Source organism: Aquila chrysaetos, chromosome 18 (genome assembly GCF_900496995.4).
Source record: "Aquila chrysaetos chrysaetos chromosome 18, bAquChr1.4, whole genome shotgun sequence".
Lineage (NCBI taxonomy): Eukaryota > Metazoa > Chordata > Aves > Accipitriformes > Accipitridae > Aquila > Aquila chrysaetos.
In genome coordinates, this window is record NC_044021.1 from 28136386 (window position 1) to 28280564 (window position 144179).

A 144179-nucleotide genomic window follows, 5' to 3' on the forward strand; every position below is an offset into this window, starting at 1 on the left:
CAGGTGATCAGGCCCAGTCAACATGGGTTTATGAAAGGCAGGTCCTGCTTGACTAACCTGGTCTTCTATAACAAGGTGACCTGCTTAGTGGATGAGGGAAAGGCTGTGGATGTTATCTACCTGGACTTCAGTAAACCCTTTGACACCATTTCCCACAGCACTAATCTGGAGAAACTGGCTGCTCATGGCTTGGATAGGTGTGCTCTTCGCTGGGTAAAAAACTGGCTGGATGGCTGTCATGGTTTAACCTCAGCCAGCAGCTAGGCATCACGCAGCTGCTCACTCACTCCTCCCCTCTCCAAGTGGGATGGGAAGGAAAAATCAGAAAAAAAAATTAAGACTCGTGGGTTGAGATAAGAACGGTTTAATAACTAAAAATAAAATAACAATAATAATAACAACAGCAACAACAATAATAGTAGTAGTAGTAGTAATGAAAGGGAATATAACAAAAAGGGAGAGAAATAAAACACAAGAAAAGACAAGTGATGCACAAGGCAATTGCTCAACACCTGCTGACTGATGCCTGAGCAACAATCTGCCCCTCCTGGCCAACTCCACCCAGTTTATTTACTGAGCATGACATTCTATGGTATAGAATATCCCTTTGGCTAGTTCAGGTCCGCTGTCCTGGCCATGCTTGCTCCCAGCTTCTTGTTTGTACACCTGCTTGCTGGCAGAGCATGGGAAACTGAAAAATCCTTAACTTAGGATAAGCACTACTTAGCAACAACTAAAACATCAGTGTGTTATCAACATCATTCTCACACTAAATCCAAAACACACTGTACCAGCTAGTAAGATGAAAATTAACTCTATCCCTGCGGAAACCAGGACAATGGCTGGGGCCAAAATGTTGTGGTGAATGGAGTTAAATCCAGCTGGCGGTCAGTCAAAAGTGGTGTTCCCCAGGGCTTAGTATTGGGGCCAGTTGTGTTTAATATCTTTATCAATGATCTGGACAAGGGGATCAAGTGCACCCTCAGTAAGTTTGCAGGTGACACCAAGTTGGGCGGGAGTGTTAATCTGCTTGAGGGATTCCTCTTCAGAGGGATCTGCACAGTCTGGATCAATAGGCCAAGGCCGATCGTATGAGGTTCACCAAGGCCAAGTGCCGGGTCCTGCACTTGGGTCACAACAACCCCATGCAGCGCTACAGGCTTGGGGAAGAGTGGCTGGAAAGCTGCCTGGTGGAAAAGGACCTGGGGGTGCTGGCTGACAGCTGGCTGAATATGAGCCAGCAGTGTGCCCAGGTGGCCAAGAAGGCCAACGGCATCCTGGGCTGTATCAGAAATAGTGCGGCCAGCAGGAGCAGGGAAGTGATCATCCCCCAGCACTGGTAAAACTGCACCTTGAGTACAGTGTTCAGTTTTGGGCCCCTCACTACAAGAAAGACATTGAGGTGCTGGAGCATGTCCAAAGAAGAGCAACCAAGCTGGTGAGGGGTCTAGAGTACAAGTCTTATGAGGAGCAGCTGAGGGAACTGGGGTTGTTTAGTCTGGAGTAAAGGAGTCTGAGGGGAGACCTTATTGCTCTCTACAACTACCTGAAAGGAGGTTGTAGTGAGGTGGGTACTGGTCTCTTCTCCCAAGTAACTAGTGATAGGACAAGAGGAAATAGCCTCAGGTTGCGCCAGGGGAGGTTTAGCTGGGCCATTAGGAAAAATTTCTTCACCAAAGGGGTTGTCAAGCATTGGAACAGGCTGCCCAGGGAAGTGGTTGAGTCACCATCCCTGGAGGTATTTACAAGGCATGTAGATGTGGTACTTGGGGACATGGTTTAGTGGTGGACTTAGCAGTGTTAGGTTAATGGTTGGACTCAATGAACTTAAGGGTCTTTTCCAACCTAAATGATTCTATGATTCTACATATAACATACATGGCAGATCTATTACATGTGCGCTGCAGAGACATTTTGAGTCTTATGCATTCAGGACCCATATTCTGGCCATCCAGATCATTCAGAGACAAAGAACAGGTACTAACTTTTTGAGAAATAAATAATACATAATCACTGTAATTAAGCCAAGATTTAAATAACACATATAATACCAAACTCCTGAATTCATTCATCTGGTTCCTGAACTAACATAATTAATGATAAACAGACATACAATATGCTATAGATTGCTTCAGTCTTTGAACTAAGATAATACAAAATTTAATAAAATAATTTGTTTATACAAGCATGATATACGTATTCTTACAACTTTGAGTGCATTCAGTACAACCTAACAAGAATGTTGCTGCATTTAATCCATAATCAGTTATCCCATTAACTGTGGGGGACTGGATCAATGCTATGAGCCTAATGATGGAAAGTTATCAAAGACTCAATGTATTGGCTTGCTTCACCCTGTAAGTTCCTATATCAATCACAAGATACTGAGGCAAGGAGTGATATTGAAGTTACTTGTTTTGAAATATACAGTATCCATGCAGGAAGGATTCACTCATCTTGCTAACTTTTTTGACACTACTACATCAGCACAAGCGTTTCCTTTCTGGTAGATTACAGTTGTTTGGCAACACTTCCCTTCTATCGGACAACATTGTTCCGAGAAGCCAAAAGTTTTATACAAATTTAATTAGCACAATATTTTTTAAGGCATCCATTTCTGAATCCCTTGCTACATTCTGCTGTCATAGAAGAGAGAATCAAAGTGGGCATAAATTTTCAGCAACAATGGCATGTTTTAAATGTGGTGCTCCAGGGATGAGCAGAAGGGATGGAGAACTAGAGTACTGCTGTTCCTGCTGCTGTCCAAGATGGGAGACACAATTAGTCCTGCTGGCTGCCTCCCCAGCATTACCCAGTGCTTACTGTGACTGTCCAACACCTCCCTCAGCAACAAATCTGGCTTTATGAGGCTCTACTGGACAAAACATTCAATGGGGCCAAGGCCATTTTGCCACTTCTAGGAGACTTATCAGCCTTAACTGCTGCCTACTTTAACTTGCCCAGAACAAGTTATGGAGACATCCAAATGGAAAACATAACTTTTCAATTAGAAAAGTCTAACAGGTGGTCTACAAACAGTATATAGAGAAAAGAATTCTAAAGTTTTCATTTTAATCTCAGTGCTGGGCAAAACCCTGAAGTTGTCCCAAAACGGATATCTCCTGTTCTGGTAAATCAAAATTTGCTTCAGTTTTCTTTGGAGAATATGACTGGAGTAGGCCAGTACAAACTTATGATCTGCACTTATAACTGAAAATAAACATAGCAGGAAAAAAAAATAATCACAAATTCATAAAATAAGCAGGAGAATCTATTTAGCTTTCATAAGAGGACATTCCCAGTTACTCTTTATATATATGTGTGTGTGTATATATGCACTCTTTATATACTGGGAACATCCAGTAACTCTTTATAACCTTCTGGACAAAGTGTCCAGCATACAGCTAGACAAGTCCTAATACATTGCGTGAGCAATTGGCTGATGGTTCATGCTTAAATAGTTATAGTAATTGGGGTTGCATCAGGCTGGCAGCCAGTCACTAGTGGGATTCCCCAGGGCTCAATTTTAGAGCCAGTGTTCTTTAATGTTTTTATAAATGATCTGGATGCAGGAGTCGAATGTACTTTAAGTAAGTTTGCCAATGATACTAAATTAGGAGGAGCTGTAGAATCCCTGGAGGGTAGAGAGGCCTTACAGGGAGGTATGGATAGACTAGAGAGCTGGGCAATCACCAACCATGTGAAAATTAACAATAGCAAGTGCCAGATTTGCCACCTGGGACAGGATAATCTTGGTTATACAAACAAACTGGGAGACAAGAGGCTGGAAAGCAGCCCTGCACAAAGAGGCTTTGGGTTGGTGGCAAATTGAATATGAGTCAACAGTGTGCCCTGGCAGCCAAAAGGGCCAACCATGTCCTGGCGTGCATCAAACACAGCATGGCTAGTGGGTTGAGGGAGGTGATTGTCCTACTCTACACTGCAGTGGTGTGGCCCCCACCTCGAGTACTGTGTGCAGGTTTGAGTGCTTCAGTATAAGAAGAACATCAAACTGTTAGAGTGTGTCCAGAGGAGAGCAACAAAAATAGTGAAATGTCTTGAGGGCAAGACTTACGAGGAGCGGCTAAGGTCACTTGGCTTGTTCAACTTAGAGGAGAGAAGGCTGAGGGGTGACTTCATCGCACTCTACAACTTCCTCAAGGGGGGGCAGTGGAATGGGAGGTCCTGATCTCCTCTCTCAGGTGACCACTGATAGGACACATGGAAATGGAATGAAGCTGCTTTAGTGGAAGTTCAGATTGGACATTAGGAAAAGGTTCTCCACTGAGAGGGTGGTCCGTCACTGGAACAGGCTCCCCAGGGAAGTGGTCATGGCACCAAGCCTGTCAGAGTTCAAGAAGCATCTGAATGACGCTTTTAGTCATACGGTTTAGTTTTAGGTAGTCCTGTGAGGAGCAGGGACTGGACTTGATGATTCTTATGGTCCCTTCCAACTCGAGATATTCTATGATTCTATTATTTTTTTATATATATTAAGTATATATATAATATATATAGTTATATATATAATTTGTGATTTTTATCCATTTATATATATATATATATATGAAGAGTTGCCTGTTTTCTTTTTTCTGTCTATTGGAATATAGTCATCAAAGAAGCAGCAAGAGTAGAACTCAGGCATGCCTGAGTCATGTGGCTCATTTCCTAGCACTTTCAGAATAGCCCCTCAGCTTTCTCTTGAATAATTCTGGTTAATTTCCTCATTTGTTTTCTCCTTGCTACTTATTTAATACTTTTTTTTACCCCATTAACCATCACCTTCTTGAGCCCAAGAGGAATTACAACTATTAGTATGCTGAAGTTTTTTTTTCTAAGTGTGGTAATAAAACACCTATAATCTATTAAAAGTCTGGATTCCTCCTTCCTGCTTACATTGAGTCTAAATATATTTCCCAACACTCATAAAGGCAAAAATATCTTCCTCCTCCCTTTCTTTATCTTGTTATAAAATTTGAGCTACCACTGAGCTCAAACTGAAAGGCATATAGTCCTTCACATCCCTTTCTGACTTCTGTCAAAGTACACATACTATATTCAGTTGGTACATACCCAGCCCTTGTTTGCCATAACTGAAATTAGAGGTACTAAAATTATTTGGTACTGGATGTCTATCCTAGCTACTGTTTCCTTCAAATTTGTTATATGGAAATTATCTTTCCACCCAGTTTGAATACATTAAAGACCCAGTTCTGCTTCGCCTTTTGGTAAGGCAGTTTTAATTTCAGAATCTTCTTTCCAAGTAACCATTCTACCTTTGCTCTTTTGAATGCTCATCAAAATTCATCCAAAGCCATGCAGATATTTAGGGACTACATGCAAAGAACCAGTGCACCTTTTAAGGTCAAATCAAAGAATCAATTAGAACTGCAGAGAAGTTGATCATAGAGGCAAAAGTATACATAGCAAGGCGGTCAGAATTCAGAATTTATTTTCTAGAGGGATGATGAAAAAATTTAAAAAATAATCACTCATCTATTATTGAGAAAGATAATTGAGAAATATATTATTAAAATGTTTTCCACAAAAGAGAAACCCTAAATATCTTGTTTAAAAAAACCCCAAGCTATTTCTTCTGGCAAATTTCAAAATAATACTGATCCTAGGAGTCCAAAATGCAAATCATCCTGATAAGTCTAGTAAGTCCTGGCAAAGCAAAAAATCCCGGACTTTTGAGAATTAGGAGTTGAACAAGTCACAGGTTTCTTCTTCAAAAAAACAGAAATAGGAAACCCCAGGACTTATGCATAAATCTGTGATTCATAAAAGGTTTCAGGTGGGGAAACTGCTCTTGAGGAGAGCAGATCTAAGTCCCACTTATGACAGTAACTGTTCAGATTCCTTTGAGTCTTTGGGCCTGGAAAGCTCACAGCTGAGCTGCCAGCCACCACTCCAGCTGGTAAAAGGGAATGGGCCTTTCCTTCAACTTTTGACATCAATAGAAATAAATCATAACCAGAAAAATGTATTTGCAACTGATATTTGTTCCCTTATTACTAGAATCATCAATTCTAATCACATTTGTAATGTTTTGCCATAAGAATTATTTGGGTTGAAAAGGAATATATATATTGTATCTAAAAATATAAGTGTATATATTCTATATAATTTTATATATATTATTCATATATATGTGAAATACAGGGAAAATGAAAAGCAAATGCAGACGGTGTCTAATTTTTGCTGTGTTTAGTCTGAATTATGGATGTTCTGATCATTTTAAAAAACTGATGTATGTCAGGAAATTAAAAGTTGCAGCAAAAAGAGATGGCTTTATAACAGGCTCTTAAAAATAATAAAACAAAAAAAGAAAATAAAATTAAGGAAGGAAAAGAATAGGAAAAGAAGGTGGAAAGAAACAGACACTAGGAAATATGGGCGGTAGGATTCACAGATAAAGCCAAGGTGGAATAAATGGACAAAGGTGAATAGAACAGGAAGATACATAATTTACATATTAAAGTTCTAATTTGTGTAGAAATTATTCATTCTTATCTGATTTTTTTCAGTGTTTGTTATAACTCAACTGGTGAAAGAAAAAAATCCATCCAAATTGTTAAACTTGTTTTCCTCACAAACATTGCATTTCATGTTTTAGACTGAAAAATGGAAAATCCTGTGTCACTTTATTGCCATATTTTCATTTTATATTTTGTTTTCTAGCTGCAGTGGAAATATGCATCATTTAATTTTTCCCTCTTTGCATAATTCTTCTGGTATGTAGGATGGAAAGTATCTTTTTCTTCCTAAGTAGCTAATTTCAAGTATTTATGCTGTATACCTCATAAAAATGTATGCTTAGATTTTAGTCTGAGGTGGGAAAAGAGGCAGCAGATGTCTTGATTAGAGTAAGAACTGAGCTAAGTTCAGCAAAAGCTAGTTGTGAAAAGGTGGCCCTCTGGTACCAGTCCTGTATTTGCAGTGATGGTGCAGTAATAAGCTTACCTAGTCCTCAGTCTAAATCCTTGGACCCACTAGTCTTAAGAGAACATGGCACCACTGGTGCATGTTAATTGGGCATCAGATTGTCAGGGCAGTATTTGTGCCTAAGATTTTCTGGTCATCTATTTGTTGCTGGAAAAATGAGAATAGAGGACCTTCTACTGCTTTTCTTCCTGGAGGAGACTTTGCCATTGGCTTGTCTAGCAAGTTTCAGTCATTAATGAGAAACCCCACAGCATGCATTAATGGTCTGGGCATGTATTGGGCTTGCATGGCAAGGTTTTGGTAGTGGGGGGGGCTACAGGGGTGGCTTCTGTGAGAAGCTGCTGGAAGCTTCCCCTATGTTGACAGAGCCAATGCCAGCCAGCTCCAAGATGGACCCACCGCTGGCCAAGGCTGAGCCCATCAGTGATGGAGGTATCCCTCTGGGATAACGTATTTAAAAAGGGAAAAAAAGTTGCTGGGGCACAGAAACTGCAGCCAGAGAGAGGAATGAGAACACATAAGAGAAACAGCCCTGCAGACCCCCAGGTCAGTGCAGAAGGAGGGGCAGGAGATGCTCCAGGCGCCAGAGCAGAGATTCCCCTGCAGCCCGTGGGGGAGACCACAGTGAGGCAGGCTGTCCCCCTGCAGCCCATGGAGGTCCACGGTGGAGCAGATCTCCACCTGCAGCCCGGGGAGGACCCCACGCCGGAGCAGGGGGATGCCCAAAGGAGGCTGTGACCCCGTGGGAAGCCTGTGCTGGAGCAGGCTCCTGGCAGACCTGTGGCCCCATAGAGAGAGGAGCCCACGCTGGAACAGGTTTGCTCGCAGGACTTGTGACCCCGCGGGGGACCCACACTGGAGCAGTCTGTGCCTGAAGGACTGCAGCCCGTGGAAAGGACCCACGCTGGAGCAGTTCATGAAGAACTGCAGCCCATGGGAAGGACCCATGCTGGAGAATTTTGTGGAGGACTGTCTCCCGTGGGAGGGACCCCACGCTGGAGCAGGGGAAGATTGAGGAGTCCTGCCCCTGAGGAGGAAGGAGCAGCAGATATAACATGTGGTGAGGTGACCCCAACCCCCATTCCCTGTCTTCCTGCACTGCTCGGGGGGGATAGGTAGAGAATTTGGGAGTGAAGCTGTGCCCGGAAAGAAGGGAGGGGTGGAGGGAAGGTGTTTTGAGATTTGGTTTTATTTCTCATTACCCTGCTCTGGTTTGATTGGCAATAAATTAAGTTAATTTTCCTCAAGTTGAGTCTGTTTTGCCTGTGATGGTAATTGGTTGAGTGATCTCTCCCTGTCCTTATCTCGACCCATGAGCCTTTTGTCATATTTTCTCTCCCCTGTCTAGCTGAGGGGGGACGTGATAGAGCTTAGTGGTACTTAGTTGCTAGCTGGGGTTAAACCAAAACAGGGCCTTATCTTCTTCAGGAGACACAGGTGGCTTGGGGCAGCTCATGGGTATGTTTCTGTTGTATCTGAAGGAGCAGTCAGAAAAATCTCAGCCTCATACATGCAATTCTGAATAAAAACCACAGAATCTAATGAAGGCCAGTTGAGAATCCTTATAGTATTTGGCCTGGAAAGATGCAAGAGAATTACTGTCCTGCAGAACTGAAAAAGCAAAGTGTATGCTGGACTTTTAGTGAAGCCCTATGAACTGCTAAGTATACTGAGGGTGGGGATTAGCTGAAGTGCCCACTTACTAGGAGTATTTGACATTCCAACCAAGAGAAGGTGTGAAGTAGACCAGAAGACAAAGAGCTCCTGAGAGCTGAAAAACAGCAAATAGCCTTTCCCATGGAGAGCTTTCATCAATAAATGAAGACTTTTCAAACCTTTTATAAAGAATGGCAATCAATTTAAAAGAAAAACAAGAAAACTCAGTGATGTACTTACTTGGACCAGACCAATTCATCTGACTGTAGGGTTGTTCTAATGGCCCATTAATTTTAATGGCTCATTCATTACAGCAAGTACAGTGGAGGAGGGAGCAGCTGAAGAGACAATTTTAAAGGTTTAGAAAGAACTCATTTGTCCTACTGTATTTGAAGGAACAAGGTACATACTTTCATCTTTCAAATCAGGCAACTTACAGTTTTAGGATTAATACCTAGAGTATATGTCTCCAACATGGCAAAAAAGAAGTGCATATAGGAAATATCCTTGTTGGTATAGAATGCAAGTACCTGGATAAAAAAACAGCTGTATAATGGTGGGCATTGGAACAGTTGTTATGAAATTGTGTTACATATTACCCATTTGATCAGTAATAAATATGTCAAAAATCTTTAGTGATTCAAGGATTTACAAATGTCATAATTAGTTTCTGTATGCCCACAAAGCAACTTACCTGTATTTAACACATGGCTTCAAAATTTAGGAGTTGCAGGCATTTAATATCAAAGTAAGTATATAGCCCATGAAATAAAGTGCTAAAAATGCACTGTGAGACAGATATACTCATGTTTGCTTTGGTAAAGGCAGATATTTTGTTCCTCATGATCATAGAATCACAGAACAGTTTGGGTTGGAAGGGACCTCTAAAGATGGATTGTGCCAGAGGGTTACTAGGATAGAAGTGGTACTGATGTGAGACTGGCTTGGGCTCTCGTCTCTGCAGGATCCCTCTGATTATCCTATCAACCTCTCTTTCATCTTCCCTGACACTGTGTAGTCTGCTGACCTCCTCCCAGAGTTTCTTAACTTGGCCACACAGCTCCTCAACCAGCTCATACCTCCTGCAGGCAAGATTCAAAATTCAAGATTCAACTTTCAGAGTTTATGCCATGTTATCATTTTTCCTCCTTTTCTACTTGTCTCTGCACCATGCAGCATGAAAGAACTCAGAGCCTTTAAAGATTACTTAATAAAATATGGTGCATATTCTCTCCTTGAGGTGTTTGTATCAAGGGAGAAATAAGTCCTATGGTAGCTAGACAAGAAAGTTACACAAGTAGTAGAAAATTGGACATCTGGGACTTCAGGTAGAGCATGTTCTGATTTTACAGAGGTGAAAATCACATCATCTTCTATGATGTAACTCCTGATTTATGCTGCAATAACTGCCAGGCGAATTCGACCTATATTGTAATTTACAAGCAATCTAGTGAAATTTGTCAGAGCACAGCAATGGCTGGCTGCTCATTAAGGGACAGGGACCTGAGGGCCAAGCATGAAGATGTGAACAGCAGGACACGGGCCTCATCTGCCAGGGCCCCATCTGCCAGGGCCCCATCCCACAGCCCCCAGGGTGAAACAAGCAAGGAAGGCCCAAGGGGGGCAGCCATTGCTGGCCAAGAGTCCGGGTCACCAGACAAGTCTGTGGTGACAGGGCACAGCTGAGATCAAGCTGGGTCATCAGTCTGCTGGTCATGGCTTGGAACGATGAAGGCATGGCTGTGGGTCAGCTGGAAACCAGCACTGCTACAGCATTAGTGGGGCAGGGACTAACAGCCCCAGGCTGAGCGGAGCCAAAACGGCCTCCCTGGCCCATGGGTACACATGGTGAGAGGCCCCGGGTAAGGCTGGTCAGGCCAGAAGGCCTACTGGTGCACTCAGGGCCCTGACAAAAGCAATAAATGCTATGTATGGTATTTTAGGTTGCGAGGCTGCAGGAGGTAAGATTACATGGTCATAACGCAACTTCTGAATCTAAAATCTGTGGCAAGAACACCGCTCTTAAATGCCTGCCAAAATGCTCTCAACTACAGCAGAGGAAATACTGAAGCAATTTCAGTCTCTCTCTGGCAAGTGGACATAACACATGGGTCTAGTTCAAACTATGCAATTTTCCAAACTAATTATAGCATCTAATTAAGATTTCATCAATAATCCAAAATACTAATTTAAAAGAATGCAGAAGGGTCTAATTGTTCTTTATTAAATTTCCTTGCCCAACTCGATTTTTAATAAGAAATTTCAGGGGCATATGTGTTGGATCAGGCAGAGATTTTTGAATATATGAGCTACAAGAGAACCCACTCTTCCATCTTCAATAATTAGCATTGCTCTTCCTGGGCCCAGTCATTTCCCAGTAGCCGAGAGCATGATTAGGCCTTCACTACTCAACTAGGTCACCTTATATCTTCCTCTTCCACGTGGCAAATGGCAGAGCATGATATTCATTCACATGGTTAAACTTTCTTTTCACCCACAAAAGGGAAACCTCATCTGTTTTGCCTATTAGGAGCAGTCTTTGGACCAACAGTATCCTCTGAATGTTGCTTGAGAGTGTGCTAGGTGGTATAGATCAAATCATGCCAGGGAGAGCAAAAGCAATTAAGCAACAGGGCTGTTCATATGACAATGCTTCAGGTCATGCCCTGGCCTTTTTCAGTTCATTAGTGCGGATATAAACTTTGAGTCCATAGAAAGCATTCGATTTTCGCTGGAGCTTGGTGTTTCACTTTGTTCCCTGCTTCCACCACACTGAAGGATGCCCAAGTCTGTAGATACATGGCAGGTTTCTTCCCTGTCTCTTGAAGCCCCTTTCAGCCACACATATTCAGATGCCTTTAGTTGGCACAATCCCTTCTTTTTTTTCACAGAGTCCTCCTACCTTGATGAGAGCATAAAGTAGTCAGGCTTCTTCTCAGGTGCCCAGAAACACACCTATTACCACTAGACAAAGAAATATGAAACAGCATACATATTTTTACTACTCATCCTGACACTTACTTACATTTAATTCAATTTGGGTGGGCAGGAAAGTGTTAAAGAAGAAGCTGCTCATTTTAAACTTCTTGGCTGTGCTGCTTCACACACAGGCTCAGACATTTGTATTAACCTAAGAGATTTAATTTCCAAGGCCCTCACCACCCAGTGCAATATTTTCACAGACTGCATCAGCTTGTGAATCAAGCAGCAGCTGTGTTATTCCCACAGAGGGTAACTAGTGAATTCATATAAAAAAACACCCAACCAAGTGTTGGAATTGAGGGCAGCACCCACCAGCTACTAATACTGCTGTTACAGAGAGCTAAAGATAGCATGGAAGGTTGTGTTTTTCTCCTAAGAAACATCTGTCACACTGGAGCATGGGGACTCCTGCTCCCTGTACAAAAGGATATTTTTGTGTACAGTTTGTCAAAACCTAAACATTTGCATGTTTTCTTTGTTTGTTTGTTTTTAATATATTCTGAATTGTTTACTTTGTTTTCTTCAGTTACTCTCTTCATCTAGACTCAACAAAAAATGAAGGGCCTTCATCAAAGACATTTTTATCATTCTTATCACTAATAAGGGGAGTTGCTGTAAGCCTTACATGCTCTCCATCCTATTTCTTGGAGTTCTCCTGTGCTAGTAGACAGAGTACATGCAGAGTAGCCAGTGGCTGGGTACACAGGCACGTATGCTCTAGTTGAGCCTGGGCAGGTCTGAAATACCTGTCTCATTTTTCAGAGCAGTCACGTTGCTACTGTGTAGCTGTAGTCATGGAGTTAGAGTGTCTCTAATAGCAATGGGAGGAAAAATCTAGATAGCTGTGAGAGTCTTAATAGTATTTCTGTAAAGAAAAACAATATCACTTTTTTAATCTGCAAGGTTTTGCTTCCTCCCCACTTCTTTAAAAGTTACTTATCCGTCTAAGTTATGAAGCAAAATAATTACTGAAAGTATTCAAGTAAATATTCCTTGTAATTGGTTATATATTTTTGTATTTACAGAAAAAAAAAACAACCAAACAAACGGATGGAGGTTTCAATGTAGCCAACTGGAACATGATATAAATATTGTCACCAAATGAAAATGCCTTTAAAACCAACAGCAGCCTGTTGGCCTTTTATATGGCCTTACGCTAACATAAAACATTAGCCTTATGCTAACATAAAACAGAAGATTAATGCTGGAAAAGGACATAGTAGCATGGATGCCCAACACATATAGAAAATGTTCGTATCAAACCATTAATACCCAGAAAGCTGAGGCTGCAAGAAAGGATCTGAGATGAGGCCACGGAAAGCTATTACAGAGTCAGTGCATGCAGGCTCAGGAGAGTACTGCAGCTCAATTGCTGTGGCTGTGGTGAAGTCTGAGATCCTTGGGAGAGCTATGAAGGTGAAGATACTCCCCAAAACCTGAGTTTAAACAAGAATGGCCATGCATATCAATGCATGGTCATACTGACCACAAATCTCAAAGGGAAGTATCATCACCTGTTATTAGCTTTCTATGAAATCTTACTGAATGCAAAAGGATAGGAGGCCCTAGAGCCTGACGTCTTCTTACGTGCAAGTTACCGAACAGCCAGCTGCAAAGCAAGCTGCTCCTCAGTCACCCTTCCACCACATTTCAGCTCATGGCTACAGGCTGTCAAAGCCCAGTGTAACTGAAGTGTGAGCTCCTGTTCTGGTACACTGTCATTGAGAAATTGAACTGCATTGTTTGCTAATTGGTTCACATAAACTGTCATTTTTCAAGGAGCTCTTTAATTCTATTTCCTCAGTGTCACCAGCAGTAAAACTGAGAGAGGGAGAATCTGTTCTCTAGATCTTTAATTTTTTTGTTTGTTTTAAAGCTATTTAGTTGAGTGTAAGGGTACACTGTGAAGGACAGCCATATCCTTTGATTATTCATTTCATTACAGCTGCCTCCATGCCACAAAAGAATCACTATTTCATTACTGTTTCATAGCTGCTCCATAGTTTCCTAAACTGCACAGCAGATTAGCAACCCCCTCAAGAACAAAAGCTTGGTGCCATGCCCTAAGCTGTCACTGCCAACTCGAAGCATACAAAGACTGGTCCCTGGAAAAAAGTCTTCTAAATTAGCATAATGTTTTTTATGAAGAACAACTTTGGAATCAGATTTTTGCTCTGTTATTGGAGCTTAAGGTTTCCTGCTTTGCAGATTTAGTCTGTGACTCTGGAAGAACAAAAAAAAACCTCACCAAAAAAAAAACCAAGAAGAAATGGGGTGAGGAGTTGGCTAATGGAGGTAAGGGTATTTTTAATGAGAGCTGAGATAGCCGTAATTTGATGTGACTGAGCAGTTCACAACATAACACCAAGTCACTTCCTCCTGCTGAAGTTTTTGAGTCCAGTTACAGAATCACAGCATCACAAAAGGGTTGACGTTGGAAGAGGATGTCTGTTATTCATCTCATCCAACTCCCCACTCAGGCTGGGCCACCTAGAGCCATTTGCCCAGGAACATGTCCAGATGTCTTTTGAATATCTCCAAGGATGGAGACAACCAGTGCCAGTGCTCAGTCACCCTCACGCTAAAAAAGTGTATCTCTTGTACTGGGGAGCCCAGAACTGGACACAGCACTCCAGGTGTGGAGTGCAATTCTGTTTGCAGTTTCTGTAATGTAGATGAGTAACTCCAAACTCATTCAGCTTGCAACTATACATGGCATTAGAAAACTGTATTTGACTTAAATCCATACCTTTCGGAGAGCTTAATGCCAGGTGATACTTATCTCATGCTTGGGTGTGCATTTTGTTTTAGCTCTTCATGGGCAGCACACACAACATAATGAGACGTGACAGATTGTTAAAGTGTTTTCCTAAATTACCGCATCCTTCTACCTGCTTTCCAACACCACTTCAGTTTTGGTGATCTCACAGTCACAGCTACTTTTCTGTCAGTCTACATTTCTATCTATTTCAATAATGTTTTCTTGCTTTATTCTTAAAACTAACATGGGATTTTTGACAGCAACTTCCATCTTTTAGCAATCACACTGAAAGGAAGGATGAATATAAATTATAGCTTATGGTGTATAGACTGATATACACCATAAAGATACACATACAGATGTTTGTTCTTAACCACATCTGTAAGCAATGGTCTAAGCATATTTTGTGTGACTAAAAAAAATGTAAAATCCTAGAGAGAAGTATGTTTTCTGAAGGCTTGGGTCAGAATATGTGCCTCATAATTAAGATAGCATGTTATGGAGGGATAAATTGCACTATTTCTGTTACCTTCTTGGACCAAGAATACCCATTGTTCATGGTACTCTGAACTGAACCACTTGTCTCTTCCATATGCCAGTTTGTGTCTATTCCTCGGCGTAAAATTAGTGAAAAAAGTTTGGCTACCTAATATTCCTCTCATCAGTGAGGATCGAACCTTGAGATTTCCATTTCAAAAGTACATTTTATTGCTACAGTGAATAGTTTAACTCAACTAGGGAGCAAGTAAGTTTTATTTCCCCACAGTAGCCACTAGAAAAGGTGATGTCTGAGGAGAAACATGACTGTGATCCACCAGGAACTGCTGGGAAAAGGCCCATTTCTCTGCTGCAGGGAGGTTATAGCAGCAGTAAATCCTCAGGATGAAGAGAGATCTGCAGGTGTTAATATGCCAGTTTGCTGCCGACCACCTAAGGTCAGATAAGCCTGCTCAGGATGTGAACATAGTTTCTTATCCCATACATAGCTTTGCAGTATGTGGCAAAATCTCTTCTCAACCACTGGTTTACAACTACAAATGCTGGAGCAGTTTTTGCTGCTTAAGATAAACAATCTCCCGAAGAGGAATATCTTTTTTCCAAAAGACCTTAACTTTCCGCATTACCAGTGAAAGTGCTTTCTGCAACTGGCTTGGAAGGCTGTAGCAAGTGCTGCCACAGGAAAGCCCTAAGGATTGTGTTATTCAGCATATAGCTTCACTGCAACCTGCTTAGGACAAGGGTGACAGAGGAGGTAGGGAAGAGAGTCAACAGCCATCTGGTCATTTCCCCCCTCTGCCGGCAGCCAGGCTGAATGCCTGCTTCAGCTTCCTAGACCTATGAGAGGAGACAGCTTATAACTCTTCTAAAACCTCACCTCTCAGACTGCAGAAAAGTTCAGTATGTCAAGCCTGAGAAAAGTGAAAACATCTCCCTTCCCAGAAAGGGAAAACATCAGAGAAGCAAAAAGCAACCAGAGACTGCAGCAAGAGTCCTCATGTCCAAGAGCAGATTTTTGTCTCTGCCACATGAACCCATGCGGATCCTGCAGGTGTCCAATTCTTGTATCGTCTCCCTCCTTCCCTCCCTTCCTGGTATGGAGTTTACCAAAAAGGGGCAGAGTTGAACCAGCAATAACACAATAAATTATAATACATTCTGACAGTGTTTATATTCCACTTCTTGCTCCTAGTTTAAAATTTAAGCTCTTGTGAAAACATAGATAATGCCAATTCTGAAGGACTCCTATTGCTTGAATCATTTTTTCATTAGTGTATGTATGGGGTAAAGAAGCCTGAGTCACAGGACTAGATCTTTAGCTGGTGGCTATCTTTACAGCTCCACTTACATCAGATGAATACTGTCTATTTACAGCAGCCTTGGATAACACAAAGGCACTCTTGAACTCTGTCCTTGTATTTGCAACTTAGACAAATTTATCATGTACCACGATACCCTCAGTTTTGCATATACAAAATGGTTTAATTTTCATAGATACCATCAACCCCATTGTCTTGGATTCTTGAAATAGTGTTGCTAATTGTAGCGATCCTGACAGCAGCGATCCTCCGTGGAGGAGCTGGCGAGCCACACTGCAGTTCACATGGGCAGGCGCTGGCCTGCACCGTGCTGCACTCTGCGTGTCCCTGTGGGGCTGTGGGGTCACCTCGTCCAGCGTGTCACAGCAGGGGAGCCGGCACCAGCCGCTGGTCCACCTGCACATCCTTGCCTTTAGCTAAAACTGCAGCCAGAAGTTCTCATGTGAACATCCCTTTCATTTAAAATGATTACTAGAGCTCTTTTCTATAAGAAAATCCTGTAAGATCTTGAATGACCAAAATGGGCAACCTTTCCATGGACGAGATCTGCACAGTGTGCTGCAGCCTCATCGGAGGCTTGGGCATCGCTGCTCAGCTCAGGGTTCCCAATCCTCTCCTCCTTCATAGTTTTATCTCTAATAAATGGCATTTTAAGCAATACTTTACAGTGTCTGAGCGCTTTTCTTAATAGGATCATAATGAAACAGCAGCTCCTGGTGCAAAAGACTAAAACAGTGTTTTAGTTTCCTGAATAACAATACCATTCAATGATACTCACTTATTAAAAGAATGTTTTTCCAGACAGAAATGTTAGCAAGAGTACTAATTTTATTATTTAGAAGCCACCTACTTTGGCTGAGTATCTTATCCGTAGAAATAATTTGTGTTAAAATACTGTAATTAAACTCATCTTTAATCTAGAGCAGTAGTTCACCTGAAAAGATTTCACAATTCATCACTTAATTTTTTTCCATTCCAGAATTAAAACTGAACCTGTTTCTATACCACATTGAGAAATTGGTGGGGGTATGGTGTTTTGAAGCAATTTGTGTCAAATGCCTAAAGCATTATTATGGCAAGAAAAAAATACTTTCTGGAAGTGACATCTTGATATTAATTTTTATTAAAGCATCCCAAGCCCTGTAGCAGCTCAGTTCAACATGCACCGAAAATTTTCTGCATCTTAAACATGGAGAACACAAAATACTACTTAAGCAGTGCTTCTGAACTTCATGGTTAGGTGCTTAAATACAAGATCAGGTTTTCTAATTGTTTCCAGGTTCCACAGCTTTGTGAAACCAGCTGTCAGCAGATCTTTTGCCCTCAGTATGACTGCATTTACTAATGATACACTAGTACAGATGGGGTGGAGGCTGGGCTGTGAATGCACACCACATAAAAAAACTCCAGTTGCCATTAATCATTCTCTAGAGCACCTATACTCACATGTAATATGGCTCTAAGTAATGACCATTATTCTGAGAAAGCACTAAATCAACTGGGTAGGGTCTTAAAAAATGTCATTACAGCTTGTCATAAACCCTAAGAAATCTCAACCAATATTCATTAATTCTGGATGAGCTCTCTGGTGGGGTAGTAGTAATCTGAAGAACAACAGTCTTCCCCAGAGAAGGGCCCAGAGGATTCAGAGTTTGCCAGATGGTGGGGTGAAGGAGAAGCTGTTTTCTGGGTGACTGGGTCAGTGACCCACCCCTGGAATTAGATTTATACCCTGAAGTTGCCATCTTCTCCAATACATCTGCCACCAGAAAAGCTGAACTAGAGCCACTGGGGCCAGGTATAAGAGCATGGGATCTGCAAGAGGGCATGGCAAATTCTGCTGCTTCACCTTCATCCCTCTTTTATAACAGTGCAGTTGAAATATTTATTAAATGCATGGTGGTCACACAAGCAGAATAAAAAATGGTTGTAGCCATTAGGAGGAATTGGAGTTTCACAGGTTTGATCGTCTGTGGTTTGGACAGAGAGAGAGTGAAGAAGCAGCCCATCAAAGCAACTTAGAGGAATCACAAGATTAACAAGAAAAAGGCGAATACGGAGGAAAATAAAATCTCTTTAAGGTTTAAGGGGGGAGGGCTAAAAAAGCAATATTGATAGTATACATATTATACACACAAAATTCTCTATTTTGAAATGAAGTCAAAATAAGAACTAAAGAGCTCACCTGGGTGGTTCAGAAGAAAGAGTCAGGGATTCTTCTACCCTTCCTGCAGAGACAGGGAGTTTTGGGCTAGGGGCAGACATGAAGAAACTCCTGCCAGCACGGCTAGAATCCAAACTGGAGTGGTTCAGAGTATTTCCATCCATCATTGTCATCAGAAAATTATAAATTTCAAAGATAAATAGCTCTTCTGATAGTTTAACTGCCAATAGTCCAGTACAATAATTCTGCCTGTGGCCCAGTTCAGCACATAGCAACACTTCAATATCTGAGTTTTACTATTTATCATGCAGCATTCAAATAATAAATAAAGTGTAAATATTTTATTATTAAGTCTAAAAGAATTCAAATTGTACCTATTTTTCATATTTTCTGTGTAAAAAAAAAAATTTATAAATAGCTATATGTACCTAGTGACAGCAACTTTTATTAGAAGCTTCCTGAATTTTTTATTAAAATTTTCCCCTAGCCAGAACTATAATTACTGATCATGAAAGAAATATCAATTTTTATTTGATGATTTGCCAGATAAATAGCTAATAGCAATTATCACTTCTTTCTCATGAGCATGAATGGAGCATATTTTTGAAAAAATTTCTTCAAATTTGACTTTTTCTGTACCCAGCTGAATCAAGCACATACCAAACTGGATGGAAATCTGGAGACCCAGGTTATTATTTTTATTTTAGTATTCAGGGGAGATAACTGTTATCAATATATGAACACATTCCTGCCTAAAATTCTATACAGCATCAGAGAACTGTCCATGTATAGGGAATAATACGATGTCCAGGACATCTACCTAAGGATTCCTTTAATGTTAATCGGTATTTATAATTTAGCTGAAAAAGCCTCAAATAATCTGAACAATTATTTTAAAGCGAACTGGAAATCTTAATTTGGGCAAGATGGTATCAAGAGCGTATAGACAAAAATACAGCCTCCTGAATCATAGTTAGAACAAAGCTCTTTTCTGTGGCCAACTTTTCTATTTTTCAATTTTCAATTCTACAGAATACTATCAGATAACATATTATCAACTCTCCATAGGAAATACATTTTAGATAGATGTTTGGGAATCTACCAGCATTCCCAAGAGACTGGAAATATTTTTTAAATGCTATATTCTCTCCCTAAGTCTACTAAAAATACAACAAGTAACTAAAGAAAACAAAACTAAATACCTAACAAGTGACACCAACTCTTCAGAATAATTTCCTTATATGCTCTATATAACATCTATTAAGTTGTTTATTAATATAACATATGTCTGAATCAGCAATATATTTTAAATTTTGCATTGATGAAATATCTCTTCTGTGCAGCTCTGGAGAATACAGTATGGTGTGGAGAAGGTATTTTTACTATAAAACTTTTTTTTCTTTTTTTTTTAAACCGGTGGTAGTAACCAATGTAGATTTCTAAAAAAAAATCACTAAAAAATAGATAAAATGGGAAGTAGATAAATATTTCACAGAAATTATTTTATTTGACAATTTTTACCCATCTGCAGTTACCATGTGTGATTAATTTTAAAGTTAACGAAAGCACTTTTACCATTATTTTTGACAGTGATGACCTCTATATATCCAAGAAATATGCCCCAACTTAACATGGCACAAATTTAATTCTAATAGATTTTCACGCTTGCGTTTTTTCAGTTGACCCATTTAATAAGAGCAGTAAATCTGTCTATTCTTCACTTCTTTTATACTTCTTAATTTACTATTCTATAGCAAATAGGCTTTTTTTTTCTTCTTTTTTTCCTTGCATTCATCTCAGACTACATTCTTGAAGAAAATCCTTGCACTGACTTTCCTTTAATGCACCAGCCAATTTTTGAAAAATTTAGAAAAACCATTTTACTTGAGAACAGTCAAAAACATGTTCTGTTTGTTTCATTAACCAAAATAGTAAAAGTTTCTTTTGTTCAGCTGTTTGTCTTTACTTTTATCTAAAACCTCAAATGTTGCTCCTACAGAAAGATTCTTTAAAAAAAAATTGAAATATTTTGTTTAGAAAACACTGATTTTAGTTTTTCTGTCTTTATATTTTCAAAACTGTTTCTCTACATGCACTCAAATTCATCTATACTGATCCAAAAACATGCTGGCTGGCAAATCTACTCATATAAAATCTTTACTCATCCCTAGTTTCATCCTGACATAAACACATTTCTGTTAAAAGTATTTTTTGTTACAAATAACTCAGATAGATAGGATAGATGTAACGTATAAACACTTAGTGGGAATTCAAGTTCTTTATTATCCTAGTTTATGCCTCTTTACTCAGACCTCTCTTCTGTAAATGCCTGGTAAACCACATTCCAACAAGTTCAATTGGAACTAAAGTGAACTCTAAAAGTTTGCTGAGTGGGAGATGCTTCAAAGTCACAGGTTTGGTAAAGCTCTCTTCACCTAATTCTCATCACCCTACTGTGTTTGGGCAACAAGGAGTAAGATGTATATGTCAGAAGCATCTCTCACTCTGAATAGTCCACAGTACTATTTCTAGTAGCATCAGATTTCTGCTACACTTCACCACTTGGAAACACTACAGTGAAAATTAACAAACTAATTTTTTTTGTACAGGGACTCCAAGGTAACTGCTCTTTAGAAAAAGGACAAGAAGAAGAGAGAAGCATCTAAATTAATTTACTTGCAGTGAGAGGGCTTAGAACAGGAAATTCAAAGAAGTACCTTTTCCCCTACACTTCCCTGCAGAACATCTTTTCTGGACTATGGCATCTCTCTCCACCCACAGCACAGAGGTAGACTCTTGCTACATGGGCAAGGAAACTAGTAGCTAGTGAGATACTATTATTTCTTTTATATACTACAATTTCCATTCTAAGATGATCTTCCTTGTTGGTTTCTGCAAAAAAATGGCATGATTTTGACAATACCTAGCTACTTGTCTGAAGCAAATATTCTACAAGAATTAAAAAAAAAATCACCAAATTTAGGGAATTTCTACTCTTAGCTGTGTGGCATCATCTTAAGGATTTTTTGGGGGCAGCAAAGAAAATGGTAGAGAAGGAAAATGAGCCTCATATTTAAAATAGATACTGCATTCTGACACAGTTTCACGCAAACGTAGCTCAGAATCAAAGAGACTGAACAGCTACTTAGAAACATGGTCTTCAGCTCATCTCAGGTTGCTTCACAGCACCATGAGTTTTTCTTCCTTGAATCTGTCCATGAATCCTTGGAAAGTTTTAGCACTCACAGTTCCATGTGTCAAAAGTTTCCACAGTTTAGTTATACACTGTGTGAACTGACAGTTTCTTTAGTTTTAAACCTGCTAACTACTAAGATAATTTGACCCATTTATTAGCATTCCTCTGATAACTTTAGTTATTCTAAAAACTCCTAAAGATGTTGAGAAATTCTGTTACATAAAGTGTGCTGTCAACTAACTCTAATTCTGAAGGACTTCAGAAACTGCTGCAGACCCATGGATAACTTCACTCATCTCTGAAATGCACGTTACCTTTGGAATTGCATTTGACCCCTGTGTCATAAACCATGTTATTTTTAAGGAACTGAAGGATAACATGATCCACAATTTAAGTTTTAAGGGAAGACAGATATGCAGACAGCATTTGTCTTATGATTGTGGTTTATTTCCTGCCAAAACGGCCCAGGGAATTCTGAAAAATAATTACTTTCCTATGACAATAATATCCAGCACATCTAAAACACTGTCATAAGTGTATATCAATATGTTTTCCAAATGTATCCATTGATTCATATCCACTGATTCTAAGCTGCAGAGTGATTAACTCATTTCTAATGGTCGCACAGAGAAACTAGAATAGAAATCCAGTCTCCTGAAATACAGCCAGATACCCCTTCTATGAGAGAATTACAGTCAAGATTTTAACCCTAATGACAGCACAGTGATCACTGATAGATAGTACTGCAAGCAGGTTCAGAAAAGCATGAAAATATTCTTCAACAGCATGACAATATCTTCACTCTCCCTCGATGTTTTTCTGAAAATCTCCTGTTCAGTTCCTGATCCAGCCACAGCAGACTGAGCTTGTATACCGAGAGGAACAAGAAAGCGTCAAGATTGCAGACCTAAGTTCACTCAAACCTTCTGTTTAAAATTTAAATACTGATTTTCCTGCTGCTGGGGCATGCTGTTTTAAAAAATGCATAAACCTCTGAAAAACAATAACATGCCCAGTAATGGATGAAGTAATGTGCAAATCCCTGCTGCACAGTATTCTGTCATTCCTTTCTCTCTAAGTAAGAATGTGGGCCATGTACCAAGGAAATAAAATATAATAAATGCATATGAATAAATAAACTAATGCTGATTAACCTGGAAGTATGCACTTGCCTTTTGTTCCTTTCTCCACCTCTTTATTTGCTTGAATCTGCTTCCTCTCTCCCTTCATTCTTTTGTTCATTCTATCTTTCTCTAGCTTAATTTTCCTTTCATATATGGTCCCTCTTTCCATGCATAGTTTTTACATTGTCATGTCCTTCCTGCCATTGTAGACCAAAATCGGCCTTCTTGCTTCACCAAAGAGTTATACTGTCATTCTTGATTTATCCTCCTGAGTGGCTTTTGCTACATCTGAGTAACAGAAATGGGTCTAGCAATACTCTTTAGCCTGAGGCCACATGGCATGACATGGCCCATGTTTATACACTTGAACTCTCCTTCCTTCAAAACACAGTGGCTGTATAGCAACTGCAAGGTGGTGGCAAAGCCCTGACTCAGATTGCATCCTACAGGCCTTTGCATCTTTCTACTCGTTGTTTTTCTAACCCAATATACATGCCACACTCTCCTCACCTCTACTCCATGCACTATACTTCACATACCTACAACAAAACAGGTTATTGCATCCTATCCCTCCCACCCAAGTCATTCAGCCTCCACGGAGAGTGCTAGGTGCTCCTGCATGTCACCTGCAGCTCCTGCTATGGTCCCAAATTCGGTGGCTCCTGGCACCTCTCCTGCTTCTACTTCCACTGCTTGTGTTGGTGCCAGACAGCCTTTGACATCCTCTGAACCCATCTTTAGTCTAGGGATAGTAGAATATAGCACAAGCATGCTAGCACAGCGTACAACTACTTATGACATGCATCGTTTACAAACCTTTTATTGCGAACCTTCCTCGCCAACCCTCAAAAAAGCCAAGATAAGGTTTCAACCACATGGATGGGGAAGAGGATGCTGCAGCATGGCTTGCTGGTGTATATGCGGGCCAACAGTTTAACAGGATAACGCTAGATGACTGGACCCAAGGAAGCCCACCAAATGGGCAGAGCCTCTACTAACAAGGCCCACACCATTCCCCAGATTGTGCCTGGGGATTGCTTTGGAGACTCTGGCTAGCCTGGACTAGAACCATGCTGGAGACTATGCCAGCAATTTAACAGTATTGGACAACTGCGTATCGGTGTTCAAAAATCTGTTGTGGCTTGCTTTAGTTTATAAGCGTAGACATAGCCTTTTAGATTTGACTCATATGAATTGCGTAGAGTGAATGAAGTGTCCTCAAATTAGGTCATGTTCTGAACTAGTAGAATTCATGGTTTTTTAGAAGATAAAATCAAATAGGTGGAGGGGGTTTTTTTTTAGAGACACACATTGAGTTGGACGTCTTATTCCTATTCATTTTAATTAGGCATCTGAATCTCTTAAGTGGTTTTGAAAATCAAAGCCAATTTGTTCAGTGTGGCACTAGAGATAGCTTCCCGTTCCTCATTAGAAATGTGATGTATTGTGTTTATATGTAAATGAGAGATTTTCAAAGAAAAGTTTGCATGATGCTTCAATTATGGGAAGTAACAGGCAACTTAATATGAAATCTGTCATCATTTCCCCCTGCAGTCAAAGTCTATTTGCTGTTTTTCACTCAATTTTCTCCTCATCTTTTAATTATTTGTAGGTATTTACTTGACAAACGTTGTGGAAAAATAAAAAATGGATTTTTTATTTTGACAGAGCATCAGCGTGTTAATGCAGGTACCTACCAAGTCTCATGCATTATCATGCCAATTGTATGTTAGACATCATCACCTGTGAACCGATATTAAGTGGTAACCAGATCCTGTGAATTTCCTTTTTCCCCTTTACACCTTTGTTCAATGTGCCAGTCAGTGTCTGGTGCTCTTCAACTTTGCCTGGATCAGATCAAACTGCTGTCTTTAGTCAGCTGCTGAGCCAGCCTTCAAGGAACCGGAGAGTACTCCTTACAAGACCAGTCTGGTGGAACCTGTCTGACCAGAAGTTTGTTCTAGCAAGAGACAGACCAAAGACGTGTAACAGACCAAAGACGTGTAATGCAGATCCATTTTGATGCTTCAAGAGCAAGACTACAAGAAACGGTATTTTTTATGTAAAGCACTGCTATCATGCCAGTGTGCCAGGATCTAAGAGATCTACATTGAAATCCAAACTGAATCCCAGGCTGAGGCATTCTTTCATTTCATTTATATCTGGTATCAGTTCATTGCCTTCCTAAATCTGATTCCAGCTCATTCCTTTGCTGTTCCAGAAGCTCAACATGACCCAGCAATGTGTGTTTGCAGCCCAGAAAGCCAACTGTATCCTGGGCTGCATCAAAAGAAGCATGACCAGCTGGTCAAGGGAGGTGATTCTCCCCCTCTACTCCACTCTCGTGAGACCCCACCTGGAGTACTGCGTCCAGCTCTGGGGCCCCCAGCGCAAGAAAGACATGGACCTGCTAGAGCAGATCCAGAGGAGGGCCACAAAAATGGTCAGAGGGCTGGAGCACCTCTCCTATGAAGACAGGCTGAGAGAGTTGGGGTTGTTCAGCCTGGAGAAGGCTCTGGGGAGACCCTATAGCAGCTTTCTGGTCCTGAAAGGGGGCCTACAGGAAAGATGGGGAGGGACTCTAACAGGGAATGTAGTAATAGGATGAGGGGTAACAGTTTTAAACTGAAATAGGGTAGATTTAGATTAGATATTAGGAAGAAAGTTTACTGTGAGGATGGTGAGGCACTGGAACAGGTTGCCCAGAGAGGTTGTGGCTGCCCCATCCCTGGAAGTGTTCAAGGCCAAGTTGGATGGGGCTTTGAGCAACCTGGTATAGTGGCAGGTGTCCCTGCCCATGACAGGGGGGTTGGAACTCAATGATCTTTAAGGTCCCTTCCAACCCAAACCATTCTATGATTCTATGATAATTGCCAGCTTTTTTTCAGGTTGCTTACTTCCAAGTGCCAGTGTCTCTGGTTTCGTGGAGAACTGAAATCCTGTAAGTGCAATGATTGCCTACATAGATATGTGCTACTGAGACACACCAACATCTACTGGAGATACTGTTTCTAGACCTTACCTAGCTTCTCAGATAGTTAACAGCTGCCTTTTTGATATCAGACAAGAAGATAGCTCTTCCACAATTTCCTTCAACAGCTCAGTCACTATAAAATCCTGCCCCAGAAGGTCTAATCCTGATGAGGGGAACCATTTTCTGGTCTGTCAATATTTATTGTTATAACATTTGCTTGCATGTCTTACTCGAGACTGCTGAAATGGCAAGGTGAGTAAGACAGCTACTAAATGCAAGAACTGATCTGTGAAAATGTGGTTACAGAACATAGCAGGCATTGTAGATCTTCTGCAGCACTTAAGACATTTTAAAGATGGCTACTGTGCATTAGTAGCACAACGAGGTTTTATCCTAAGTCTTTCTGTATCCCCACTGCAAAATGCTAGTTTTCATGCATATGCATGTAATATGTGCATCTGTTTGCTTTCTGCCTACTGAGCAGGCCTGAAAATATCAGTCACAGTCAGTACTATAAAATTATATTGAGTCATACCATGTGCTATATATGTACTATATGCTACATGTAGTGTATGCCATGTTATACATAAAAAAACCCCAAACCCCACATTGCAAGAAGGGGGAATCACTGTCATAAGAGAAGAAAGGAGGGATTCTGAAATATAGATTAAGGTGGTCAATTTTTTACCATACACAGGATTCTTCCTGTCTGGTTTTTTTATTCTCTTCACACTCCCATTATTTGCAGTCGCTGTTGAAATCTGGCAGAAGGAATGTCTTCTTTTTTGTCTTATGAAACTCTGTTAGTATTTTATCAAAAGGCAAAATGACAGGAACAACTATTTTCCAGAAAGCACTTTCAGATTCTGAGCAATGTGTATTTATTTTTTATAAGCTATATTTGAATTTTACATTAGTTCATTAAAAAGGATTCATTAATAGCTTAAATTCAGGATTTAACTGTAAGACTGCATAATGCAATACACTGACTTAAAGCTAAATGTAAGAACAGAATTTATAATGCACACAATTCTAGAGGTTATGTGAAGTGGAGCCTACTCCCCCAAGAGTATTATAGGGGAAATTATAGCATAAATGAGAAAGGGAGTGCAAATATACATATGTTTCCTCAAATACAGATGCAAAACCTTCCACAAACCACCGGAGGAGTGATTCTCATTGGTTCTGAAAAAGAAGCCAAGATTACCTTATGCTGTAGGAGGCAGGTGGAACATGGTTGAGATTTTTGATCAGAGGGAAGGGAGATGCAGATGGTGTGCATATGAAAGTCCTACTTACCTTGCTTTAAATGGTATGTTAAGCAAAGGAGCTGCTAAATGCCAGAATCTGGCTTTAGAAAACAGGAGTTCCAGAGTCACCCTTTTGAGTTGTGAAGGTCCAAAAGTGAAGATCTGATAAATAAATAAAATACATGTATATGTGTATATATATGTATAGCAAAGATTTGAAATCTGAAACTCATTTTAAAAAGGAAAGTGAAAAGAATATGTTATTTACTCACACTTATTTACTCCAACTCCAAGAGGGTAGCACATAAAAAAGTCAAGAAAATAAGAAATAGTTTATTAAGGTGATGTGGAGCCTTAGACAGATAGAGAAGCAGGAGAGAAGGGCTAGGATGAACTCTGGGGCACAAGGCAGGCTGGAGGGTGCCAACTTGGGGTATGAGGTTCCTGAAAAATCATGAGGAGGACTAATTAGGAGCTATTGGACTGTGGCATACCTGAAAAAGCAGGGTGAAGCCATCCACATGAACCTGAGATGTGGAGGGAAAGCAGACGAAGAAATGAAAGCTGTGGTGGTGGTAAAGGCTCTGAAGCAGAGAGAGAAAATAGAGTTAAGGAAGAAAAATGGAAAAGCAGAAAATGCAGATCTTGTCCTCATCCTTCTTTCTTTCAACTCTCTCATTATTCTTTTTCTCAATAAATGCATTCATTGATACTAAATTTATGGATTATGAATTAATGCATGTTAAATTTAACACACACTTATGGGTGTTTCTCCCCAAGCAGGAGGAGCAATATGTGTTCAAGGAGCTCAGAAAAAAAATATTCTTTTTCGCATGGTAGGGTCCTGAATTTCAGGTAACTGCCAGCAAAAAGTTACCACCTCCTAATTTATGAGGCTAAGGCCCATATGTGGCAGTGCTATTTTGGCGTTACAGTCATTTCAGTTCTAACCCTCTTAAGCTCTTTGTCTATGTTTCTTTATCAGATAATGTCAACTGCTTGAATTATGCAAATGCATTTTCCACAGCATCTCTCTTAGCTTTGTCTGGCTCTGGAAGTCTGTCTCCAAGACACAGTTGAAAGATGCCCAGATTGCTTTTACTCATAATGCCTGAACTAGTTCACTGACAGACAGCCTAAGCATCTCTGCAGGGCCGTGTCACAAGCCTACCCTAAGTTCCTTTGCTATTAGGACTTACTGCCCTACTCCTGCACCTAAAGTAAAATGGTAACAGGGAAGAGGACATTCACAAGATTTAAACATATTGCTCATCACAAACTAATAAAATCAATAAAGTGAAAACAAATACTATAAAAATAATTTCTAGATACCGTTATAAGGCTGCTTACTGTGTTTTTGTTGAACAGTGGTGGCTCTCAGCCTGAAGTGTTGAAGAACTGTGTGGCCCGAACCCACCTTCCTACTCACTTCTCATGGCACCAGGAATAAATCAACTGGTATCCAGTTTCATAACTACATCCTCTGTCTGTATTACTTTACACAACTAAAGGCTTTCTCTTTTTATCTCGCCTTATGCCATTTTCCCATGTAAATTTAAAAACTGTTCCCTTTCCAAAAGTGTGATATACAGCTTTGCTGAATGCTGCATCAGTTTAAAATAAAATAGTCTCAACTGAGCGATACAAATAATGACTAATGCTACTCTCAAGGTTGATGATCATGACAAAGAGAAGTACCTAAAAAGATAATTGACTTGCAGGCTCTTTTTCCTCTCCACATCCCCCCATCAGATTGTTGCTTACACAGTGGTTGTTTGGCAGACACGTCTCAACCTACAACCTGTGCACTCAGGTAGGACTCCTGGCTTATCTTGCCACCTCCTCTATTGATTTGATCTCTTGCTTCTGCTTACAATCTAGTTGAAATCAGTAGGTATGGAAGATCCATTAGTGTTGCTACTAGTACAGATCCGCACATGCCTGCACAAGCTGCTTGTGGAGTGCTGTTTGCTTCCACTGGCTGATTAGCAAAATGGACTTTCCAGGCATATTACATATGTTTCACTCCCCAAAGAAAGCCTTCAACTGTCAACAGGTTAAAGGCAACTTCTCTTCATGGCAATTATCACAGGTAGAAACTTTCTCTCCCCTGCCTCCCTACTCTGCCACCCTGCAGTGACTGCAGTCCATCTATCCAAGACTCCAGCAGTTCTGTGGAGGCAGTTCTTCTTATGAGTTAACAACAAACACATGAAGAAAAATGCTGCCAATTGTTTGAATTTGTCAAAATGAGCTTCTTCACTTGTAAGGCTGTTAAATTGTTACCAAATAATTTTTCTCTTCACATGTCTGTGAAAACCTGCTACATATCTACTATGCTCATCTCTAAGTTAGTATAAGGTAACATACACAGAAATACACACATGCACTGTTATACAGACATGCACAAGTAAAAAGCAGGGAAAGACCTTCCAGGCTCAATTGCAATAACTGGCACCTATTTATTTCTATTTAATTTACAAAAACATGATTCTTACATCTTCTAAACTTACACCCAAGATGGGCAGGAAGCTGGAAACAGAGGAGGAAAACAGAAAAGAAGACCCAACAAAACCAAACCACAAAAAAGTAAAAACATGCAACTTGTGAGAACTTGACTTCTCACTACCATTAGTTCATCAGCTGTCCTTTTCCCTTCCGACTGTCTATTGTTCAAATAGAAAGCCCAGAGATTTAAATGGATGGATCTTACAGTGCAAAATGAAGGTCACCAAATCAGTTTTTGACATGTCAAGAAGGGAAGAGATTTCCTCAGGTAATGGTTCCTCAGCTTTTATACGCTAATGGACACATTTCTATTTAAAAATTGACCACTAATTTAAATACTACAGAAGACCCAGATTTGCTAGAGACGCTCACAGATGGTTGCAGAACAGCTTTAGAAAACTTACAACTCTATAGACAGATCTCTGCTGCCTAGTTTTTGGTTTTGTTGCCTAATCACATTAGCAATAAACACTGAGAAATCGTCCTTGAAGTGCTGTAAGCAAATAGCCTTTCAAACAGAGTAACACTGGAGATCCATTGAAATGCTCTATGGAAACATATTTCGTTTTGAACTACTAGACACTGTGACAATCCCTGTCGCTTGGAGACAGAGAAAGACATCTTTGCGTTCTCAGCCTGAAGTTCGATATCTCTCTCATCTCTAAATGATGACTGCTGACCATGTTATTCAGTCCTGATGGATATAAAATAGGCTTTACAACTCCAGAGAGCCTTCAAGCTGCTGGACGAGTTGTCAGTAGATACTAGACCTCAGCAGTAAGCAATAAGAGCTATTGGGAGTGTGTGGTAAGTGTGGAGATTTCAATGGTAACAGAATGCACTAAATTTAGGGAGCTAATGTTAACAGGCAGCACAATCCACTTTTCCTAAGGAAGTTATTCGTAAATATTTCACAAAGACTCCAAAAATGGAAAAGCTAACTTTCTCAATATTGATAGTGTCTGATTTATAATAGATGCTGCAAACACTTCAAAAATGGAAAGCTGCCATGGTTTTGTTTCTCAGCAGAGTGCTTATTACAGATTACCCCTGGGTAGGAATTTGGCCATTTAACTGAACAACTTTATTCAAAAAAGATTTGATATTTAAAATCAGGGCAACTGCCAATTTTATGCTCCTTCAAAAAGACAGAAGACATTGAATAATAGTGACTAACCATGTAACTTGAATGATGCCTTACACTTGGGTCTAAGCTTAAGAGACACTAGCTATTCGGTCAGTCATTGTTGGAGAGGAAAAGACAACTCTAGCAGGCAGTTCACAATAATCGTGAGTGGCTCCTGCACTGAACAGACTCTTGGAAGGACCTCTCCCTGACTGCATCCTCCTAAATGGGAACACTGAGAAACCAGCTTGCAAATGGTGGTCAACAGATGGGTAGGATGATTATCTGTTTGTCTTTGTTTATAAAAAGTACTACCAGGAGAGTTTATGGAGGCCAAGGAACAAGGGAGTGTTGTGTGTTCTTCGGACCACATATCTACTGTGCTCCCTTCAACCAATGCTAGTAATGTTTGCTGTGGGGCTCAGTTAGATTGCATCTTGTGGTGATATTACATTTGTTATAGATTTGTACATTTGGCTTCTTCCATTGCTTTATCATGTATTTAAAAACAAAGAAACCCAAGAGTTGTAAATATTACAATCATTCCCATAATGCACAGTAAAGGCACACTGTCATATGCATTATTGTACACTACATATAATAAATACACAATGTACACCGGCCTGTTGATGCATACATAGAATGACATTTTCATGTTATGCATGGTAACTGAGAGCCCTTATGAAGAATTTTCATTACTGAGGAAACCCTTTCCATTGACAATGTATGTGAAACTACAAGTGTGATGTGATCTCCTAGTTCCTCTGCAGATCCCAGCCTTCTTTATCACACATTGCTGGAAACATTCAAATACAAAAAACTAATCCCCAATCCAAATAATGAGCACATTTTGGGAATATCACCTTTAAAGCAGGATTAGAGTTGCCTAATTCAGGGCAAAATAATTTTCTTTTCTGTCATTTTTTCCCCTTCTCTCTGTTAATCTATAAGCACATGCCCTGTACATTACAGTAGAAGAGTTCAGTAAAATGAGATTTAGCCCTTATGGTAGTGTAAGACATGCTAGCACCAGGATGCAACCAAGCCTCTACATGAATGCACATGTATCCATGTGAGATGCATTAAATATAGTATATCCTGATTGCACACACAATCCTTCAGCAGTGAAGAGGTAGAACAGGCTACCAAATGAAAATCAAATTTCAAACAAATAGGATGAGGCATCTTAAGTCTCTGAAGGCTTTTTTTCTCCTTGTGGGCTTTCATACAGTACATCAGACCACTTTAAGCACCCGATTAGGAGTATTTTAACAGAACTGTTAATAAAATATTTAGAAAACACCAGAAGTCAAATGCTAAAGTATTTTTTTTTGTTGTTTAACTTTACTTGGGACTTCTTCGGGAAAAAAAATCCAACCACAAGAAAACTCTGCACTCAGTGAAAGATTTTTCTGAGGCAGAAACATAGAAAAGTGAGTCTGGACATCAAGCCTCAGCTCCAGAAAACAAATAAATGGAACATGAGGATGGGCAAGGAGAAACAGGATCATACGAAAGAAGTCTTTTTCCCTCCATGCAAACTAGGGAGCACAAGGTTTATTCCAGTCTGTCATCGTTACAAACCTCAGATTCCCTAAGGCTATATTTAACCAGTATTTGGTAGGACCTCAGTGTACCCACATTTCCAGGCCAAGTCGCATCCACACTGCAGAGGCTTCAGGGTCTATTCAAAATCAGCATTTGCACATAGTTAAAGGAATGAAGTACTTCTGCATGCCTAAATCACCTCAGGAATAGAAAATTCCATAATCGGTCCATTCATCCTTCCTCCCTTTCCTCACACTCTCTAGGAATACCTTGGTTGCTTTTACCCTTTCCCCTCCTACCCCATTTTCAATGCATACACTCAAATGCAGGTCCCTGTTTTGTCTTCCAGCTCAATTTAAAACAACTCCCATTACCCTCACAAAAATGTATGTTCAACTCACATTCATGACAGATCTTAGCCTAAAAGTGACATTTAATTTTGTCAGCACTGTAGGATCCAGTTTCTAAAATATGAATTTTTCCACTCATTCAAGAAGCTCCAACTCTCAATGCTTCCTTTAGCCTTGTTCTTTTTGGCAGGCCTATCAGATACATGCTGGCCTTGTCGAAACACCACAGCTATGCTAGACAAGGCAACTTTCAAGCCATTAAGAAGCTGTTAGGTACAGCTTATCTGTGGGACAAGCAGTTTGTTGCAATACTAATAAGTGAAGAGAGCTCTCCCAGATTACGCAAGGATTGTTTAACCTCCTGAAGCATTTCAATTATAAAATAGAAGAACAGTAAATGGTTTCCTTTGTTAATTCTTGCAAATGCATATTCACACACATCAAAGTATTTGTCTTTATGGGACAGATTACAAAAACAGTGTATATACTGTTCTGCAGTTAATCAAAGCATTAAAAAATCAGCAGCTGCAAACACTGAAATTCTTATACCAATATGATTTGGAAATTGGCATTATTACTTTAGCAGTGTGTTACAGATTTTAACATACAAAGGTACACAGATCTGCCTGGGCAGAATGGCTATTGTCACCTTTTTAGGGATTCCCTGGAGTTCCAGTTTCCTGCAAGGAACATTGGCCATATCAAAACTATTGATCCGTTCAGTCTCCACATCCATTAGAACAGGCCTGTATGTGCCCTGAAAGCTGACCAAATTCATCATTACAGCAGAACCAACTGACCTTGAAATCAAAATGTGATTTTTTTCCAACTTAAAAGAGAATTTGACCTGATTTTCAAGAACTGAAATGGATCCAGAAAGAAAAATTGGACAAAAATTATGTACGGAATATATAGACCTTCTATACAAGACAACAAACTCGTTGATTTCTACATGATTATGAACTGTCTTACAGTATAATCATGTGTACATTATTGGAACAACATACAGTTGCGTATTTGAATCATTCATACTTTAATTCTGGTCCTGTACAATAAAGCAGCTAGACCCAAGTTCACAAACACAATGAGAGATTAAAAAGGAGGGCAGTATTATTAAAGGATCATTTTGTCTATATCTGTAAGAATCAGGTCATGGCTGATTTTTTTCCAACTCTTGCAAATATTTTCAGTTCAAGAGCTTTGATCATAGATCTCCTGCTTTAGATGAAGTATTGAATGATGATGACAGAAGGGTGAGACAGTGTCTGTCTTAGGACGGCATATCCAAATGCTCATGGAAGCACCTATTCCTCTCCATTCTAGCTCAGTGAAATGCATTGTGGGATAGATAGTTCTTGTAATAAGAGAATTCCTAATGAAGATTTATAGCATACAATATTTAAGTAATCAAAGCACATTTTGTTACTATAGTAACTGTAGTCCTCTGCACACAACATGTAAAGTAATTTGTCTAAAATAATGCATGCTATGTTCATTCTAGATGCTGACAGGTAATATTCTCAATCTTCCTGTTCTTGTGTTTAGAAGAATTTTCTGTCAATTCTTTAAAGCAGCATCTCCTTTAGAGGAGATAACAGCGACTGCTTGTTTTGCTATAACATCACTGTATGATGCTGTGTGCTTACTCAACTGGTTAATGAAATTCAGTAACAACTTGGACTGAGAGCATATCAGAACTTGAAAGAAACTTTGTGTGACTTGTTACGTCAGCTATACAATGTCCAGAGCCTAAGTTGTTGTTTCTAATGTTCTTTTCAGTGTTATAGATTATAATGGTGCATTGAGGAAAAAAATAGAAAGCATCAAGAGCAAATGACTGTATTTCATCAAGCACAGTTGGCATTTTCTCAGAAGCATAAGAGAATTAGGAGCTCCCACTGGAAGAAAATGGTGCTTTACATAAGGGGAGACTACTGGGAAATTGGTGAGATTCTGAATTTAAAATGCTATAGCAATTCCACAATAATTCCCTGTGTGAATATTCTTATTTTACATTAAGGGTGCTAAAGACATTTAACAAAAGTGCAATGCCACACTGAGACACTTTAAAACTCTGTCTATACTGCTCCCCTTATGCAATATTAGCAAGAAGAAGCCATCACAGAGAGTCCTTAGTGGGGTTGGAAAACCTGGGAACATGAAAGGTCACAAACTTTTAACTTCAAGACCTCAGTCTAAATTGTGCCTTGGCTCTCACTCATGTCCTAGATCAGTGCTCTCCAAAGTGGGGTGCACACAACCCAGGGAGTGTGCAAGACAATCCATTGGTGTATGGGAAGAAAACATTTGTTGTACCATTAAAAAAAATATTTTAAAAATAAAGTAAAAATTTTAAATACTGTTTAGTTAATATTTTTCTCATCCTTATAAATTTCTATTTTTGTGTATGTTCTAAAATGTATATGACATATTAGTACAGTAGTACATGTGTATAATTTATAAATACATATACATATATTGGAGGTGCTCATAGGGATGTACAATCAAAAAAGTGTGGAGACCACTGCCCTAGACTACACAAATTTTCAAATGTAACATAGCAAAACAATGTTTTAAAGTGACCCAATATGATTCAGAGGCAGACTGAAGAAGAGATCCTTGTTTCTTCACACCACTTCCAACTGCTCTGACAGGACTATTCTCTGTTCAAGCACATTCCTGGGAAGTCCTTGGGGCTATTTAAAAACAACAGACAAAACCAGGTGGACTTACTTAATCTGAAAGATGTGTTTATCCTTATGAAATGCTTTTTCTGCAGGAGGCCAACATAAAATCTGTGTGTCACAAAAACTGCAGGGATGCAAAGCTGCAAGGGTTTAAGAGGATCTCACAAGCTATGTACTTACTATGCTTAAGAACTACCTGCCTAATAGTGAAATTTCTCAAGTAAACATAAACTTATAACTATACAAAACAGATACTTGAGAAAGTAAATAGTGGCAATAGTTTGCATATTTCTGCTTAGCCAATTTAGTTATATAATTCTATGTTTCAGAAACATTGTTTGAACACAATTTTGCCATTGTTAAGTAAGTAACTACTTTGGGAAACCTGATTCTGAACTTTTATCTTATTTGAGGATCAGGCCTTCTTGTTTGAAAGGAAAGCTGTATGAGGAAGCTGTACTAGAACAGGATGACTTTTTCACAAATACTAAAACTGCTGAAAAATGGAGTTTTAGAGGAACAGAGATTTTGTAAGAAATCAGATCAAACATTGCAAATACTCTTGGACAAAAAATTCAAAGATGTTAAAACGTTTGATTTCATTATGTCTTCAGTAACACTTTGCTCTGTTCTGTAGGTCATTTTGAACCAAACGAAGCCCCCCCCTTTTTAGCTTACCATTTCAGAATAATGGCTTTTATTTCAAAATAGTCTTACAATTTAAAAGAAATGTTTTCCAAAACTAAATAATTAAAAAAAAGACATATTTAATACCAAGTTGGAATTATTTTTTAATAGACACAAGTGCATAAATATTCACATTATTAAAATTCTGCTTAGTTCAGCTTAAACCTTATCACAAATTCCCTGCAAATTCTCAACATGGCCACAATCACTCACCTCTAATATGTACAAAAAAAAGCCCCATTTAATTAGTATTCACAGAAGTTAAATGGGCTATAAATAAAATTCAGCAAGCCGTTAGTTTTGCAGTAGATGGTATTCACACACAAACTTGTTTGAGTGGTCTCATGGGACTCAAAAGAATCCTTCTCAATGAATATGTGCTTCTTGTTGTGATTAATAATTGCAGAACTGAACTAATTTTATATGGGTCTCAAACAAATTCCTGAACAAAAAATTAATCTCTGGAGAACTTCCCATTTGACACATAAAAGAGCCTTCAAAAATATGGAAAATGTGTAATTCTTACTGTCAAATGAAATATCTTCTGCCTTTTCTTATCCTTGGCCATGAAAACACCTTGGATTTTTGTAGTTTCATAGCACAGATGAATACTGGTGTCAGGATAAATGAGCCCCATCAACATAATGGTATTTATGGGAGAATGGGAGTCTCCGATGGGCCCTTGAAGAAATTCTCTGCAAGTATAATGGCTTTGAGAAAAGCAATTGCACCCTGAGGCAACTCAGCAACCCCAGCTACTCTCTCTTACCTGGAGGGCTCCATGGAAATTCTTCCTTTCAACAATCCATCATAATCCATGCATATATGAAACTTTCAAACAGATTTTAGTAATTTTTCTTTCTGCATAGGCCAGCAAACTTTTTTTTGTGTGTGTGTGTGTGTGTTGCATAAAGCATCTTAGTAATTGTTATTACCAGAATTGTTTGAATATTCATTGGGTTAGGGGTGGTTCTGGTGCTCTTAGCTTGACCTAAACTTTATTAATCACAGTCCTCAGTACAAGTTTGACCTACAAAGCAACCTCGGGAAAAGAAAATTTAAAAAAAAGTCATTATAAATATTTTAACTATACAAGGTATTGATGTTTTAACATATGCTCTAATGCTGGTCTTTTCATGTGGACGAAAGCTGTTCTGCATCCCATGGTCTCAGGTGGAGCCCATATGGAGGAAGGACATATTACCTTGCAGCTCTTGCTTCACCTAAGCTTCTCCCAAGGTGTTCAGAATGGGGACAGAAGCTGAATGTGAGGGAAAAGAGGGCTCCAGCCTTCTGTCACCAACATGCCTAACCCCTAAGGGTGCAGAGGCACGCCGAGTCTCTCCAAAAGGCGCTGCAATATAGCCAACTTTGTGGAGGCTTCTGGTTCTGTGGTGTAGCAGGAAGTGGTGATGGTGGTGGGGAAGAGTACAGAGTACAGCTGGATCTATGGGGCATGAAGTCTTACTACACTCACAGAGCATTAACAGCATTTACTCTGTCTGTGTAAATTGGAAATAAAAGTTATTTGAAATAACAAGCCACAGGCTTTCCATTTACATCTGTGGAAACCAAGCATACTTCCAAAGTAAACAAACATCATAATCAGTGTACATAAGTGATTACAGGACTGAAGGCTGACCTTAAATGTCCACTTTGATTAACATTTTTTGCATTAAGTAATATGATAGTGAAGTTATTCTGTGTAATTAGGAATCTATTGCAAGACATTAGTGGCGAGATCCTTAATGAGTTTTCAATGGGATAAAAATAACCTCAAAATGCATGCTTACAAATAATTTCTTGCCCTCAGTTGCTAATTCATTAAATAATTCTAAATGCCTACTGATACAAATAGAGAAAAAAATGCATTTGGGAAGGTGATAGAGGAGGAGGTGGTAGTGGAGGTGAGAAGATCATGCTGTTTCCTTTGCTTGTACTGTGTAAGAACTAGGAAAAAAAAGTTCTTCTAAAATCTATGAAAGCATAGGGAGGGTCAGGAGCTCATGGCACAGTGTGATAATCCTGAGCCACTTGTCAACCCAGAGATCCCAAAGGTCCTCTTGTTTTGGTCTGTCATTAAATCTGATGTGGTATATTTTGATTCTGATTTAGTTCTCCAAAGTGACAAAGATTTTGTCTTATTTTACCTGTGAGTATCAGTTGGGATTGTAGCTAAGCAGTGTTAAAGGAGAAAGGTATAGAACAAAGTCACAGTCTTTAAAAATACTACACAATAATACCTGAACCACAGTCTGGAGTGTAGCTCCTCTAGTTAATCAATATGGAATTCCAAGGCCAGATTGTGTAGGAAAGCTGGAAAACTGGTGGGACAACAGATATATAACAAAAAAAACCCACAAAATGACACGACTAATTCTATTTGCTTATTTGTCAACAAGTTTTATTAAATATGGCTCATTATTTTCCATCCATGAGGAGAAACTCTTGGAAATTAATTGCTACTTGAAAAGAATATATGTCCTTCTGCTGCTTCTGTCATTGCTACAGGGTATATTCTGCACATGGAGCCTCCTGAATTAACTTAAATAACATTAGAAATCTCAGCTAAGTAAATATTATATGACTTTATGCATCCCTTACTAAAATCATGCACATTCTCAAAGAGAGCTTTACACCTTGCACGAGATACTAAGATTTTAGCTCTAGGAGCCCTTCCATTTTATCACTGACCAGGGTTCAAGTCTCCAACTTCAAAGATCAACAAGCACAAATAACGTGATGCTCATAGATTGCATGCAAATTGTATAACTAAAATAGACTAGAAAACTAATAATATTTAGTTTCCCTTTCCAAAAATTTCCCTGACGAATGACTTCTGCCTCACTGAGCCATTAAGGCTGACTATGCCCCTCCTTGTGAAAAGAAAACAAATGCATTTCTTAAAATTACTTTTAACTCTATCATTCTTCAAGAGCAATACACATTTAGTTTTCTTCTACATATGCATGAGGGACATCTCATCATAAACAAAATAATACACCGAATACTACCAACATCCTTGCTTGTCTGTTGTATAAAGATGTAATAGAGCTCATGCTGCAGTAATCTGACACAAAATACTCAGTTTTGCCTAGTGTCATAAAGCAGAGGTGTGGGATGGAAAAAAATTGCATTAATAAACTGCCCACAGATATTGCATTATGTCCCTGGTGATTAAACACTTAGGATTCCTTCTTATTATCAACAAAAAATGAGTACATATATGTATTGGATAATTGTCGACACACATACACAAAACTTTTGTAAAAAAGAAACATTTTTCAGGAAATGTTTCTCTAGTACAGGTATCTCCTCTCCTCAATATTCCTAATACTGGATTTTTTTAACAATGTCATCATTTAATCACTACAATCTTTGTGCCTTTGAATGTTCCTAAAGAAAATTATCTCATCTGAGAAAAGATAGGAGAAACCAATGCACACTTCCACAAGACAAGCAGATACAATTTCAAAACTACATATAAATTAAGGATAATATTGTGACAACAGCTAAACCAATGCAGCAGAGTAAGCCGATTTAAGTGTCCTATTATGCAAAATTGTACCCATTATAAAAGAGAAATCAAAGACAGTTGCTAACATGATTAAGCTATGGTTCTGTAGAGTCAGAAAATAGTGATGCATGAGCAGTTTTCAAATGATAATTAAACAGGCAGGATGTGTAAAGACACTATTGAATTGAATTTAAAGTATCTAGTACTAGAACTGGAGTGACTTAGGTACTGATCCCAAACTGCTGAATCTATTCTTCAATGACAACTTGCAAACTCCATACTATGCATCTGATGCAGCAAAACACTAGCTTCATTTCAAATATATGGTCATCTTCCCTGAGGTCAATAGACTACTCATTTCACAGGTGCTTTTCTAAATTAGTCCTGGAGGATTGGGCCCTTGGCCTAATCTAATATCTAAATATTTCCCTAATAGTTTCTCGCTAGTCAAGCAAATCTCTGTTCACTTTCATGGTAACAATTACACATATAAAATGGTTTGGTACTGAGGATATAATTTTCACTACATTGCCTGATCTCATACCTTTTGTCCTTTCTATCACTAGTTACCTATACATGCTGTGTAAATATGATAAAATGCTTTTTTGGCTGCAAGTCAGAAAGTAAAAATATAACTTCTATGTTTCATTGCTTGAAGTGAAATGAGTACCTGATCTAGAAAATGAAGCCCAACTTTAAGGTTAAAATTTTCAAATTTATTCAGTATTGGTCCAATTCTGCTTACTCTTTAAAAAAAAGAAATAGAAAAACTGTTGTGATTTTCCCATACTTTGCATAACTACATAAAAATTAGCTTATAGTGTATCCTATGTTGAATGCTCTGTGAACAGAGAAGATGCCTGATTAAGTTGATTCCTGCCAGAAACAGAGAGCATTGAAAGTACAACCATAAAATCTACATTTCAATTCTACTGCCATGATTCTAGATTAACTATTTCCTCTGTGCATTTCTCAGTCCCACCCAGCCTTGCCCCTTTCTTAACTGTCCAGAGAAAGAGTTTAAATGTAATTAAAAGCACAAGAAAAGGGTGTACCTCCTTCTTAGAAACCTTTAGCAGTTCTGTAAACGATAGCTTCCAGATCCTACTGTTTGACTAGATTCTTCAAAATTCATCAACAGTTTGGAGGTTGAATTCATATTTATTACAGTCTTATTTAAGGACCAAAGCTTGACCATTCCTCAAGGTGACCTTCTGCTCTGTGCAGTCATGGTCCTCAAATAACATTATGAATCTCCACAGCAGATTACTCTGGAAAATACTCTGGAACAAAGACAGTGATACTATGTTTCTCTTAGGCTTGTATTCTGAAAAGCTGGACAATACATGACATCCACAAAAAATATCTGTGTCAAACACAGAGTAGTTGATAGGGGGACAGCTAACTAAAGCTGAACATTATGAGATGCATAAAAATGAAGCTTACAATTTGGTCAATTTTGTCTTTCATCTTTGACATGCTTAAAGGTTTTCTTACAGCATCTATAACATCCAGTCAACATCAAAACAAACTACTTGTCATTAAATATTAAATTCCTTAAGGGGTAAATCTGTAAGTCTTTCCTTTCTTTTTAGTTCTTTTTCAGCCAAAGCTGGCACTACTCAAGGCTGGAGAATTCAGAATCCATAAATCCCAATGAAACTAATGAAAGTTAAACTTGAGAAAGGACTGTTTAAGTAAAGCCCTGAGGATGCAATTACATGAGTATGCCTACATGAGACAACATAGTGTTATTCATAATGAACTGGGTTTTGCACCAGAGGAAAATCATAGAACCATAGCATGGTTTGGGTTGGAAGGGACCTTTAAAGATCATCTAGTCCAACCCCCGTGTCATGGGCAGGGACATCTTTCACTAGATCAGGTTGTTCAAAGCCCCATCCAACCTGACCTTGAACACTTCCAATGATGGGACATCAGCAACTTCCACAACTAGGCAACCTGTTCCAGTGTCGCAGTAAAGAATTTCTTCCTAATATCTGATCTAAATCTTCCCTCTTTCAGTTTAAAACAGTTACCCTTGTCCTGTCACTACAGGCGTTAGTAAAGTCTTTCTCCATCTTTCTTATAAGCTCCCTTTATATTTTGAAAGCTACAGTAAAATAATCATGTTAGCTCCACCCAGGTATTCCACTGGCAGGTGTCGCTCATCTACTCCTTGCCAAGGAGTCTTCAGGTGTGCCTGTTGAAGGGCCTCTGTTGCCAAAGCTGCTGGAAGAACTCCAACCAGTCTTACAGACTGACAAGAAGCACTCTCCAGCACCAGGGCTTCTTAAGCACATGCAGAGGTCCTAGGAGTCTCTCTGGAGACTTTTTTCTTCTGAGTCACCATTTCCATGCAAGCAATATATGCTAAATTCACCTGATTCACACTCTCACTCCACCACCTGATAGATGTGAACAGCAGAAGAATGAAAAGACTTCTTCACATCTTTAGTCTTAAAGTAACGGGCTGGAAGAAACAGGCTATAAGGAAAACCAATACCAAAGGTGATCGCAGTATACACCCAGATATCTTCTGTGTAATGTACACTCCCTCCTAGTGTATCTTGTTTACGATGCATTCTTTGAGGCTTTAGGCTTTGATTTGTTTGGAAAATGGTTCACCTTTCATGCACACTTCTTACCCTATGGACAGCACTTCAATTAGATTTAGCTTTGCTAACTTTTTAATCTCCAATTACATTCATTTAACATTTTCCTTCTTTTTAATATCAAATGAACCCTTGATGGATCAAAACTTTTACTTGAACAGTATTACAGACATCACTTCCTCTGCAGTCTGCCCCACCATGCACCTACCAACCCACCTGGGTGTCGTGGTTTCAGCCCAGCCGGTAACAAAGGGCCACGCAGCCGTTTGCTCACTCCTCCCGCCCCCCTCCGGTGGGATAGGGGGGAGACGGAGGAGAGAAAAGAAAAAAACCTGGAACCTCGAGGGTTGAGATAAGGGCAGTTTACTGGGACAACGCAAAAAAAAGTTACAACAACAACAACGGTACTAATGAAAGAGTATACAAAAAAAAAAAAAGAGTGATGCACAGTGCAACTGCTCACCACCCGGGACCCGACGCTCCACCACTTCCCCCACCGAAAGTCGAGAGAGAGAGCAGGAGAGCCCTCCCCCCCGGCCCACTCCCCATTTATATACTGGGCATGATGTCACATGGTATGGAATAGCTCCTTGGCTAGTTCAGGTCAGCTGCCCCGGCTATGCCCCCCCACCTCCCAGGTTCCTGTAAAAATTAACTCTATCCCAGCTGAACCCAGGACACTGGGAAAGTACACTAAATATTTTCAGAACTTTTGAAGGTTAAAACATTTTATGTATTGTAAAAAGCAGCCCACGCATTGAACAGTATTGACTGCACGTATGTTGTGTTAAACTTATGTTCCCCAGTGCATTCTTAGCTTTTGACAAATACTATATGTGGCTTAAATACAAACTCTTGCCATAGACCGTGCTTAGCATTGTGTTATATAGACATGTCCTGTGTGCAGTGAGCCACAAAGCAACTTCTGTTGTCTTACTAGGTAAGGTCAGGCTTGCAGCATTCTGGTGCGGCGTTCTGTGGTGAACTTCCTGAAGTATCATCTCAGTTAACATACCTTAGCAGCTGACTACCTGGATCCCTTTGACTTAGTCATAATAAATTTGCTTCTATTTCACTAGGACCTTGCTAATATTTCTGACAGAAGCTCAAACATCAATAACATTGCATGTGACAACCTTTTCTTTCTTTCCTCATATAGTAATGGACTACAAGTTTATTCCCTTATATAACATGGGGAATATAATAAGTAATATATTTTTTTATTCAGAATATCATGCCAATGGGGCCTAGCATAATTTTCTCAATTAATACATTATAGCCAAGGTGGACAGCCTTGTAAACAAGGCTGGTGTGGCAGGCAGAGTAGCCTTTTGAGAACAATTTTTGAACCAGTGTGTCAGAAATGAACAGGAGAAAGGCACAGGCTGTTATTACAGATGTATTAAACATGATGAGAGATCAAAAAGTCTTAATGATATTTTGATGGTTTAGTAATTTTGTTACTGGTCAGCAATTGCTGTACAAGACACAAGGATCCAATTTAGTACAAGCAACACAGAAGCATTATCATCTGGAGGCACCTCTGTAACTCTCCGAGTTTCTAATAAACATACTGTATCCAGAAGGAGAGAACATAGCTCCCAGAGGGCTGGCAATCAATTACTGCAGACAGTAAAGAGTACATGATGTATTGCTTTCATAGCATCTTTTTTAGAAAATAAAACTTTTAACAAAATAGGAGGCTGAGTATTATTTCACCTTGTACAATCTCATATAAAGATTGTTACCAAATGAAACAGAAGTATAGTTTTAAAAGAAATCAGACCCAACTCATGGAGTTAGGTAAGAGCCAGAACATAACATACTGAACTCCTACATTGTGAATTCTAACCTTAAACTTCGATGTGCACACCTCCACTGATTTTCAAAACCCTCATTGCTTTCAGTTGTAAAAGAAATTCCAGTCAGGTAAACTTAAAGGAAAGACCCATAATTCCTTCTGAATAGCTGCTAATGTGATTTGGAAAGATGCATCAGATTGTTAAAATGCAGTCACAGTGTCTGCATACCATAGCTGGAACATCTCTCTGCATTGCTGGGTACTGGAGGATTTGGAGCAGGCCATAGCATTTCAGTTTGTGAGAGGCCTTAATCCTGTGTATTTCTGCAAAACCAATACCACTGGTGTTCCCAGCACAGAAATGAGCCTTCTCGAAAAGTCCTGGGAACACCAATGACTTTGGTGCTATGTGGAGAAGCAGAAGATGAGGACTAAGGCTCTCCTACGTTCCCATTCCTTGGTAGATAAACCCACCCGTACACCTTAGCACACACATTACAGAAACATGAAGACAGCTATCATGTTTGCTGCAAGCACTCTTTATGCCTTTTGTATGAAAGAGTCATTGAATAAATATAGAATGACTTTGTGGAAAAGCCACCAGAACCAAATTCCTTTTTCTGCAGGAGATGGTTCTCACCCCTGGCTGCAAAGACACACTTCCTGGCTCAATGGCTTTCTAATTCTCTTCTGTCGCGGCCTTGGCAGGACAAAAATCTGACTACTCAAACTAGACTCAAAACTCTCACTACGCCACATGAAAATGTAACTTCTTCCACAACAAACCTGATGCACTGCCCCTCTCTGGCCCTGCTTTTGAATGAAAGTGCTACTATTTTGTGCCAACTTCAAACTTGCAGAGATGCAATAGCAATGCTCCAATCAGACCTGCCAACTGGAGCCCTTTAGGTACAGTGCTGTCTTATTTCCAGAACCAGAATGGGTACAAGCAAGAGCTAGGAATGGAGGTTGACAAGACTTCTGAGGACAGCCAGAACAAGAGAGTTTGGAGGAACCCAGCTGATGAAACGGCAGGCACTGACAAGGTGAAGAGGAAATTTTGATAACTTCATACTATAACTTAGGCACTGAGATTATGCCTAAGACTTCCAAGTACATTTGAAAATGCTAGTTAGAGAGTTTCAGCCTTTGGTGGCTCAATTCAGTTAGAATTTCCCCTGAATTCTATTCAGTTACACCAGAGGTATTACTATGGGGACAGCATGCTCATGTATGTACTTTCAAAATTTACCAGGAGTTTCTCTGTGTAGTTCTACTCTGGTCAGAACTTGAAATTTCCTTTTTCTTTCTCTTCTGAAAAATACTTTTGTCAGGAAATACACTGAAAGAATTCAGGTTCAAACAACAGACCCAGGAAATCATTAGTGGGTAGCAATACTCACAACAATACAATACTAGTAACATGCTTTCTCAATACATATACATTACCTGCATGTATTTAAATGTCTATGCATGCACACACAGTCACACCACTTACATAACTAACCATGTCTTTGTGTTACTTTTTTTTTAAATCATTTTTGACATGATGTCACTAAGTGACTAATTAATTAGTCATAAGTACTCTGTCTCCTCTAGATATTATTATTTACTAAGACAATTGTCTGGCTGGGAAGGCATGAATCACGTGTGTTTGGTCATTATGTGATAGTTGACACTGAGGGCCAAAACTGAACTAGAATTCTAGAGGGTAAGATTTCTGCCTTGATCATTAATTTAGTATATAATCTGGGGCCAGTCAATTATATTATCCAAGCTCAGCTTCCCTATCTGCAAAGCCAGGGTAACAACACTGTTGAAAAACTGTCAGAGTGCTAATTCATGTTAACCATAGAGAGTTCTAGGACCTGAAAAGCCAACTACCAACCATGAATCAAAAATTTGCAACTAATTATGGTTTCAGTAATACCATCAACAGCACATAAATGTTATAAGTAGGTCACACAAATAATAGCCAACGTGTCACAAAATCCCAAAGGCTATACTCAATATAATTCTTATTTCAGATTAAAAGGGCTTGAGCAGAGATGCAGATCAAAGCCACACAGCGATGCAGTGATTTTAGGTAGTCATAAACACAGAGTGGCAGTGATAAAACAGGAGCCCACAAATAGAGAAAGACTTGAGACAGTAGGAGTATAAGTAAGGGTATAGTGATTGATTGGAAAAGGGCAAACATAACCCCCATTTTTAAAAAGGGAAAAAAGGAAAATCTGAGGAGCTACAGGCCAGTCAGTCTCACCTCTGTGCCTGCAAGATCATGGAGCAGATCCTCCCAGAAACTATGCTAAGGGACATGGAAAATAAGGAGGTGATTGGTGACGGCCAACACTAAGGGCAAATCACACCTGACAAATTTGGTGGCCTTTTACGACAGGGTTACAGCATTGGTGGATAAGGGAAGAGCAACTGATGTCATCTACCTGGACTTCTGCAAAGCATTTGACACTGCCCCACACGACATCCTTCTCTCTAAATTGGAGAGACATGGATTCAGACTGCTCTGATCCAGACACCAGGTTGATAATGCATTTCCTTCATGAGATTTACAGCATGTCCTGCGTTTAAATGGCTCATAAATTTCCGTTAATGCATTTCCCACAGTCCATGCAGACATGCAGCTTAAATGATTTTGACCCTACACAGTTCAGGTACAGTGTTCAGGGGCTGTACACAAACTCTCCTTTGAGAAATCTGAAAAGCACCTGTTGAACCTCAGTATGAAAGGTCTTGCCCTCCCAGAAGGCAGAAATGCAATTTTAATGAGCTCTTAGTCCAAATAGAATATGACACAAAATGATTTTCAACTGCTATTATTCAAAATTGTCAGGTTGTGAAAGGATGAAAAGAAATTTACTCTTTAGAACTACCAATCAGGCCAGTTTTGAGGTTAGGTCTCCTGGGAAATTTGAGAAGTGATTCAGCTTCCAAAAGCATTTTATACCTGCCTTCCTTTGAACTAAGTATTTGCTAAATAGTACAGGAGTGTTATTGTCCACTGGGGAGCATGCTAGGACTGTCTAATTAATTTCTCTAGTAACCTAGACTAGATCTGGGTCCTCAGAGATGCAAGCAAATCAAAGTCAAACAATGTGATCTCTCTCTTTCTCTCTCTCTCTGCCTCCTTTTTTACAGAAATTATTTAAATTATGAGACACTATTTTAGGTCACTGATGGAAAGCTAAATGTGATCTTCACAGTTAAGAATCCTTCTGTTAATCCCCTTGACAAGGCATGTTTTTAGCTTGCCTCAATTTAATAAAAAAAAAAAAGAGCCTCTAATTGCTAACTTATGCAAATGTTCTGCAGTCTGAGTTTGGTACAGATTTTGCTAATTTTGACAGTTAACTAAAACTAGCAGCTTGATAAATTTGTAAAAGAAAATGTGTCAAACTTTCTAACCTCCCAGTTGTTCTTTTTTTGCTGAGAGTAAAAATTTATCATAAATGAAAATGAAGTTTGCTTTCATCTAGAGTAGAGTATTGTTTGGAAAAATGGTCAGGTTTTTTTTAATTGCTAGTGTGATGCACTGATCTGTATGAAATTTCAAAAAACAAAATTCATATTAAGACACTCTATCTTTTTTGTAGCTCAAACCCCATCATGTTTATGCTAAAGGCTAGATCACACATCAAAAAAATTGTGAGAAGAATTGCCTGAAGAGGTCCAAAAAACATATGCCAAAATATAGGCCTTCCCAAACACTACTGACTGATAATTTCAGATCCTTTGCAATTCTGCACAGCTGTTTCCATAGGCCCCTGTTTCATCCCGGGCAGCTCCACCACCTGGCTGATTTACCCAGATTAGGATCAGAGACATGCTGTATTTATTTCATAGGAAGAGGAGCATCTCCAGAAAGGGATGCAGATGGAGAGTTGACTAAGAAGATCACCACTGTATACAGCGGTGCATGGGCAGCCAAGCTGCTTGTGAATCACCTGCTGAAGCTGATCACTTCTCTTGAAAATCAGCTAAATATTTTTATTTTCACACAACTGCAAGTCTATTTAATTTTACACTAGCACAGAAACAGAGGAAATAGGAAAACAGTGTAATAAAAACTTCTTTTGGAAGTATCTCCTGAATGAACCTCCAAGAGGCAGTCCTGAAGGGCAAAGGAGTCCAGGAAGGCTGGACATTCTTCAAGAACAAAATCTTAAAGGTGCAGGAGCAGGCCTTCCCCATGTGCTGAAAGATGAGCTGGCAGGGAAGAAGGCTGGCCTGGCTGAACAGGGAGCTTTGGCTGGAACCCAGGGAATAAAAGAGTTTATGACCTTTGGAAGAAGAGGCAGGCAACTCAGGAGGACTACAAGGATGTTGAGAGCTATGCAGGGAGAAAATTACAAGGACCAAAGCCCAGCTAGAACTTAAATGTGGCTACTGCCATAAAAGACAATAAAAAAATGTTTCTATATATACATCCACAGACTTTCCCTCATCCACTAAGCATGTCATCGAAGGCGATCAGGTTATTCAAGCAGGACCTGTGTTTCATAAACCCATCCTGACTGGGCCTGATCAGCTGGTTGTCCTGTACATGCCATGTGATCTGAAGCCAGTAACTCCTGCTCCTTCCACCAAGTTGGGCAGGAGTGCTGATCTGCTTGAGGGTGGAAAGGGTCTACAGAGAGATCTGGACAGGCTGGATCAATGGGCCAAGGCCGATCGTATGAGGTTCACCAAGGCCAAGTGCCGGGTCCTGCACTTGGGTCACAACAACCCCATGCAGCGCTACAGGCTTGGGGAAGAGTGGCTGGAAAGCTGCCTGGTGGAAAAGGACCTGGGGGTGCTGGCTGACAGCTGGCTGAATATGAGCCAGCAGTGAGCCCAGGTGGCCAAGAAGGCCAACGGCATCCTGGGCTGTATCAGAAATAGTGCGGCCAGCAGGAGCAGGGAGGTGATCGTCCCCCTGTACTTGGCACTGGTGAAGCTGCACCTTGAGTACAGTGTTCAGTTTTGGGCCCCTCACTACAAGAAAGACATTGAGGTGCTGGAGCGTGTCCAGAGAAGGGCAATGAAGCTGGTGAAGGGTCTGGAGAACAAGTCTTATGAGGAGCGGCTGAGGGAACTGGGGTTGTTTAGTCTGGAGAAGAGGAGGCTGAGGGGAGACCTTATTGCTCTCTACAACTACCTGAAAGGAGGGTGTAGCAAGGTGGGGGTCAGTCTCTTCCTAAGTAGCAAGTGATAGGACAAGAGGAAACAGCCTCAAGTTGTGGCAGGGGAGGTTTAGATTGGATATTAGGAAAAATTTCTTCACCAAAAGGGGTATCAAGCATTGGACCAGGCTGCCCAGGGAAGCGGTTGAGTCACCATCCCTGGAGGTATTTACAAGGCATGTAGACATGGTGCTTGGGGACATGGATTAGTGGTGGACTTGGCAGTGTTAGGTTAATGGTTGGACTTGAAGATCTTAAGGGTCTTTTCCAACATAAATGATTCTATGATTCTAAGATTATAGTGTGTATTTCAGTGGGATAAAAATTATATGCAGAAGGATCTCTTAGGAATTTTCAGGTTCCTACCACATAATGATGAGCAACTGGTATTAGGGATAATTGTATTCAAGCAACAGACTCCACACTAAAGAGTAACGGTGCTATTACAAAATAGGAACATTCTGAAATCATCGAAGAAGTCAGATAGTACTAACCAAGAGCTCTACCCCAGGAGCAACTATTACTTTTCCCTGTCACTACTGCTGTAGCAGCAAGAGTAACAGAGGCCTTGCTCAGCTTTTAGTCAATGATGGTGCAGCTATTCCCCCTCCCTAAGAAAAAGAGAGATGACTAGAAACATGTTGCAAATCAACACCTGGCTTCTGTCTATTTTTTGTAGATTACTGTATCATCCTTCTTGCCACACTTTCTGAAAAAATGGATAAGTAATATAAATAGTATTTATCACATGGATTTTGAATATTTTTTTCTCCCTAGCCAGTATGCAAAGAATCATATGCATGCAAAATTAGTTACCGTATGTTTGCACTTCTATATGTATATTCATGTTACAAGATACAAAATTAGATCTACTAGCTTTGTTCCAGAGAAAAATATAATGGGATTACTGGTGAATGTCAGCTCTTGGGAGGAATTAATTTCCTGGTCTTGGCCCCTGCCCTCGCCAAGCTCTATCAGCAGCATGGAGGAGCTGTCCTCTTGCTGCATGCCCACATCATACAAACTAGAAAACAGCAACATACTTTTTTATCTAAGAATGCAATGAGATGGAAATTACAGTTGCACAAGAACTTCTTCCTTGTAATATAAAAATGGCTATTCTGGATCAGACTAAGAGTCTTTTTTAGACACTCTATGTCTGATCGCCCAGATGAGATTCTTAGGAGAAAAAAAAAACAAAAACCACCAAACCAAAAAATCAAGATGTGAAAACAAGGCAAGCATAGAGCAACGTTTTTTTCTCTACCTTCCCTGCATCCATTAAGGATTGGAAACTCCTGAGCCAGAGTGATACTGGGACCATTGTTTCTCATGGAGAAGAATTTGAAGAACTTCATCCTCTACAACCTTGTCTTGTTCCTTTTTCAGCCCATTGATAATTTTAGTCTTCATGATGAATGAATTCTAGAAATAAATTATTATATAAGTTGTATGGAAAAGTTGCTTCCCTCTGTCTGTCTCAAAATTTATGAGAATTCCCTGGAAGTATCCTAGTTCCTGTGATATGCGAGAAATTGTAAAAAATCATTCCCTTTTTAATTTTTCAATGCCATTCAAGATCTCTCTCCTTCCTCAGCTGTTTCTTTTCCAAAGCACAAGTCCTAATTTATTTCATCTCTACCGGTAAAGATACTGTTTTTGATCTCTGTTTGTCCTGACCACCTGCCTCTGTTGTTTTTTTTTCTTCAGCTAATATATGTGATTTAAGACAATTGACCAAAATGGCACAAAGTGTTTAAGAAGTAGAGCATCATGAATCTACAGAAAAGGATGATATTTCCTATTTTTTTTTTCTCAATTACTTACCAAAGATATTTTCACATCTAGCTAAAATTTGCTATGATTTAAAAATCTCTCTCCTGAGGGTAGTAACTCATCTAAAAACCATTTCCACACACTTTTGTATTTTTTTCTATGTATATAACTATGCCTTTACCATTAGTTGCTAAAATAGAGGTGCACAGCACCACTGGAGATGCTTTGCCTCCAGCTGCCTGTTTGGAATGATACAGAGCTCCTGAAAGTCATATGTAAAATGTACCAGCCATGTGTGGATGTCTCAGACACACAAGAGAGCCTCAAATGGCACAAGACATCCATGTTTTGGCAACCAAACTGAGTCATTACTACCATGCAAACCTGCTGCCACTCCTCATACTGAGTTTCAGCTGTGACTAAGTAACTGTGTAATGTCAGCAAAATTTGATACCTAACTGTTCAGCTCCCTTTCAACCGACCATTCACAAGTCCCAGAGTGGATCAGCCATGTGGGAACCCACTCCCTGGCTGTCCTGCTCCTGGCTGGGGCGGTGGAATAGGCTCTGGCTGCCAGACCCTGCCCTGCCGTGCTCCTGGGCCCTGGGACCTTCCCATCCCTTGTAGCACCCTGACACCTGGAGTCAGGAGGCAATTAGACTGTGCAACTTCCTTCAGAGCCCTCAGTCACTCTGCGACTCATTTTCAGTTGCTTGTGGCTTTTTCCTAGCCATCTTCTGAAGTGTCAGCTTGCCCTTCCAGAAAGCAAAACGGTTAGTTGGTCTAACATACCATTGTAGGGAAAAAAAAGAGAAATACATTAGACTCACAATTACACATGTGACGGATACGTTATGAATAAAAAGCTTTCATCATTCCCTCTTATAATTACATTTTTAGCTGCTCATGTTCAGTACAGTAATGTCAACAGATGGCTTGCTAACAGCACAGCTTGTTCAGCTTGTTGTGTTGGAGACAATCAGGTCAAAACCTCATCTTTTGCTCTTCAGTTTTGCAAGTGTCCCTCAATACATTCTAGCTGATTTGAAAAGGAATTTGGTTTGCTTATTGGAAACCTATAGAGCTCCAGCTGCCATGCTGGATTTCATCTAGAAAAATGCATGTGCTTCTAGCTAGTTTAAAATTTAAAGGTGATCTAATGCGAGGATTTCCCTAACCTCATCAGTGAAGATGCAGAAATCAAACACTCCATGGTATTATAGATCTTCTTCCAACAGATTCCCAAACATGCATTTTGTGGCTATATAGTGAGCAAGGAAACACAGAGAATATCTGAAGACAAGAATGCGTAAGGCTGAGGTGATATTCTTTCAGGGACGTTTCAGTTACCACAAACAATATACACCTTGCTGTGAGAGTTAAAGGTTTTAAACAAAAACTAAAAATAACCGAATGACTAAATACCATCTCACAAATTGCATTTATTCCAGTATTGTGATGTAATTTGAAATATTTACAGCCAAACTAAAACATAATCAGCTGTACTATTCAAATTCTTTTTGTTTCACCCTATGCCAGCAAATTCATTCTAGTGTCAGTGCACAGTACAAAATTTCCCAATTATGTTCCCAGAATCTCTTTCCCTCTTTCATTAAACAAATTACTCCATATTGCTTTATTTCTGAGTGGTTGTCAAAGATCAGTTGAACCACTGAAGAACATGAAAATGGATTGCAGAGTATCCAGATTCAGACTGGTGTCCTACATCACCAGGCTGAAAGGGGGTGCAGTACAGAAGAGAAGGCACAGCCTTGGGCAGGTATTGAGAGACTTATCATGCTTTGTTGGTCTGAGTCTTTTATTTGGGGTTGGAAATGGCTAAACAATGAAAATGGGGACTATTAAAAGTGATTAATCAGACTAACATTACCATATCAATCACACCAATATGCAACAACAGTAATTCATTTTTACATAGCTCTGACAGTTGATTTCAAAGCACATTACAAAAGAAGTCAGTCTCATGTTCCCCTTCAACAAATGGAGAAATTGAAGCAATTTCGGTTACAAGGTACCTGTCTAATATCAGAATCAATAATAAAATCATATTTCATGAATAATATGGCAGGGACCCACACCCTGAGCCACTCTTCCCCACGGACAGGGAAGACACCCACTGAAACCTCACAGCTTTCCAGATAAATTGGTGCTACTACAAATTTCTTAAAGATTTAATGTATTCATAATCACTTCATGTTAAAGTTCTTTCCTGGATATCTTCAAGTCTAAACCCAAGGATTGTCAACCACAAAGAAAATCTCAACCTCCCATACAGGGGTCATGGTGCCAGAAGGGACTTAGCAGTGTAATGGGAACGAGGACAGAACTCGAATCTTGCCACGCTAGATAAACTGTCTGGAGAAAAATATACCACAATTCAGTAAGGGCAAGAACAAGTTTCTATAGTTAAGTGCCACAGCAAAACAGATAGCACATGCTTGGCTAACAGTTCTGCAGTTCTTTTGGATGCCATGCTTCAGAAAAGATGTGCAACAGCCATAAGGAGTCCAGAGAGAACAGGAATGGCTGTGTATGAGAAGAGGCTGAAGAACTGGAGTTGTTTAGCCTAGAAGAGGTCTGATAAGTTCTTGAACTCCTATCTTAAGAAGTTGTTCTTCTTTTAGCATTGTCCTTCATAGCAACAGAGAAAAACTACCATTTTTTCTATGCCTATGTGGGTAAGAAATGGTGAGCTTAAAGTGCAGGATGTTCTGATGTTATGAAGACAGTTTATAACAGTAAGCACAATGAAGCAATTGAATAAGCTCTCTGTAGAGAAAATTTCTGCAGAATTTTCGATAACTGCAGAAAAGCTTGGAAAAAGGTTTTCACTGAGGAAAAAACTTAGACACATGCCACAATGACATAGGTATACATCACTGAAAATGACCAGTGCTGAAGTTAATAAGTTACCAGTAAACCTGAAGCTGACAGGTTGCAAAGTCAACCAAAATATGACTGAAACTAATCAACCTTCACAGTGCTTCTCAAGCCACCTCCAGACAATTCTCGAAGAGAGCTGACTGCTGCTAAATCTTCACTGATGGTTTTGTACACTGGAAAACTCTTATGATTTAAAATTATTTAGGAAGCGTACAATTAGCCAAGGTTATATTTAACACAAGAGTAATAATGAAATTGGCGAGAAATGATTCAACATAAATAGAATCAGCTACAGACGGCTGTGGCTGTAAACACAGCAGAGACTGTAAATTAAATACCAAATAAAGAAGCTTTATAAAACACATCTCCACAACTATAAAAGCCACAACAGAAAGTGGTGAATAGTGGGCTTATTTACAGACCCTGCAGAGCTCTCTGTGTGACCTCTGATAACCTCTTTTCCAGTCTGACAACTTCTTTTTCTTTTTCTGCACTGCTTCATGCAAGAGTGCCTGAGTGGGCTTGCTATGTTCAGGTTATTAATTTAAGTAAATCAGAGTGTACAGAGTATTGCAGCTGGCTTCCTCAGCCACCTGACCTACTTAAGACTCATCAATTTGTAAAGAAGAGGGAACAATAAATGTGGCATGAAATGAAAAGGTGTCTAGAGCAAATCTCTAATTTATTGGGCATGAGTGAGGTGATGTATGAGTCTCTGTTCCTAATCCTAACTTACAATTTTTGAAAAAGAAGTCAACACCATAACACAGCAGCTTTAATGCCACTGATTGGATATAATGCTCCACTTTACCTGACAATTTTTGTATCTATGCTTTCTCCATCCTTATTTAGTAGCTTATCTGATGTTCAAAGTTGGACGGCTAAATGAAGGCCTTAATCAAGATGTCAGAGGAGTGTCAGATGTTTGTCCATGTGACAAAAAAAGACACATAAAAGACCCTCTGTTGTATAGCTTGCCTGAAGGAACAGAAAACACCAATTTAAGGGAGTCTTGTACATTTCCAGTACTACAATAGATAGATCTGGCTCACTTTATTTGAATTTTCTGGCTTATTAGATAAACTAAGCTTTAGAAACCACTTATCTCAAAGTCTTTCTCAATTTAAACTGTCCATCCACATTTTGTCTTGCTAAAAGTAGAGACAGCTACCAGGAAGACAATCTATAATGGTGTCTGGCTGCCCCAAGGAAGATTGCTCTGTACAGCTGGTTATCCATCTGAACAATTAGTCATACAATATGAGATAAGTGATGAACATTTTAGGGAGAACAATGGGCTTAACACTTAAAACAGGATTTTTCTATGGGGAATACACTCACCACGGGATGAAAAAGATCAGAAATAAGTCACGTGACAGGAAAAGATACTGAAACTTTATGACATGTGCTTTTGTTACACTCAAAATCTTCTTGTGGGTGAAAAAGAAACACACCTCGTATATAAAGGCAAGAACTTAGTGTAATTGCAGTGTTAGCAGTCCAATAAAACCACTATTATTATTATTAATGTTATTAATTATTATTGTTGTTGTTGCAGGTCTAGTTATTACAGAAAGTGAATGCAAAAGATAATGAACAATATCACTATTCATAAAAATTCTCAATCATAATAAACTTTTTATACCCACACTTCACAGTATTTTCCCTTCATTTAGTATCAGTTAAATTAATCATCTGGACAGAGCAAAGCCTGCCCTTCCCTGCCCCCTGCTCGCAAGGTCAAGAGCACTAGTCTGAATGGGGTTGCAAGCACAGCTTCAGTCTGTCCCAGGAGGTGGAGGGTACAGCAAGTTAACAGCATCTCAAGTCCTTCGCTGGGGCTGCTGATGGTAGTATGCTGGTGGCTTCTTCTTCCTCAATGTGCAGTCTCCTTAGGATTGCTTTAATATGTTTGGCAGCGTGCTCTTACACCTTTCTCTTTCTTTTTTGATTTGCAAGTTCACATCACATATGAATTTACTATTTATGATGGATTTTATGTGCGCTAGATGCTTCTAATTTGTTCTCTTTGGTACCCCTGAAACTGGCTTAGCTCCAGATCTGCATTTCTTTCACTGACTCTTGGCGAGTTGTTTATAGCTGTGAGGTCCCCAGTGTCAGCCTGTGTCTCATTTCTTATCATCCCACCTGTACTCCTCTGTTCTGCATCTTGTGTCACCACATTTCAAGGCTTCTGCTGTCATACCAAACCTGTATTTCTCTACATTGCATTGTTATGCTGGAGTCATCAATATCTCTGTTGACCTCTACAGCTTTGGGTCTACATTTGTGTTTTTATGGGATAGGGAACCAGAGTATTTTACCATTTCAGTATTTTAGGATAAATAAAAATAGTGAAAAATTTAAACAAAAGGAACAATTACTGCTAGTTCCTGTACCAACTGCAAGAAAATTTCTACAGTTTCAGAAATAAATTAAATCTTTAGATAAAAGCAATATATTCCCAGGAGTATTCCAGGTCAGAGCATTTTTTGATCTTTCGCATGTCTTGCAGAAGTTAACATGAGGTAAAATATCTTACTCTAATTCTCTCGCACCAGTCTGTAAACACAAATGCTGCAACTAAAAGAAATAATTGTTGTGCCTTGATTTACAAGCCTACTAACCAATTTTTGTGAGGAAATCATCACAAACTGTACTTTTCAACAAACTTAATGTGTTCTGTTACTGAGAATAGCCTCATCACAGCTTTTATGTGTGCTGAATATATTCAAGAACATGTATTCTGTCATCCTTAATGCCAGAGTGAAAAAAAGTTGGGGTTTTTTTTTGGGGGGGGGGAGCAGCCACAACTATCAGTCAAGGAACCAACTGCACAGACATTTCTGTACCACAAATGTTTGATACAGAAGGAGACTCTTACTATGCTATCACCCGTTTTGCACTTTCACTACTATCACAACCAGTAAAGAGAAATATTTTCTGTACATTGTCTGAATATCACTTTTATGAACTAGGGGAGGTGGCTTTTGCACTGCATATATTTTCTACCCGTAAAAACATACCAAACCTCATAAAGAAAGGGTATTTTAAAAAAGTACCTTGGCAAATCTTAAAGTACACACTTTGTAGAATGTCATCAAAAGTGCTTAAAAGCTATACTGCTTTTCCAAATCAAGTCCTGATCTTGGTCTCAATTTGCACATAAAGCGAAGCAAACATAACAAGTTAACTTAGAGGATATATAAACACACTGTGGAAAAGATGCAATTAAATGTGAACCACCCAAGACACAAACTAATCCCTTCTTGCAATTCAAATAACATTGTCATTTTAATTTTTATTAGCATAATTGATTAGCTTAATTTGGGCCATGACCAGTGCTGGGATTGGGAAGGATTCCTTTTTAGGTCCAAAAAGGTTAGTCTCACTGTCTTTTAAGGATTTCTTACATGCATAACCTATCCACATGCTTTCACAGTTACCTTCTCATTTCTCTCCTTCCTTCATTCAGATACACACACCCTGATGAATATGTATCTATATTTATAAATGTTTTGGCTCATGAAAGAAGGCTAAGTGGAGGCAAGTTTACAAATGGGGAAAGGCCATGGAGATTTTCTAGAGAGTTCAAGGAGGTAATCAGAGAAACAACTAGGTAGGAAACCTTGTGTAAACCCAGTGAAATAATTCGTTTGTATAATTACAACAGGAGAGAGAAGAAAAATCTCATCTAATAAAAGACAGCAGAGAAGCAAAAAGAGCAAAAATCTTTGAAAGCCCTACCTGTAAACACTGTAACTTGGGTTTTGCCTTGTTATTTGGCTGGGAACACTGACATGCAATTTATGCATATAGATGTTTGGTTGTGGTAGTCCAAGTCTGATCATTCAGATGGCTTTCTCAGTAAATCTTGATGAAAACACATATCCTAGAGGCAAATTCATCACTAATATCCATTTTAGCTTGAAAAAGTTATTTTATAACATACTGTGTTGCATGCCTGACTAATCCCAAGGGCTGAATAATTCATGGCTATATGAGATGGACCCTTTTAAACTCCTGGAGTTCTACATTGGCATCAAACATCACAGCAACTTCACAGATATTTTTTTCAGCTAGAAATAATCCAATGTTATGTCTTCAAAGTAAGGTGTTTTTATTTGTATCACAGTGGTCATGATTCCATCTACTGAAACCTAGCATTATAGCTCAGCTAGAGACATTTTCAGTTAACCAAGGAAGTGCTGGAAATAACAAAGCTTAACTGGACAAAACAGTTCTGCCACTTTAGCTTCTCTGAAACCCTAAAAAATCTCTGTTCTTCAGTGCTGTGACACTGAACAGTAACATGTTAACCAAAGGGTGCTAACCCTGCCACCTACAGAGTTTGTAGCCATCCATCAGCAATATTCTCCATTTGGAAGCTGTAATAGCTGAAGATACATTAGCATAAGCAAAATCAAAAAGGGTAATTGGAGGAAAAAATAGGTTAATTTAAAATTCCTTTACTTAGCATGAAGGACCCAGAGAAACTGGAGGTAGAAAAAGATTGTTAGATTGTGCATTCATTTCACTCCTATGTAACATTCTCGAATGAATTGTCCAGCCAAAATTTTAATGAATATCCACAACTCTTCCATTTTTTCACATAGAAAAAAAATCTTGATAGAAATTTTCTGCAGGTTCAAGATATACTACTTTCTTAATTGTATCCCCTTGTTCCTGCTCTTACTGCCATAGAGTAGCATAAAGAGTTCTCCATTCCTGGGATCAGTTTGATTTATAAAGAATAGCCCATTACCTTACACAGAGTTCTATTAAAATAAATAGAACTAGTTCTGAAGTAAGACAACCCCATAATTAAATGTTTATTGAGTGCTTCAAATCCTACCTTCAATATTAAAAAGCAAGAACACAAAACTGGAGAAAAGGGGCAGAAGCATCTGGCTGCCATGCAAATAATGACATTTTCTCCCCACTTTTTCCTCCCAACTCCTCACGCATGCAGTTTCTTCCGTTTCTTTACAGTGAACATGCCAGCAAACTAGTCAACAATAGTATCTTGTGCTCACTGCATCTGAGGACTTGCAGATGAAGTCTTCCTGGGGCAATGGGTAATTCCAGATTCCAAAATAGTTAAACTTGGTAAAAAAAAATAATGTCTAGCAATTAGAGCAGGAATGTCAGACAACCTTAATAGCAGGCAGGCCCATCAATCAGCTCCATTTCCTGTATTACTGCCTAATGACAGGTCTTACCAATATGTGTTATCTGCATAGGTATAAACACTGCATAATCCCGAGCTACAACAAAAATGATATAAAGAATCTAAGGGACTAGATTAAAAAAGTAAGTTCTAGTGAATCTTATAATACTATTGACTACTTTTTATGCAATTTATGTCACAGTCACCAATTTTTCAGACACAGCACTTGGTATCTTGCAGCACTCTAAATAATCTGCCACATCTAGTGAGGAAGGCTTTGAGAATAAAATGTTATTCCTATGAATAAAGTCTATGTATTCTGACTCATATTAATAACACACCATAATGGTCTCAAAACACATTCATTAAAGCTTTTGTTCAGTTGATGAGTTGAAAGTCTATTTTGACTTCTTAATTACTATCACTAAAGACCTTTGGTGAGGATAAAATAATGTACAGTTAATGTCTAGCAGTACACTTATCTGTCAGTAGCGTGTTAGATTCTTAGGCAAGTTTAATTATATTAACAATCTTTTCCTACTGATAAATTTTGCCTTTAAGAATGTATTTCCCATCAGCAAGCATAACTGAACATCCTTTCTAATACAAAACCATAGTAGCCATGGATCCTTTGATGCTGGACAACTCACTATATAGAATTCAAGCTAAAGTTAATTTGTTTATAAACCAAATGACACGACTTTTTACAACTACATCCCTAATACACCTCAAGATCAGCTGGGTAGCTTCATGACACATCTTCTAAAAGAATATGAAGAAAAACAGCTTTTGAAGTCCTGTATCTTTACAAAAACTCAGTGATCCACCTGGATTATGAAATAGGCCCACTGGTGTCTCTCTGCATTTGCATCTTTCTGTGCCTTAAGCCAAGAAGCAGAAAGCAGTCACACCCTAAGTGATGCAACCCACCTAGGAAGCCCAGAGTGAGGATACAAGGATTAGAGGCAGAAAGCAAATATTAATATCAAACTTGTATATGCACATAAAGGATCATGTACCCTGGAAAAAAACTGAATGATAGCAAAAACTAATCTGAGGATGTTCTGAAAACCATGACAAGTAGGAGAGAATGGTAAACTACTGACCAACTGCCTATGGCAGATCTGATAAAGCCTTGATTAGATAAAAGAAATCAGTTATCTACATAACATCTAAGAGACTATAACAAGTGACTGGTGAGGTGGTGGAGTGGAGAGAAGAAAATAATTAAAGGTCATACCCTACCTTCATCAAGGAGCAGCATAACATCAAGAAACATCAGGAAAGCACTAGAACTAAGAAGGTCCTACAGGGAGGTTTAAGTTCTGATAAAATCTTACTTATCAGTGGCTTAGTTTATGGTAGCAGGCATGCTTAATTGGTATATCTTGTAGCTGATGATAATGAACTCACAAATTAAGTGACAAAGCCTGTTGCTCAGTTCATGTCTTGAAGTAGCATGTTTGTCACTGTCCACCTCCCTGAAGAACAAACTAGTGAGAAGATTAAATGTATTCCTTCAGGGCACCAGCTGAACTGGTGAGTGGAAGCAGTGTCAATATGTGACAGCCAACAATTAGATATTGACAGTTTGGTCTTTGTCATAACATCCTCTGGAAAATTCATTAGAATAATATTAAAAGAATTTTTGCTTGATTTTTGCCTCTCTTCATAAGATGAAACATTTTGTGGAATGTTTTTAAGAATGGTTACCCATTCAAAATAAATCTAATTGAATCTTGTTAAATTTTAAACCAACAATATTGTGAACACAAATGAAAATTATTCAGATGACTATTTATTTTTTTAATGTTTAAAATTAAAATAAAAAATCTTTTTTTTTTACATGACAAAACTAAACCTTCATTATTTCTCCCACATCTGTGTTATCCTAATTCTTTAGTCAGATACCTTTTGGAAAATCCTACATTTGAGAATAGTTTCAATGGTGTACATCTGATTATCAATATGGATTCTTTCATTTTTACTTTCTTTTCCCTTTCTCTGATCAGTACTTACCCTGGCATTTGTATGCTACCATCAGGTTCTCTTGATCTTTGTGGTTTTATTAATATTCTGAAAGGTAAACATTCCCTATTTAAATTCCAAACATTATTGATAATTCCTAGATATTTATTTCTTGTCCTTTTGTTAGGTGACATCAAGTTGCCAGACAAGGTATTTCCATTAAAAAAAAATATGCCTTGCACTCCTCTTTAGCACGAATGATTTGATTCTCTGGAGAAAATCTTTGCCACTACATTTTTTTTTACATATATAGCTGAAATGAATATTTGAAGTAGCAGATGTTTAAAACGTGCATGTCCCATTAAACTCTCTTGATCCTTTCTTCTAAATTAATTATCAAAAACATATTTCAATTCCCTGTGTCATCCTGCTATTTTCCATCCTGTTCCTATGTTTCCACCCTGCTATTATCAAACCTTTGAATAATAGCTAGCAGGAACCATGGCTGGACCAACAAGTGCTGCAGAACATCAAGCATTAGGCTGGGAAATAGAAGGTAATAGAATAAGCCTCTCATCTAGGCTCCCTTTCCCATTAAAGGCTGGATCAGATGATCTTTCCAGGTCCTTTCCAACCTCGGCTGTTCTATGATTCTAAGTCTCTATGATAACACATTGAACACATACAGTGTGTCTGTCATCATACGGAGCAAGGTTTTTAACTGGTGTGCTTCCACTGACTTCCAGTGGAGATAATGAGGCAAAGTAAGCTCTTTAGGAATAAAAAATGCTTCATGTGTGCAGGAACTACTGGATCCTGCTCCATGACTGGGACTCCAAAGCCCAATTTCAATGCAGACAACAGTCACAGCAATCACTAGTATTATTGTTACTATATAAGAAGAGAGGCAAAACAAAAAATGCATGTGTGCTGTATCTCCTTTTTACAACTTCTGCACCCCTTTAGCTCGTCTTCTTGTTTTATTTTTTTTAAATAATCCAGATAGAGAACTACTTAATTCTCCAGCATGAAGAGTACTATAAACACTTTTAAAATTGATTTTACTCATGCTTAAATCCCTGATACAGCATATGTGTATCTATACGCAATTATACTTTCAATTTCTTTAGAATTAATTTTCAGTTGAATTTTGCCTTTCCACTCAAGCATCCAAACCTGTATTATATTGTTGTCTTTGAGTATGCCAATAAAGATTAAAACTAAAGCTGACTGGGGAAAAACAAAAAGATGATGGCAATTCAGTGATTTCTTCCTTTTTCAATTTTGCTTCCCCCCCCCCCCCCCCAAAATAACATTGAAGTTTAAAGCAGAACACATAGAAAGTTTTTGAAAACACATCAGAGCTTTTCAGATTTGGTTTTAATTTCAAAATAGTATTATGTTTTTAAACAAGGTCTAGTAGAAATCTTCAGCTTTAAGGAAATCAAAATCACTAGCTTACATTAAGTAGAGGCTAGCAGAGCCTTGATCAGTTAAAGGTTTAATGCTCTGAACTGAACAAATTAAAATAAGTGCTATCCAAGTGCAGAGAAGTATTATTTAAATCATGGTTATTAGGCTCAGCTTTCTGCTATTTTTCCAACATTTGAAACTGGTCCCTATGCAGATAATTTCCACACAATAAATAAACACATATCCAGGGGTACGTCAGCTGGCCTACCTGACTAAGAAAAGGTTACTTTTATTACCCTTAACCCCTTTTTCTTCCTGGAGAAAGATGAACAAATGCCTTGAGTGAGATCACACTGCAATATTTCTTTTTTGCTAACTCCATTTGCCACAGTAACTGCCAATTTACTACAGTGAGTTTGCAGATAATCTAGAAATTGCTCCCTTTCTCTGCACCCCGCCCCCCCCGCCGCCCCGCCAAATTAAAGTTGGTCATGTCAATCAAGCTTATTTTTATTGGTTGGAATTAAGGCAGTAGCAGGTTAAAGAGCTTAAAAGGGACAAAAATAGAAAAGATTTTGGTGGTTGAAAAATGCTCCTCTCAATTTGCAGCTTAGCGCATAGAGGGTTTTAACATGGGAAAACCCTCACACTGGGGGTGGTTGGGCAGCATAACAGCTGGCTTAGAGCACTGTAATTGTGCTCTTCAGAGAAAACACAAATAACTGTTATACGCATAGCCTAGGATAACATGATTTTGAGAGATCTTTACATCCCAAAATATGAAAATAATTCCAAAATTGATTTACTAGCATGATTTAATTCCATTAAAATCCATACATCTGCCTAGTTTTATAATAGTTACTTTTCAGAATAGAAAACACTTCACAATTTCGACTTGGTTTTAAGCTTTTAAAAATATCTTTCTATATATATCATAAGCTCTTCATACTCATATTTATCTGGCATAGTCTTTTGAGACATGGCTGCTCCATTTTTTGCTGCTCTATATTCATTACACTTGCTGTAAGTTTGCCAATGGATAAGATAAATTTTAGTGCATTAGGTTATCATTTTTCTATCTGATCTTTGCTAGAAGTTGCCTAAAACAAAACTACGTTAAGCTCCTATGAGATTAAATAAGTAGACTAAAGTGCCATCTAGAGGTGACAGAAAAATGGCTCGTTTTGCAGTACTGATAAAAGACTATGTTGAACCACCATCCAGATTTTTAGTTCAGATTGCTAGAACGTGTAGAGCAGGAATAAATCTCTCAAAAGAACGCACTTGATGATTGGATATGACAGCAAAGTATCTTATGTCATTTTTAACATCAGAGCTGGATCATCTGGAATAAAATTAGATAATGAAACTAAGTAGAACTAGATGAACAAAGTAAACGAGTAGAACCAGACATGCATCTCAGACCCAGTTCCCCAAATTAAATATGATGTAAATCCCACATTTTCTAACAGATGAATCATGACTGCCAAGACATTAGAAATTTTTTGCTATATTCTTCCTTCATCACAAAACATATTTGTTTTCTTAATCAGTAATAATTAATTAGTGTACAACAAACTTCTTATAAAAGAACAAAAGATTGAGCAAGAGCTGATACATTGTCATTTAAATCAATAGTAAGCACACTAATATTTGACATAACCAGTATTTTCCCATATGAAGAACAGGAAAAAAATGTCACACTATGCACATTTCTGTAGTACCATGCAACATCTCTTAATAGCAGCAGCTCTTGATTTTCAGAATTACAATAGCCATTCTTTGAATTCTTAATAGACACTACCCTTATGTAAGGTTGATATATGGAAGGAGCAAGAGTTACTGGCTTCAGATGACATAGCCTTTCTTCTAGACCATAATAGCTTAGTTCCAAGCCAAAAGTGTATTCACAATGGCATGATATTGCTGTCTTTGGTCTTTTGTCTATCTACCTGATTCAAAAGCAGTTATATCATTCACTGACATCGGATTATTCACTCCCAGAGGAGCATGGAGGCCAAGGCTTGGGGAACTATAGGTGTGCACTCAACTTCTTCCAGAGTGTTATAAAGAACCAAAAGTAGGAAAACACTGCAGAAGGGAAGAAATGCTTCATCAAGAATGCTGTACCTTCTCTTTTCCAGCTCAGGAGCTTTTCCAGCCATCAACAGCAACCGCATAATACAAAATTAACCTTAATTTTGCAGGTGTTGCTAAACCAGTGTGTACAAGAAACCAAAGACACTAAGGAAAACCACCCAAATCTCATACTATTTTTCCCTGTAAGAAATATCGCACTGTGATATGAAACTTCCTAAGTCTATGTAGAAGATCTTATAGACTATGATGGGTTTTGAGGTAATGGTTTTAGTAGCACTGGTTATAGATTCCTGAATGTTCAAAATAACTACCCTAGAACATCTTTCCTTTTTTTCCCCCTCACAGTCCTAAGACAGGAATATATTTTGCATAGTATTTACATACTCACACATACAAACATATTCCTGTTCTTCCTATGTCACAGTCTGATAATGTCCATCAGTGTTGATATAATTCTCATTGACATGAACATAATGACGAACTATAGGTTCAACAACAGATTCAGTGAAGTATGAGCAAAGCATTTTTCTACTGCAAATATCTTAACTGAACTTGTGATTGTAATAGCTTATGATAAATACATTTTTTTAAGAAGTTGTTTATTTTCAAGCCAAATCCAGTGTCACTTGCTTACTGTAGTAGGCCAAGCCCCATATAACTCAGTCCCCTGCTCCAGAACTCCTTCACAGTTCTCTGGCCACCTCCTAGGCCTACATACATGCTCACCCATCCCTAGTTTCCAAATCACTCTTACCAGCATATTCTGTACCTGCTCCCATGCTAGCTGGCATAACTTTGTCAGTGTGTGACTGCTTAATACTGAGAAGAGAGTCATCTTGTATTCCGCAAATGTGTAAGTACACACTTAGTAGCTATATCAGAAGCTGCTTTTTATAAAATATGGGACATTCCTGGCAAAAATTGCTTAAAAAGAAGGTTTTGATCTCTTCCCCCCCATCCCCCACCCCGCCCCGGAACATTTTTAGTAATCAGAACAACTTCCCCCTCCAAAAATTAAAAAAAAAATAAATCCAACCAAGTACAAAAATTCCACATGGGCAAGGATTTTTCTTTTCCAATTTATGTTGTATTTAAATCAATCAGCTGTTTCTGTCTCTACACAAGTTTTTGGGCCCCAACAGAAACCAAAACATAAAGCTGTCCAAGTATTCATAAACAGATGAGTTTAAAAAGAAGCTACTTAACAACAGCAAATAGATCTCACGAAAATGCATTTCACTTTTTTGCATTGGCTAATTGACCAATAGCTGATATAAAGAGTTTGCAGTTCTGTGATTTTAGAAGCTTTCAAATCTTCAGATCCCTTTCTCAGTTCCAACCTGGCTTCTCTACAACTTGGAAATTATTCCTGTAGAGTTTGTAACAGGGACAAACCCTGAAAAAGACCATGCAAGCTAATACAGTATCAGTTTATTAACAGCTCCATGTATGTCTCTTCTTACTCTTTCATTTGTTTGTTTTTAAGAGTTGTGAAAATTAACATATTCCTTAGAACTATCATACATAACATACACTAAAACTTGTTGAAAATGAGGAGGAAAGATGTTAATACTTCCCTGGTTAAGTAAATTCACTTGCTTGTGGAGAGCCAGCCTTTCTGAAAAATCATCATATCTAATCTAAGATTAACCCCTATCCTTCAGTTCAGCTACAGTTTTGGTCAAATTTGTTCCTAGTCTGAAGTTTCCATAACCAATAGACTTGCATCATAAATGAATTCTGGATATTATCTGTCCTTGCCTGTATATTCTCCTTTGAAATTTGAAAAATACACTGAGAACAGCAGAGACCATTGCAGATATTGGTTCATTCATGACAATAACAACACATCTAATTATCTCTATAGACTTCCCCCTGCACCCAATTCACAGAAAATAGCACTATTTCAATGAAATATGTTTTGGAACAGCAGCCTCCTGATATTTCATGTTCTTATTTGAAGAGCTTCCTGTCTTTCTTATCTGTATGTTAAAGAAGAAGAAAACTCATTGAAATGGAAATAATCCTGAACATCTGATTATGTGCAATGTACTTTGAAATTATACACACAAACATTTATGCTACAATAGCAGCCCTACACTAATTAATAATTATGTTTGATTACTCAGCCCTTGTGAGGATTGCTCAGAGACTTCATTCTCCACAACCGTTAAGATATTTGTAACCAGAATCCTAATGCAGCTTGATGAAAATTAGATAACAAAGTTCTTTTGCCACATTGTTATCATGTGTCATTAGGTGAGGCACCAGGATGGCATTAAATGAGAGCAAAGAAACAAAAATAGCATGAGAAAGTAAACATTAAGTAAAGACAGTGACAAGAAGAGAGAAGCTTTGCCCAGCAAGCCTGAAAATATCAACGTCATGTTTAGCCAAATAGTACTCAAAGGCAAACCAAACTCTCTTGCAACTATTGCCTAATGCTTTTCTAAACTTCCTTGGTAATGATTAATAGCCTATACCAATCAAGAAAAAATGTCCTGATTTTGTGAAATGCAGTTGCTGAATGTCAAATGGATGTATTTTTACTGCAACAGATACTAGAATGAGCAGATGCTAAAAATGGAAATTTCAATCATATTTGCCACCAGCAGACACAAATAAACTTATTCAGAGAGCTACTTTTCTTATAATAACTCTTCTGTAATTGCTACTGGCTTATGCCACAAAGTGAATTAATGATTCATTAATACGAATTAGTGTTAGAATAAGAAATGAAGAGAAAAACAGGTAAATCTAAAGGTTGCCTATGTAGACAGCTAGTCATGCAGACTTTCTCAGGGCCGTACCATGTACAACTCAAGAGCACCAGTATTTCATCAAAGGATACAATAAGAAATATAAGTTTGATAATACTCGAAACAGGGAGCACTGCACTCCCTGCATAGAGCTATATATCTTGCTCATTCAATAAAACAGTTAAGGACACTTTGGGACAGCTTGCTTTAAGTAGAATTACAAGCATATATACTGGCTGAGAGCCTGGTTCAGCTGGCTCTGATCCTGCACTTTTTTAGACCTTCAGATGTGGTTACTTTCAAAGAAATCATACTGCACTACAGAAGCAGCATTTGTCTAGCTCTCACCACCACCATTATCACTGTGCCACCAACTTCCCAGGCTCTCTCAGACATCTTGAGACATATTAGATGAGAAGTACCTGTAACATTGTAAAGACTAACAGGTCTGACCAGGGCAGATTATGTAAGACACCTTAGAGAGCAAGAAAGTTCTTCTGCATAACTAAAGGGGTGTGATGATCTTACTGGGAACATAGCAGCAATGCCAACGCCTCTCGTACTATCAGTTTTTCTCTCTTGGCCCAAAACATTATATAAAGACAGACAGAATTGTCATCTTTGTTTTATAGACTGAGGCATATAGAGATTATTTGTCCAACATCAACCAGCAGATGAATGGTATCGTCAAGATTTTGAGGGTCACAATCCTTGATTCAGAGTGATCCCAACGTGCAGTCAACGAAGAGTAGCTTCCAACAGAAGCGGAAGGAAAGCAGACAGACAATATATATTCATATGGATTTCCTACTGCATGTCTTTCGCCCAGAGCCTCTCATGCAGTTTGTTCAGTGTCCCACCAACACTTTAAGTATACTCATTCATACCTTCCAGCAGAGGAGGCAGGCAACTTCCAAGATCTACCTTTCTCCTGGAATCTCACAAGGAAAAATCCCTCAGGAATGAACTCTGAAACTGAAACCGGTTAGTTTAGCATACTGCAAAATACTGTTAGGTCTCAGGACTACAGAAAGTAGCATTTGCTATGACAGATTTGACTCTTTGGTACTCACTACAGCCTGAGGACTACCACAGGGAAGAGGATTGTACAGGGAAGAGGACTGTAAGTGCAAAGACAAAAAGGGTTGTAGGACAATTCTTTTCCCAGTTAATGCTGTGGATTAACTAGTAACCATACCTAGACCATTTTATTCTGTTTCTCCTATTAGAGTAAGAAGAAATAACAAGAAGTCATTTGGGTCTTTCTTCCAAAACATATCTGTATAAGAGAGGAATACTGGCCATACTTCTCCAAAGAGACGAAAATAATTTTGAGTCATTGTTGGTATTGATCCCAAGCGCTCAGCTTCCAGGATTTATTATTGGAATTATCTCATCTTAGCTGGTGTTATCCAGCAAAACAAAAGAATGTTTGAAGGTGATATATCTTTTAACAAAATATACATCCATGGAAAAAGACCATAAACTAAAACACTTTTTCATCTCTTAAAGTTCCCCCTGCTCCTCAAAAAGAAAGAGTAGAATCTTTGTATTGGCAGGATAACTCATGCATTTATGTGAATGTTGGTAAAGTGTGGAGGACTTCAGCTGGACCGAGGGGCCTGGGGAGGATATTGACCTTGACAAGATTACAGTGTTCCCATGAGAGAACAAGAAAGGATGAGAAGCATGCCTGGGAAACTAAGTTTAAGGAATGTGTTGACTGTTTGCAGTTGTGATAAGGAACCTGAAAAAGTCACCCAATGAGGGGTGAGAAAAACAACTTCTGACAACTTTTTGACCAATAAGGGACAGACATATGTACAAGGTAACAAGTATAATGGGTATAAATTTGCTGGCTTGTAGTAATAAAAAAAAAGTTCTTTGCTTGTACTATAAGAATGCGTACTTGTCATTTGTCCGTCTCAACCACAACAGTAAAGATCTTACTGGAGACTTCTCTGTCACAAGTTTGATTTCAACAACTTCCAAAATCCTAAGTCAAGCAATTCCACATGTGTAGGTAAAAAATAAAACAACACAAAGAAAAAACCCAACCAACCAACCACACAAATACATACACTACCACCAGCACCCCATTTGCACACTTTTCTTTGCACATTAATCACACTGCTAGCCTGAACTGTGGACAATTAAGACAGCAGCTCCTACTGCAAAGAGGATCAAATCCTCTTAAAGTTGCATATGGCCCTTTAATCTAAGTGCTCTGTGCAGAGGACTTAGTTCTAGTACTCACCCCACATGAATCAGCTCAAACTCTGTAACTGACCTCATTTGGCAGCTGTCAGAAACTAAAAGCAATAGCACCCAGCTGTTCACTTCAGTAAAACATACAATTGCATAAATAAAATATAAAACTATAAATTTAACTCAAAACCTTTGGAAACTCAGTGCTACTCAGTGGCAAAAATTCAACTGTTAGCCCTTTTTAATTCTGGGATTTTAATACCTTCTGAACGAACCCTCTCCAGTTCCAATTCCTGCTCCAAAGATTTTCTGCTGTATTTTCTCATTCTGTACTAAGACTCTGTCGTGGCATGTGGGATCCTTTTCTACCCTAAAATAGAGTCCTTTTCTCAGGGTGAAAGAGCATTTTCAATATCACTTATCATCACTGAGAAAAGCATTCAGCAAGCTGTTTACCAGGATTAGAAAAGGGACTTTAGCCCTTTATACCATTTCTTAAAAGCTGCAGTTCCTCTAACCTATCTGGGAATGGTACTTGTCTTCATCTATTACATGAAGCACTGGTCAAGAAAAAAATGATATAAGGGTCTACCACTCTTGCCCTGCTCCTGGGTAACTCGCCCTAGAAGGAGTCTTCATAGCTTCAGCAAGGAGCCACGTATTTCCCACTGTAAATAATGGCAGTAGAATATGCTATCAAAATCTATATTTTTAAGCACTGAGAGACAATTACATCAGAAGAAAAGAAAAGATTAGGGTGGAGATAGAGAGGGGTGCAAAGATTGTACCGGGGAAAAGAAAATATAACAGATGATCATACTGCCTTCTCTGCAACAACGGCATCTGGCTGCTTCTGGCTGCAAATGAATTAGATACCTCCATCGGTACCCAGACAGGTCCACAGAAGGAAACCACATATTTCAGATACTGGGAGAGGACTAAGGATGTTGTACAGACAGGCTGGTGGTTGGAGGAAGAAAATAAGGGGCTAAAAGATAGGAATTCATCAAGGGAAAGATGCTAGGTAGCAGAAGAGGAGGGAGGTCACTGCTGGCCAGAGACTGCCTATCAGAGACTGATAGGGCAAGATGGATGAGAAGGAGGGAAGGTAGTAACAAGGAACTGAGGTTTTAAAAGAGAAGGAGGAGAATGAACAAGCCCCCAAATGACAATTAGTTAAGAAGGAAACTCGGAATGATGTGGCAAGCCCACTAAGTGGACTTCGAAAAGTAAACTGTGTTAAGAGGCCAGTAGTAGGACAGAGGCAGGACTGAGGCAGAAAAGCCTTTGGCAAGAAATGGCAGAACAACAACAAAGTCTATCCTTAAAAAAATCTAAAGCTCACTATTTACTCTTTAGAATGCAACAAAAAGATCAGAAATTCCTACATCTCCTGCCCATATATCTCTGTGAAACCACTGAAGAAGCATGCCATTTATTGTTAGTCCACATTGAGAATTTCTATTAGCTATTACTAAACATCATATGCTCAGCTCGAGTAGTAGGAATTTGTTGATTCAGTTTAAGGGTGCCAAATCTTCTGAAGAACCATGAAGAAAGAACTCATTGGTAACATATAATGGAGAAAGTAGAGAGTGCTAGATTGTTTTTTTGCAATGCAGAAAATTATATACAAAAAATCATACAAAAAAATGAGTATGTATCCTATAGTACACTAAAAAAAGAACATAACCACAGTTGTAGAGACAAAATGCTTTTTAAGACTATAAAATGCTAGAACCCTTAAAGCAGTGTCTTTGTTAATATTAAGTCATTGCATATCATATTTTTGCATAGCATTCCTGCCAATGTCTTGCACAGACTGGGTTCCCTGACTCCTGTGATACTGCTGTAATATCTTAGCAAGTTTAAAAAATGGTGTCTGTATTTTTGATATGTAAATGTAAGCACTTATTTTTAGCTAATAAGCTATTGCCACAGGGAAGTACAACATGAGAAAACATTTACTTTACGCATTACACGTTACACATACTTACACCAGAAGTATCTCTGCAACTCATTTCTGACATTATATACTGGCTTTTATACTTTATTTTCAGTGCCCCATGTGCAAAAATAAAATAAGAGTTGAATCACAAAAAGTGGAATAAAAATAGATTGGTTCACCAGGTTCTGATAAAATCAAACATAAAATCAAATTTACTCGTAACTAAATTAGGAATGTTTTACTTGGGAAATCCCCTAAAAATCATGCAGATAAATTGACATCATTAGTTTAATTCAGTTTACCCATGCTGTTTTGGTGCATTTTTTTAGTCATGGTGTGGCTAACAGAATATAAAATATTCAGTTATACTTTCATTATCCAATGTAGTTGCAAAGGAAGAGAGACACTGTTGTCCTGGTTTCAGCTGGGATAGAGTTGATCGTCTTCCTAGTAACTGGTACAGTGCTATGTTTTGAGTTCAGTATGAGAAGAATGTTGATAACACTGATGTTTTCAGTTGTTGCTAAATAATGTTTAGTCTAAAGTCAAGGATTTTTCAGCTTCTCATGCCCAGCCAGTGAGAAAGCTGGAGGGGCACAAGAAGTTGGCACAGGACACAGCCAGGGCACCTGACCCAAACTGGCCAACGGGGTATTCCGTACCATGTGACGTCACATCTAGTATATAAACTCTGGGGAGTGGGGGCAGGGGAATCGCTGCTCAGGGACTAACTGGGTGCCGATGGGTAGGTGGTGAGCAATTGCACTGCGCATCATTTGTACATTCCAATCCTTTTATTATTGCTGTTGTCATTTTATTAGTGTTATCATTATTAGTTTCTTCTTTCCTGTTCTAGTAAACCATTCTTATCTCAACCCACGAGTTTTACTTCTTTTCCCTATTTTCTTCCCCCATCCCACTGGGTGGGGGAGGGGAGTGAGTGAGCGGCTGTGTGGTGCTTAGTTGCTGGCTGGGGTGAAACCACGACAACTGTGAGCACAGAAATACCCACAGAGAGGTTTCCCTAGCAACAGGGAGCAGGAATGTGCTGACAACTTTCCAAACCTTCACCAAATTACTGGTGGCTCACCACCACAGTCCATAGATGAGAAACCTATTGCACTGATAAAAGAGACTCATTTAAAATGTAGCTGATGTTGTTTCCCAGACATATGTTCCTTCTCAAATCTTTAAGAAAACACTCTTTGAGAAAGGCTGTGTGTCTGGCTGAAGATGTTTCAAGGGGCAAAATCTTTCAGAAAAAGTCTGGGTTATTTACTTGCAGAAAGTCGGACCTTGCCTAAGCTTCCAACTTGGTTGTCAAAAGTTGGAGAGCCACCACACATCACTCACTGAGGTTCTCCATGGCATAACGCAGACAGGTCTGAAGGCACTCCTCTTTGGCCACAATGCAGACCAAGTGCATCAACTGCACTGAGCACAGTGCCAAGCTTGAACAAGTAAGTATTGTTCAAATGCCAGATGTATTATCTTGGCTTCTGTGTCTCTTAAAGGCAATCCCATAGTTTTTAAATCACAGCTGGCTTGCACGGGACCAGGCTGGAGTGAAAAAACCTTCTCACAAGGAAAATAATTTTGGGTTTCTAAGGTATTAAGTTGTTACAGTGAATTTTCCTTACTCTTCCTATGTATACCTGCAAAGGAGGCAACACTTCCTTCTGTGTTGATCTACATCCATCTACTAATTTATATTGTTCCCATCACTGTTTCAAGGGAGCCTCACAACATCTCTAGGATCTAGAGAGGTCTTATCCTAAAGAATCTACAGAAAATGGGTATAAACCCAAAGTACTTATCAGAAACAGCCATCTATTGCCAAACAGTTCTAGCATTTTGCACTGCAAAACATAAACTTGACCTGTTGCATCTCCTATGTGCTTATTTATGTTACTGACTCTAAATGTGGAAAGTAAATGCCATACAGCAGTACCCTCTCCTGGAAAAAACTCTGCTAATCATTCAAGAATCTTTTCCTCAAACCACAACCATCATGATCAAGTGCCTGACTAACTGCAAAAGCCAGTGCCTCCGCACTGCAGTTGAGATGCTCACCCAGAGTAAATTCATGGAGAGCCACTCAGAGCTGAATCCAAATTAAACTGAGCTTGAATTCAGTAAAGACAAATAAGGGTTTGTTACCGTTCCAGGAATTTAATCTCTTCTACTTGCTATTGTAAAACCAGAGTGCATTTTAAGTTAGCACAAATATGAAAGGGAGGAAAAAGTGATGAAAAAAGACTATTCCAAAATGTGGTGTCATGATAGTCAGGGTCACATAATAAGCTTCCCATTCCCCCCATCATCTAGGGTCTCCAATCTGGACTTGACCCACTCAGCTTTTGGCATCTAAATTAGGAATATTCCTTGATTTCCTCTGCAATTAGTGGTGAGACATGTGCTCTTCAGGTAATTCATATTCTAGATGGGCTGAATCATCTTCTGGAGAGGTCCTTCCCTCCAAACTCTGAGCAAACTGAGAAAGTGCCTCATACAGGTGTACAGGTTCAACAGTGCCTCCACAACTTTATGCCCTTCTAAATCTCCATAGAGCTAGAAACAACATAGCTCATACTGTTTATGAAATTGATAACTGTTGAATTGTTTGCATTTGTATCCTTTTTATAGAGGGGCAGACTGTGAAGAGAAAGTAATACAAGAGACAAGAGAACAATTGCTGTGTTTGAATCCTAATTTAGTTCTGGAATCTGTTACCTTCAAAGTGGAAGCCAGTGGCATTCAAGGCAATTATCCCATCAACATATTATGTGCTCTGATTGTGACAGCAACACAATGATGGCATTGCATTTGCAGGGCTGGTCTCAGACAGGATGACAGATGGCATCTCCATTTCACAGTGCTGTTCCCAAAGAGATTTAAAAACCAGATGAGTAGCTTTCAAAGAAGATAATGTTGAAGTATAAAAAGTGATGATTATTCAGGCAATTTAGACAATGTTAAGCTGCAGCCAATAGCTGTCAATATTCACTGGAGCTCAGTCTCAGTCCTTGAAATCCCTGAGCAACACCTTTATTTTAAAGATGAGATGACTGTGAGGCACACAAATAACAGTGTAGCAAATATGTGAAGGTATAAGACCAGCAAACTCAGATGTTTGCTCAGCCCTTTCTGCTCTTCAGAAAATCTGCACTTGCTGAAAGGCTTTTAAAATCTGTAGGAGTGGTGTGAATTACCTGACTGTGGAATTTCACCCACAGAAAAATGGAGTATCTCCATCCTGTCTGAATACTAACCATGCATGGCATGGCACTATGATAAATAGGAATAACATCACAAAGATCCACAGAGACCAAACATTATATTCAACAATTACTTATGGACAGAGTTGACAAAAGCAACATGAAGACATTGCAAGGAATCATACATTCAAAGCAAGCAAGCCTAAGCATTCTGCCTGCTAATCCCGTAGTACAAATCTGTGATGAAAGATTCCTTTGAAAGCAAACATCTACTTTTCTGATTGTTTTGGTAAAAATTTTGAGGACTAGTAAAATTCTTATATAAGAAATATTTCCCAAATTGAACTAAATACTTCCTATGATACTGAGCTGTTTCATTGTGATACACAGTACTAACTCGACCAAACCCAGAGAGCTAGAGCAGTCTAGGAGATTGCCACACTTTTGAGTAAAACTACCTAGCCGGATATCTCTGGGCAGATCTGTGAGGGTAGAAATGGGCCATGAATCCTTTTTTTCTCACATCTCAACAATCTACAGTCATTAATTCCTTTGTCTAGTGAGTACATTTTTAATATGTCTGCTGAAAAAACTACTCACCAATGTGAATTAGGGAATCACAGTCCATTCTCTAGAAAGTAAATACATTTCTCAGTGCTTTCATTCATTTTTTAATTGTGAGAAACGATCTAAAAGCATCATAAGTCAGGAAAAATAAAGATAAATTAAGATCTTTCCAACATTTTTCAGCTGTCCTGGTTTCAGCTGGGACAGTTAATTGCCTTCCTAGTATCTGGTATAGTGTTATGTTTTGGATTCAGTATGAGAACAATGTTGATAACACTGATGTTTTCAGTTGTTGCTAAGTAGTGTTTAGACTAAGTCAAGGATTTTTCAGCTTCTCACACCCAGCCAGTGAGAAGGCTGGAGGGGCACAAGACATTGGGAGGGGACACAGCCAGGACAGCTGACCCAAACTGGCCAAAGGGATATTCCATACCATGTGATGTCATGCCCAGTATATAAACTAGGGGGATTTGGCCTGGGGGCAGACAGCTGCTCAGGAACTAACTGGGCATTGGTCAGCAAGTGGTAAGCAATTACATTTTGCACCAGTTGTTTTGTATATTCCAATCCTTTTATTATTATTGTCTTTTTGTTACTGTTATTATTATCATTATTATTTTCTTCCTTTCTGTCCTATTAAACTGTTCTTATCTCAACCCACAAGTTTTACTTTTTTTTTTCCAATTCTCTCCCCCATCTCACTGGGTGGGGGGGAGTGAGGGAGCAGCTGCATGGTGCTTAGTTACTGGCTGGGGTTAAACCATGTCACGGCTTATAAGATTCAATAATCTTGATAGTTTAAACTATATATTTTCTAAATAAGCAGCAGGACATCAACCAAGAATAAAACAATATTCTCATACAGAATCTACCCAACACACCTTTAAAGGGTTGATACTTTGCACTTCTAATATCGCTTCTCTAATGCCTTAGGAAAAAAGCAAAGCATAAGAAAAACTACTGGAGACATATATCTGAAAATAATGATTACCTTTTTTTTTTGTAAGTTTAAGAAATGCTTAACTCAACTTCATTGCTGTACAGTATCTACAATTTTCCTATGCATTTTTTCCTCTGTACACTCAAGACTCTCCAGACTTAAATTCTCCCACTTTTGTTTAGTCATCTAAATGAGATACCCGAATTAGAAATAAAATCTGCTTTGATTCCCTTGACAGTTATTGGTAAGAGATATGCCCTTCAGCTGATAATGAATTTCATTATTAAAAAGCTCCCTGAATTTCAAAATGTTTATCGTGACCCTGTCTAATGTCATCTTCATTATTATGAAGTAGCACTGATAATTTTGAGCTAATACAAAACAACTTTAAAGCATGTGATCAGTGGATTTTATGGACAAAATCATCCTGTCCTCCAGAGTAGCAAGTAATCTTCAATGAATGCAGTTTACACCTGACGTGGTTTCAGCCCAGCCAGTAACAAAGCACCACACAGCCGCTCGCTCACACTCCCCCCCGGCCTCGGTGGGAGGAGGAGAAAATATAAAGAAACGCTCGTGGGTTGAGACAAGGACAGGGAGGGATCACTCACCACTTATGGTCACGGGCAGAAGACAGGCTCAACGTGGGGAAGAAACAAAATCAATTTCATTTGCTACCCGTCGAACCAAACCAAGGATAATGGGGAGTAAACCCCAACCCGAGAGCAGCTTCCCTCCCGCCCTCCCGCCTCAGCCCCACTCCCGGTTCTCTCTCCCCAGGGGAGCAGGGGACGGGGGCTGGGGTCGGTTCCTCACCCCTTGTCTCTGCCGCTCCTTCCTCCTCGGGGGGAGGAGGACTCCGCGCTCGGCCCCTGCTCCGCCGTGGGGTGTCTCCCGCGGGAGGCAGCCCTTCACCAACTGCTCCAGCGCGGGTCCTTCCCGCGGGCTGCAGTTCCTCACCAACTGCTCCAGCGCGGGTCCCTTCCGCAGACAGGGTGCGGTCCTTCAGTCACAGACTGCCTCAGCCACGGAGGCGCGGCCATTTTGGGCGGCCTCCGCTCCCCCGCTCCCCTCCACGGGCTGGGGGGGACAGCCTGCCGCCTCACCGCGTCCTCCCCCGCTCCTCCTCCTTCCCTGACCTCGGTATCCGCAGAGGGGTTCCTCTCACATCCCACTCCCCCGACTCACGGGCCGTTCCCCTCTGGAATCTGCTCTCCCAGAGGCGCGACCGCCGTCGCGGAGGGGCTCGGCCTGGGCCAGCGGCGGGTCCGGCTCCGAGCCGGGGGAGCTTCCAGCGGCTTCCAGCAGGAGCCGGCCCTGCGCACCCTCACACGGTACCAAAACAAAAAAAACCAACCCGCGCCACACAAACCCATAACAACACCCCACCCAGTAATGAAATAGAGAATTAGAGAAATTAGAGAACAATTATGGAAGGTTATCAAATAAGGCATTGGGGAAGGAATTGTATTTTGAAGCAATCTTTTGCATTGATTAAGGAAATACTTGTCATTAAGAACCTAAGAATCCACCTTAATTCATTCTTCATTTCACCTTCATTCTAGCTTATTATTACCAAACCTCACAAAACATGTTAACTTCTTCTGAATTCTTTGAGATGCTTTAGCAGCCTAGTAGTCAATCAGTGATGTTTAAGACATTCAGTTGGAAGTAACAATAATCTAATGAAAATTTATTTTGCACTGGACTTTCTAAAGGATATGGCTGTCTGCTTAAAACTGAAGGACCTCGGAAGTAGCAGTGACTCGCTAATCAGACACTCGCATGAATGGACAACTAATTTGTTTGATCTACTAGAATAAATTTAAAGAAATTATAATCTAATTGCCACATCTTATGTGAATCCTACATCTCACTGTATTTGACAATATATACTGAAAAAATATATACTGAAAAAAGCCCACCGGGGAAAAGCATCAGAAAATGTAACTGAGCTCTGTCCCTAGATTACTTAACCATTCTCTGCTGTACTGACTATGAAGGTTTGTTTACATTGATCCTGAGTCAGCTGGTGGGTTCCACAAGCCACCTAACCTCCAGTGAAAAGAAATAAGATAGATGTCAGAGGAAGTGGAGGGAGGGAGGGAGGGAGAGATGGATAGCACCTCTGTGTGTCCCTTCCCATATTCCCAACAGCAGATGTTCCACTCAGAGCCCCAAACTCATCTTTTTCCTAGGATGAACATTCTGCATTTTTAGACCATGCTGGTAATTTTCTCCCCATCAACTTAACTGAATACATAATGAACATACAATATGGTATGTGGAGCTACACAGCTGAGGTTTCATGTGCTTATTGCTTTCGTTCATAAGCTCTAAGCATTATTATTGTTATTTATTTTCATCTCAGTACATGTAAATAAAAGCTACAAAAAAGGGTTTGTGCAGCAGATCAGAATAGACTATCATGATTCTTTCTCACCTTAAAATCTGTGAAGAAGTAAATGTTTGGCTGGTTCCTTTTCTCCCCATTGACCCCCAAATAATAATACAGCAAGTACATTGAGAGTTACCAAGCTATGTTCACAACATACAGACACTAGTATATCTTTTAAAACTGCTATAGCAAGAGTTTTGCTAGAATTAGGTTCAAAAACCTTTTTTTCTGTTTAAAGGTCGGGGGATTTTTGGTAAGTGCTATCAAATCCACATCCTTATTCAGATTGCACTGAAGTTTGACATACCTCCTAAGGCCGCATAACTGTGTTAGTGTTTCAAACTGTGGGGATGTTTCCTCTAGGGCGAGTTGACCTTTCCCCCTGGGGAAAAAGGAGAGGGATGCCACTATCCTCCCCACCCCTCTTCTTTGACTTTCCTCAAGTAGGGCTCCTGTTCCAACTGTGCAGGATTTCCCCCTTGTACAGACCTGGAAATTTAAAGGGATCCTTTAAATTTAGCTGGCTACTCTGGCTTCTCAAATGCAAAACTGTGGATTAACCCTTACATACCTGCTGCACAACTCCTACTGTTAACATTCCTTTCTTCATTAAAAAAAAAAGAGAGAGAGAAAATAAAAAATCCCTATCAAAAATCCTTCACAAACACTAGTGACTTTTCACCTTCACCTAAGTGTTGAAAATACCAATGCCAAGAAGAATATTGGGTACTGCTACTGCTTTTCACAGCTTACAGGAGGAATAATACAGAAATTAGTAGCACTGAAGTGAATCCTACCAGGCATCTTAAATCATGGACAAACTTTCCTTTTACAATGACATCAAAAGAATCTGACAAAATCAACTTATTTTCCTAGACCACCTCATACCACAATCACTGACGTGAGAAACAGGTGGGAAGATACACGTAACTACCAGCAATTACTGGGTTTTGGTGCAGGAGATGAAGGCAGGTTGTTTATACAATGTAACAAGTGCTGAAGATAAAAAGTAAAATGCTGTGAAGTATCAATGGTGATATAAAGACTAAGGCTTTTTGTTTATGAACCTTGCGAAGGCAGGAGCAACACAGACTGGAGGAGACGTTGTGCTCAATTGTTCTGCAAGTCTCTTCAGATTTTAATGAGTTACCAAGGACTCCCCCTGCTAAAGTAGAGCGGTCCATTCACAGCCACTGTGGGAACAGCAGTGGTGGTTTTGGTTAATGCCAAAGAATCACTCGGTATTTTCTTTATTCTGAAAGGATGTAAAGAAGAGTCATTCCATTCAATTTCATTTTAAAGGAATGCTGACTGTTCGAGCAAGTATTTTATAAAACAGCATAAAGCCTTCTTCCTTTCATACTCTTCTCCAAAATACTAGGGGCAAAGAGTGAAATACTCAAAAATCAAATGCTGAAATAATTCTTTTTTAGCCATCTTCATTGCATTTAACAAAGATTTTCCACTTTTTAAATTTGGACAATGACTACACATTGATCAAGAACATTTTATTATTAATTAAGATACACTATTTAAAGTCAAGCACAGGTGAAATGACCACTATTAATTCTTCCTATTAAGGTCTGCACAAGCATTTCTTTCCCATAGTTTTTCTGGGCTACAAATTTCCTTGTACTACAGGTTGCCTGATGAAAATCCATCATACGGCATTTAGACACAGGGCTCTGAGACAGGCTTGCCCTAGCTTTGGGAGGTCTGATGATGCTTCATTTTGCACCAAAGCTGCAGGTGCAGTTGTAAGAGAAGTGTGAAGACCAGCAAACCCCTTTCCCATACTGTCCTTGTGGGCTGTGCCAGGTGATGGAACTGTTGTACTTGTTTGCTCACAGCTTATTGTGGGTGAGTTGTAACCTATCATTATTCAAAAGAACATGGCTGAAAAAAAGAGAGTGATTTATCTTTCTTAATGGTATTTCACTATAGTGGAAAGCCATCCAAGAGAGGAGCAGATGGTCCTTCCTTACAGAATGTGCTCTTGTGGAAGAAGCACCTGCACAGCAGGCTGGGGCAGGCAGAAACAAGGACGATGGCACAGAGAGTGCCTCCAGGTTAAGTGCAGCTTGCAACTTTTCTGAAAGGAGCAGAGTTCAGGTCTGCAAATGGATGGATATTCACAAACCCCATCTCTGTTTGCATCAAGTGACATGGAGCCCCACGCCATGACCTCGTTGCAAGGGCTGATGGAACGGACAGGAGCAGATGTGCCCAGTCCCAGTCACTGCCCCAGCTCTCTAGGTCTCTCCTTAATGCATAGCAGGGCCTCATTATATGTGACCTAAATAATGGCCATGTTAATCTGGCCTCTAGAATACTTTGGAGCTGCTCCTCTCTTGTCATACAGCTGCAACTGCTTTTACAATAGCGGCATCTTGATGACCCTGAAAAGCTTGCCAGGCAAGTGGAGAACAGTACATACAGCCTTCACCTGGTATCCTTCTTGCCACTGATATCATGGCATGCACTGAAGTGATGTAGTTTTTCCTCTGCCTTGGTAGGAAACTACTATAAAAAAACCCTCCTTGCACATTACCCACAACACCCTTCCAAGAAGCAAAGAAAACCACCAATTAATAATACAGTGTTTAGTTAGTTGAATAGTTTAATGATGCCCTTTCCTCATTGATTACTACTGTGCTGCTACAAGGCACATGTAAAGGCACAGTAAACTAAGGAAAAAAACAACATAAATATATGCCTGTACATATACACATAAATATACACATGCTCCTTAGCATAGTTCCCGTATTTCACACACAGAAAGACTCATCTAACTAGACTCTGAGTAATCACAATGACCACAAAAATCTTTATCATTCTAGAAGGTGCTGGACTTCTTGCCACACTGTAGGCTCCTCAGATTTATCTGTAACACAGGCCATATCACATGATATCATGGCATGCACTGAAGTGATGTAGTTTTTCCTCTGCCTTGGCAGGAAACTACTATAAAAAAAAAACCCCTCCTTGCACATTACCCACAACACCCTTCCAAGAAGCAAAGAAAACCACCAATTAATAATACAGTGAGTTTTGGCAAAGCAAATCAGAAATAGAGAGAGCAACTGTATTTCAGCTTTTCATTACTGAAGCACAGCAGAAGGAAGATGCAGAAACTACATGTTCCTACAAAAGTGACCTCCATGGCATATCTGAAACCCAAGACTAATGGTGGCTAGATGCATAAGTGACTACTGAACTGACTATGAACACCTTAAAGTTAGATGATGTCTTTTAACATTAGGGATACCAACCAACGCATTATCCAAAATTATGGGAGTATCCCTAGAAAATACATAGTACTTTAGTGCGAATAAGGACTGCACCGCAGAAGGAAATCTCCTATTTCCCCCTTACTTACTGTGCTTTGGTTTGTGCCACAGTGTAGCCCCAGAGCATGTGAACTAGATTCATTCCACATGAAACTAAACCAAAGCACATCTCATCATGCCAACGCCAGGGCATGCTTAGTCAATAGGGCCATCCTTGAGTTAATCTGAAGTAAAATCTTTGAAATACACATAGTGTGGATGTCAGATCCATGGCACTAACTACTTCACTTCACAAATTCATTCTGATTTTACCATAATACTTGCTACTGTTGATACAGTCACAGACCATCAAAGCCAAAATTCATCTAGGGGTTTCATGGACTGATTTATCCATCAGCCTAAGCAGGAGTAGGTCAACTTAGATCGTAAATTCTGTGGGGAGAGAAACAAATTTTTCTTCCATATTTCCTGGGTGTTCAAATCTATGAGGGGCTATAAGTGTTGATCAAATTGCAATGATGTACCAAGATAGCAAGGATGGACAGCAATAGCGTTAAATCTCCCCAAACAAAACACAAACGCACTTTCAGGCACTTCTTCAATGAGACTTTTTAAAAGGGCTAAAAATATACATAAAAACTAAAAAAACCCCAACCAAACCAAAAAACCACAACGCTCTTACTTTCTCTGTTCTCCTTATTTCACTTTTTACTCTTTCTTTGAAGTAGAAATACCTAAAATGGTATCCTTGAGAATTTATGGGAAGAAGATCAGAAGATCAAAAAAGAATGAGTTTTTACACTAGAATTACAGACTTGTCAATTTCCACTTCCAGAAAAAAACACTGGAACAAATAAAAAGTCTGTAACCATATAGTGGATTACAAAATGATGAGCAGCAAGTTTATATGAGTTTGTCAAGTACAATATCCCCATTCCTCCTGTGACAGGAAAAGCAATGTAACACAAATATCTTGCCTTCTGTTAAGGCTCTTGACTGTGTCATATGACTTTTCATAAACAAAACAAGAGAGTGTCATAGAGGTTACAAAAGAGTACAAAACTGGTTGAAAAAAAACCCTTACTTATAATGATTACTGGTCATCATTACACTAGAAATCCCTAAACCTGTCACTCCTCAGTATTTTTGTTGATAACCTCCATTACGAAAAAGAGACTATCCTTGTTAAAACTGAAGATGCTAAACTGAGAATGACTATCAGGAACCTGAAGGACAGGCTTAGAAAATGATGTTCCTAAACTGGAAAAATAAAAATTGTCTGGGGATAAAAGAAAATATCTCTGTATCATTAAAGATAAAGAGCCTATTGTACTAAAGAGAAAATAGTCATGTAAACAACTGCCAGATGACAGTTTTTCAGAGCAAAGGATGATGTTATTTTGAATTGGAAGCCAAGCAAGAACTGAGCAATATGTTGCAAAATATGCAAACAGCATGAAAGGCAAATACATCTATATATGGATACCTATAGGGCCTGCACAAACCTTTAAGTCACCAGAGCCTTGGCAAGGCCTCTGCTGGAATATCATGCCAAGTTTTGGCCATGCAGTGAGTGAGCTAGAAAATGATAACTGGGAACAACAACTGAATCGCAAAAAGTTCCCATTTGTTCAAAATCCAGAGTGGAGATGGGAAAGGAGTGGAGAGGTCATGAAGATAGGAGAACAGTTTTCAATGTGTTTCTATATGACTCTTACAAAGAGGAGTGGCATTGTCTGTCCTCCATGCTGATGGGGAGTGTCAAATACACAAGGGAATATTCAGATTTGCTGTCAGGAAAATAAGGCTAAGGCTAGCAAAGCACTGAATTCTTGAGGAGTTTCAGGGTCTTTAAGCATCAGAGATCTTTAAGGATGGGTTAGACACGCCCCTGTCCAGTATGATACAGCTGATACTACTCAAGTGTGGTAGGGAACAGAGTACATGGTCTCACTCCATTCCTTTTAGACTTATATTTCTATGACAGATTTTGAGATGATTCTAAATTAAAAATGGTAATATCTGTTTTTTCATCTATAACCAAGAGTTACAGATCAGAAGTACCTATTCAAAAGTTTGGAGGGTTTAGGAGAGCACCTGCACTACAATTTTCTCCTCTCAAATGAGTCAAGATGTTCAAAAGACCTTAAAGTTAATGAGATTTAGGCTCTTTACTATCAAATCCCCTGAAATATCTTCTAAGTTTCCCTTTTGTTACTAGTCAGCAGGAGTTAAAAGCATGCATGAACTGTCCAAGAGTGTTGTGAACCAAAGATGCGTCCATTAATAAAATAATGCATAATTCCATTTAGAATAATCTTTGTTGTCTTAGTGAGGTAAATAGCAGATTTTTAAACTATTTGTCATTATTATATTTCTTGGTTTTCCTTGTTACTTGACTGTCACTGTAAAATAAACACTGAACTTGAATTTTATTGATCTAAAATCCATCTAGGATACCAAATACACAGTCATTCATAATTAACATTCTTTCTAGGAAGGCATTTTACCATGTGCATTGTGTAACTCTAAACTCGATTTTTCAATATAGTCTTTTAACCACAAACTTTTCTTCTAGTTGCTGCCAAAAGTTTTTGGGAAATGTCAAATGTATTTGACTTGGTTTTAAGTTATCTCAACTTTTTTTTTTTCATTCTTCCAAATCTTGAAGTGCCCAGTATTGGGGTTTTACCCTAAGAAATATTAGGTTTAGGACAAGCAACAGCTTGATGCTGTTCTAGTATGCAGAGGCTCAGGACATCACACACAGACCAATGTGATCAGGTGAAGCCCACTTTACTAGAGCATCAGACATCATTTTACACATTGGTTACATCCGTACATGCCTTTAGCTATTTTACTATTGGTTACACACATTATTCACGCACTGTCCACGCGCCTAGTTACACTTAATGATTGGTTATATCAACACTGTACATGCGCATAAACATAAGACATAATTGGTTATACTAAAACATGCGAGACTTGTCTCAGTCTAATTGGTCAAGATAAACTGCCGAATTGAGGTTGTTTGTGCCAAGTTCTCTTTATCGTGGAATGCGCACCTGTGTTTTTCTAATTGGTATCTTTCTTATTTTTGTCTTCTTGTTTATTCTGTTCAAGGCCTTCTAAAGGCATCTGGAATGCTCTTGTGACCGTTAGCTAAATATGTTCCCACAACACTAGTACTTTAAAATACCATCTGATTTGGATCAGCAGTGACAATCAAAACTATTAAATAATCCCAAAACACTGAAAAAAACTGTATTTTTTTTTTACTATCTGTGCATCTCTTGCTTTTAATATATAAACACCAGTTTTTCTGAACGTTGAAGTAAACAGAATGTTTGCTAGTGAATTCAGTGGGATTGGACAAGTTTCTGTTTGTATCTTACTAGGCAATCCATCCTCTCCAAGCAAATTACATTCAACTGACACTTTACACTACTGACACCAATAATGCAAATCATGAGGAATATTCTCAGTCAGCCAGACTGAGAGTGGAAGACAAATTTTGTTTCTGAGTGAGTATATAATGATTCAGCTTAAAATCTCTACCCTTCTGAACTCAATGGAAAATCTTTAGCAGGCTTCAATGGGACGAGGATTAGCCCTCCTTTTCAAGGTGCCCAAAGATGTTCTGAGTTCAGCTATCCTGAACACATCTTCTCAGCAACTGTGGAAAGAGAAATAGATTTTTTACTTTCCTATTTTTAATGAACATAAACCTAAATATAGATATCTGCCACTGGTAAAAGTACATTCTGCTAAAACTTATCATTCGCACACTAAAAGGTTATTTCATTGGAACTGTATTTTGAAATAATCTCCCACAGTGATAAGACCACTTTGCCAAGCTTTAGCTCAGAGCCAATGCATACAACTGAGTTATACCTCCTTGGAATAAAAGATTTATAATGGACATGCCAACAAAACCTTACACTACACTATCTCTGTGCAACTGTATTGATATAATAAGACTTTATTTTATTTTCTTGAGATCTATAAGATTAAGGCATAATCATAAACTCCCCTGTGACAAAAGATAAACTATTCTCATTGATCTCTCAGAAACCAGACCAATTTTTGGATATTAAACAGTCATTTACAGCAGCAACAGGTATATTATTGTTCCAATAACACAATGTCAATGACACGCTGATTTTCAGAGACACACACTGTAGTGGTCTCTTGAGAAGCCTCATTAAACTTCTGGCCCAGACAATAGGGAATAACAAGGATTAACTAATTGCTTGAGGGTTATCTTACGGATTTTGTTTTGGTTTGCATTGATTTATATGAACCCTTCCAAAAGGCTTATTGGCATCTGTTAAGCAGGTCCCAAAACTACGGATTGAATGAGGATTTTTGTTGCTATTGTTATTCTAACATTCAGAGCAAGGTAATAGTGCTTCAGAAGTCTTTTGCAGCACCTTTCAATAAATTATGTCAATCCTTACTAATGCATTAACTGTTTGTTTAGGCACAGCATCTGGATGATTACATTAGATGAAAGATATATAGCTTGGCAGTATTACTGAATGTGTCATTCCAATTTACCCTTTTCAATTTGTTAGGATGATTTTATATGTTTAGTTATTGCTCTTAAAATTCCCTATCCAGACAGTGGTGCTATTGAGTGTAAACATGATAAAAACATGCATTAAGAATCAACCTGTGAAGCAAACAGCATATAATCTAAATACTCAGGAAGACAGAGAAGAGTACAGAAAAATTTCTACCCCAGCTTCAGAACACAGATCACAGAATTTAGCAGGGGAAGTGAGTTAGAGCATTTGGTACAACTTCAGCTCTGACGTTACTATTGTAATTTTCATCCAGAACACCTTGCCAATGATCATACAGGAAGCTTAAGAAAAACACTGTAATTAACCCCAAATTTCTTCTATCTCTGGGCAACACTGTAATGACAAGAATACCCTCCCCTTTCCTCTCAGATAAGACCATATTTCCATCATAGCAACAACTCTTTAGCTGAATAAGACCCCAAGAAATATGTATAACTATAGGGGATCATATTAAAATTTCAGTGGAATGAAATCATGGCTAAGTTCAGTGCGATGAATCCTTTTCCTAGATAACACCTTGAAATAATGCTATGGAGTTTGTTTCAACAACATTGACACAATTCTGATTTTATTTTTAGACCAAGTGTACGTTTATAAGGGTTGACATCATTATTATTTCAGCAAAAGGCATGGACTCTGAATTCAGAGGTCACGTGGCCATCTTTATAATGACCAAACTACCAAGCATGAAGAGTTTGAACTTCTAGAGAAATAAACCCCTAAATTTGGAGAAATGTTTGCAGGTATTCTGCTCAAAGGCTCTTTAATACTGTGGGAGAGTTTCTTCCTAGGGGAGACATTTGAGAGCACTTAAGTTACTAAAAATGGCTTCTGCATTAGTGTTTGGCTGAAAGTGAGTGGAATTTCAACCTCTTCTTTAGCTGGTTTGTGGTGTTCTGTCTACAGAGAACTTATGACAACTAGAGATTGCTGAGACAGTAAATGAGGTCCAGTGCCTTGCATATGTCTGTAAAGCAAGTAGTAAAGTAAGAGCACAGGAAAATGGTGGCACCAGGTCGGGCTTTGCGTGGGAATTAGCATAGCAAGTGTGACGGAGTTAGCAACGGTATCAGTGCGAGTTCTGTCTCAGTTGTGTTATGCCTCATTGCACTAATTCAAAAATGGACCTGCAGAAAGGCAACCCTGAAATGACAACATTGCACGGATACTGCAATCTTTATATGTTCAGAGAATATTATATATGTTAACTTAGTTATAAACAGTAGAGATCTGACTTTTTAATTTCAAACATGAAGCCAGTCTTTTCCAAAGCAGTCCACATCTAAAACAAACAGAAAGCAATTTTAAATCTCATTTCAGAGTGAAACTGCTCAGCTGCCTCAACCTTAAAAAAAAGGAAAAAAGAGCGTCTTGAAACCATCAGAATAGCTACTGAGACTAGTAGTGGGTGATTCCTCTGATAACAGAGAGGAGACATTATCATAACATGGTACTTGAGTGCAAATCATGCTCTTAGTTCTTAAGTAGGATTCATTTCTGAAGTCAGATAGGAGCTGTCTTTAAAAATCAATGATATGATGAGATCCACACAGGGAATTCTGCAACCTCTGTGAGCCACCTGTTTCAGTGCTTGACCACCCACACAGTATTTTATTTTTTTCCTTAGGTTTAAATGGAATTTCTTGCAGTTCAATCTGTGCACATTGCCTCTTGTCCATCCACTGGATACCACTGAAAAGACTCTGTCTCTGCCTTCTTTACTGCCTCCAACTAGGTACCAATCCACATTGATAAGATCCCCCCTGACCCTTTCCTCTCCAGGCTGAACAGTCCCAGCTCTCTCAGCCTCTCCTCATATCACAGGTGCTTCAGTCCCTTAATCATCTTCATGGCTTTTCAGTAAACTTGCTCCATTAAGCTCATGTCTCTTTTGTACTGGGAAGCCCAGAACTGGACATGGTGCTCCAGATGCGGTCTCGCCAGTCCTGTGTAGGGGGAAAAATAATCTCCTTTGACCTGCTAGCAATACTTTTCCTAATGCAGCCCCAGAGGCTATTGGCTGCCCTTGCTGCAAGGGCACATTGCTGGCTCATGTTAAACTTGATGTTCACTGAGACACCCAGGGCCTTCTCTGTAAGGCTGCCTTGCAGCTGGTCAGCCCCCAGTGTGCACCAGTGCCTGGGGTTATTCCTCCCCAGATGCAGGACTTTGCATTTCCCTTTCTTCAGCTTCATACGATTCCTGTTGGACCAATACTTCAACCTGTTGCGGTTCCTATGGATGGCAACACAACCAACTGCTATATCATACTGATATCTGGTGTACCCCCGCCAGTTTGATATCATCTAAAAACCTGTTCAGGGTGCTGTCTGTCCCATCAACCAGGTCATTAATGAACATGTTAAAACAGTATTGGCCCCATAATCAACACGGGGGTACACTACTATTGACTGGCCTCCAGATGGCCTATCACAACCCTTTGAGACCAGTTTTCTGTCCACCTCACTGTTCACTTACCTAGTCTGTGCTTCATACTTTGTCTATGAGTATGTTATGGCATACAGTGTAAAAAGCCTTCCTAAAGTCAGGGTAAACAATATCCAGTCCTCTCCCCCTTTTTACCTAGCTAGTCATTTCCTCACAGAAGTCAATCAAGTTAGCTAAGCATGAGTTCCTCTTCACTAAATCCAAACTATGTCCAATCACCTTGTCCTTTATAAGATTTTAAATGGTTTTCAGGATTATTTGTTCCATCATTTTTCCCAGAATAAAGGTGAAGGTGATCAGCCTAGAGTTCCGCAGATCCTCCTAGCTCTTCTTGAAGATAGGAGTGACATTTGCATTCAAGTCCTCAGAAACCTTCCTTGATCACCATGACCTTTCAAAGATAACTGGCAATGACATCAGCCAGCTCCCTCCATACTTGTCCCAAACCTCCCTATCAGGTCCCAAACATCCAGTTAGTTTAAATGTTCCCTAACCTAATTCTCCTTTACCCAGGCTAAGTATTCCTTGATTTCCCACTTTTGCAGGGGCCTAGTATTGCTGAAGGCAAATCCTACCGGTAGAGACTGAGGCAAAGGTGGCACTGAGTACCTCAGCCTTTTTCACATACTTTGTCACTAGGTTCCCCACTGAGTTCAGTGAAGGACCCATGTTTTCCTTTTGCTGCCAGTGTACTTGTAGAAGCCCATCTTGTGGTACTTCCTGTTCACTTCCAGATTCAATTCCAGATGGGCTTTGGCTTTCTTAACCCCAACTCTTCACACTTGAACAATGCTTCTGTATTTCTTATCTCCACGGTTACCTGAAGCAGCTTCAGCCTCCTGTGTGTTTCTTCTTTAGTCCGAGTTTACTTAGGATCTACTTGTTCATCTCTGCAGCCCTCCTGCCATCCTCCTGCACATGGGGTCAGACAATTTTTTAGCTTGGCAGAGGTGATCCTTGAAAACCAACCAGCTCTCCTGGACGCCTTTTTCCTTCAGGGCTGTCTCCCACGGCATTCTTCTAAGCAGGTCCCTGAACAAACCAAGTTTTCTCTCTTGCAGTCAAAGCTTGTGATCCTGCTTTTTGCCTTGATCCCTCATCTCCGGATCCTGAACTCCATTCCTGAATTTATGGTCTCTGTAGCCAAGGCTGCCCTCAGCCTTCACAACCCTGGCCAGTTCTTTTTTTGTAAGAATAAGGTCCATCACAGCATCTCCTGTCATCAGCTCCTTGGTCACCTGTGTCAGGATGTTACTAGGAATGCACTCCAGAAACATCCTGAGCTGCTCATGCCCTCTGTGTTGCCCTTCCATGAGATGCCACTTGCCTTTTTCTCCATGAAGGCAAGTGATTTGACTCTGTCTCCTCACAACTTCCATGGAGCTCAAAGGAATTTAATCATCTTGGAGGTGTTTTTCATGTCCTCCGAATTTTGTTTAAACTGTCCAAAGGGTACATATTTTTAGAGAGGAATTAAGAGGGGAACAAAAGACTTAACTTCTTTTCCTTAAGAGACCAGATGGAAAATGTAGGAAGCATCCATATTGCTCAAACATGGTCATTTGACCATCTCCAAATATGGTCACATGTATTGAGACGTTCATCAGTCAGAACAGCATCTTTATTGTTGATTCCATACCTATTAAAAGAGGTCATTTTGCCCTTATGCAGGTCAAAAAAGCTTCTTCACCTACTGGTCTGCAAGCTCAGACCCAAGGAAGCAGCCAGCAAGACATTAGCTTCCTTCAGCAATTCTTTCAATCGGGAATAAGGCAAAACCTCACTGAAGTAACATCAGTATATTCTGACAAGGTTAAAGGTATGGGGTATATATCTGTCCTTTAGCTCCTGCTAACATCTATCAACACATGGTAGTCCATTTGGCTACTGTAGATAGCAGCATCTTAAAAGAATATTCCTACTTGTTGTAGAAGCTGAAGAGTATTTCTCTGACCTGTCATTGTTCTTTACATCTGAAAATTACAATGGTTTTACTGATGGGAGAATCCTACTTGCTAGCATACACTAAAAAAAAAAAACCAGAGATAAAGAAGGACCAAAAGCAGTATATACACATACACCTGCCAAAGATAGTGAACTTATCTATATGTGATAAAGGGCCATCAAACAGCTATCATCACAGAATCATGTTTTTCAGGAATTGGGATCTTGTTTCAAAACAGCAAAAAACAAGTGTTCAGTACCAAAGACTGAATCTATAGCAAAGACAGACTAATTATTCGGCTGAGCAAGCAGAACACATGGTATTGACAAGAATTATATTCTACACTTGATATTTTCTTCTATAATGTTTGCGTGAAACAAAAGATGTTTGCATGGGCTGAAATCCCAGACCATTTTTGTTTCATTTGAGTCAGTGGGATCCACAAGAACACCTGAGTATTTTCCCAGATTGGGAACTTTCTGTCATATCTACTCCTGAGGTCCCTGACAAAGGGAATATGAGAGAAGGCTTCTGTAACACAAATACTGCAAATATGCCAGACACATAATAAATAGTCTGAGAATCATAAAACTTTGAAGAGTCAAATTATTGTGAACAGTGGTATATCATCTTAAGATTTACAAAGAATTTTCCCACACAAATATCTGAGATCTAATATCTCATTGTCTTATTTTAAGCAACAGTGCAGCTTTTCATAGCATAATAAACATGTAAAGCACACAGTGTTTCTTCAAACTCTCACACCTCTAGTTCCCAGCTTATACACTAATACAGTAAGCTACATTTAGGGATGACCAAAATTGCAATTACACAGAAAAGTGTGATATAAAAATCAGACTAAAGAACATAGTGGTTCATCTGGATGTACTGCACTAGTACAAGAAAAATGTGGTTTATGAAACACAATTAAAATACATATTTACATTTGCAACCTGAATTCTTCTTTACCATTTTTATTGTATTATTTCACTTCCACGTTTACTGAAAAAATTGTCATCTTCCTTATGATAGGCAAAGGATACATTTTTAAACTTCTTTTTAATTGCCTAGAAAAAGCAGCTTAGGCTTTGATAGATGTAGATTCCCTGCTGTTTGCCTTACCCTGAGAGACATATTTGAAATAAAACCAAGTTCTGCTATACAGGGCACATCACTCACATTCTTTTTATGCATGCTGCTAGAAAATGTTTTCTCTAGATCTATCATCATTTTGGTTCAAAGCCATTGTTTCTCTTCAACTCTCACTTAAAGAATATTATTTATAAAGTAGTCTACTAGGCAGTTCACTTTAGTTCATTTATGTAAAGCAAAAAAAAAAAAAACATTAAATGGCTCCTATATCTAGCTCCATCAAGTAAACTATTTTGATAAAAAATGCATTCTAATAAAATGTTTATCAGGATCTCTTCAGAGTTTTCAAGCAGGCTTTCAAAGCAGTGATGTGTGAAACTTGATTAAATGCCTCTTATGTGCTACATATCTGTAGTATTAAGGTCAATTGAATTCTCCTCAGCAAAAGCTGGCAACTCAGATGAAATTCAGTGGGATTTAAGCAACTGCTATTTGGGCATTGAAAGCTTACCAAATTCTGCTGGCTTTTTCCCCCACTACAGGGATGTGTATATAGCAAGACACAGTAAACAACCTGAACTAAAATTGCCAAGCTTAATAGGCTTTAAACAGAAGGAAATGAATATGCAGCACCTATTGCCAAACATTAGTTAGACTGAGATAATCAATTAAACCCAACTACATGTTAGCACCCACAAGATGCAATGTAAGCCAATGCAGAAATAGTAATTCAGGCTAAAAAAAATCATCATGCTACATTAACAGTGCAATGATCCTAGCCTAACAAGCCTTGTCTCTGAGCAATTTTTAGTTAGCTTTTACAGCCCTATGCCATTGGCATCTTGTTTCTGCTCCAGATTGGATACGCAATGCTCAGCAATGCCTTGTACTGCTCTATCCCAGCAGCCCTGTTAGTGTCAGCTGTCAGACCAGCTTCACTGGTCTCTGCTGTTCAATAGACACATCCAAAGCTTCGTACTTCTCCAAGGAAGGATTAGAAACAACAGACTGATCCAAATGTCCCTTTAAATGGCAAAGATCAGATCCAGGTCAATAATGGGATTTTTGAATGATGAATACCCCTTTCAGCTTCAAAGGAAATGTCTGCAGAATGGGTTGCCCAAGTTTGTCACTACTATTTCCAGCAATGTTTTAAGGCAGAGAGTTAACAGTAGAAGTGAATTAAGAATCCACACTGACATCTTGTGGACACAGAGCTAGCAAAGTATTTGTAAGCACTTAAACCTGTTGTGTGTTTTTTAATCAAAGAGCTAAACTGGAATAGTACAGGGAAAGGGAGGTGATTTTCTGAGACTTGTTAAACCGGACACTACGACATGTACCAAGCCTGTGCAGAATAGTGTTTCATGCAGTAAATATGAGAATCTGGATCTTCATAAAAAGATGTGTGAAATTTGATTTTAAACCTTTATTCCCAATGCCCAAAGTTAAACACAAAACAAATTTTAAAAAAACCAAACCACCCAGCATTAACATGATTATTTTAGAATACAGGCAGTGATTTAGCTAGGAACTTAAAGTCTACACTCTACTTATAAGCAAAAAAGGAAATCCACGGAAGTTAACATATGTATTAATGTGCAAAGTTTTCTGTTGCACGAACATTTGCAGAATAGCAGCCAAACACCACTGGTCTGAGCCAGGCCTATTTTTAAATTAATAAGTTTTTATATTCCACCAACTTTCTTAGAAAAAAACAGAAATCTCCGAATTATCTTGGGAAAAGCAAAAATTCTTGTCAACAGAAAGCAGAATTACAGATTTTATTTAAATAAATATTCACAGAAACTGTTCCACAGACAGCAGAGGAAAATGTCTTGCTTCCTGCCTTTGGAGGGAACAACATAAAGGAAAATGTTTTTAATCTCAGCCTTAGGGAAAAGCAATGGTAATTCTCCCTCATTTCTTTCAGCACTTCTCAGTGCAGCTCATTTTAGACAAGGTGTCCAGACTACAGAGATAAGAAGGAAGCTTAAACACTATTTTTGGCAGGGCATGCCCTGAGAGAGTTGCCTCAGAGAATTATTAACACAGATGCCAGAATTAAGCTACTAGCAGGAGGAAAACACACATTGATAGAGAACATGTCTCTGAGAATACTTTTAAGTGATGATGCTCAATATTGGGTCCAAGAAGCCCTCTAATATACACCAACTTCATAAGAATTGGTTCATTTGATGACTGTAGTTGCAGAAAAACTCTGAAGTATTCATTTTATGAAGAAGAACATTCCAGGGAGTCACAAATTTTCAGCATCACCAAAGGCTTCACTCCAAATGTAAGCATTTAATTAATTTTCAGCAACCCATTTTAGAAAAGGTGTGGTTCCAGTAATATTCATCTGGATCCCCAAAACTGCTTTTGCCCAGGAGATCTGTATCAAATATAGGGCTTGCTTTTTTCTTTTAAAGACATTTTCTCTTTACGTTGGCATTCCCCAGGGGATCCAAGACAAAACTGGATTACTGTCCATTTGCACCATAATTAGACTACGTTAATCCTGTGCTTTTCAGTTTCCTGCAGCATTCAGAAAAGATCCTTCCTATAATCTCCCTTTGATGTATAATTTCTAGAATTTTGGGGAGGTGGGAAGGGGCTTTTCTGTGGAGATCACACGCAGCCAGAGACAGGATTTAAGATGATAGGTCTGTCAGAGGCTTAGCTGATAGATCAGGCTCACTATCTCAAGCTTGACTCAATCACCACATTTGGTATCTGGAGTCTCCAATTTCCTTGCTATTCTGTTGAAATCTGACCTCTCTTGTTCTCTTCCTCTGGCATGTTTCAAGCATGGCTATTGTGTCTTATTGCTTGACTTTAAACATTCTGTAGCTGCGCTATGTCAGGACATGAAGACAGGATGTTCTATGGATCCTTCTTGATTAAAGCTCTATTGCATGATTACCAGTGGCTGACCAGAGCTGGACTGCAGGTCTTTGTCAGTTCCTTGTGCCTGTATTGATAAGAATCTCAGCTCTTCTCTCTGTTAGCGTCAGTTCCTTTGGCATTCATATGTGTGGCTCCTGCTGCAAAAAACAATAGTCACAAAAAGGAATAAGTACTTCGGGATTTCAACCTGTCAACACGGAAGAATGAGAAAGGAATGGCAGCATTTAGCCTCAGATTATTGATTAGCTCAGGGGGAAATCAAATTTTATGATACTAAACGCAGCAAACATTCACTCCACTGGGGAAAAATAATGTAGCACTTGTCTTCCACTTATAGCAATTACAGCTGACAGGGATCTTCATTCTGTGTCATATAAAAGGACAGATTTTTCTTGTGTGTATAACAAACCACAAATGAGTAATGAAGGTCTTCATTTATAAATGGATGAAATCACATTTCCTATTTATAGCTATACAAAGAAAAATAAGGGAACTACGTTCTGCTCATAGTGATGGTTCTCTACATTTAGAAGTGCAACGGAACAGATTTGGCATCAGCTTATCCTAGTTTTTAATAACTTAAGAGCCTGTGCTGCAAATAATTAATCTTTGGTCTCAACAGTTTTATATACAACAGTCAGGGCAATAATATGAAAGGACTCCATTACTTTACAACTATATCTAGCATTTTCTTCAGATTAAATTATAGAATAATACCACTGCAGCTGGTTTGCAGCCTCAAAAACACTTAATAAGAGGTGCTGTGTTTCATATTGTTCCCTTCTGCATTCTGAATGCTGCCTTTAAATTTCTAAACAAGTCATTCTCTAAGTGTGATTTTGATCCTCTGAAAACTTAACCATGCACTAAACTTAAAGGACAAAAGCACTTCCATTTGATCCAATGGGGTTACTGCAGTGTTTAAAGCTGGACACATGCTGAGAAATGGGTATATGAGCAGATGAATTGAAATGATGGAAACTGAAAGTAGCTGTGTTTAAAGGTTCAGTTAGACCAACGTATTACCTCCAAAAGCAGATGACTAGGGAAGGGTAAGACAGCACAAGTCAGCTCCTCAGTAGAATATCCTAGCTTTCATCTACTGAAGTTCATTTATACTTTTTTCTTCTCTCTTTCAATGGTCCAGACATTCTGATTAATTTTTTTTTTAATTTCAAAGATAACTGTAGATATGAATAATCTGGTTTCACTACAGTTTTTAAGGAATCCTTTACAGAAATATAAAAGAATATATGGCACCACTATTAGCTTTTTATGCTTCTCTTTTTCTTAGTTCATTAAAGATAAACATGAACATATATATGGGTTATAGCAGAAATTTGGTGTCTCTCTGAATTCTCCGCTCTCCCAATTTTTGGATTTATTTTATAGTTATACCTCTTATTTATACTAAGGACCCAATCTCCCACAGACTTCATATGCAAATACTAAAGCTTGAAATTGTGATGTTTCATGTGTAATAGCAAGTGTAAGCAGTATCTTTTCCAAGTACTGCATACACTGAAAACACACAACAGTATCGTATTTTGATGTATATAACATGTCATCTATGTGTAAAGATATTCTGCCTCATTCAACAATGATAACTGCATGGGAGCAGTGGTAATAAAAGAACATATAGTATTTCAGAATAGATCACTGACTGGCTGCCTCAGTCTTTCCCTAAACTTTAACAGTTCTTTCATCAAATCTCTTCCTTCACTGTGTCCGATTTTCTAAAGGTTAGATGAGGTTACAGGTTATTTGAGAACTTATTTTCATAAAGACCTTATTTTAAGTGAATATAGATCATCAGAGATAGAGGATTATATACAAGAAGAGGCCGAAGTCTTCTCTCCTGAAGGCCAGAGCTGTGAGCTTGCTTTTCATCCTCCTTCCTGCCCTCAAGATCCTGAACTCAAACATCTCATGGTCACTGCACCCAAGGCTGCCCTTGATCTTCATATCCGCAGTGAGCCCCTCCTTGCTGGTGAGTATGAGGTCCAGCAGACCACCTCTCCTCATTAGCTCCTGTATCAATTGGAAGAGGCAGTTATCATCAATGCACTCCAGGAACCTCCTGGATTGCTTATGTCTTGGTGTATCATCCCTCCAGAAGGTATCAGGATGGTTGAAGTCCCCTATGAGGACCAGGGCTTGTGAACATGAGGCTGCTTCTATTGGTCCGTAGAGGACCTCATCCACTTTCCGGTTAGGTGGCCTGCAGCAGACACCCACTGTAATGTCACCTTTACCTGTCCATCCCCAGGCAGACCTCTATGCACTCCAGCTGCTCTCTCATATAAAGGGCACCCTCTCCCCACTCCATCTTCCTATCCTGTCCTTCCTTGGGACCCTATATCCCCCCTATATCCCACTCCAGTCATGATGGGAACGATCCCTCCATGTCATGTTGGGTTCCCAATAAGATCATAGCCCTGCAACTTGCACACAGATCCAGAACTCATCATGCTTATTCCCCATCCTGTGTGCATTTGCATTCAGTCACTTGAGAGGCACCCCAGCATGTTGGGGGCCTGGAGAGGGTTTGAGGGATTTCTCCACAATGGTGCCTTGTAAACACTTCTTGGCCTTCACGCAAGTGCTGGAGGTAACCCCACTTAAGACCTGTTTTGTTGATTTTGTGATCCCTGCCTGCCAAATCACCCTAAGCCCTTTGTTCAGCCATCCTATTCATCACTCTCTCACAGGACTGCTGGATACCCTCTCCCTCCTTATAAGGTCAGCCATCCTCTTGGCAAATATAGCTTCGTCCTGCTTATAGAGATGAATCCCATCTCTTCCAAGCAGATGCTGATCTCAAACAGGGACCCATGGTCACAGAAACCAAAACCCTGTCACCAGCACCAGTTCCGCAGCCATTTACTGACCTGTCCTATTAGACCCTTTTTCCTCACACCCTTTCCCCTCACTGCAGGATTGACAAGAACACCACCTGGGTCCCCCGTGGTCTTGACTACTACCCCCAGAGCTCTGTAGTTACTTTTGATACTGTCCAGGTTTCCCCTGGCAGTATCCATTTGTGCCCTCACAAAATAACAGCAGGAGGTTGTAGTCGGAGGGCCGGACAAGCTTTGGCAGTCCCTCCACAACATCCCAGCTCCTGGACCCTGCCCAGCCTCTAGACGATTGGTCAGGTCAACAGACAGGTGCCTCTGTCTCCCACAGCAGGGATTCACCTGTTCCAATTATTTACTGCTTCTTCCTGATAGTCTCACGTGGTTTAGGGTTAGGTGGACCAGGTTCTTTGCTTGCAGGCACATCTGGCTTCCCTTCAACTTCGAGGGTAGTTGAAACTATTTTGCAGTTATAGCCCTTAGGTGGGGCAGGATCCTTCCTCTTGGTGCCAGAAGTCATCAGCTTCCACCCTTCCCCTTCTCCAGAGGTTTCGCTTACTGTGATAGCAAGGGTAAACACTGCCTGCTTCTCACTATTCAAACCTATTTTAGTTGGCATTAAGTTAAATTAATGTTTCTCAAATCAAGTCTGTTTTGCCCATGATGGTAATTGGTAACTGATCTCTGCCTTTAGCTCGACTCAAAAGCTTTTTCACCTATTTTCTCCACATGCTCTGTTGAGGAAGGGGAGTGAGGTAGCAGCTGGGTGGGTGTCTGGCAGCCAGCCAAGGTCAACCCACCACAATGGTACCCGCAGAAATTGAATCTGATCATCTTTCTTTTCTTCTCATTACTTCAAAGTCAAAATGAGTGCACACATGGAAGGGGGAAGGTATCAAATTCAGAGCTGGCCTGCGGGCACCTAGATGTAATTTGCATTTGCAGTTGTTCACCAATGGTACCTTATGTGTGACAAGATGCAAATGCTTTAAACTTCATTTCCACCTCTGGATCAAGTTTGTAAGTCCTGGAACTTCAGGTCTGACAACCAAGTTACTCACTGCAAAATGAGAGGATTTTGTTGTCACCTCAACTCTGTGATTCACCAAATGACATGATTACGTTTCCGGATCTTGAACCACTTCTTTAAGTGTTACAATCTCTAAAGATCCAGATGCGTATATCAAGTCGGATTTACAAAATGATCAAAAACGTGCCTAAGACAGCATTCTTCCCTATGTGTCTAGCAACGTGAGACTCTCCATTTGAGCTGGCCAGCATAGGCTATATTGACAGTCAATAGAGAAAAACACATTTTTTAAAATTGTGACACTCTGTATCTATTTTTGAGATATAATATACTCAGGTAAGATCAACTGCACCTTGAACCAAGAAGCACCCATTAAACATAATCACTAGGCATGGGCACTCAGAAAATGTCAGACCATCCATTGAATATCTGTCGGCATTTTCAAGCACTATTGCACTTGTTGAGAGGATATTTTCAGTGAAAAAATACATCCTGGCTAAGACTGAAAGCAGAATGTTGAATTGCAGTGCAAAATCAGTAATGAATTTAAAATCACACTCCATTAACTCAAATACATGTCTTTATAAATCGAATCTGATGGAGAGAGCTGCTCCACACTAGACACAACCCACACAACTTTAATTTCTATAGCAAGTGGTGGTTACCTCTACAAATAAATAAACTAAACCCTGTAGACTCTGCCAGCTGTAGGATAACCAAAACAAGAGAGAAGGCTGTTACCCTGTGTCTCAGCTTCTGCATGAATCTTACCAGCAGATGCCAGTCTTACACTAGAGAAATACAGTTACAACAAGCTGGTAACTATTTTGGGTAAGATTTAAAGTAAGATTTTTTTTCAAACTGGTAGATCTGAATGTAAGATAAACCAAATTTTGAATAAACATTAGCAAAGTATTCCAAATAATTCAAAGATAACTTTGAATGTGTGTGGGGGGGTGGGTTGTCTATTGCTATTGTTCTGAAGGAAAATCTTTATCTAAAATAAATTGTTGCTTTCAATGTGCACCACACAACAGAATTAGGAAATTATGGTTTAAAGTCAAGGCAATATCTTAGCTTAATCACTGGAAAACTCATAGGGATTCCTAGTACTCACAAAACAAAATTGGTGGACCAGGATTGCAGGTCTGCCTAGGCTTCACAAGGTAATGCTGAAAGTCTCTCTGAGTGAGTTTCTCCTGTTTCTGCACGTTGAAAGTCTAAACAGAAGGTGTTAAATGCATCTTCTGAAATGTTCAGTTTCCTATTTAACTTTCATCTCCATGGCTCTTAATCCTTTAAAGCACCATCCTTATGTGTAACTTTGACACATGCATGTGTCAAATGCTCTGATTTATGAAGAACTCTGACACAACACCAGAAACACTTGATTTATGCATTTTCACAGAAATGCACAATCATTTTTGCCTTGAAACATACACATAACTTACTCTCTCCACACAAATGAAATGTCATACTTAATTTCTTCCCTTTCAGTGCTGCAGAGCTGAGATTAAAAGGGTCCAGACTGGTAACTAATGCAAAATCTGAAACAAGTGAAGATAAAGAGCACAAAGTCTCTAATTTACATAATTGATTAAACTGCTAAAAATTAGACATAAAATAAAGCAAGCATTATTCAATATCTAACTAAGCCATTTAGTCTAAGTCAATTCATCTAGACCCGCTGTACGGTCAGGGAAGAAAGGCACCTTGATAGAGTCCTTCTCCCCTAAAATCGAAGACAAAAAGAGATACATCACTGTGCGCATAGAAAGACATAGGCATTATAGAATCATAGAATGGTTTGGGTTGGAAGGGACCTTTAAAGATCATCTAGTTCCAACCGTCCTGTCATGGGCACCAACATCTTCCACTAGATCAGGTTGCTCAAAGCCCCATCCAACCTGGCCTTGAACACTTCCAGGGATGGGGCATCCACAATTTTCTGGGCAACTTGTTCCAGTGTCTCACCACCCTCATCGTAAAAAATTTGTTCTTTATATCCAGTCTAAACCTACCCTCTTTCAGTTTAAAACCATTGCCCTTTGTCCTGTTACTACAAGCCTTGGTAAAACAGTCTTTCTCTTCCTTTCTTTTAAGTCCCCTTTATATACTGAAAGGTTGCAATAAGGTCTCACAAGAGCCTTCTCTTTTCCAGGCTGAACAACCCCAACTCTCTCAGCCTTTCTTCAGAGGAGAGGTGTTCCAGTTCTCTGACCATTTTTGTGGCCCTCCTCTAGATCTGCTCTAGCAGGTCCATGTCTTTCTTGTGCTGGGGGCAGCAGAGCTGGCTGCAGTATTCCAGGTGGGGCCTCATGAGAGCAGAGTTTAATTCTCATGAGTGGAGAATCACCTCCCTTGACCTGATGGCCATAATTCTTTTGATGAAGCCCAGGATACAGTTGGCTTTCTGGGCTGCAAGCGCACATTGCCAGCTCATATCCAATTTATCATCCACCAGTATGCCCAGGTCCTTCTCCACAGGGCTGTTCTCAATCCATTCATCCCCCAGTCTATTGATATTGAGGTATGCCCTGATCTAGGTGCAGGACCTTGCACTTGGCCTTGTTGAACTTCACGAGGTTGACATGGGCCCACTTCTTCAGCCCATCAAGGTCCCTCTGGATGGTATCCCTTCCCTCAAGCGTAACAACTGCACCACTCAGCTTGGTGTCATCTGCAAACTTGCTGAGGTTGCACTCAATCCGATTGTCTATGTTGTTGATGAACATATCACAGAATCATAGGGTCATAGAATCATTTAGGCTGGAAAAGACCTTTAAGATCATCAAGTCCAACTGTCAACCAAACACCACCATGCCCACTAAACCATGTCCTAAAGTGCCACATCTATGCATTTTTTGAACACCTCCAACTATGGTGACTCCACCACTTCCCTGGGCAGCCTGTTCCAATGTCTGACAACCCTCTCAGTAAAGAAATTTTTCCTAATATCCAATCTAAACCTCCCCTGCCACAACTTGAGGCCATTTTCTCTTGTCCTATCACTAGTTACTCGATAGAAGTAATCTCTTCTACACCTCACTACAAGCTCCTTTCAGGTAGTTGTAGAGAGCAATAAGGTCTCCCCTCAGCCTCCTCTTCTCCAAACTAAACCACCCCAGCTCCCTCAGCTGCTCCTCATAAGACTTGTGCTCCAGGCCCCTCACCAGCTTGGTTGCCCTTCTCTGGACACGCTCCAGCACCTCCATGTCTTTCCTGCAGTGAGGGGCCCAAAACTGAACACAGGACTCGAGGTGCGGCCTCACCAGTGCCGGGTACAGGGGAACAACCACCTCCCTGCTCCTGCTGGCCACACTATTTCTGATACAGGCCAGGATGCCGTTGGCCACCTTGGCCACCTGGGCACACTGCTGGCTCATATTCAGCCGGCTGCCGACCAGCACACCCAGGTCCTTTTCCACCAGGCAGCTTTCCAGCCACTCTTCCCCAAGCCCGTAGCGTTGCATGAGGTTGTTGTGACCAAAGTGCAGGACCCAGCACTTGGCCTTGGTGAATCTCATACGATTGGCCTCAGCCCATCGATCCAGCCTGTCCAGATCCCTCTGTAGAGCCTTCCTACCCTCGAGCAGATCAACACTCCCACCCGACTTGGTGTCGTCTGCAAACTTAAACATAACTGGCCCCAATACTGGGCCCTGGGGAACACCACTTGTGACCTGCCACCAACTGGATTTAACCCCATTCACCACAACCCTCTGGGCTCATCCAGCCAGCCAGTTTTTCACCCAGCAAAGAGTACGCTTGTCCAAGCCATGAGACGCCAGCTTCTCAAGGAGTATGCCATGAGACATAGTGTCACAGGCCTTGCTGAAGTCAAGGTAGATAACATCCGCAGCCTTTCCCTCACCCACTAGGCGGGTCACCTGGTCATAGAAGGAGATCAGGTTGGTCAAGCAGGACCTGCCTTTCATGAACCCGTGCTGACTGGGCCTGATCCCCTGCTTGTCCTGCACATGCCATGTGAGCACACTCAAGATGAACCGCTCCATAATCTCCCCCAGTACTGAGGTCAGGCTGACAGGCCTGTAGTTCCCCAGATCCTCCCTCCAACCCTTCTTTTAAATGGGTGTCACATTGGCAAGCCTCCAGTCACCTGGGACCTCCCCTGTTGACCAGGACTGCTGAGAAATGATGGAGAGTGTCTTGGCAAGCTCCTCTGCCAGCTCCCTCAGTACTCTTGGATGGATCCCATCTGGTCCCATAGACTTGTGAGTCTCCAAGTATTAAATAGTATTGGTCCAGCTACAGACCCTCGAGGGACATCACTCATTACTGTTTTCTACTTGGACATTGAGCCATTGACTGTAACTCTTTGGATGCAGCCATTCAGCCAATTTTCCTTGTCCATCCATCAAACCCATTATCTCCCCAATTTAGCAGCAAGAATATTATGGGGGACCATAACAAAGGCCTTACAGAAGTCCAGGTAAGTGACATCCATAGCACTTCCCTTGTTCACTGATGCAGTCACTCCACCATAGAAGGCCACTAGGTTAGTCAGGCATGATTTGCCCTTGGTGATGCCATATTGGCTGTCTCTAATCACCTCCCTGTCATCCAAATGTTTCAACATACATTTCAGGAGGATCTGTTCCATGATCTGTTCCATTATCCCTTCATTGATTACTGAGGAATTCTTGGTTAGCTTAGGTTAGACATTTGACTTTTAGATGGCTAGAAATACATAAAATGATTACTATCAAAGTATTCACTTAACATCACAGGCTACTCTGCAAACAAGTGCTGACGGACCCACTGAACACAACTTGCTGGTGTGCCTGGATTTGAGGCCTAAAAGTGACCTTACACAGCAAGAAACCTTTCCCAGATATGTCCACAGTGTTCCAAATTCATCCATTTATACTTGGTGTGACCAAATCTCCACGAACTAAACCTAATACGTGGGGTTTCATTTTAATTCTGTAGAACAGGGAGAAAAATGATAAAAGCTCAAAGAGGAAAGAAAGGTGTTAGTTGGAGCAGATTCCTTGTCGCAGCCTGGATCCAGTCAGCCTGAGGGGCAGTGAGGAAATTGTTGTGCCTTCTGCACCTCCAGGCCCACCACTGTGTGGTTCCTCTGCTCACTGCAGCTGAACCAGCTGTGGGAGAAACTCAGTAAGAAGCAAGCTCCCAGCTGGGCACATACCTGAGCTACTTTATATTACTTTTATTAGACAGTGATATTCCAGTGTAGAGAATGCCTTTACTTGCATTTGAACAGTAAATGGCATCAAACCTGCCTGGAATCTAAAAAACACTATATATGTATCATTGTGCTTTAAAGAGGCTTACTATTAGTTATCTAAAAACAGACTGTAGATAGAGACATACCAGAGTATAAGAGGAGAATGTGATATAGGAAATTAACAGCATCAAGTTTTGCTTGCAATGTCAGACATTTCTGACTTAGACTCCATATGCATTCAAGAAAGACAGATAGAGACAGTTCTCTGGGAAACATTACTTTGCACCCAAACTGGAGTCAGGCTCTAAAGTGCTCTTTGAAGGAGTTTTGCTTTTTTTGATTGAGCACAGAAAGCCCAGACCCCTAACTCGGGAACTTTTAAGTTATGTTTCTAAAATGAGGCAATTTGCATTTTCCTTTTGTCACCATCAATAAAGCAATTGCTTCACCCACTTCTGTAAGGTAGATACCCTTGGGAGGAAATAACGCAATTTCTAAGTAAATGTGCAAACCAATTAGTTAAAAGAAGAAATGAATTCATTTTGAATGTGGCTAGAGCAGACAAGGAATGCTTGACAAACAAACTAGATATCCAGGGGTGGAGCTCAACCACAACTCAGTCAATCCATGACCTTGTGAAGCCATCCTTATTCAGGAAAGCATTTTAAAACAACTTTCATGAGCTAAATATGTGGATTACATATCAGCTAAACACACACTGAAACACCCTTGTAATTCTAATACATTTCCTCTCTATTATTCAAAGGTTTAATTGCTTTATGAACATAAATATAAATATTTTTATATGGAAAAAAATTTATACAGCTGATGCTGGACCCTGCATCACTAGGGAATTTTGAGATAATCTCATTCAGCTTAAAGAACCTGGCAGAAAACACACTGTGTTCTTAACCAGAAGAGTACTTTCACAACCTAATTTTTAAACTACATTGTGTGTATTTACTGTGGATTAATTTATCTCCCCAGGAAATTCAGTTTATTCTTTTTCAAAATTGAAAGAGGATAAATAGACACATGATGGGTCTTTTAGTTTTATTTTTTTGGCTAATATTGAAAGTTAATCTTTCAGTGATTTAATTCAATCTTGGAGAAATTTCTAACTAAGCAATGGAATATGAAGATGACTAGTGCAAATTGCCTGTACAAGAATGTGTGTGGGCATAGCACACTCGGTGAAAACTTATTTGAAAATAACTTGATACAGTTACTGTGGTATTCTGTTAAATTACACAGTGAATGGTATCCATTTCTTTTTCCTCATTAACAAAAGCTACTGTTTAAGTGCCAGCTTCTGCTCAGGGGTCTTTTTTGATGCTAACTGTATACAGAATAATTATGGCAAATTATTATCAATCTAATTAAAAGCAGACCTCATCCAACACACAAAAAAATACTCAATATTATTCTTTTTTTTCATCAACCCAGTAGAATTATCTTCGTTTCAAAATTTTAATTATATTATACCAATTTGCTCTGTGATGGGAGAGAGACTCTTCATGTAAATTGCAAAAAACAGCAGAGCTACAGCAATTTATATCTGCATTTATACTAGCTGAAGATCCAGCTTTAGATATCAAGATGGCAGCTTGCAGCATTTCAGTACTGTAAACTTCCCAGTGACCTCAGATACCTGCACGCACTTGTACAGTGATATATTTGAAACTCCTTCTTTCAATGTTAACTACTCAAGTTGCAGAAATTGACCTCTGAGATGTAACGGTGCATGTTTTGAGTGATAAAGGGTAATTACAGAGAGAGAAAATAAATACCCTTGGTACAGGGATTTTCATGGAAATTTTTACCAAAAGTGCAGTTTGGTAGGCTGGCAACTGTACTCTGCTCCTTTGTATTTTGAATCCACATGGTTATATTATACATAACAAGGTATAGCTTACGATTGAAAAATCATAACATGAACAATACACTATATTAATTTTATGCCATTTTGTCTAAAGCAATCTTAGATACCATTAAATTATGGGTTTCACTGAATAAAACAAGCAGATTTAGAGAAGGGAGGTAAAAAATTTTAATTCTTTAGGGTCTGATCAACGTAAGTAGCAATCTCTTGTGATATGCATAAACTTTTGCAAATTTTGTCAGGTAGCAATGTGGTAAGGGAACAGGTTTCATGAGCACACTTGATGAAAGTAAACATGGTCACATTAATTTGATATCCATCTGGTTGGGGAACATACTAATTTGCAATAACTTTGAATAGCCTAGAAATTTAATTATTGCTTTGTTTTATCCCTTCTCTATTTAATGATGTTTCCAGACATTCTGCAAGCTAATGTTTTGTCCAGGCCAAACCCATTCATTCCGGATCACACACACATACTAAAAATAAAAAAAATATCTGAACATCTAAGCATAGTAATTGTGCTTAGTAATCTTGCTGAGCACTGAGACATTGTACTATTCATAACAGAAGGCCCTAGACCCTATCACAGCTTAAGAACATTGCAAGAATGGTCAGTGGCAAGACTCCCATTGACTGCAGAACTGAAGTGTCACCATCGTATAGAAAACAACTACAAGCAGCAATAAAATGGAAGGAATAGTCTGTGCAATTTTACACAAAAGAAGGAACAGATGCTAGAGGGAGGTATTGCAGTTTGCTTCCAGTTAGACGTAACAGGTATAAAACAAAACTTTGAAAAACCTATTAACAAATAAAAAGATCTCCCATGGCAGTGCTGGGAAGAAAGAAGAAAGAAATTTAACAAATAGCAAAAAGTCTTGAGCCAAACTAAAGATATATGCAATTATTTAGTGTACACTTGCTTTGTTTATTATTCCTTTATTCAAATTCAATTCTTCAGTAGATGGAAGTTTGTTTTTTTTAATAACCAGAAGGAAATAAAAAATTGCAGTCCTTCTCCATGTTCACTTAAGAGTCAGCTGGACCACAAGGTTTTTTTTTTTCTTCTAAGCACTGGGGTGAACGGTTATGTGAGGTAACTGACAGAATGCTGAGGGAACAGACACCCTCAGCTCAGTTCACAAAGTAAGTGGTGACTGCCTGTATGTACATCAGCCACTGCAGGAACCTTCTCTTGCAGAGATGTGAAGTGGAACTGAGTCAAGCCTGCTAACCACGAGCAGAGCTGAAGCAAGGGTTGGCATTGCTGCACTGGCAAAGCTCCCAGATCCAAAGAGCAACCTTGTTTGTCCTGCCTCCAAATTTCACCCTCTCTGCAACAGATACAACACTCACAACGGGACATGAAGGCCACCGTTCATATTTTTCAGAACACTAAAATTAGACCAAGAAGATATAGTACACTATATTCCACAATATTGGGCATGGGGGGGGGGACAACCCTGACTTAGTCTGTTGGGGTTTTTTAAGTATGACTTTGGAAGATACACAATTAATTAATTTAAACATGTGCACCATACATGTAGACCCTCCCTAATTCTGTTGACTTCAGTGACTCACATTTCCAAGTGTCCTCTCTTCATTGAAAACTTCCACCAGTTCTGTTTGATACAATGCAAGTTTTGAATTGTTGACTTGGTGCCAGCAAAGGTGTGGTACGAAAGACTCAGTTAGACATTTCTCTAAAGGTTGAATTTCAGCAAAAAAATTTCCTAACTTCCTAAACTTTCTGAGGAACTGAAGTCAGAAAACTAAGCTTCAGCCTGCTGAATATCACATAGCATTTTCCCTCCTGCAGACCGCTTCTGAAAACAGTTTTATACTGATTAGAGGAAGCTTCTGAAACAGAATGATCTAACAGAGTGTTTTTCTCCCAGAGCTGTGAGCGTACACATTTTATGTTTTCTAATTTATTATTAAATATGTGCTCACATCCACCTGCTATTTAATATTTAACCTACAATTTTATTAATTATTATGATTATAATGAAAATAATTTAAAAATACTTACATTAACCTTCCAGAACAAATCTGATGATTTTCCCCAGGACAAAGTATATGATTCATATGTGACAATACATAGTGTCAGATTTTTGTTTCACTCTCAGACATTCATTTTTAATATGTGGAAAAAAAGGAATGTTGCTTAAATTTCCCGTTACATAGTAGCACGCAATCAAACCTAAGTTTAGAACAGTAATTCTGAATTCTATTCTCACTGTAATTTTATGGCAAATCAGTATAAGTGAATCCACAAAATCTCACAGAAACAGCATAAGAACATGAATGAATTAAAAAATTTTACTTTCACTTTCAAGTTGTCCCGTTGTATATAGAGAGAGATGCTGTCACATTACTTAATAGAATTGCAGACTGACATTTATAAATCATAAACCAGAGCTGTAGTTGTGTGAGGGACCTGCCCAATGATCGTGAAAGTGCATGCAGCATGCAAATGCTGAATAGAAGCATTTGGAGGAGAAGGAAGAAGTGCTTAAGAAACAGCAGACGCCATGAAAGCCTTTCTGAAAGCAGCTTTGAGCTTTGCTGTACATGAGCCAGGGATATCTGCTTTTTGTCATACCTCAGCACTGCTGTCCTAGCTGACAGGGGAGCAGCTCTATAAGCCTTTGCCTCCTGCAATAGAATAACCCTTTGGCATACAAAAATGAAGTAGCTACCGCTCATTTAGATACAATAATGTACTCCATATCCCACAATAACCACAGTACGCAGGCTTAATGCATCTCTTTTCTTACTGGAGAGATGACTTGTTCTCACTAACAATATTGTACAGATTCTCCTACTTCATGAAAAATGCAAGGCCATTGTATTATCAGGATTACTGGGAGATACCAACCCAGAAAATAATCAGTCACATTTGCTGCCCTGGTGAATATAAGCCAAACAACTATATCTTAATAGATGCCTGCTTACTATTAACTTTTAAAAATCAAGCCAATATTTGTATATTTCATAGAAAGGAGAAATTTGGTAACATTAAAAAGCTATTAAGACTATTTTATATAATACTTGAGAAGCTATGGGGTTTTTTACATAGGAAGTACGTGGAGATTGTTTTAATATGGCCCAGTTAGAACACAGAGCTGTGTAATCTGCCTTAAATGTTCATCATCTGAATATTTTTTTGCAATAAGATTTTGGGCAAACCTGTACTGCAACTGTCCAGGTCAATGGCATTAGACACCATTGCAGGGACCACAGTGCATTGCATGTAACCTCCTTGTGAGCTGGTAAGAAAGGCCTTTCCCATTTTGAACCACCTGAAATTAGGTCTCTGATTTCTCTGGCTGCAGAACACAACAGAGGCTACTAGACACAGCATCCCTTTCTGAGACTCTGTCTTCCCAAAGAGCTGTTCCTGAAGTGCAATAGGCCCGATGTCAAAAACAGTCATGTGAACTTTTGACTAGACTTCTGCCTGTTTTTTGACAAAAGTGAAATTGCTGGTTCTTCTGCTTTGTTTCGTTTTCTAACTGGTGCTTCCTTCATGTTGCAGACTGCCAGTTTCTTCTACAATACTGTTTCAGTAACAGTTTCAACTTCTTTACTTTCTAACTTATGCCACATGTATCAATTGCATACTGGTGTGCAATTCAATATTAAATGTACATTGCCTTGGTGCATAAAGTTGCATGGTCTCCTCCACCTGCACATTGAAATGTGACAAATACATACGATTTTAAGCAACAACCTGGCTACATAAAGTTTCTTCTCAACCAGATATGTCAGAATACACACTTCAGGTCCAGGATGATACTGGAGACCCCAGGGCTCTAAGCAACTAGTTTTGGACTAATAATTATTTGATTAAATGTTTATGATTTCAACTACACTAACAACAATTTCTTGGCTTTTCTTACAAGATATGTGCACTTTTTGCCCACAGCAAGACTTTCAGCATAATGAACAATCTTCATACCTGGTTATCACAGCTTGGAACAGCTCAAGTTCTTTGTCTTGGATACTAGAGAAAAGAAAGAAATGAGTACAGATGCGATACAACGGGACAGCCAGTGTCTAGCCACAAATATGTTCTTCATATTATCTGCATCACATCTGTACTGGATTAAATGAAGCATCAGTGGACAATTGTTTTGTCCATGTTAAAACAAATTATTCAGAATATATAGCAATTTTCTAATTATACTATTTATTCTCCATATCTCAAAAATTAACAAGGGCACAAACCCAACTCTATATCTGAAGTTCAAACTAGTGGGAAACCGAAATCAAAATACATCATTCAAAAATAAAAATCCTAAATTACAGAATTAATTGAAACAGAAAAAGTCAGGGTCCATCATTGCTGTTGACTATTGCAACAAAGCTTACTTTTTGCAAGCATTGCCTGCGATACCCATCTTATTTTCACACTAGGAAAGGATTAGTGCTGTAACATCATGGATGAACCTCTGGCTTGAACTAAAAGAATGGCAAATTGCTACAAGGGTCCATGTTTCACTTCAAATGTTAAAACTACAGTTAAACTACAGCTAGTGGATTTAAGTCAAACTATCAATTTAAAAGCCTATGTAAGAAGCATGCTCAAAGCTTCTGTCTCAGCTTGATCCCAAAACTATCAATGTCTCCAGGAGTTTCTCCCTTATAGCATTGGATTTTGGATCAGGCACTTGAACAGCCATGCATTTAAATAGTACTGTGCCAAAGTAAAATGCTTACTGTGTAAACATGCATAACCTTATTCACAGAAATAATTCTATTAAATGTTTTTTATGTAAACAAAATAAAATTTGAACACAAACTTAGTTTAGACTCAGGCAAAAAGGGATATTACAGCTATTATTTGTGTTGATACATACAGGTCTAGAATTTATCATTTGTGACAGAAACACGGGAAGAAAACAGTAAGGGCTAGTCATCAAATTATTCCATTGTGCTTTGTTAGTGAAACTATAAGGCCAGCATACCTCTCATAGAAGCCAGCAGGGTCAGTTTTCACCCAGGACTAAAATGCATACTTACGCCTAATCACTTGATTAATTTCAATGCACGGAGATTTTGGCAAGATAGGTGTACATAACTTAAAGTAACACAGGAAAACAGGCTTCTAAAATTATTTAAAAGAATAGTAGTTAAGTTCCTTAAGGAAACAAAGGTTCTCTCAGCTAAATTTTCATTTATTGCATTGATTAACACATCAGCATAACATTGGTGCAGCAGTGTACCCTACAACATGTATTCCCGCAGGTCCAGAAAAAAAACCCACAAATTTTGCATCCTTTCCTGCCCGCTATGCTCTCTTGCATTTTGCATTAAGGTCACATATAACCTAAGCTTAGATCTTGTATTCCTTTTGATCCCTTTTTTAACCTTGTCAGATACAACCTTTGGAGGTAAATTTGTTGTGCTACATAAATAAAATTGCAAATATAAAAAACAAAGAACATTTCCAACATTTCAAGGTGTCTCTTATTTTGCACAAATGTTTTCAGGAGCTTCAGAAATGATGGAAATTGTGCTAATATTATTTAACATTATTGATTTTTTGGATTTTTTTTTTTATACTTAGATTCAAGGCTGCTAAAATCTTACACAAAGAGCAGGGCTTTTCTGAGAGAGGCTGTCCTCTCATCTAACCTAATTGCTTGTATGTCACTACTAGTATTAACTTTGATAGACAATACACAGAGCATCGAAATATTTCTGAATAATTTCTGCTTATGAAGTTGATGATTATTCATGGGAACTTCACCAATATTTTGTGAAAATCTTGTATAATATTGGCAAATGAACAATTGCCTTTCTGTTCTTGTACACACTTACATTTTCAGTTGTAGAGAAAACTGCAAGGGAGTCTTCCTTGATATATATATTTTTTTAATTTTGTTTTATTATTTTTTATTTTTGTCTAGTAGAAATATTAAGCATATAATCCTTTTATCCTGAATCTCATTCTAAAGAGTATAGGTGGACAACTCCCATGGATTGCCAAGATTCAGGTTACTAAAAACCTCTGTACTCTTATGCAATCTCCTAGTCTTCAAAATTTAAGTTGAAGAGTGATACCAGTGGCAAAACATTAACCTTTTAGAAGGCACTTTGGAATGACTTAATTAGTGCCTGCTAGAATATTTCATTCTGAAAATCTAAAAATATATGATAGCTACATAATGTCTGAAGCACATTGAGACATTGTCTCTACTGGAAAAGGTCCACCACAGAATACATTGCTATGTTCATACATAGCAGTATGGAGGCAGGAAAGCATTAGCCAGATCTCTAAAACTCGATCTGTTCCACTGAAAAAAAAGTAAAAAATATTTTACATTCATGCAAAGGGACCAGTTCCTTATGAGATCTGGAAACAATTAAGATCAAACTGGTATGGTGTATAGTTTGAGGAGTTTAAAATTAGATAAGTCAGATTGGTCCCTGTAGAATACCTGAACTATTTGGATGAAAGAAACTGTGGGAGGGACATCAAAGGTTGCAATGAACACTTCAACTTAAAACAAGTCTGCTCAGTGTCAGACATTTTGGAGTGGTGCTCTATCAGTTACATTTCCACCACAAATACACTATAGTTGCAACTCTTCCTGTTCAACCCCATGCTCTTACATTAAACAGAAAGGTTGTGCAGGCAGTAGGTCAGGCACCTACCACATCCAGGGACAACATCTGATCATACGAAATTTGGAGCATGACACAAACAGGATGTGTGGTTGAAAGTTTTCAAAAGTACTTAAGTGCTTGTAGAGAATACAACTTCCAGTGAAACTGGACTCTCAAATACCTAATTTACTACTGTAAAACAGAATTTCATTTCTGAAATCACGAGAGAGATTTATCCCACTTCCTTAATTTAAGCTGTTTCAGTCACCCTGTGGACGTAAGACCAATGTAAATCTCATGAAGCATAATAATATGATCAATCTTGGATCTCAGCAACAAAATATAAGTATATTACCTTATATCCACAAACAATATTAAAAATCAATTGGCAGACTTTCAAAAGGCATTCCATCAACGAACGCTGACTCATATGTGTACAAATATTCTCAATACATGTGGCAATAAGAAGACACTTTACAATGAGCAGTAGGACTGTAAATCATGTGGAGGCATGAATTAAGGCTGTTTTAATTAATATATAGGAGGAAAATCACCAGGGAGAAACCTGGAAAAAAAACCCCAAACATCACCCTACAAGGATTCAATCCAAAGAATAACTTGGGAGAAGCACAAAACAACACAACTCATCCTTTTTTGCTTCTCCTTTTAAACTTCTGGGTTCTGAAAGTAACCTTTAAACATTAGATCCTAAAACGGTCATATGAAAACTCTCTCTCTTTTAAATTAACCTTAGGAATATGGAAGTCAACATATACCTAAATTACACAAGAGATACAGCTGATGTGCACACAGGCGAACGATTACAGGAATAAGAACAAGAAAAAAGCATTATGCACAATCCAGGGCTTGCATCAAAAGAATGAGATAAAAATAAATGAAAAAATGAGATGGAAAGAAATGAGAGAATGAGGAGAGAAAGAGAGGAAAAAACCCAGATATTTGTGTCCAAAAAATGTACTATTGATTCTACTGATTTATCTGGAAACTGGGGAAATTATCTCAGTTAACCCACTGTGAAGTCTACAGTCTATTCAACAGTTACAATTCCTGTTGTTTGCTGTATGTTCATTGATCTTTCAAACTCAGGCATGAGTCAAGCATGTGGAGCATCAGGTGTGGCAAACAGAGCAACTTGCAGCAAAATGGTGGCAGTAATTATCAAATAAATGCAAACTATTTGGTAACTATCCACAGAGGATTATTCATGGTATCTCTGCTTGACCACAAATCAAACCTTGCTGTAGACAGAATTTGCCTGTGTCAGCAGAACTTCCTTGTCAAATGCAAGGGTCTCATGGTTTAACCCCAGCCAGCAACTAAGCACCATGCAGCTGCTCCCTCACTCCTCACCGGTGGGATGGGGGAGAGAATCAGAAGGGTGAAAGTGAGAAAACTCCTGGGTTCAGATAAAGACAGTTTAATAGGGAAAGCAAAAGCCGCATGCTCAAGCAAAGCGAAACAAGGAATTCATTCAGCACTTCCCATGGGCAGGCAGGTGTTCAGCCATCTCCAGGACAGCAGGGCTCCACCATGCACAATGGTGACTTGGGAAGACAAACGCCATCACTCCAAACATCTCCCCCTTTCTCCTTCTTTCCCCAGCTTTATATACTGAGCATGACGTCCCTTGGGTCAGTTGGGGTCAGATGTCCCGGCTGTGTCCCCTCCCGACTCCTTGTGCCCCCCCAGCCTGCTCCTGGTGGGGTGGGGGAGAAGCAGAACAGCCCTTGGCTCTGTGTGAGCACTGCTCAGCAGTAACCAAAACATCCCTGTGTTATCAACACTGTTTGCAGCACAAATCCAAAACATAGCCCCATACCAGCTACTGTGAAGAAAATTAACTCTATCCCAGCCAAAACCAGCAAAAGGACTAAGATCAAATCACATATACATTATAAACACACTGCATGGCTCTAGAATATTTTCCTAATTTAATGTGGTCTCTGCTTTCTCCAGAGTGCTTCCCTGAGCCTTTCATTTCCTCTGTTCTGTTGAAACACCTTCTCCCTCTACCACTTCTCTCAATTTTCTTCCCTCAAGTTATTTACATACTACAGACAAGGTTTCAGAATATGGCCTAGTAGATATTTGAAGTACAGAAGACAGCACATTTTTTTTATTTTCTTGATTAGTTGATTTGTTGACTATGATGATTTTCACCACAGTTCGTTCTTAGGGTACCATTCCATCTAAAATTGCACTGAGGATAAATAGCACTGGGTGTTCCATGCTTTTTAAGATTTGATCATTTTTAGAGTTAGATCAGCAGACATGATCAAAAAGCCAGCACAATTTAGGGTCAATTTTCCCTGTCATAATCCTAATTTTTAAAATTACATTGGTTATACTCGTGCAACTGAAGCCACATGGGGTTTTCCTTGTGTTGCTGTGGGCATCATGGAAAGAGATTTTACAGATGTCTATATTTTGTCTGTAATACTATGTCTATATTTTATGCATGTCTCTAAGACTTTAATTTAGACCTTTGTTACATTTGAAATGCTGTAAGAAGTGACTCATCTGCTTGGCTTCTAGCTTTAGCAGAAAAAGTAACTAGTACCCTGATCACATTTGAGGTGCAATAACTTAAAATGATAACTGGGAAAACCCAATTCTAAGCTTTTTCTGGACCTTCTTGGAGTTGAGTTGAACTTGAAGAAGTTCCAGTGTAACAGCAGTATCAGAGGAAACAAGTTCTATTACAGCTGTCACGTAGTTCTTTGAGATACTGATTTTTATAAGCCTCGTTCTTCAAGTTGGATAAATTGCATGTCTGGGAAAAAAACACGGATCTCTTATGTCACCAATCTCATTGCATGATGAGAGCTGAACAAGTCAAAGAGGCTGTGTAATAACAATTCTTTTTCTAAAAAAATATTGCCTCTGTCATCAAAAAAATTCTTCTCAATTAAAGCTATTTCAAGGAAAAGCACTGCGGAGGCTGCTGAAGAGCTTCATCACTGAGTGAATCAGTCATCAGCTCTATCATTACCTGTTTAAATGGCAACACTGACAGGTCTGTGTCCTTTTCTCCTTATCAGATGCTAGCCAGAGTCAGGCAGAGTGTCCCAAAGCACCTCAGATATGCTACTGCGTTCCTGACAGAAATCACACAAACCAGAGCACTTCCTCCTTCTATACAGATACACACAATTGAAAGCCCAATTCTTAGCTTTCCTTTCATTCCTCACTTATTATTAATGATGTCTATTTTATTCTCTTTTCAAGTAGGTTTAAATAAAATAAAAAAATACTGTAGCCTGTCTCAATTAATTTCGTTTACTCCAGATACTACACTATTCCTTTCTTTTTTCATTTTATGGGTGTTTTTTGAGGCCAACAGGACTAAAAAAATGTGTTATGGATTTTTGTTTCTTGACATGTGAATAATTACAGTGTAAGAAAGGTAAAACTTACCTTCCTGAAGTAAAATTTTCACTTCATTGAGGTCACTGACAACACACAAAGTAAATTCAAAAGGAACTTTGTCATCATCTGCAGCAGAGGAAAGATTTTTCACACTGTCTGAAAATGTAAGAAAGGATAAAAATTAATTGAAGTGCAGTTAAAACAAAGATAGGCAAGATGCAGCTTCCAAAACAGATATTTAACCATGTCAATCTGTGAATTCTCGAAGATAACTCATTAGAGGATTGCAAAGATTTAATAAAAACCAGCATCTAAATACAATTACTTAAAGCAAACATTTAAGATACAAATGGAAATGGTGTTGGTAATGACTATGAGTGCTAATTATTTGCTCCGTGGTGAGCCTTGCAGATTTCAATAGCTCAACTCCAGAGTAATGCAGAAAGAAGACAATATTAACAAAGGACAGTGTAGTGTAAGCAACTAAACATGTTTGTCCGTGCTGTGGTCCTACACCAGTTTAATCATGTTTTTACAAACTATTACAAGCAAAATTAAGTGTGTGCTTATGTATTGGGAGGATACGGTCTGAAATCTTTGAAGTAGGATTGCATTCTACTAACCCTTAGGTAATTTTATTCCTTGTTTCAGAAGTGAATGATCACATTCCAATACATGCCATATAGCCAATCTCTGCAAGAGAGTATAAATATGAAATCAAGCTCCGTGACATTTTAAGGGTGCAAAATTTTGCAATTCAACAATAAGGTATCCTGAGGGAGGGTGTTCCAAAACCTTGCAGGCTGCTATAAACACATACCCCTCTTTTGCTTGTCCTTCAATGGGTGTAGAGAGAATCTGCAGAATGCCATCCTTATGAAACCTCTGAGGGTTCCCAAACTACGTTCACATCTTGCTCATACGGAACTTCATTGCTATGTTATGGATAAAACTACTTATAAAAAAACACAAAAAGGAAAGCTTTCAGAGTCATGCCAGGAGATCGATGTTGATCATATCTTAAATGCTACTGAAAGCTCAATGGGTAGAGAGGAGAGGAAGGGAAACTGGGAACCTGTATTTCCAGCATTAAAAAAAAAAAAAAAAAAAAAAAAAAAAAAAGGATTAAACTCTCCTCCAAAAGGCACAACGTTTCTAGGTGTTGCCTTTCCGTTGAAATTACACGAAGCATGAATGTTTTATCTTTGATTGCCAATATTACCTAACAGTAAGCTCTATATTTCACCCAAGTGTGAGTTCTTCCAAATATTAGAAGGACTGTTTCAGGCATACTAAAAAGCCCATCCGCCTCTTTATTTCACTATGCTCAGCTAGTTCCATATTTACAAATTGGCTGCACCTACGATGAAGAAAGTCGCACCATTACTACAATTAGAGTACTAAATAAGAATTTTTTTTTTTTTGGGGGGGGGGGGGGGGAGGAGGAGAGTAAACTCCATTCAGCCAGAAAAGATAATCTCATGAACAGTAGAGGGTTTTTATTGCAAACTACATCCCAAGACTCTTGAAGATTTATCTACCATGACAAAAGTTTTTGAGAAAATCCAGCATTTCTATGGCAATTCAGTTCTCCCAATCTGTTTTGGTCAGTACTGAATCTTTAAAGCAAACAAAAGAATTTTAGATTCAATTTTTCAGGCAGTTTTTCCAAGAAAATTCCCCATGGCTTTTGGACTACACAGCAACTTCTTCATATAAAAAAATCCCTCACTGAGTTATTATCTCCATTGTTACTTCTGTTTGGATGAAGATGTGATGTAACTAAGGAATAAAATTCATAATTATTCTCTCTCTGGAGTTCCTATTTACTCAGAGTGAGTGAAGCACAATAATTCCCAACATCTTTTCATACGCATATTTTCTCTTGCTTTTGCCTAGAGTTTTTTCTCATTCTTTCCCACAGCTTAGATTTTTGATGCATTTTGTAGATATGCAAGATTATTTTGGGGCCACATTGCTCAAGGGGTACAGTAATTGCCCTCTACCGTGATACCAAGAAAGTTTACATATTTCATTTACAATTTCATTTGACTTTCCCCCATTTCACAACAACGCTTAAAAATGCCCAAAAGCAAATCTCATGAGTACACAGGAATAACCGCTGAATGGAAATACAGAGCGATTATGAAAAAGCTAGGATGGAGAAGTGAATTTTAGAGTGCATATTCCAAGCCCCAGAAGACATAAGTGGAATGCACAGCTATCATTTAACTGAAAATCTGAGAGTAGAAATGTAGCTGATGGCTATGGCTTCCAATGAAATATTCTACTAAATGTTTATCCTTAATGGTGGAGCTTGTGAAAAGAGTGGAATATTGAAACAGAGGGCAAAATACAATTAGGAAATTAAAAAACACCAGTACTATAATGCTTCCTCAAGTCTTCTAAAAGATTAGTATCTTTTATAGAAGCTGTACACAGCCACCCAAAATCACTAAGACGAATAAACAGTATTCACATTTCAGGGCATTTGGTACATAATAGCTGCTGTCTTCTGTAAACTGAGATACGCTTTCCTGAATTTTCTAGATGTTTACACTGCCCCAATGTAGAAGACACATTGTCCATACCCAACAACGATTCTATAAAAAGCAGTAGAGTAGATGTATTTAAAACCAGAACAAACAATCCTTTCTTTTTTTCTCCTCTAAAAAGATAGAAATAAAATAGAAATCTTTTGCAAAAGAGAGAAAATACTCTTTCTAGGGAGCAATCTTTAAAAAAGATACAAAAAAAATGCCGACACTGACTCCCTCTGGCTTTTAATGTTATTTTATTTCCAATATTGCAAACTAGCTCCAATAATGCAATTTTATATAGGTAAAGTAAGTCACATTTCCATGAGAGGGAACGGTGGGTTTTGCTGTTAAATATCCATCAAAGAGAATCACAGATGGTAATATTTTATTGGATAGTGATCTCATCTTTCTTTCCTTTGGAATAACTTGAATTGCACCTTCCATATTTTGGATGACCTAAAGATGTGGTTATTTAATTTAAAGATGGACAAGTTTCACTGTATTTTCAGACACTCAGATATGCAAATTTGCTTTTACCTTTCTTGGCACAAAGCTTTTAAAATGTACAAGATTTTTATTTTAGATTTTTATTTTTGATCTTGTCTTAAATTGTCAATAAATTCAAATGTGTTAATAAAAGTATTGATTATGACTGCTCCATAGATCTAAGAATCAGAAGGAAAAAGTACTAGGACATGAAAATATTTTATGCCAGTTCATTTGCTAGTAGTTGTAGAAATACAAGGTACTGATATGCAAGCTACTGAAAAGTTGCGCGTTACCTAAGATTCATAGTATTAGAAGTTGCAAGAGGCTGAGAACAAACATTGCCTGACCTTACCTAGTTTCATTGATAGAGGTTCATTATCAGTTCAGTAGCTAGATCTGTTAATTTCTGGAGGATAGTAAAAAAGGAGTATTTGTATATTAGCCACAAAAGTTGAAAAGACTGCAATTCCTTAAAAAAAGAATGTCTTTTACTAGCAGAGGAAAGTCAGTGCTATGCAAAAAGCAGACGTTTTCTGTGCTGTGCTGGAGGCAGGGGAGATGAAAGGAATAAGGAGGAGACAATAGAGATGGATGATTTTGCTAATAACAGTCACAGACACTAGATGGGGATGGACATCAAAACATAAATATTGCTTCCAAAATTTACTTTTGCTGCTCAGAATCTAGGTGACATATGTAACGAATGAACTGAGGCTGATTTCTAAGTTCCCTGTGATTTCCATTTTCTTCGTATTCATATCTAGAAATACTCTAAACTGGGCTGGTAAAAATTTATTATTTTCCTCTTTTTTTCAATATACAGCCTCTACTTCATTCATTCCACACACAAAGGAAGAAGCTAAATAAAACCTTTGCAGACTTCCAACAGCAGCTCACCACAAAATATTAAAAAGAGGTCCCTCCGTTCGGCTTAGACCACATTGCCTAGTACTGATGCTTGAGGCTTTTTCTGCCTAAAGATGGTATTATCTCAAGCTAGTGTTTTTCACTTGAAACTTAAGGAAGAAAGTAGCTTTAAAGAAAGCAAACTAGAAAGCTGTATGAATGGCTGTGTAAGCAGAATGAGAGGCTTGTCACATGGAGGTAGGTGTTCATTTACCTACTTTTTTGAGAGGTTCAAAGGGTGTTTAAAGAGCTTTGAAACATGGTAGCAGGCCACCTCCTTGTGGCAGGGTCTGGAAGTTTTTTTTGTAGATGTTTTCCTTGATTCCCCTGAATATTTTGTGGACAGGCTCAAGCAAACAACCCACGGCGCAGGTCCCACTGTGCCCCATTGCCAATGTACTTCCAGGTGCTGGGGGAATCACAGACGGCGATATGGCAGAGCTGCATGGGGGAACTGGAAAGGGAAGGTGGCTCCCCTTTGGGAAAGGTCTGAGTGGAAAATTCAGGGGAAAGCACAGCTGATCCTATGCTAAATGTGTTACATCTAAGCTAAATCCTGTGCTTGAAGTTGGAAAAAACCAGATGAGTTGAAACAAAGGTCCAGAATAACTGTGAGGAGTATGTCATCTTGCATCTGGAATCTCAAAAACCCCTTCCCCTCTGAAATCAAGTCTACATACACTATAGACTAGACTGGTGCAACACCTTTAGAACAGTGGGTCTTGGATTTCTCTACACACATAGTGCAGAAATAACATCAAGCACTGCTGACATGAAAAAGTAAGTGTGGAACGTATTTCCAGGATAATTTTTGTATACGAGAATATATGCATGCAGGTAGGATAGCTATCATAACATAAATAATTTGGAACGTAAAGACAATTTTTTCCTCATATTTACCATGAACAAGATACTGACTAGTGTCTGATGTCCAATGGCCTGAAACAAAAGCATTGCAGAGAACTGAGCTAATTATTTGAATAAATCCTTATTCAGATGTTCAGCACAACAGCTACTGCAATGTTACCAGTGAGCCATGACCCATCCCATATAGAAAATACTTTGTATTTTCTGGAGTGAGAGAAGACAAGGTTTGAGGTGGGTTGATAATTGCCACAGTGCTTACTGTCATCTGTGCTGAAGATATTTTCCAGGTCGCTGCCTGATATACAAATTCTTGGCAGCAGAAGCAGCTTGTGCAGCCCCTTCTCCCCTGAGCAGCCATCCATACTTCTCAGGTATGCCAGAAAGGTGGGATCACACAGGCAACCATAGAGAAAGTGGTTTAGATTAAAAATCACCCTGAGAGGCACCCAGAGAAGTTGCGTTGCATAAACCAGCACTGTGGCCAAAAAAATCAACATTTATTAAAGTCTGTGGGAAAAACTCAGGATATGCTGTTTTAACAGATGTCAAACGTAAACAGAGCAGATCATTAAAATCATTCTAGCTTAACCTCTTGGATGAAAAAAGCTTGAAATGTATTTTGTTGCTACGAAAAGTGAGAAGACAGACAGATAATAAGCTGGCAGTTGCAGAAGCAACAAAGCAGTTTGCCACAGCAGTGTGGTTTAAAGCTTCAAAGGGAAATTTGCAAGGAAATGTTGACAAATGATTTGTCCTAAACAGAACTCACCTAAATCATATCGTGACAAACTAGAAAAAAAAAAAAAAGAGAAAGTAATTTTACTCTGTGATATGCTTTACCTCTCAAATAGCAGGATTTAACAATTTTTTCTATTTCAGAAAACAAATTAACATTCATTTGGTTTGGTCCCTACTATGCATTTTCAAGTTTACATCAGCTTTCCAAGCAGTGATAAACCTCAGGAAAGCGTGAAACACCTAAATATGGAAGTTTATGTGAAAAATAATTAATACTAAGACAGTCAGTAGAAAATGTATCCTTGTCCTAAGCATCTGTATTAGAAAACATTTTAATATTTCCTTTTCCTAGTTCTATTCAGATTGTTGTTCTTCAGGTCGTTGCAGTGTATTATCTTCATTAATGATTCAAACACATATTAATAGTATTTTTCTTGAATATATAGACTTGGAGGGTTTCCTAAACCTGCTAAATAATTTTTTTTTTGTTCTTTGCTAAGGGAGTTGGTATTCTTTGTCTGCTGTTCCTAAAAAATTACATTTTGACCCTTGGTGTGTGCATGCAAGTATGGGTACATAAGATTGTGACTCTGTCTCTTACAAGATGGAGAAAAAGTACCAGCATAGATAGTTCATAATTCCTGTTTGAATACTACTCTGGCAGAAAGAGAAACTAAGGAATTGGATGCCACTTAAAAAAAAATAAAATCAAGCTTATTTTTAACAAACTATTCACTAGTAAGAACAGTTTATGAAGCCTCTTATTGATAGTTTAATATATACTTGAAAACACAGCAAGAACTGAACTCATGATTATTCAGCATGAAAAGATCAACGCTTGGAAAGTTTTCATATACAGCACTGCAGCTTTTCCACAGCTTTAAACATCAACAACAACAATATAACTATGACCTCAAATTAAAAGGCATTATGTTTTTTCCAAAGGAGAGCTACTGCTGTTCTCAGTGCTACTTGCTTCTCATTCCCCCATGCAGGTCAGGGTAACACCAAGTTTTCTGATTAATATATATTCCATTTTGTTCGCATTTTTCAAAAGCTGTTGGCACCAGCTGGCATAGTTGCATCAGCTTGACTGGAAGGCTTACGTACATTCATAATCTTCAGTTACCATGCATTGCTGGAAGCAGTTTGCCTTACTTTCAGCCTGCTAATTGATGTTGCTTGCCCACAGCTTTATTTCTCTGAGATTACAGTTTCTGAAAACTGTATTTATTTATTTGCTGTTATTGAAAGTAAATTAATTTTGTCTCAAAAATCAGACTGGTATCTAAAACTTAATCTAAAGAACCAAGTTATAACATTATGATTCTTCAAGTTTCACAGATCTCATCTGTGTTATCCTCTCTTGAGAACAGTTGGCCAAGGAACTATTTTCACATTTTGAAACTTCAAGATTATTTTTAAAAGAAAAAAAATCCATTCTATACTGAGACAATTTTCAAAAGATGGAAAACAGACAAATGTAGGCAAGCCAGCCAACCTAAGGATCCCTCTCTCCAGTTTTGAGTGGTTTCCATTCTGGAGCTGAGAATTTCTTCCTGACAAATATTTAATTAAAAGCTGGGGAGTTGCTTCTAAAGTGTTTCACTTCCAGCTAAGAATACGTTCTAGTATGAAAGTTTCTCATCAGAAGATTCCCTATCTAGTTCTTCTTAAACATCTAACATAGAGGTCACTCACTGGCTAAATTCTATCCTCAAATATGCCCATAGCTGTCATTACATCACTGATTTTCTGTCCTTCAGTAAAAACCTGTATTCCTTGGTCCTACTGGTTATTATGAACCTGGTATTAGCATCAGTGGCAGCTGCAACTTCAACAGCTAAACACTACTCAGAGGACAATTTAGGTCTTGAGCTAATTTTTTGCACCACTGCTATCCTTTTCTCAGCTTATTTTCAGAACTTCCAGCTACACAGTGAACAACTCATCGTGGGATGTATGTGTTCATTACACTACTTTATAAAATCATTCCAAATTAGTCTTTTACATCCAGATTACTTTTTTTTCTTTTTAAATGCATAAAAGTCCATGAAACCTGTGAGCTGTAAGGAAAATAACCATCTGTAGATTATCTGACTTTTTTGCAACAGCAAGTGCACTAGTTGAGAGTATCACACTAGTGCCAAAAAATCAAGGAAGATCATTTAAAATGAGACAACATGAACAGGTCTGATTCTTTTCGTAGTCACAACAGTGAGAGTTGAGAGTAATGCCAATGAAGCAGAGCTAGTTTATGTAAAACTAAAGAAGAGTCAGCATCTTGATTTTCAGCTGAAGAAAAACAACTGAGAAAAGATGTTTTGACTATTTTTTTTCCTAGATAGTTTACAATGGCATGTCAGAGGAATGCCACTGCAGTAACAGATACAGACCAACTGACATCTGTGGAGGAGCTGGCTCAAATCACTCTGTGTGTTAAACATTGTTAATTTTAAGCATTTTGCAGCTGTACTTTTGCTCAGAAAACTCAGACATCAGCTGTTTTCCAGCAGCTTTGGCTGCTGCCCTTTACCATTTCCTGTGCCACTCAAGGCCAATTACTCACAGTTCAAGGGAAAAACATTCAGGATCTAAAATTAGTGCATTTCCCTGAAGACAGCAGAACCCTTTGAAATAATTTTCCCATAATAAGATGTGATAAAAAAATTATCTCAATTTAATTTACTCTTCAACATTCATAATATACCATCCTATATTTACTGCATGCATTTGTAGAGTTCTTCAGTGACTGTCCTGGTGCCTCAGCTATTTCTATGCCGCCTACCTAGGCTGAGAGATGACCACTGACTTGAGCTGGCTCCAAGCCTCCCTCACTCCTAATGTACATTAACTGCAGTTGAGTTACTCTGATGAGCTCTATATCTAACCCAGGGTGTCTGTCACTGACAGCTATTAACTAAAAAATCATGTGAACAGCCGTTAACTTCAACATCTCTGTTTTTTAAGGTACTACACAGGACTTAAAAATTTATAGAAGTTGTGCTTGTGGGAAATTAGCCAGATTCACATGGCATCCCAGACATCATGTCTTTTTATATAACAAAGATTTTCCCTCCAGAGTCTGCAGAGCCAGATATTAGAAAACTCCAAACCATAGTCTATGAAGACTGCATTGACAAAAAAATAATAATGAAGAAATTCTTCTCTGGTTTATAATTGAACAATATTATTGAAGCTAGTGGAACTGCAGATGTATAAATGAAGGCAGAACACAAAGATTACAAAGATTAAGCATTTTTATTTGTGTGGAATTTTTTAAACTGTGGGCTCTCTACATCTCATTTGATATACTTGCATCACCTTTTTGTGCACTATCCTTGCAGTATTTGCCTGGAAAGTGGTAGGGTTGTTTTTCAGGCCATGTTTGCCATGTGGCCGTTTAGTCTACAATAGCATTTCAATTTCAGGATTCTGAACTCCTGCACTTTCGGTATTAACAACAATTATCTACTAGTATTAATTTGACTAGTATACTCTTCACTTCAAAACCCACTTTGCCACTTATTAAAATAATAATCTGTAGATGAATAAACTCTGCTTTCTAGGGAATAAGCAAACTTTATCTCAATTTTACAGCTCGGTACACTGAGGCTCAAAAATACTAAAGACTTGCAAAGACGAGCCAAATTTTATTGCAAGAGTTGACTTCCAAAATTCATAGCATGACAAGCGCCAGTTGGATTCAGCAAATTTCCTCATGCTTTGGCATACCCTGGGCTGTAGAGCAGCTTGCCTCTAGAGTAGCAGTTGATCACGTAATGCTCCCCAGCATGTCACAGAAACCTGCCAGAACAGCACTGGATGTGCATGCAGGTATGTTGCACGTATAGGTATTGTGTATGCATAACCCATTATGTAAATAGGCACTGTTTAGTAGGTTTTTGTAACCTAACTACACCTGTTTTACACCCAACCATGTGCTTATCTCTGAGGCTTGTTTTCACGAGATACGCATAATTTTAAACCCAAGGGTTCATTTCCAAAACCCCTTTAGTCAGTATAAATCACCCCCAGTGATGCCAATGGACTTGAGATTCATCCCCACACACACCTTTCCAAGAGCTAACCCTATAGGATTACCCACCTAATGCAACCTTGGCTCTCTCTTTCACCCTCATGCCACAGCCAACGGTCAAGCTGACCCCATCTCAGAGAGATGGGCCCTGAAGCAGGAGGAAGGCCCCAGAGGTGTAAAATACAAGTCCAGCATTAGAGGGGGTCTGAGGCAGGTATCAAATCCAATGGGGCTGTGAGTGCAACCGGGGTCCACTGGTACCCCAGGCACCTCTTGCACAGATACCCCATTCATGGGCACACTCCCTGCCTGCCAGCCAGCGATGGGATCTCTTCTCAGCTTGTAAGTCGAGACTGCATAGGCAGAAAGATTAAAATACCATTTTTATGCTTTGAATGGTCCCTTTACGTCACAATTGAGATGGTTTAGTGAGGCTCTGTAGGAAACAGTGATGTGTTGTTGCCTAGTGTTCCTGTTCTGTGAACATATCTAAGGCTTCACAGTCCAATTCAGTTCCCTGGCACTAATACAAGGCTTTAAAAAAATTAGCAGAACTCCAACCTTAGCAAGGTTGCACTGAAGGACATATGATGTGAATGTGAGGCCAATCCCTAGAAACTTAGCAAGTCACAGAACATTCAAATATGACTCGATTAAAGCCATGGCACAAATCTGAGGGCCTATTAAAAGAATACCAAACCAAACCAAACCAAAAGCAAAAACCCCCAAAGCCAAACCCCAGATATTTTTCTTAGCTCAAATTCAAGCCATTTGTATCAAAAAGCTCTAACATATGTAAATACACATGCATAAGCAATTTGGATACCACTGCTCTATGTGCAAGGCAAAGGGTTGGTTTTGTATACGTTCTTGATAAATGAAAGGGAATTATTCATCTGTCTTTGGCTGGTTTCCCAAACACTTCATGCAAAGTCCTAAGCCTTCCCAGTGAGTTAAAAGCAAATTGAACAGTTGATGAATACCATATGCTGCTGTAAGTTATACTGATTCATCTCTGCTTGCACTCTTTGGGCAATTTTTCTTGGGAAGGGAAAGTCCCTGACTTGTTCAGTTCCTCTGAACACTCTTTTTCTCATATGAAATGTTAACAATTTCTCAATTAATGCATCAAACCATTTCACAGTTGTAGATTACATTTTTGTTAGCTTGTTTTGTAAAACAGCAGAATCACTAACTTTGTCTGGGTCTGTAACCTATGACAAGCCTACCAGGAGCAGCACACCACAGTGAGCCTTGTTTCTTTTTGATGGTGTTAAATAGTAGTATAGAATAGTCCATTACTGAGAGAATTGAAACGATGTGTATATCAATATTACATTTACATTAATATAAATAATTTTGCTGCCTGTCTAGTTTTGATGCATTATTGTTAAGTAGCAAGCTGCCATTAGAATAGTGAGGCTTTCAAATACCACCTAGAAAAATATTCAGCAAAATCCTATTGCTGCTAATACATGAGTATAAAAAAGTCCTGCTAATGATGACCTCCAGTTTTGCAGGACTAATAAATAACAGAATGACTATATTAACCTAAAACCCACAAAAATGAACCTTTTTCTACTTAGACATGCATTTATGTACCTTCCAGAAATCAGATCTATAAACAGATCTAAAAAAAAAAAAAAACAAGTAGGAAAACACCTTAGACTCTGTAGAAATATATTGAAATTAAAATATTTTGGGGAAAAAAAAATGGACAAAAGAAAGGTGGATTGTTTATTAGTAAAGGAAAAATGAAAGTAAAAAAGATCCTTTTTATGGCATTATTTAGGTTCAAATGCATAAATATAAATAAGACATGCTTTCTGTTAAAGGACTGTATGTGAATTTGACATGTTACTTAACTCTTTACAGAAGTAAAAATATTTTTCAAAGATTTTTTTCCATCTAGGCCGCAAGGTGTTACTGTGTATGTATATTACTGGTCCTGACATACACGTGGAGAAGGGGAACTAATTTATGACTACATTTAGGGAGATAAATATTTGAAATACTGATATTTGATGAGTTGGGTGTGCAAGAATGTGTTTATATGCCTTTTCTTGTCTGAAGAATGTCCTTCCAAAAGGTGTTTCATTTAGAAACTGTTAGAACAATTGCATTTAATAGGGACTATAAAAGTTATTAATAAAATATATTTTGTTATAGTTTAAATGAAAGGGAAAAGTTGTGTTCTACCCTTGAACGGTCATGCTATAGTAAGGACTAATAGCTCTATGCCCAGACAAAACCAAGAAATAATAAGTACATGAGTCACTGATACTATAATGATAGCCAGGAATAAATCCAAAGTTGCTACTTAGAAGCATTCTTTATTCATTACCCCCAAATTTATTGCCTAAGTTAGGAACCTATGAAAATTAACCAACATGTGCAGCACTCTTCAAGGCTGGTGAAAGAACTAAATGAAAACATAGGGTGAAAGTACAGCACATTATATTCAAGAGCCACCAAAAATCAGTTTACTTAGCTCCTCTGTTCTCCTAGATCTTCTGATTCTAACCATCAGTTTCAATAAAGGATCCCGTCTCTGGAAACACATTTCTATACTAGATACTCAGCCTCCACTAAAATTAATTTTTTATTTCCCAGGACTGTAGAAAAGGTTGTTGCTAGATTCAGACTGTACATTCAGGAACATTGAGCTTATTGTAGTGAATCTAATTTAATATGCTTAATTGTGTAGGGTTTTTTTCTTTAATCCAGTGTTGCCAATACTGTGGAATCACTTCGTTGCAGAAATTCACTTTCTAGCTCCCTTTCCAGCTGCATCAGTATTAAAAGTGGTGTAAAGGTAACATTCATTGCTTCTATAAAAGGGAGAAAATAGTATTATTTCACACTACTTTTAGTTAGAAAAAGTTGAACAGGATTTACCCATCCTTTCCAAAATATTTCTCTTTGGGAAAAGATCAGATCTAGTCTTTCCAGTTTTGAATATCTAAGGACATAGTGGAAGACCTTAACTGCAGCATTTTAGTGGTAAGAGTCATGGTGAGATTCTGAATATTTAGTATAAAAAATTAAGAAATGTGCTCAGAGATCCTTCACTGAATTATTAAATCTAAAGAAAATAACTTGTGTGAACTTCTCATTAGCAATAATCAGGAAATTGGACTCAGCAGATGAATATGTTGTTACGAATTATAAATTGAGTTGGGTATATTAAGACAGGCAAAATATTGCTTAATGCTCAATCATATACTATATGTCACTCCAAAACAAGTAAATATGATGTACAATCTTGTGTTAATGTTGTGTCTTAAATGTAAAACAGAGATAGGAATTTTCTTTTTTTTTCTTTTTTTTTTTTTTTAAACATGTTTAGGAAATCTAGATGAAATGCAGAGTTCTGGTCAAATGTCACTTAATATATGAAAAAAACCCCACAACCTCCCAAAACTCCCTGCTGCATATTTTTTATTTAGCTAATCCAGATGCTTGTATTTTAAATATAGAGATTACATTAAACAGATATTGAAATGTATCCAGTTTTCTTGCCAGCAGCGAGAATACAAACACTGAGATATTAGATGTGTGAATTTCTCCTGAAAGATGACAGAATATAATAGCCACAAATGACAACCCATTTCTTCTGAACTCTTTAGAAAACATGGAAAAAAAATAATGATTCAGATTAACTGCCTTTAGGTTAAGCTTCAGAAGACTGAAGTATACTCAAGTTCCAAGAAAAGCAAGGATCTTAACAAAGAATGAGGAAGTTTCAACAAGCATAGCACCTAGTGTTTCCAGCTTGGAAAATGCAGCAGCCTTTTACTTTGCTCCTCCATGGGACAGGCCTACCAAAGATCACAGATACGACACGTTAGTGCTCCTCCCCACACTTAACCTGACTTGTGTTTCTCTCAAGTCAGGTGTAGTCCTACAACTGTGGATAAGTATAGAATGCATTGCCACAGTACCATTAGGGATTGGGATTTTCTAAATTCCTACAAATGATCAAATGTTTCAAAATATTCAAATAAAAATATGAATTATGCCTCAAATGTAATTAATTTAAAAAATCAACACATAAGATAATCAGATATAAAATTTAAGATTCAAATGTATTATTAAAATGAATTTCACAAAGACCGGCAGCACTCAGGGACAGCAGCAATAACAGGATTCACTAATCCTAATACCAGTCTCCCAACCTAAGTATTATAACATACACCGTATTCCAAATAATCCACGTAAAGTGCAAGAAGAGAGATACTGCAGACAACAGTACTGTTAGTGTGCTTTGTCCTACAGATTAGATGATGCTTTAAATGTCATCTAATGCCAACTCATTTTATTATTGTGAAGATAAAAGGAAAATTCTGTCTATACACAAAACCAGAGGTATAGTCATACCTATGATGCACATTAATTCTTGCAGCAAATATGCAATAAACTAGCTCTCACTAACGCTGATTTAAGTGATTACTATTTCACTATGCAGGAGCTGTTCTCTCTTATGCACAAAATACATCACATGTAGGAAAATACTAGAACAAACAACACTTTACTTTTGAAGTTAAGTAATGATAAAAAAGATACAAGTTATATTTTCTGAACTGCCTAACTATCTGTTCAGAACAATAACAAAGTTGGTGCTTAGGAGATATATGTCCATAGTGTAAGAATTTAAAATGACGGTTTAGTTACTGAGCAACTACACTACTGTAATCCCCATTCTACTCCAAAACACATGAATGGGAAGAAAATATAATCAGTACCTCTTGAGAAATACCCACAATGTATCTTCCCTGTTATAAGATTATGCAAATTCCTACTGCAAAACAATAAACATTTCAAGAAACATCAAATCTACACATAAATTGACAGATAGGCATTTACAAGATTTTTCTGCAGCCCAAATGTAATGATTTGAAATTTTGTGGATGCTCTAGAGGAAGATGTCTAATCTTTCACAATTCTAAAAAGGAGCCTAAACGTCTCACTTTTCTGCTGACTTCTGTGCCTCAAACACAAAATATGTAAGTATCAGCTTCCCCCTCTTATAGTGTAGAATGAAATAAAAGGAGCAAGTCTGAGGTTGATTGTCATGACAAGGGAAATACACCATATGCACACTCCTGCCTGAATCTACCCAAATTACTTTAGTTATGTGAAAAACTGTCCAATCCTAGAGAGTCTTTCCAGCCCCATACCCAGTGAAACTTCATTTTCGACTACTTTATTACTGGAAAGTATCTTAGGGGTGGGGAGGCTGTTAGTTTTTTAAAACCAAAGGACAACATTATAGAAAACGGTGTATGAACAAAACAAAACTGTTCCTGAGCCAACTACCTTTCATATTAAGGAAAGGAATATATATTTCTTCTTCCTTTCTTTCAGTAAGATTAACCCAGTCCTACTATAATTTTGAGTAAGATTACAGAAAATGACAAATTTCAGAAATATTAATTCAGCTCTATTATAATTTCCAAACAATGGCATGACATGACAAAATTTGACTTTGAATTTTCTTTTCCTGAGGCAGGCAATACAGGCCAACTTGGTATTTCAGGACTAAAGTTCCAGGTCTGTGGGAAGTCACTGAGAAAGTACCTCCTTTTTTGGGATGATGGTCCTGTTGTCTGGAACAGGGGCTATTACAGGAGGTCCCACAGCCAGGTATTCATTTGGAAAAGAACAAAAACGTAAATGTTGTGTTGCTGTGCTGCTGTAGCTGTGCAGATTCATACGTACATAGTTATCTTCCATTCTTTTTAATAACACCTAATCTTCTGTGCTTCTCCTACAGTGAAAATTAATAGTGGTTTGTTTTCCTTTTTTAATTTAAATGGGCCTAGAATAGAATCCATCAAAAAAATCCCCAATGCAAGCTTTAAGTGGCAAGGAAAATCAATATACGCTTTCTAATAAATGTAAAGTAACTGTTTTTTCTTTATGCATAGCATTTATTGCTCCAAAAGAACAGATGACTAGAAGCAGATATTAAATTGACGCATACAAATAAAATAGAACAATATTGAAAATAATATTGCTTTCTTTGACATTATCACAAAATGTCATTTTGCCAATGGACAATGCACTTTGCCAGGAGTTTGCAAAATGCAAAAAGAAAAAATCCACTTGCTCTTTCAAAAGATACAGAAATTAATTAGCATATGATACAAATTAAAATAAGACATGGTGACATATTTGTTGAGCAAAATGATCTGACACTGAAACTGCTATCACTGGTAACAAGCTGGAACTGAATAATGAGTTGCAGCAGTCCACTGTCTCGTCCACTAGCTCTGTGCTTTTCTCTCACGCTCTGTAACACTTATTAAACAAAGGGTTCAGATGATTGTGTGATCACATTCATTAAAAACAGGAAAAAAACCCACCCCCAAACAAGAGAAAAGTTACATGTTAAGAGCAGTCTTCTACTTCTCATAGGTCTTCCCAAGGCCCACTGAAGGTAGTAACTATTTTGGCACTTTTTGATCGAGGGACTTGGATCAGCAGCTCATTAAGTTGCACCATTTACTCCGGTGCCCTGTTTTGAGCTCTCAGCCTCCTGGTGTGGTGTAAGTACAGCTCTTAGTAGAACAGCATTAAAGCAAGTAATGCACGCTTCATTTGCCATGTTGCCAAGAGAGCTGGGACCTCATTCCAAACATGGGATGAGGGAGAGGAGGGGGGGAAGGAAAGACAATTTTTTCACAGAGATGGTTTTCTTTAATCTGTTTACAAAAAAGGTAGTCACATTTGGTTTTGCATTTGGAAATGCCCCCTTTACATACTTGCCAAGCAACAAGTGATCATTTTATCCCAAGCCAGTATAAACATTTCTCCAAAGCCAGGCAGACTTTGCAGGTTTATATCTTGTAAAATTACAGATATCTTCCAGGTGGAGGTCATCCACACATACTAATCGATCAAAATGAAAGCGATGAAACAGGTCTTAATTCTGGTTTGACCGTTGAAGGAAACTTGTCATAATGCCTGCGTTCCATTGTAACTAGGGAGAGCACTAGAAGTTTGGGCCATATAGTTCTTTAGTTTAAATCATTGATAAAACTCTCACGTGTCCACCAGGTGTGTGATTACATTTGAATAGAAAGGTTCACAATAATTCTATGGTGGCTTCCATTTCTGTATCTTTGAGTTTCTGGGAAGCTAGTGGGAAAAGACGATTAAAAGCTTGACAGTTTTTAGTGCGCTGCTTGCATTAAAAAAGAAACCATTTCATTTCCTCCCAGAGCTCATATTCATTTGTTGGTTTAGTACAATATATTCTATATCTGCCATGGGTTTCGGTAGGAATTATAATGTGGGAAGAACTGTCCCTCTTAGGATTTATTTTCTTGCTTTCTTTTCTTGTGCCTATCCACATAGACTGGGTTTCTTATTGTTTCAAATATAACTTGCAATACCAAAATTATCAGCAGTCTAAATTATAGTTAAGATACATATTTCCCCAGCCAGCTGGGAAATGTCTTAAGAGCAGACTGCACACCAGTGAACAATCATTGCAGCTCCACTCTTTCAACTCAGATACTCATATTTTAGTCACTATGACCTAAAAAACTGTTCTAGCTCTCTGAGTCCATCAGTCATCCCAGATTTCATGCCAGAATCCAATTTATTAGCTCTCCTTAAGGAGAAGTCCCCTCTGCCTGTACAAATGGAAAATACAACCTTTTCCTCAGTTCAGGGACAGATCATCAGGAGGAATTAGGAAGCTAGGGGTTTTTGTATGCCTATCTAAGAGATAAGTGTAAAATATTTGGCAGTGCCATTGTGAGTATTCCTAAAATTAAAGCCAAGATTAAGATCACTTTTGCTCACAAGTGTAAAAATCTCTCAAATTCAAAGTCTCCTTAGTGGCTTGGTAAACCATGTCCAAAAGAAAACAGATTTTGCTTCTTTTTAGTTTTCTCTTTAATCTTACATAGCCATATAATCACAAGAGATTCCTTTGTACACATCAACAATCTGCGTCTCAATGCATTGCATATGAGTAGCAAAAACTTCAGACCTCTGGAAGTTATCACTGCCAGGATCTCACCCTGACTTTTAAAAAAACAATCTTTATCATAGGCCTTTTATTACAAGTTAGATAACCATGGAACTTTTCTTACTTGAATTTAATGCTTCATACTTTCTAATAATTCTGAAGCATTATAAATGTACATTTTACAATACAGAAGAACTATTCACATACGCTTTATACTGATTTGATCCAGAAACTTAATATTATTTGTTAACAGTCCCAGTGTTTTGATGGTGTCTGGACATTATTCTGGTTAAATCAGTCCCATTGTACCATAACAGGCCTGTACAAACTTATATTCAGATGTATGGGTGCCTCCTTTAAAATCAAAAGACTTATGTGGTTATAATATTTATATAAATTTGGATAAGTGGATCAGAAAGTGGTTTAGAAATTAAGCTGCTCCAATGCTGGCAGAAACTATGTGCACAACTACAAGGCTTGACGTACAGAAATTAGAGCCCCTCTAAATTCAACTCCGTGTGATGTAAAATCAGCAAAAGTAAATCACATTTCCATTTGTTTGTCTTTAAGATTCAGCAGTTGAGTAAATTGAATATTTTTTGGCTTTGGACAAAAAAAGATAGCTGGAGTTTATAACTTGCAAGTTTTAGTCTCTGTTTTAGTCATGTATCAGATGGTTTCTTGATACAACATTCATAAGCACCTAAGTTTTTCCTCCATGTATTCTGCTGCTAATCTTTGTCTTAAATTGTTTTTAACACTCAGTTTAGCTAAAGCGCTCGGGGCCCATTCTCTGAGGGATAGTACAAAAGCAGCATAGCACAACAACAGAACGCCTTCCCAAAACATCTCACTCTGCTCTTACTCCTAGTCCTCCAAAGTATGACTCAGGTGGGTATCGGTCATCACTTTTCCCTCTGAAGAAAAAGCAAGACAATTCAAGGATCACAAGTGACAACTTAGGCTACTTAAGGGTGACAATAACCAGCAGCAACATCAGGGCTCTGGGCAGACGAATGATCAGAGGTAGCTCTGGTAAAGGTCAAGATGCTGCTGCTGTTCACAGGGCCCTACTGCATGAGGTTACCACTGCTGGGGAACAGGAGGGAGACCATGACCAAGGCTCTACTGCAGCACACCACAGACAGCTCTTTTAATTCACATCCATTTTTTCAGCTATTTAAAACTGGGGTGTCCAGCTGGAATAACATATTCCTTCCCACAACCCTCCTCTTTGTATCAACCTCTGGCAGAAGAGTGAGGTCCAAAGCCAGAGACCGTTAACACCTGAATTCACCAAAGCTGGAGTTCATCTTTCCAAGCCACTTGCCAACACTTAAACTCTGACATTTTATCCTATGTGATTAATATTAATACTAGTAAGAAGGGAGATTTTATTTTTCTAAATCTCCCAAAGGGCAATAACAAACTCAGCACAGACCCTGTAGTTCACCTTGGAGCTTGTCTGTAATGAACAGATCTTTAGGAGGGAAGAAGAACACAAGAATACCATCACTTCGTTTAAATCTCTTCTCTTTCCATGCCATGAGAAAGCTCAGTTCTTTTTCCTCTGTGACAATTTAATCTCTCCAGTAACCACCCCATTTTACCAAAAGCTCAGGAGCTTTCTGATCATGTCGCCTGAACTCTGTTCTGGACCCAATACTTTTGCCTGACAAGCAAAAAACCTTGTATTTAATTTCTTCTCATGGTGCACTGGCTTTGGCTAAATGCTTGGGCAGTGCTGTTTTCTTCTGCTTATACAACCCCCAAAATTTTTAGATGTTCATCTACAATACCACTTTGATAGAATTCAGCAGCTGTCATCAGTTCTTTATGTTCATTTGTTTGCATTGACATGCCCTTAGATTGTAAATATATTTTGCTTATCCTGCATCCTGTTCATGATGCAGAAACTGTATCTGTGGGTAACATTCTAGTCCTGACTTTCATAGTTTATTTACTCTGCAAAAAATCCTTGAAGCATAGTGCTCATTTGCAAGAAGATCCTTGAGGGAACATCTTGCAAAGAAACAAACATGAACTCATATTGTTGTGCTAATTACTGAGTTTAACATGAGAACTGCAGTGAGTGGAAAGCCACTGTGTGGGTGAGCCTCATTAAGATACAGCATTCCTGATTAATTGTTGAATTAATTGAATTCAGATGGAAGGATAGAGCACTTTCTGGGGCAGAATGGAAGTGGAAGAAAAATAACATTATTAGTTTATTTAGGTTCTGTCCTTATCATTTTCATTTGCATGTGCTATCGGAAGGACATTCAGGCAAACACTGAAGATTAAGAAAATTTTACAGAACACCAGTAATCAGTTCCACACTTCCAATGCTACTCTTAGAGTTATGTTTCTCATAGTAATACTATTATGCAAATCCATTCAAATAAGGAAAAGACACTGTGTGCAAATCAACACCAACTTTGGAAACGGAGAATTTACCATGGGCTACTGTTGTGGTTTAACCATAGCCAGCAACTAAGCACCACACAGCCGCTCACTCACTTCCCTCCCACCCAGTGGGATGGGGGAGAAAATAGGGAAAAGAAGTAAAACTTGTGGGTTGAGATAAGAACGGTTTAATAGAACAGAAAAGAAGAAACTAATAATGATAACACTAATAAAATGACAACAGTAATAATAAAAGGATTGGAATGTACAAATGATGCGCAGTGCAATTGCTCACCACCTACCCATCGGCACCCAGTTAGTCCCTGAGCAGCGATTCCCCTGCCCCCACTCCCCAGAGTTTATATACTAGATGTGACGTCACATGGTACGGAATACCCCGTTGGCCAGTTTGGGTCAGGTGCCCTGGCTGTGTCCTGTGCCAACTTCTTGTGCCCCTCCAGCTTTCTCACTGGCTGGGCATGAGAAGCTGAAAAATCCTTGACTTTAGACTAAACATTACTTAGCAACAACTGAAAACATCAGTGTTACCAACATTCTTCTCATACTGAACTCAAAACATAGCACCCTACCAGCTACTAGGAAGACAATTAACTCTATCCCAGCTGAAACCAGGACAACTACACATCAAAACTCATTTGTAAAAGTTATCCTTCAATTAACTCTTAATCATGAACAAGCTCAGAAAGTGAACTGATCACAGACTATACAAAAAAAAAAAAAACCTTTTAATTTTATAAATTACCCACGATGGACTCGTTTCGTAGCTTTATACAGTAATTCAGTCAATTACACTCCAGTAGGGTGTCTCTCTCTTGTCTCTCTCTTGTAACTGAAGACACAAATGAAAAAAGAAACCAACCTAATTTTAGTTAGGAGAGCTCAGAAGTGCAATGGATGAATAAGCAACATGGTACCCTGCTAGCTTGGATTGCTACAGCTTCACTGTTTTTTGCATTTATATCAACTGGATGTAGTTATTTCAGACATAAGATGTCACATCTGCATTCATCTTTTCAACTGAAATTTAGATCTAGCCTTAGAGCTGAGTTTTAACACTATCATAATAGCAAGGTTTGGGCAGTAAAGACCATTTTATCCTACTGTAAAATTCAAAGTGCTTCTTTCTCTGTAATCTTGGTCAATGAGAAGAAAAACAAGGACTTGCATTAAACGGAATCTGGAAAGAGCATAAATGAGATGGCCAACCTTTCACCAGAACAGACCTGATTAACTGGGTCAGCTTTTTCCATGAAACATAAAGATGTATCTTACCAACCAATTTCCATTATGTGTTTTGACAGCCACGGACTAAATTTGGAAGAAGGAATAAATATTTAGTAGAAAACAACTTAAATCCTAACGTAGTAGCAGTCTCAAAAGTTATCCAAACCAACAATTCTAAAAGAAGCCTTTCATTACAGTATATGTTTCCGGTTAACCCTCAGAAGCAGCATCAAGTTTCACAAGGCATCAGAAAGCCATGGCCCAACAGAGTTTCCTCTCCCTATTTAAAGCCAGGCTGCATTAAGGAGGATGTGGGTTCTTATTCAATTCCCTCATTGCTGCATTATACATTAATCCATCTAATGTAGCCATTTGGAAACAAATTGTGTCTCACATCTTGCCAGCTATGATATAGCAAAGCAAGCTCTTTCTCCCAAAGATTTTAACTCCTTCATAAAATAAACAATATAGACCACGTCTAGTTGTGTTTTCCTTTGCTCTTGAAATAATATTATGAATAGTTGTACAAGCAAGAAAAAAAAAGCAGAGAAAAGACATTTCTGCTCTGTCCAATGCATAGTCTGTGTCTTTAAATGTTACTTGGATGAAGTAAAACGTTACACTATTTTTGTGGTCTCACAGAGTCCAGGAACCTGTTCAACCTCAAATTGAGATCTGTATTACAGTCCTATGAGATGCATAAACTTTTGTGCTAGAACATCTGTACTACTGTGAAGTTTTCCTCCAAAACAAAACAGTCAATAGTCTAGCAAGTGAAATTTCCATTTTTGTCAAAGGGAGTATCCAAAAATGCTGTATGATCTGCCCGCTCTGGTGACAATGACATCCCTTACTAGTTCATTTTAATGAGACCACTATCAGCTGCTTACCTGATGTTCTCAGCACTTCTATACTGAAATTCTGGGGATAGCGCTGTCTACAGCTACATCACCACCAGGAGAATCAATTCATTACACAAACATCACAAGAAACAGTCTGTTTTGCAACTCCAAGGCTCCAAAAGCCTGCAAAAGCTAAATACACATTTTCAGCTCATTGGCAGAAAAGCTGAACACCTCTGACTGGTTGTCAAATAGATCATCAAGCCTTAGAAACAGGTAAGCCTCAATGGTGCCATAAACCAGCTCTTTAGAGATGCTGTGCTCTATGGAAACAACTGCAGTAGTCACATTTAAAGATCATAGAATCATAGAATCATTTAGGTTGGAAAAGACCTTCAAGATCATCGAGTCCAACCATCATCCATGCCCACTAAACCATGTTCTGGAGTACCTCGTCTACGCGCTTTTTTAATATCTCCAGGGATGGTGACTCCACCACTTCCCTGGGCAGCCTGTTCCAATGTCTGACAACCCTCTCAGTAAAGAAATTTTTCCTAATATCCACCCTAAATCTCCCTTGCCTCAACTTGAGGCCATTTCCTCTTGTCCTATCACCAGCCACCTGACAGAAGAGACCAGCACCCACCTCACTACAACCCCCTTACAGGTAGTTGTAGAGAGCGATAAGGTCTCCCCTCAGCCTCCTCTTCTCCAGATTGAACAGCCCCAGTTCCCTCAGCCGCTCCTCATAAGACTTGTGCTCCAGGCCCCTCACCAACTTGGTTGCCCTTCTCTGGACACGCTCCAGCAGCTCAATGTCTTTCCTGGAGTGAGGGGCCCAAAACTGAACACAGGACTCGAGGTGCGGCCTCACCAGTGCTGAGTACAGGGGAACAACCATCTCCCTGCTCCTGCTGGCCACACTATTTCTGATACAAGCCAGGATGCCATCGGTCTTCTTGGCCACCTGGGCACACTGCTGGCTCATACTCAGCTGGCTGTCAACCAGCACCCCCCAGATCTTTCTCTGCTGGGCAGCTTTCCAGCCACTCTTCCCCAAGCCTGTAGCGCTGCATGGGGTTGCCGTGACCCAAGTGCAGGAACCGGCACTTGGCCTTGGTGAACTTCATACAGTTGGCCTCAGCCCATCGATCCAGCCTGTCCAGATCTCTCTGTAGAGCCTTCCTACCCTCAAGCAGATCGACCCTGCCCCCCAACTTGGTGTCGTCTGCAAACTTGCTGAGGGTGCACTCGATCCCTGCATCCAAATCATTGATAAAGATATTAAACAGAACAGGGCCCAACACCGAGCCCTGGGGAACACCACTTGTGACCCGCCGCCAACTGGATTTAACCCCATTCACCACAACCATCTGGGCTCATCCAGCCAGCCAGTTTTTCACCCAGCAAAGAGTACACTTGTCCAAGCCATGAGACGCCAGCTTCTCAAGGAGTATGCCATGAGACACAGTGTCAAAGGCCTTGCTGAAGTCAAGGTAGATAACATCCGCAGCCTTTCCCTCACCCACTAGGCGGGTCACCTGGTCATAGAAGGAGATCAGGTTGGTCAAGCAGGACCTGCCTTTCATGAACCCGTGCTGACTGGGCCTGATCCCCTGCTTGTCCTGCACATGCCATGTGAGCACACTCAAGACGAACCATTCCATAATCTTCCCCGGTACCGAGGTCAGGCTGACAGACCTGTAGTTCCCCGCATCCTCCCTCCGACCCTTCTTGTAAATGGGCGTCACACTGGCAAGTGATATCGGGTATCAGAGGGGCTGGGGGTAGCTAGGCTTAGATTCTGAGTGCTGCCCACTTCAGTACTGAAAGTCCGGTTGCATTCAATATATTGAACTATCACGATTACAGATGCACTTACAGCGCACTGTAGTTTCAATTTAGTTGTGTTCAATGAATCAGAATGGCCAGACTTAAGGAGTTTGGTTGAATTCAATGAACTATCATGGCTAGATTAATGAACAGTACAGTTTATTAAAGCAACAGGAGTACAGGTTCTTTTGGATTGCTGGTGATAAATACACTGTCTGCAAAGCACGTGCAAATAATAATACAGCCATCAATATATAACATAATACAAGCACACTACATTATGGAAAAACTCTGTAGAGATTTCTAAGTTTCCCAGGGAAGCACTTGGTATAACCGAGGGTTCGAATCTGACCCAATAGGCATCTCTTGGGGGGAAAAGAGGTTCAGCCCATCAACTGATCACAGAAGTCAGCAATGTCCTCCCAACTTGTCTGTGATGGTATCTTCCCTAACATTCCCCCTCTCTTAAGGCTGTTTATACTATTTTCCTATTTAGGTGGAGCTTAAGTGACTCTAGTCATATATACCTTTACTATGATTGGTATAAAGTCTTCTTGCTGTGCTTTTAAAGGTTCATGCTGGAGAAAATTCAGAGCATATGCTCAGTGAGGGGTGGTTGCACCTTAGAGGCAGGTAGCTTCTGGGATGGAGGTGTATTTTGGTATTATAATGAGATTACAATGAGAAAAGTTCACCCAAAGGACATGATTTTGTGTGTCAGTACTGCAGAATGGGGCACTTATGATATAAATCAGAAGTAGGGCAGTAGGCTGACAGAACCCCCATTATTTCACCTCCTTGCTTCAGTGGATTCAATGCAGGGACCTTCCGTTCTTGTTCCTATCGTTCCAGTTCCCTGTCCCTGCGATGATATGACAGAGCCTGGCCACCGTGTCTCCACTCCACCCTCTGTGTTACTTCTCTTAGGGTCAGCATACCAAGCTGCCTTGGTGTTGCTAACATCTAAGGTTGCAGGTTATGTTGCTTAGGGAATTATTGTGGAACAGATTCCTTGCATATCCACTGCATTCTGCCCTGGAGGTTTACCTCACCTTACGCGCGGGGGAACATATCGGTAAGTCACTTCCAGCAATCATTCCACACCTGGCACTGGGTACCAGGGAGAAGAGCTCAGCACCTCCCTCTCTCTTTCCCCTCCTCAGGAAGCTGGAGAGAGCAGTGAGGTCGCCCCTCAGCCTCCTTCTCTCCAAACTAGATAAAACCCAGTGTCCTCAGCCGCTCCTCACAGGACATGCCTTCCAGGCTCCCAGCCCCTTCCCCAGCTTTGTTGCCCTTCTCAGGATGCGTTCACATACCTTTTAAATGGTGGGGCCCAGAACCACACACAATACTCAAGGTGAGGCTGCACCAGTGCTAAATACAGTGGGATAATCACCTCTTTGGACGGGCTGGTTATGCTGTGTTTGATGCACCCCAGGATGAGGTTTGCCCTCTTGGCTGCCTGGGCACATGGCTGACTCTTTTGAGCCTGCTGTCAACCAGCACCCCCAGATCCCTTTCTGCAGGGCAAATCTCCAGCCACTCCCAATTTAGACTTGTGCCTGGCCTTACTCCATCCCAGGTGCAAAATTCGGCATTTGGTCTTCTTCAATTTCATGCCATTGATGATTTCACAATGCTCCAATCTATCCAGATGCCTCTGCAAGGCCGCTTGTCCCTTGAGAAGGTCAACAGCACCTCCCAGTTTGGTATTGCCAGCAAACTTGCTAAAGGTGCATTCAACTCCTGCATCCAGATCATTGATACAAATATTGAACAGAACTAGCCCTAGAATTGAGCCCTGAAGAACAGTGCTGGTGACAGGTCATCAGATATAGCCCCATTCACTGCAACCCTTTGAGCTCTGCTCTTCAGCCAGTTCTTCACCGAGTGCACTGTCTACCTGCTTATCTCACAGCTGGACAACTTGTCCAGAATGATGAGGGACAGTACCAAAAGCCTTACTGAAACCCAGCAAAACTACATCCACCATCCACTAGGCAGGTGACCTGATTGTAGAAGGATATCAAATTAGTGAGACAGGGCTTCCTTTTGTGAACCCATGTTGACTGTGCCTGATGATTGCACTGTTCTTTAAAAGTCTTTCAACAGCACCCAGCATGATCTTCTCTGTCATTCTTCCAGGTACTGAATCAGTTTTGCACACAGAATTACATACCAGTTTTACATGTCCACAGTAAAGGAGCTGTTATAATGAATTAGATGAGGTCTAACGATTTTACCAGACATCATGAATCACTGCACTGGGCTTTGTGTTCAGTGGATTGTTTACCATCATTTGAAATGTTTGACCTGAAACCAAAAAACTCTGCAGACAAGCATTAAGTCTTAGTATTTCAGAAAAGCGTGTATTGGTGAAATCATAGTTACATAAAGGAAGCCTCTCTGCATAACTAAGAAACAGTACTTTTATTAAATAATTTGTTTTGGATTATATGAGCAGAGTTGCAGGCTGTGTTTTCAGTTAATCTCCATTTATTTGATTAATTGAAATAAACAGATCTATACCTGTAACACTAGAAAGGGGAAATTTTTCACCAGGGCAGGGAAAGCAATCACCTTATATACTGAACCTTTAAACTCAATACTTCAGTTGTTGTACTCAGCCATAAATCCTGTTAAGGCAGTAAAATCAGACATTCAGAAGACAAACAGCATCTCACCTTGCTGTCACAGACATTCTGCAGTTGCTGCAGGAGCATCACTGACTTTTACTGAGAAGCATTTCTGATTATTCTGTATGATTCCATATAAGAGTGAAATCTGTTGTATCTGATTAATCTAAAGATTTGGATGCTGTTAGTGAACATTTCTTGATTTTGATAAGTCACAGCATGGTTGATTTCTAGTAAGTGCATCTCTCTGAATTCAGAATATTGTATTTGGCAACCACCCCATTCTATAACTACAATATAAAATCCGACAAAGAAATAGGTCAGTGCAACTCTACAGATGAGGAAATTTAAGGAAAAAGATACTACAGAGATACACCTGAGACATATGTAACAGTTAATAAAGAGGACTTGCTTCCTTAAGAAATTAGGAATTACAGATTTTGATTTTCAATACAATTCTGAGTGATGTCTGTCCTAATAGACTAGAGTTGCAAACTTCCAAGTATTTTGTAACTGATGCTAGAAAGCCACTGTCTTTCTCTTCACTTATGGCATCCAAAAGCTAGTTTAAACTACATAACTACAGTTAAACCTAAATAAAACAGAGGAAAATACTGAAAAATACATAAACACAGTTCTCAACTACAGGCAACACTTAACACTTACTACTACAATATTAATTTATATTGTCTTTTGCTGTCCCACAGGCAATAAGAATTTCTCCTTAATGTGCACATGCTATGGTCAGCAAGCTAACAATGTATCTCATTTTTGTGGACAATCCATTTCAGAAGAAGCCAAAAGAATTACACCAATCAAGATAAATACAGTTACAGAGGTTACTATAAAGGAACCAGTATTTATCACCATACAGGACCACAGCAACCTGCCTATATTAATGAATTTTCTGATGTTGAAGATACCAGATACGTTCTTGCTTTAGATTTCCAAAGTAAATGCTTTTGAGTTCTCAACTCAATTCCATCTGAACCGCAGAAGGAAAGCAAGATACTGTGGAAATTTCATGGAAAAGCTCTCAGCTTAGGTCTGTGCAGTGCAATAGAATCAACAGTCTCAGAGGAATGGTCTTCCTTTTCAGAATTGCCAATCTGGCACCAGGAAAATTGCCAGCACGTTGCCCGAGTACAAATAATTAGTAAACCCAACATCTCTCTCAACAAGCATGCAGTATACTACCTTAGAAACCAAATGTTAAAAATTATAGCATCATAATTTTCACTACTGGCAAGAAAAGACCTGGTCAGAAATGGGACCTTCTGTTCCCTGCAACCTAAAGAACAGAAAAAAAGGACACACTGAATTGTATCAATAAAGTGCGCGTAGCTTGATATCTTGTCTCTGAGAGTGGCCCGTAGTAGGAGTTTGGAGAAACAATACAAAAGCTGGGCAGATACAGAGTTTTGTCCTTTCCGATACACTCTTCTACCAAACTGCAGTTCAGGGAGCTTCAAAGACAGGTATTGGGGTATCAAGAGTCACCTTATTAATTTCAGGCACACATATAGGCTTACTTTCTAGTCAGTGGAAAGAAATAAGTCACCGAGGCCACAGTTCACTCATCCCCGATGTCTATCTTTGACTTAAAAGTGCCTACTTCACTGCTTTCAGGAAGGCTTGAGGCTGATCTGGATCTACTACCAATATAGATTTCTACATTGTAGGAGTCTTCATTTAGCTAAATGAATCCAACCTTTTAAGTTAAGAAAAAATAATTAATTTTTCATCTTTACATTTATTTCATAATTTTTCAAATGTAGATTATGCCTGCTGTGGGAAAAATTGCTATATGTTTGCTTTTTAAGTTCAGTATCTGGATAATTCATTTGATACCCCTAGGTTTTGTGCTGTGAGATGCAGTCGTTCCTTGTAGATCTTCTCCACACTATTCATTATTTTACTGAGTTCAATCTCCCCTCCATTGTTTCATTTCTAAGTAAAAGAATCCTAGGTCTCTACAACGCTCTTTCCAAAATGGGCTAAAAACCCCAGATCTATAGCACTAAAAATATAGGTATATTATCAAATTTTTGGAGTGACCTAATCATGTTTTCCTTCTTGTTTACTATTAAATATTAAGGACTCTCAAGAAAGCACTTTTTTGACCTC

General features: G+C 39.1%; 1 long non-coding RNA gene across 3 annotated transcripts; it reads right to left on the reverse strand.

Moving 5' to 3' along the window:
* Nucleotides 1-26511: 26511 nt before the first annotated feature.
* Nucleotides 26512-76715, reverse strand: LOC115353116. 3 transcript variants are annotated; one of them, XR_003927432.1, is made up of 5 exons: nucleotides 76679-76715; nucleotides 73871-74015; nucleotides 27145-27316; nucleotides 26922-27034; nucleotides 26512-26807 (listed from the first exon to the last, which is right to left on the reverse strand). It is a non-coding gene; the product is annotated as an uncharacterized LOC115353116 (long non-coding RNA). The 3 variants fall into 3 exon arrangements; XR_003927433.1 differs by lacking the exon at nucleotides 27145-27316; XR_003927431.1 differs by lacking the exons at nucleotides 73871-74015; nucleotides 76679-76715 and having other exon boundaries at nucleotides 27145-28928.
* Nucleotides 76716-144179: the final 67464 nt, after the last annotated feature.